Source organism: Meriones unguiculatus, chromosome 4 (genome assembly GCF_030254825.1).
Source record: "Meriones unguiculatus strain TT.TT164.6M chromosome 4, Bangor_MerUng_6.1, whole genome shotgun sequence".
Taxonomy (NCBI): domain Eukaryota; kingdom Metazoa; phylum Chordata; class Mammalia; order Rodentia; family Muridae; genus Meriones; species Meriones unguiculatus.
Window position 1 is genome coordinate 8347862 of NC_083352.1, and position 111209 is coordinate 8459070.

Below are 111209 nucleotides of genomic sequence, written 5' to 3' on the forward strand. Positions count from 1 at the left end.
TCCCGTTTCCTGGAGTTTGCGCCAAGGCAACCGGGCATCTGGTGCCCACAGACCCCTGGTCAAGCTCCTGTTAGCCCCAGCTCCAGCCCCAAGGCCCCTGCCTGCCTGGTTCCTGCAGCTGCGTGTACACCTGCCTGTTCCTGGCCTCTGTTCTTGGCTGAGCTGGAAGCATGCCCAGTGTCTCTTTAGAGGCCATCTGCCTCCACATCCGCACCCTGACCAGGGTCTGGGCTCCTTCAGGGCCAGGCTAGGGCACCTCTGCTTGCAGTGCTCAGCTCCTAGCCAGGTCTGAACCCTTGGCACTCAGATCAAACATACCCTCTCTCTGCCTCTCAGGTGGTTTAGATTCCATGGGCCCTTGGATAGTTAGCAAAGTTGTGGCAAATGCCTGGGTCCTCATGGGTAGCAGATAAAGCCAGGCTGGGCTGCTGGGGTCACGGTGTGATTGGCTGGACCCATTCAGACAGTCCGAGGCCCCTTTCAACCTCCTCACATTTCCCAGAAAAGCTGCTCTCTTCCTTCACAGGCCTTGCTGGCTCTGTGGAAATTGGCACACAGAACAGCTGCTATGATCTGGGAGGGGACAGCACTTAGGACTCAGCTCCCCAACAGCAAAATAAGCCTCCTTCCTCCTCATCCTGTGAACAATTGGTGATCTGGGAAGGAGCTCTGTAGGAGTTCCGGAAATGTTCTTATTTTTAGTTGATGTGACTGGAAATCTCTCCACACTGCACTATGCCTCAAAAAATAAGCAAAAAAAAAAAAAAAAAAAAAATGCCTCATGGAAACCTTCCAATGAGATGAGTGATGTGTGTTAATGCATATATACTGCAAAGACTTCTTTGCACCCTCACACAAATACCAGGCAAGGTCCCCTGCCTGTAGCCCAGGCTAGCCTTAAACTCATGAAGACATTCCTTCCTTCTGAGTACTGGGGTTACAAATACGAGACACCATTTGCAGCTTAATTCATGATATTTGTATACTCAATGACATTTATGTACTGGCCTCAGCAACCAGGGTGCTGATCCTTCTGGCTGCAGAACCCCCGTTACTAGTTAGGGACTAGCCTCACTGTTCTGGTAGTTACAAGCCAACCTCAGTGCTCAGGTGGTCATTTACCAGCTTCATCACTCCGGGTGTTTATGTACCGGCCTCGAGGCCTCTGAAAGTCACATGTGGGTTGCAGCATCCCTTGAAGTCATGAACCAGCACGCTGTGTCTCTGACCTAGCCATGTCTCATATCTCATATCTCTGATATCTCTCTCCTGGTCAGGCCACTGTCTCCATTTATTGGATCGTGATCTCATAACACAGGCCTTGGCCCCTACAATGGCTTCCCAGTGGTCTAAACAAACCCCTATGTTCCCTATCCCATTCCTTAGAAAAGGGTCAGAGACCTTTTAGTTTATCATATGCTAGATCTGCGCTCTGTGGCATGCTGACCTTCTCCAAGCTGCCAATGTCTGAGCCCTGGAGACACACCCTATCTTGATATTACAGCATCTTTATCTGCGCTGTCCACTGATATGCCCCCAGTCCCCGAAACAGTGTCTAAAACAAGATGTTCAGGAAGTGCTGAGGCTGGAACCTGCCTTGCACTCTCTGTGGTCACATGAGATAGCACTCTCCCCATATTCTGTCTCTAATACCTATTTAGATTGAGCTGAATGGCTCCTTCACTTCCTGTGGCTTCCCTGGGAGGCTTGGCTTCTTTCTTCTCTGTTGATGGACATTCCGTTCGGGACCATCTGTGTTGCTGTCACAGACTGTGGAGAACATTTGTGGGCACCGTTTATGCTACTATGTAAGTTTCTGTGTCTCAGCAGGTACCTATGAGGACTTCAGGGGTTCTCTGCAGAGGCCACCTCGGCATAGCAGTAATTTTAAAAGACTCTGGGTGATTCTGGCAGCACCGGCAGCATAGACCCATAGTTCTTCAAGGACTTCCCTAAGGCTCTGTCCCTGGACTCCTCTTACAGCCTGCTGGCTTGTGGGAATATCATCGTTGTGCCTTCATCTTGTTTGCTGAGTGCTTATACCGAGGCAATTCACCCCCCACTCCCACTGTATGTTCAGGTTTCCAAGTTCTCTTCATTGTTAGCAAGCTAGCAAGCAGGGTTCCTCCAACGGTCTCTGCTTTGGTTCCTTCTTCAGCTTCCGCCAATGATGGACTGTGATTGGCGCTTGAGCCAAAGGAACCCTTTCCTTCTTAAGTTGCCTTTGGTCATGGCGTCTTTACCGAAGCAATAGAATCCTGACTGAGACATGCCCTCTGTACCCACTTGCTTCTTGCAGCCCTGCCCCTTCCTCCCACAGCAGCCTTCACTCAGCCTGCCAAAAATGACCTAATTGTCAACTGTGTCTTGCTAAGGAAACAGCATTCAAGTGCCTTCCCTGCTGAGGAGCGTTTGATTTCCATAACTCTCTCACCCTCCCTCCTTCCTTCCCTTCTGTGTCTGTTTTTTGCAGTTAGGGATCAAGTCTTAGCCTCATGCATACATGCCACGTCAGTACTCTGTCATTGAGCTGTGTAAGCTTTCTGCCATTGAATGCTGTACTCCTGATTCTCAAAATATCTTTAATAAGTACTAATAGTAATGTAAATGTAATGCAAAACAATACATTAATAGGCTACTGCTGCCACGCACGTCGCCTAGTTTTTGTATTTTTGTCAATTTGACACAAGCTAGAGTAGTCTTTGGAAGAGGACCCTCAGCTGAGAAAATGAGCCCAGCCTGTCACCTGTGGGCAAGACTGCAGGGCATTTTCTTAGGTAATGATTGATGGGGAGGCCCAACTCACTGGGGGAAGCACCGCCCCTGGGCGGGTGGTCCGAGGTGGTGTAAAAAATCAAGCTGAGCAAACCATGAGGAGGAAGCCAGTGATCAGCATTCCTCCCTGGCCTCTGCTTCAGTTCCTGCCTCGGCTTCTTTCAATGGCACTGGGGTCAGGCATGTAAGCCAAGGAAACTTTAAAAAAATTTTATTTTTATTTTTTAATATTAATTGCAGTTTATTCACTTTGTATCCCAGCTGTGGCCCCCTCCCTCATCCCCTCCCAACCCCACCCTTCCTCCCTTTTCTTCTCCCATGCTCCTCTCCAAGTCCACTGGTAGGGGAGGTCCTCCTCCCCTTCCACAAAGAAACTCTTTCCTTCCCAAGCTGCTTGGCCATGGCATCTTTATCGAAGCCATAGAAACCTAACTGAGATATGCCCTATCTAATCACTCGTTTCCTTGTGGCCCCTCCCCCTCTTCCCACAGCAGCCTTCCCTCAGAACTTTAGTGTTGTGGGATCTAAAAGCCGGGGTGAGAGGGTACCGGGAGAGCTCCACAGCCCTTAGTGCTAGGTGAGGACACGCCCACAACAGAACCTGAGAGTTTCCAAGCTAAGCCTCGGACCCACCAGAACCTCAGCTGGGAAAATGCCGCCATCTATCATGTCACCTGTGTGCAAGCCTGTAGAGTGTTTCCTAATGATTGCTGTGGGCGGGCTCAGCTCACTGGGGGTCTGAAGTAGCCAGGAGCTGGGTTCTCTCCAGCACCAGTGTAGGAGCCCTGGGCCGCACCTGCTGAGTTTCTCTGCTTCCCTCCATCTGAGCCTCCCAGTTCTTGGTCTGTGGCCATCTCTGATGGAGGCTTGGGCTCGGGCTAGCAGGACAGTATTTCTTCAGGTAAGTTTCCTCCTCCCTGGGTCTGTCTTCCATCTCTGGTAGTGAAAGCTCAGGGTCTTTTCCTAGACTCTTAATTTCCAGGGACTGGAAGGGGACTAGGGGGAGGAGAAAAGGAAGAGAGAGGAGGGGAGGAGGAGGAGCAGGCAGGCACCAGGACCTAGGAGGGAAGGAGGGAGGTGTAGGAGATGGAGGGGGCAGAGGGGATAGTGGAGGGAGAAGGGGACTGACCAAAGGAGAGAGGAAGACAGAAGAGGAGATAGACGCGCCTGTGGAGCCCAGGAGAGCAGACCCAGGACTGAGCTTCGGAACTGCCCCTGGGCCTCCTGAAACCCAATCACCTAAGCTGACAAGAGCAGCCTCCAGGCGGCTGCCTTAGAGCACTGCCCTCCCAGTGGAATGCAGCCGCTCCCGCCGCCAGTGCCAGGCCCCCTGGCTCTGCTGGATACCACAGGTTAGCACCACTGGCATCTCTACTGCTGGCAGGCAATCTGGCGGGCCCAGGAGCTGGGTAACATACAGGTCTCCAGCTGGTCTAAGGGGGGGAATAGCCCTCACGGCCCCAGGCCCAGGACTCCTTTGGGACTTGGGGCTGGGGACTCAGGTCTGGCTTCTTGGGCTTTGAGTTCATGTGGCACAGGCCACCTGTCCCCTGGTGTTTCACCCTTCTGCTGCTTACCCATATACCCACTGTTCTGTTTCTGTCCCCGACGTTAGTTATGTTTTTATTAAGAGACACAAGTACTTTTCAGCGGCGCGCCCCGTGCCCGCACCTTTCCAGTCCTACTGTATTTACTTCAACTTCTAAACTTTTCTGGGAAATGTTTGTTTGAAAGAACCAGGGGAAGCTTGCCACCCGACAGGGAGAAAGGTGTTCGGGTGTTGTGGTGCCGGCAAGGGCTCCGCCCGCTTCATCAGCCAGCCACTCCATCTCTAATTGTTTGATTTCCCTCATCAAGCCTGAAGCAGCTGAGGCCAGGTCTGTCTGGGAAAACAGGAAACCTGTTGCAGGCTCTGGCTCCAGCCGCTTAGGCTTGGGTGCTCTTCTGGGAGGTAGCCAGGCCCTGGAGGGATGTGGGGCATTGTTCCTAGAGGGCAGAGGGTGGGGGAGATTTTCAAACAGAAAAGACTTCCCACCTTGGGAAACCTGGTATGGGCTTAAGGGATCAGATTGGGGTTGGGGTGAGAGAGCGCATGATGAGCCTTTCAGAACAGATCCCATAGACACCGTCTCTGGGAAGGGTCGCCACCACCCTTCACTGAGACACTTTGTGACTGGTTAGTGCTGTTAAATAATAACTAAGGAATTTGGCTTCTTTCTAAGCGAAACCACTGTGTGCTCCCCTCTTTAAGGCCAGATGCTCTGTGGTCATCCTATTCATCTTCCTTGTAAGCTGTAGCTAGCTAGTGTTGAATGACAGCTGCTATATCAGCAGCTGCCACTGTTGTTACATTATGGGGACTTGGCGGTTTTCAGTTGGTCTGACTTACTCTTTTCTTCTGGTAAGGAACTCCAGACTTTAAAATGGTCTGTGAGAGTTTTTTGTTTTTTTTTTCTGTTTTTTTTTTTTTTTTTTTAATGGAGACAGAGTCTTAAAAGTCCGTGTGGCTCCAGGCTATGACTATTTTATGTCAATGCTTCTTCTTTGCTTACATCTTGGAGTGATGCTACATATGAAATCAGAACCTGGTGACTGGGCAGTGCCCAGCCCTGGGCTACTCAGGCACACTTTACACCTGCTACAGGATATGCCCTTGTAGGATCTCCCAGGCTGGTCTCAAACCCCCCAGGCTCAAACAACCTCTCCGCCTCAGCATCACCGGTGTCCGAGACTGGACACAGGCCTCCACACTGCAGCCAGAGAGGCCGCAATGAAGAACCCTGCTGACTCTGGTCCTGCAGGTCGGGGTGCCTCTCCCTGCCTCAATGAAGTGGAGAACATGGTCCAACACAGAGGACGGTCTCCTGTCCATCAATACCTATCTGTACCTTTGGGGCAGACCAAGTGGAACTATAGGTACCCGGGTCAGCAGTTCTGGGCAAGACAGGCAGAGACCTGGAAAGGAGCACAACATTTAAAAAATGAGGGGTGAGGCTGGGATAGGTGGGCAGAAAATGGCCAAGCGATATGCTGAGGTGTGAGGGGACGGGCTACCTGCAACTGGACAGGCAGGAGCACTAAACAGCTGAGGAAGTAGCCAGCAGCTGGCCTGACGGCACACTCAGAACATCCCTGGTTTTTATGTGAGTGGGACAGCTTTCCCAGACAGGCTTCTAGGACCTCCTACTCGCCTCAGCCAATCTGGTTGTTGCCATTTCTCCCTCCACCCAGGTGAATGAAGTCTTTTCACTTACTCAGCCCCAGGTGCCATGGCCTCCCAGTTTGAGCTGGACACTGGCATCCTGAGAGCGAGCAGCAGGGCCCTGCTTGGCTTTCGTCTTCCTTGTGAGCCTGCTCACAGCGCTCATCACGTGGTTTAGCGGCCATGTGCTTTCTACACACAGGGCGCTAGCGCCTTGTTGATGGGATGAGGGACACAGGAGATGGTGCAGCAATTGTCTGGGTGTCTGTCATATGTGAAATGTCTTTTTCTCCAAAACCTGATGTAGAAATGCTTGCATCTGGGGATCTCAGACACCCCTGCCTTCTTGTCTGGGACTGTTTTTTCTTTTTTTAAAACTTATTTTTATGCCATCCTGAGTACTGAGATGTATTTATAAAAGGCACTTTGGGTAGAACTCTCCTTTTGCCCTGTATTTCTGGTGTGAGGCCATTAACAGCAGTACAAGTAGCCGGAAAGGAGTGCTCAGCTGCCCTGTCCCTGCAACCATGCGACTTTCCAGACCTTGTCTTAGCCTGGGCACTGTGGACAGAAATGCTGACAGCCTTGCCCAGCTTGTGTTTCTAGGGGGAGGTCAGACTAAGGTAGGGACTGGTAAAAGGGCAAATGCCTATCAGAGACATGACTGCGTGAGAGTAAAGTTTCAAGGGCCTGACCTCTGGCCAAGTGGCTTTTTTGCAGGTCAGAAGCTGTAGCTCCTTAACAGTGCTAAATGCCACCAGTCTAGGATGCCATGCTAATGAGCCAACCCAGAGGACATGGTCCGGTGCTGTGGGCTGGAGCCATCCTGGATATTTCTGTAGAAGGGTCCACGCAGACCTCAGCCGTGCGGCATCATTATTAGTTGTTTGGAATGTGATTAGTGTGATGCACGTAGGGCGGGGGGCGGGGGGCGGGGCAGTGAAACCCTTTAGGGTGAGAAAGCATCTACTGGTTCATTCTGTGCCCGTCTGCTGACATGGCGAGGTCTGACCAGGTGGCATCTAGGCCCATCCTATGGCAGGTGGCCCCAGCCTCCTTGGCTTGCTCCTGAGGCTTAGTGTGCGCAGGTGCTGACCAGCTCTTGGTAGGGCTGTGGGCACCGTGGAGAAGCAAGGGTCTGCTCCAGAGCCTACCACATTCTGCGAAGGGTGCTCTGTGCCCTGTTTCTGGTGCTTTCAAAGACAGGTGTTGCCTTTGCCTCCTGCTGGTCTACCCTCACAGGCCCAAGCCATCCAGGGTGGGGTCTATTCAGCCTTACTTGCTACCCCTAAATTTAGTCAGAGGTTGTGGACACTGGAGAAAGTGGAACTAGAGTTTCTCCAATCTCGCTCACCCTGCTGCAGTAGCTTTCCAGGCCCCCTGTTCCTTCACCACCCAGGCTGCCCATTTGCCACCCACCAATGTCAGGGCGCTCTCAGGGCCAGCTGGACTACTCCCAAACACCCCAGGGCTTCCTTTTCTGGGTGGTGTTTCCATACTCCATCCTGAATTCTCCTTGTCCCCTGGTCCTATCAAATGAAGCACTTTATAAAGTTTATATGTACCATGGCTCATCTTCTATATAGTGGCCTTCTATCCCAAGACTGAAAGCTTCCAGTAGGGGTAGGGTTCACCCTGTGTTCATGGCAGCATGTCTGGGACCTGAAGGCATCTGTACATTCTGACTGCTCAGTTGAGTGAGGGATGGGGAATTTGGGGAATGAATGTGAGAATGGGGAGGAAACATGTGGGTGAGTGGGGGAATGAAGGTGACATTCACGTGAGCCCATAGACTGAGCTAAGGCAGATACAAGGGTCCCCTGGGCCCTGGACATAAACCTTCCTCTCAGAGAGGCAGAAGAGCAAGGACTGGAAGTGGGAAGGGAGCCTGGACCCATATGTGAGGCCAGGACTTGCAGAGCCTGGTCAACAGGAGTTCCATCATCTTCCACCCCTTGGGGACCTTAGAAGCAGTGAGGCCAGAGGTAACCCTTGTGTTCCTGAGAGCCTGTGATTTCTGTGTTGGGGGATGGGTAGATATGGTCCCTCTTGGGGGCTGAAGGGTAGTTTAGAATGAGATGCTCAGGAGAAACCTCTCCTACCCTGGTCTGGAGAAGGGTGAAGAGACTGAATAGGGATGAACAGGGCCTCTGGAATGGGGTCTTGTTCCTGGAGACGTGTCTTTGCTGGGTCAGATAAAAATGGCTTTGTCCAGTCAGCTAAGTCATTTGGAGCATGAGCAGTCATCCGAGTCTTGTTAAAATTTATGTCTTGAGTTTGTAACAGTCTCTGTCTTAAGGGTCATAACCTTGGCTGGTGTTAAGCTTCACTGGTGGGATCAAAGGTGTGTGAAATCTTCAAACAAGAGCCTCTCAGGACATGAGATTTGCCCATTCAGATCCAGTGGCCATTTGATGATAGGGTTTCAGGCCGTCCTGGAACTCACTCTGTAGACCAGGCTGGCCTTGAACTCAGAGATCCACCTGCCTTTGCCTCCTGAGCACTGAAATTAAAGATATGTGCCACCATGCCCAGATCCAGTGGCCATTTGACAGGAGGTATGCTTGGGTAAGCAGGCTGACTCCAGATGAAGCAGGTACTGTGCTGTGTGTATACACATACAGGCACACATGAGTACACATGCTTGCATGTCTACACACACTCACAAAACATTGACTTGAAGGACTCTGGACCAGGATGAGGCCACCAGACTTTTCTTCCCCTCCACTTCTGTGTGGAGACTTCTGTTTGCCTGGCTGGATCAGAGTCAAACATGCCTTCTCACTTGGCTTTGACCATAGCCTGTGGTTCAGGTGTGGCTGTGTAGTGATTAGGGGGAGGCAAATGCGCTCGACAGTCAGAGAAATAGCAGGTGCGACTTTCCTGCCAGGTGGGTAGGTCTGAAACCAGAAGCCCCAGTCACTGATGGTGGGGTTGGGGCGGGGTGTGGACTCTGGGGCTCAGCTGCCTCTGACACTTATGGCATATATATGCCTCCTCCGTTCCCTTCTCTCCTTGGACTCTCTGGCTTCAGGCAGTGGCCCCTGGCTAGGCTCAGGGCTGTCAGGAAGGGAGGAGGGGCAGGCTGCTCACCTGGCTGGCCCAGCTGGGACCAGGCTGCCCCTTTGTTGGTAGAGGACAGGTGTGGCGCTCACAGGATTCCAGATGACTGGGCCTGGAGCATAGTGGGTAATCGGCCCACAGCTTACTAACACCCTTCTTTTTCTCTCCGCAGAGGGCTTTGCAAGGAGAAAGAAGATCTCTCTGTGGTTTGTGGGCTCTCTGCTGCTGGTATCCACCCTCATCCTGACTATCGGCCTTGCCGCCACCACCAGGACAGAGAATGTGACTGTGGGCGGCTACTACCCAGGGATCATCGTGAGTCAAAGGCCTATGGTAGACTGGGCAGGATATTCAGTGTTCTGTGAAGAGAGACACATTCCCTGCTTGTCCATGGTGTCAGAAATTTCCGCTGGGGAGAGGGGGCCATAGTCCTAGGAAAAATGATCCCAGCCCGATGATCCTCTAGTATCTGAGAGTGTGCTCTGCAAAGAAAGAGGACTGAAGGCTGCTAGTCAGAAGACCCTAAGAGAGGCCATGTTGCACCACGCTCACAGGCCAGTGTCATCATAGGGCCCCTGGAAGCAAAGGAGGAGAGGGTGTGGCTTGGTGATGGTAGGCAGGGTTCAGGGCCACAGAAGGTTACATAGTAGAGGTGGGGAGGGGCCAGAGCCTCCAGCTGTCTGGAGAAATGGCAACACACTCTCCGCAGTACCCTGAAGGACCAGCCCTGCTGCTCCTGGACATTAGCCCATGCAGAAACCCCAACATAATTCTTGGAAGATGGGCTAGTGGCTTTGGGAGCCTCAAGGGGAGGATGTGGATTGAAACTGTTGTTGATGCTACCATTGAAAACAAGAAGTCGTATAGCTGTGCTGACTTCCCACCAGAGGGTAAATGACTCTAGGGACAGTCAACAACTTGAGCAAGGCATGTCTCTTAGCCGGCAGCGTCTAAACACACTTTACTGTTCATTTTATCTTTATATGGTTTGTTTACACACCTTGTTTACATAAGTCGTGTTATCTACCTGGATATAGTTCACAGATAACCCTGTGTAAAAACATCAATGCAGGAAAAGTTTTGCTGTCACATTGCATGAAGCACATACCAGAGACGCAAGCCTTACACAAGGCTCTTCTGCCACATTGCCTGGGCAAGGAGAGAATCCTGAAATTCCCAAGCAAGAGTGTGTGAAGGTGCAGAACCTCAAATTCTCTGAAAAACACGAAGATCAGCCTCGATCAGTAGTCAGCTGCTTGTTCTCCAGCTACAGTTGTTTGAGATTCTCACCTCTGGAAGCTCTAGTTTCATTTTGATAAAGCACCCTGGCAAAAATACAGTGTAGGGGAGAAAGGTTTTATTCTTAGCTCACAATTTCTGGGTATGGTTCATTGTTGCTGGGATGTCACAGTGACAGGAGCTTGAAGCAGCTGGTCACGGCACATCCACAGTCAAGAGCAGAGCAGAAGGATGCATCCACGATCATTGCTTGCTGTTTGTGTCAAGCTTGATCCCTCCATTCTTATATAGTTCAAGACCTCCTTCCTAGGGAATGGTGCTGCCCACGATAGGCTGTCACTTCCTACATCAATTAACTTAATCTCAGTTTTCTACAGATATGCCCACAGGCCGACCAAATGTAGACAACCCTTTGTTGAGACTCTTTCTCTGGGGAGATTTTTGTTTGTGGAAGGTTGATAATCAAAGCTAACCACCACAAGATGATATTCCAACCTAACAGTATTTCTGAGGGAAACGAGCAAAGGATATGGTGCCCTGGAGGGCAGGCTAATGCAGTATTAGCCAGAAGTAGCTTTGTCTTAGACTTTGTGTCTTCATGGAGACAATAGCGACATTAGAGAAATGTGAGGAAAGTCAGATCAGAGAGACACTGCATTCAACTGAGATGAAGGGTGCCAGCCACCTCACGAGGAGTGGCCTGGCTATGGAAAAAAAAATTTTTGGGAAAAAAAATTCACATTAAAAAAAAGTCTGCTATTTGTGAACCCCAGGTAAGGAGGGTGGCCTTCAGCAGCTCAGTACTTGGAGAGATACCATTCTTCATAGTCAAGACAGACAGGGCCTCTTGGGCTTGACCCCTCAGACTAGCACAGGTTCGGAGCAGTGTGTCCAGAACATCGCTAGAGCTCAGGTCCAGGCTTTAAGATGAGGACAGGTTCAAGCACAGGACCCTAACAGCTGACTGAGCCTCTGCCTGGGAGAGCTCCTGGACCCCAAGCCTCCACACTGCCTTTCTCCATGCCCAGGCTGCCTGCTGTCCTTGCTCCAACCTGAAGACTCCAGTGTGGGCAAGGTCTTGGTCTTGGCAGCCCTTCTGCTGAAACATCATACGTTACACCTGCCGAGTTTCTGTCCATTCTTCTTGGGCTGCCTGGAGAGGGCATGTCAGAAGGTCAGTGTGTGAGGGCTCCAGGTCCCTACAAAGGCATTCTGAAACTTAACACCTCATTCCTGCGACCAAAAGGTGAGCTGATGTCATAGAAGCATCGGCTTCTGCCCCACCAGTGGGCATTAGAGGGTATGCTGTCCCTCTCTAGGGACCACCATGCTATGTGGTGGTAGTGGTCTCTCTTCTCCTGACAAAGTATTTCATTTCATTTCATTTTTTAAATGACATGGTCTTGTTTGGTAGTCCAAGTTGGCCACCCTCCTGCCTTAACTTCCTGAGTGCTGGGATTACAGGTGTGGGCTACCACATCCAGCTGGGCAAAAAATTTTAAGGGTGAATTATTAAATATTTAAAAATTATTTAGTTATCTTGATGGGAGGGTAGCACATATGCTATGGTACATATATGGAGGTCAGCAGAATCTCTGCTTCTACCATGTGGGATCCTGGGGGTTAAACTCCGGTCATCAGGCTTGCCAGCAAGTGCCTTTACATACTGAGCCATCTTGCCAGCCCCAGGCATTATTAACTGTGATGGGTCAGTATGATGTTAATCAGTCACCTCTCTTGTTCTTCCTTTCGTCTCAGCTGGGCTTTGGGTCCTTCTTGGGAATCATTGGCATTCACCTGGTGGAGAATAGAAGACAGATGGTAAGAAAACTCATTTCTCTTTCAAATTTTTGTGGTGAGTGTCAGTCCCTCAACATAGGATGCTACATTCACATCAGTCATCTGAAACCCTTGGGCCCTCAATATTCTACAACCCAAGACTCAGGGCCTAATTGGTGCCATTCATAACTTGGTCTACACGAACCCCACTGAGGACCAGAGAGAGGTAGGGATAAAAACGGAACAGGGAACGCTAGGGTAGATGCTAGAAACATAGCCACTGTCCTATTGCGGTGAAGAGACCCTGTAATCAAGGCAACTTCTGAAAGAAAACATTTAATCGGCGGCTCGCTTACAGTTCCAGAGGTTGAGTCCATGATCATCACGGTGCGGGGCATGGCAGCAGGCACAGGAAGGGATGGCGCTGGAGAGCTAGCTGAGAGCTTATTTCCACAAGCACAAGGTCAGGGTGGATGAGAGAGAGATATCAAGCGAGCTAACTGGGAGTGTTGTGGGCTTTTGAAACCTCAAACCCTCTTCCAGTGACATACTCCCCCAACAAGGCCACACCTCTAATCCTTCCCAAACAGTTTCTCCAACTGTAGCCCAAGCATTGGAATGTATGAGTTATGGGGACATTCTTACTCAGACCACAATAGTAGACAATGAGATGATGATGTTTATCCAAGTTCACAGACTATCAATAGCTGTGCAGTACAGGGCGCTATGGACTGTATTTGTTGGTGCACTGTTGTGGATTATTGATGTAAGAATAAGTGGTTATCACTTTCCTGTAGGTCCTGTTGGGGTGCTCTGGAGGCTCTCTCTGTCTCCATCCCTCCATCCCCTGTACCTTCCAGGGGTAGCTTTACAGACACATAGCACATGCCTTGGTTTTACATGGGCGCTAGGGATCTGAACTTGTGTCCTCACACTTGCATGACACGTGCATTACTGCCTGCGCTGTCTTGACAGCTCCAGCTTTCAGTTTTGGTGGAGTTTTAACACTTCCATTTCATTCAGTATTTTGATCCACTTTAGTGTGTATGAATAATAGAAAGCAGAGTTTCTAGGCACTCCTTTGTATTTTCCTCACTGTCGGAACACCATTTGTTGGAGTCCATTTTTTAAAATAACTATATATATATTTTATTTTTAAAAGTTAAAATTACATAATTTCATCCATTACCTTCCAACCCATCCCGTTTATACCTACCTCTTTGCTTCCTCTTGAAATCATGGCGCCTTTTTCTTTTATACATATATGTGTACAAAAGAAAGAAAATATATTATATATAAAATATATATTTTATTTTATATTTTATAAAATATATATAAAATGTATTTTTTATATATATTTATATAACATATATTATACATATATGTATAAAAGAAATATATATAAAATATAAAAACTTTCTAGGATATATAGATATACATCTATCTATATCTATCTATCTATATATCTATAGATATACATATATCTATATATCCTATTAAGTCTCTTTAGTGTTACTTGTATGTGTATGATTTTGGGGCTGACCACTTGGTATTGGATAATTATTTAGGCAGCTCATCGCTCACGAGGTCCCTGTTTCAGTATACCTTAGTGTGCTGGATGGCTCTAAGTCAGCTCGATGCAGCAGTCATCTGAGCTAAAGAACCTCAATTAAGTAAAGGCCTCCACAAGATCTGGCGGTAGGCACACCATGCCATTTTCTTGAACAGTAACTGTTGTGGGAGGGCCAAGCCCATCGTGCCACACATGGGCTGGTGATCCTAAATTCTATAAGAAAGACTGAGCAAGCCATGAGGAGCAAGCCAAAAGCAGCACTCCTCTCTCTCTCTGCATTATGTTAGCCAAATAAACCCCTTCTTCCTCAAATTGCTTTTTGGCCATGGTGTCTCATCACAGCAATAAAAACCCTAAGGCAAGTTTGTAGTTCTTTGTGTGATGGGTATCAATGACATTTCCCTGATCCCTGTGAGCATGGTACGGTATACTTACTTCTGCAGATCTTGCTCAAGCAGCCATATTGTTTCATCATGGGTGGAGCTTACCTGTCGTTTCTAAGAGGAACAACCTCACCGTAGATTTCCTGATCCTCTGTCTCTCGGTCTTTCTTCTCCCTCTTTAGCAGTGCCCAGATGGACATTTCACCCCTATTGACCATTGTTCATGGTGCTGGAAGATACTCCGCATGACACTGGAGAACACTGATATTGATATCACCCAGCTATAAACCCTGTGACCACAGCTGTGATCTGACTGTGAGCTGTACTCGTACAATAGTGGCACAAATGTTGTGGGAATAACCAACCATTATTTAAACATTGGATTTAAGGCACATTCCATGAGATGGAATCCATACATTACACTTCTAAACAGGCCAAGAACCTTATGAAAAACCTACTAAGGAAATTTAAAAATGTATCTGGAATTGGCACTTTAAACCTGAGCTGATTGCAGGTGCTGTAGTACTGGGGAACTGAGCCACTCTAGACTTCAGTGCTGACTTGGGCAAAGCTGGGACCTGAAGGAGTTATCTAGTACAGAGCTGGCTACAGTGAGCATTCAGAAATGGGAGCCACTATTTTGTATCTTCTGGGGGATTTCAGGTTGTTCCAGGGGGATGGCCTCAGGTTGGGCCACTTCAGCCAAAGACAGGGATAACTATGCTTCAGCCGTGTAGAGTGTTTTTCTTCTGCTTTCTCTTTATTTTAAATTTCACTGTAGAGAAATATATGTATAAGCATACATATACATACGTATATGTATAAGCATATGTAAAAGTAGACCACATAGCTTGATACCGCCATGTGTACCCTCACCTAGCCGTCAGTTCAGAGTGATCTTTTGTCTCTTCTGTACTTCCCTTCCCATGGGAGGCTGAAGCAAATCCAGACACTTATTAGATTTGTGCTTGCTCCAATCTGTCCACTCCGAGAGTGAAATCTAATTAGAAATGATCTCACTGTTATCTCTGCCTATTATGACAATCTCCAGTGGAAACAAAAAAAATAAATAAATAAAATAAAAATAAAAAAAGACTTAGGGAGGACTCTTCTACACCAAGGAGAAGTCACATTCCCTGGAGAGGGCTCCTGCTACCCGACAAGGCTCTAAGCACTACCTCCTCCCTTCCCATGTCCCTTCACTCAGTGGTTCTCAGCATCCCACTGACTCAAAGACGATACTTCTGTGTCTGCAAAGAACAGCACTATCAATCTGAAAGAAAATTCATGTGGCAATTTGTCATAGCAACTGGGTCTGTCCCCTGTGAGTAGAGCCTACCTTCAGGCAGGTGTGGCCTGTATGTTCCTTTGGAATCCCAGGAGGATGAGTCTGTCTGTCTCTCTTAATTTCTCTCTCCCGTCTTTGTCTTTCTCTCTTTGTGTTTCTGTTTATCGCTGTCTCTCTGTCTCTCTCTTAGACTGGCACACTGAGGGGTTTCTCTCTGCTTCTTCACACATGTCCATGGGATCAGGGGAAGGGAATGAGAACCCTGGCTGTGTTTTTCTCTAGTGCCCTTTGACCCAGACCCAGCTCAGTCATTCCATAGCTGTGTGGTCTACTCTGTCTCAGCTGGCTTGGGCACTGCCAGGCACCATGATGGCCACAGCAGAGATGCTGGTTTCCTGAACGTGGGACACATGGGGTGCCCAGCTCTGGCTCTGTTTTTTTGGAAGGACCAGGCTCTCCAGATCTTGCTCCAGAAAGCCAGCTTCTGTGCATTTTTATTTCAGCACCTGGAACAGCTCCCACCATAGCACCCGTGCTGCAGGGTGACAGCGCCTGTGCTGGGGACATTGGCCTGACACCTGCTAAACAGATGATGATTTCTTCCCAAGTGTGTGGGTGATCCAGTTGCCCACTGCCCCTGTGGCGTGCCTCTTTGGCCACTGCTCCTTCCTCCTGCTATCATGGCACAGCCCTCAGGTTCTGGGATGAATGGCAGTCTGGAGGGTGAAGAGGGCAGAGGGCTGGTCAGGGTAGCTCTACCCTGATTGGCTGGCAGACACTATGGAAGAGAGCATCCAGCATTGTCCAAGGGTAGCATAGTAGCCCCAGAGGCTACAGGGTAAGATTTTCCCATTAGGAAAGACTCCAAGTCGTCCCTGGGAGGTATGATTTGTGTCCCCGGCTGGCAGGACTGGCTGTGACAGCTGGGTGGCAATTTGGGGGATAGAGAGAGCTCTTCATCATTGTGTGATTTGAATGGATTGAAGATGTGGAAGTGACAAGACTGGCCGTGTGAAGTTTTGCTGGAGTCACAAACTAGGCACACATGTGGCACAGGTTGACAGCTCCTTGTGGGAGGAGCTGAGTTTCCCCTCAGCAGCTGTCATGGTTTTCACCAGGCTGTGCATTCTGATGTTGGGCAGAAGGCTAAGGACCCTGGGGCTGAGATCCATTTCCAAGGCTCATGGCCTGCCCATGACTGCTTAGTAATGCTCTGCCCCTCTGGAGGCAGAGGTGAGAGTGGCTGACTCCAGCTGCTGCCTTGGCTCAGGGTGGTTGGGAATCTGTGTGACTAGATTTAGGATGTGGGTCTCACACACCAGAGAGACGTGGATGGCACACTGGGAGGGAGCTTCTGATTTTGCCTTCCTTACAGCAGAGTTCTGACTTTTAGGTTCATGGAAACAAAAAACTGAGCTGAGTAAGGAGGGAGTGGCAGTGTCACCAGAGTGTGACATCATCAGTGCATGGACCAACCCAGTGCCTGAGAGTTCTCGCTCTATTGGGGCTAAAGAGAGACCTGCTTGCTGTATTTGCTATTTCTTCCTTCTTTCCTGTTCCTTTCCCCTTTTCTTTTCTCGTTCTTTCCCTTTTTCCTTCCTTTTCCCTTTGTTCTTTCTTTTTCCCTTCTTCCTTTTTCTCCTCCTTGCACTCTCACCCTCCTTTTCTCCCTCCCTCCCCTTTTTGAGGCAGGGTCTTACTGTTTAACTCAGTTTACCCTTAAACTCACTCCGTAGACCAGTCTGGCCTTGAACTCAAAGCTCCACCACCTTCTGCCTCCCACATGCTAGGATCTTGGATGTGTACCACCATGCCTGGCCTTTGCTTGCTAGTTCTTGATGGCTATCCATCTCCTTTCTTCCCTGTGGCTGGCAATCCCAATGGCTTTATGCATCGCTCAAGACTGAACACCAAACCCATACACTTTGACAGATTTCCCTGCTGGGGGAGGAATTGTAAATAAGGAGGGGATCCCACATGGATTTTAGGAGGTAGAAACACCCAGGAAACTCTCAGGAAGAAAATGCAGATTTCTTTGTTTGAGCTAGGATCTCACAGTGTAGCTGAGGCTGCCTTGAACTCACAATCCTTTTCCTCATCCTCCTGAGCTCTGAGAGTGAGTTCATTACCACACTCAGGTCCAGGAATCCCTTAAGTTGAGTTAATTCTCCCATTTGCTTGGTCAATCTGGAACTGTGCCACAAGAAAAATGGGAAAAAATGTGGCCAACAATGCTAAGGTTTTTAGCCTTACTAATAGAGAAATAGAAATTGAAATACTAAGAATCCGAAATGTAAATTGAGGCAAACATTTTTAAGCACCAATTTCATGTCATTCTGCATGCAAGGAAGTAAACACTATTGTCAGTGGCTAAGTATGTTTATAGGACAGTGTAGCAGCCCTTCTAAAAATTTTTAATTGCTAAGAATCTAAATATGTCAAAGTACTGGGTTATAATATATATTCAAGGAATTCATCCTACAGAAATACCCATTTATGAACGTATTAATCTTTGTAACAAACATAGCATTTGGAATGTCTACAGCAGACAATTTAACCATCCTGGGTAGGTACTGGGTTGTTTGTGGCCAGATGAGACACTGGCCCCTGCAGGCAGGCGCGGTGCAGAATTAATCTGGTTATGTTAGAGGCCTAGAGCAAGTACTCACGTGTGCATGAAAACGGGAACACGTGTGCAGAGGTGAAGGCATCAAGTGACCTCCACGCAGAAGTTGCCCTTGTGTCTCATGGTACAGACCCATGGAGGGTGCCACATGGGTGAGTATGTGGCTGAGCCTCTGGGGCCCATCGATGGTGTGTGTAAGTAAAACGGTGATGGTCTGAGAAGGGCACCATACCCCTCCACTAGGGCTCTGATTGGTGTTTTAGGCTGACACCCCACCCTCTTCCATCTTCTTCCTCTAGTTGGTGGCGGCCATCGTGTTCATCAGCTTCGGTGTGGTGGCGGCATTCTGCTGTGCCATAGTCGACGGCGTGTTTGCAGCACGGCACATCGTGAGTACCGCCTTTGACCACACACGGTCAATTGCTAGGGCTCAACGTCCATGTGAGAAACAAAATTTCAGTTGTGGAGCTGGGCTCTGACATTGTCACACGGGCTTCAGGCGGGCTGGCTGCCATCGCTATCCTTTTCTTGCTGAGTCTGGCTCCCGCACCTTGAATCCTCTGCCTCCCGCAGGTCACATGTGCACAGCAAACACCAACACAGAACACACAAGGAACACACGAATACAAGCACGCACAGCAGGCATAAACACACACACGGCACACACGGCACAAACATACAACACCCACCAAGCACAATCACACACCCCACACACAGCTACCCACAACACATCCTTCATTATTTTAGTTACTTCCCAACCCCAGTCCTCCCCAAGCACTAGGGAACCCTTGTCCCCGCTCCTCAGTTCTGGAGCTCTGTGTCCAGAGTTCCAGCTGACCATCCTCAGCACTCTCATCACTCTTAAGGCAAAATGCACCACGAAATTTCAGACTTTGCTCATGCATGAGTGTATAGTTTCATAGTCTCTCATCAAAGATTGTTGCTTAATGTGGGGCTAGATATAGAAAATATCCTTTTATCTATAAAGAGGTCTTTAAGGGAATGTGGCGGGTCCCACTAGTGGCACGGTTACGGATGGAGTGGATGACGGCGCTGCTTGTGTCTGCAGAGCTGAACTTTGCCCCCACAGTGAACAGGCACCCTTATTCACCTGTTTAGCAGCTGCAGGCAGGCTCCTAGGTGCCATAGGCAAACGATGAGCCAGCCAGGATTATGGCCTAATGGAGGAGACCCAAACCATTAAGAAACAAATGCATATAGTGTGTCGTGCGACATACTATGCTGTGATGTGTGTTGTAACATGGATGACATGGTACAATATAGAAGCACAGTAGAACATGATATGTAGAGGGAGATACAGTCTAGAATGTGGCATGAGAGAATGAGGCTATGGTGGCGTTGGAGGGCACGGGAGAGAATGAGGTGAAGTGGAGTGGGACAATACGGACAATGTGGTAGGGTGCGATCTGAACGATACGTGATATGCATGATGTGGTATGGTACAGTGTGCCATGACACAGAAGACGACACATAGCATGATGTGCTGTGACGTGCTCATATGATGTAAACGCGTGATGTGAGGTCTGAGTGACGCCATTATGGCATAGCGGTATGACTTGTACCATTTTAACCCGGGGGGGGATTCTGTGCATGTGTGTTTGCATGTGTGCACACCTGTGTTCGGCTGTACACCTGTGTGTCACTCTCTCAGCACCTGCAGTTGGGTGTCCAGACATCTGGCCTTCCCTGGACAGGCATAGAGACTACAGTGCCCCCAAAAGAATGTGCCAGCCTGGCCTCTGGATTCCACCCCTTGTTTGTTTGGGGAGGGTTTTCTCAGTGCTGTGCCCTCCCAGCTCCTCAGTGTTTGGGAGAAATCGCTTTCCAAAGACTTCTGTCTCCAGGTAAGCAAAGTCTCACGTCTGCAGCCACAGAGGTGAAAGGACTTTGCTCACCCTTTCTGGCTTCGTTGGTGAGCAGAGTCCGGAAGGCAGCCCCTCAGTGCCTGTTTGCCTGGGGACCCGCCTGTGTACTTGCCTGCATGAATCCACTTGAGCATGCCTATGTGTTTATGTCCACCTGTATGTACATATCTCTGGGTGAGATGGTAGATTGGTCTTGGATCTCTGAAGAGTGGCCAGGATAGCAGTCCAGCAGAGTGTTCAGATGAGCGGCACCAGCCCGACCCACAGCATTCCAGTCACTCACAGGCCTTAGAGGCCTGGTGTCCTATGGTCAGTTACAGTCCTGTGGCGGGGGGGGGGGGGAAGGGGGGTAGGGTGGTGTTGGTGGCTCACTGAGGTCCACCCTTCTGAGGCCACTGGTATCATTTAGGTACCCTCCAAGCTTCCACCACAAGGGAAGATGGTGTGAAGACTCCATCCCCATTTCACACTGTCATGTGTCCTGGGAAAGTCCAAAGGGGAAGGATCTGAGCCTTGTCTTCTGGTGATGAAGGCCAAGTAAGCCTGACCTCCCTGAAGTATTGTCAGAGCTTAAGAGGCAGCTGTCAGGTCCCAGCTGTGGCCTCCTGTCTCACTGCCTTCCTGTATCTCTATCCCACCTGCTCCTGTCATGTAACAGCTGGGGCCGATGGCTCTGCCTCTGGTCTGTCAGCATCCTCACCCAGCTGGCACACAGGTGCTGTGCCCCACCATAGCTGCTTTCCAGAACTTACTCATGACTGTCTTGGTTCCTAGACTCCTCATAGGTCGGAGAAATTCCATTGATACATAGTAATGAATCAAAGGCTCACTAACAGATGACATGCCTTCGTGACACTTTACAAGTTTCAGGCCCCAGCTATCTTTCTTCTGCCTACCCATTAGTCTGCTCCACCCCTCCCCTACCTCCACACAGCTCTGGCTTACCTGGGCCTCCATGGTTCAGCATGATATTGGTTCCATGAATGTTGGAGACACAGGGGTGGGATTGTGGTGAGCCAGGATGTTGATGAGCTTATGTGTGGTGGTGGGGCATGACATCCGGAAGGAGGGATGGACGACTGGATGTATAGACGATTAAGTGACTGGGTGAGTATGTGGGTAGTTTGGATGGATGAGTGAATCAGTCCCAAACCTCTCTTGTCCCCTTCCTAGTAGAATACCCTTGTTTACCTTTTAGAAAGATAGAGAAGCCTAGTGCTCCTGGTGAGGTGTAGAACATCCCTCGGCCCATTTGTCAGCAAGCCCCTCATCCCTGTGATGTCTGCCCAGCAGGTAGATGGAAAGTGTCTGTAATCCTCTCTCCTGCAGCCTTCTGGATGCCACACAATTGCTAGGGCTGGCAGTAACTTGTGTGGCCTCGGTTCTATTCCAGTCCATGGGGGGCAAGTCTGCAATGGCCATTCCTGGTTGGGGATGACCAGTCCATCCCATCTACTTGTATTTATTTCTCTAGGAACCGAGGCCTCTCAGCGCAGGAAGGTGCCAGTTCTACTCCAGTGGGGCTGGGTACTTGTACGACGTCTATCAGACAGAGGTGAGTCCCTTTGCCAGCGTGGTTTCCCTATCCCCCAGATCTTCTGCATCTGGTTAAAATGGCTGTCTTAATTCTCACAGATCTTCTGCTGTGTGGCTATCAAGGCACTGAAAGCTAGGAGCCTTGACAGCTCAATGCCCGGCGCTCTCTTTGGAATCACAGCTGCGTACTTTCCTCTCTGACACAGTGTTAGGATTCATCTGTCCAGCTCTTCGTGGTCAATTAGCATTCCAATTAGCGTTTTCACTGACTTAATCACTGCCACGAAACGCTGGGATAACACATATGCAGTGTTCAAGGCACCCTCTGGCTCGCCCTGGGCTGGGGCAGCTGTGGTGTGACCTCATTCTTTAGCTGTCAGATGCCAGGAAGAACAAGTGCACACAGCAGCTGACCCGTGAGACCAGCCCAGGTGGGCAGGCCATTTGTTGCCTCCGCTAAATAAGGCTCCTCACATCGAGAGCCAATGCCGGGGGGCAGGAATCGGGAAGGGAAATGGGTAGTAGATTCTCTTACCGATATGCTCTGGAATCTTCAGAGCTGTAGAAGGTTGAAAATACGTGCACTGGGCATTCCAGAAGAGAGAGGTGTCTGTGTGGCATGTGCACAGGAAATGGAGAGTTCTGACAGCCTTGCCCGGCCCTGCCCAACCCTGCTGTGCACTGCCCAGTGCTGTCCTGTCCAGTCCCATCTCACCCTACTCTGTCTAGTTCTGCCCTGTCCAATCCTGCCCCTGCCTCCCACCCCATCCCACCCTGCCCTGAGCCAGGGAGGGTCCTGGCAATCAGCCCTGCTCCTGAACAGGAGACGGGCTTGTATGTAGGCTGCTGGCTGTCTGGGTAGGATAAGCTATGAGCCTGCCTGTCTCTACCCCAGGTCACGTGCTACTCTTTGAACGGAAGGTGCCAGCTTAGGGTGAGGAGCAACACGTGCTACTGCTGTGACCTCTACCCCTGTGGGAGGTAAGGCCGCATTGGGAGTCTGTGCAAACACACACAGGCATGTGCACAGCGAGACCCTGCACAAGACATCTGTGCACGAGAGAGGCCCCATTTCTCCCTTCCCATATCTACTTGCATTTTCCACTTCTCCCCTCTGGGTCTCCTTTCAGCATCAAAAAGGGGGAATTCTTGGAGTGACTGAGTTTCCAACCAGGAGCACGCACAGTATTCGGAAGCACTTACACCTGGGCTGGCCCCTGTTTGTCACAAACCTTGAGTCAGCTGGTCAGCAGGTGGCATCTCAGTGCATGCCATTTCTGCTCTGTTCCCTCTCAGGGATGAGGCCTACCTACAGCTCTGTTATGATACACATGGAGAATGAGAACACAGAATGCTTGCTGATTGTTCTGGCATGGGGGAGACAGTGGTTCAGCCTCCATCCTAGCTGGCCATTCCAGTGGTCTTGGGAACCGGGAGTCCCAGGATTTCTGATGCTGCCTGCTTCTCATGGTCAGTTTGTAGGGCTCCATGGCCTTTCCTAGTCCTCCCAGGCATTTGCTTCCCACTGGAAACACGCCCCCAGTCTCTGGAGCTTCCTCAGTGCTCTGTGCCAGGCGATCACCATCTGCTGCTCCTTCGGTTGTGGCCACGACCACCCTTGTGTGAGCTTGGCAGAGTGCCCTTGGGCTCCAGTCTGACTGATGTCTTAGTGATTGGGAGGAAGTGTCACTGTGGAGATGGCTTTCTAGGTCTTCGAGGGTTAGAGTGGTGGAGCTTGGAATCACAGTTCGGGCTGGTATTGGAGCTGGGAGCAGCATAGGGGTAGGGCTGGGGCTAAGGCCAACGTTAGGGTGTGGCTAGAGTTAGGATCATTCTGGAGTTAGTCGTAGTGCTGCCATCGCGGTTACATTTTATGTTTAGGGTTGTCACTATCTTTTTGGTTGTGTATTAGAGTCAGGGTTGGGCTAGTCATTTCTAGGGTTTATCTTAGGATGGTTAATTTGGGGCTTGGAGTTATGACTATTGCTGGAGTTTATTTAGGGTTAGAGTCAGCTCTAGGTTAGGGTTTGGGTTACACTAGTGTAAAGGTCTGAGCGAGGGCCAGGGTTTGTTAGGGTTAGGGCTGACATTGATGTTAATTTATATTTAGGGTTAAAGTTAATGAGATGGCTAGTTCTATGGCTCAGGTTAGGATCTGTATTGGTTATGATTAGAATTGAATTTATTTAGGTTTTTTTTTCTGGTTAGAGCTTAGACCATTATAAGGTTTAGGATTAGTGTTAGGTCCAGGGCTATGGTTAGGTAAAGTGTTGGCATTTGATTTGTGATACAGGTATGCTTATGGTTGCTGTTCTATTTTTATGTTTAGAATTAAGGTTAGGGTTAAGTTCATGCATGGGTTATAGTCTATAGTTAAGGTTTTGGATAGGGTTGTGGTTAGAGTTAGGACTAGTATTTAGATTAGGATTTGGGTTAGCACTAGACCTGGCCGGAGACCTAGTGTTGGTGTTGGTATTTGAGTTAGGATTAGGTTTTTGGTTATGGTTAAAGTTAGGTTAAAGCCAAGTGTGGTGGTGCATGCCTTTAATCTCTGCACTTTAATCTCTGCACACAGAGGCAGGTGGCTCTCTGAGTTTGAGGCTAGCCTGGTCTACAGAGTAAGTTCTAGGACAGACAGGGCTACACAGAGAAACCCTGTCTTAAAAAATAATGTATATTACTTATATAAACATTATATTTAAATACATATATATATACATATATATACATATACATATATGTATATATATAGTGTTAAGGTTAAGCTAGGTCTAGGGTTAGAGTTAAGGCTAAGACCAAGGACTACGGCTTGGTTTGGGTTTAAGTTGTCATTGGTATTACAGTTAGGGTTAGCATTGGAATTGGGTTCAGGGTTGGAATTAGGATTGGTATTAGGTTTACAGTTATTGGAAGGTTAACATTGTGGTTGAGCATCCAGAGTATTGTTAGTGCTAAGGGTAAGATTATGGCTAGGACTGGTGTTTGGTAATGTTTGGCATTGAGGTTATGGTTAAGATTAAGTATGTGGTTAATTTAGTTAGTCTCAGATCTAAGGTCAGGGTTAAGATTGGGGTTAGGATCAAAGTTCTATCTAGAGTTGGGGCTGGCTTTAGTGTTGGATTTGGCTGGTAGTTAAGCTTTTAATTAAGCACAGTCTTGCAGCTGTGCTTGGTTTGGGGATGTAGGGTCATGGAAGGTTAGGGTTGACACTGGGATTGGGGTTGAGGACTTGTGCTAAAGTTTGGTTTGATAACGTGGCCAGGGTTAGGGTTAATATTAAGTTAGGGTCTGGGGTTAGTGTTTTTATGTATGTTTTATTTTATGTATGGTTAGGGCCATGGTTGTGGTTAGAGTTAGGAATGTGTTAGTGTTGTAGTTAGGATTAGGGATAGGAGCAGGGCTAGGGTTAAGTTTTGGTTTGGTGTAGGGATGTTAGGGTTAGGCTATGGTTAGTGATATATTTAAGCTTGGGGGTTAGGTCATGTTTAGAGTTGTAGTTAAAGGCTCTACATATCACTTGGCTGGACATTTTGATCAGGTAAGTTTTGGGTCTGTGTTATTTCTATAGCCATGGTTGCCTCGGGAGCTGTCTTAGCCTTGTTGTGAGGTGTAAGTTTTCCTGGAGGGAAACTGTGTTTGGTTATAGATGTTTTTATGTTTAGGGTTATGTATGTTTTTGGGGGTCAGTACTACTTCTAGCTTTAAGTTTACAGTTGGGGAGTATGGTTAGGTCAGTGGTAAGGCTGCCTAAAGCCCCACTCTACTCTCTCCCTTCCGGAGTCTAGTGGCCCAAATAATCCTGGACTTCTCTGGGCTGGCAGCTGAGAGCTTATGTGGCCCCTTGACTAAATTCCCATCAGCCTTCTCTGTCCCAGTGGTCATGTTCACGACTGTGGCTCTAACTATGAGGCTTGTTAGCAAGACGTGGCTCTAACTCCAGGTGTTCCCCTGACCACAGCATGATGTCCTGGGCTGTTGCCTGGCAACAGTTTCTACACATAGGTTGGTCTACTGCCCACGGATCTGTCACTCAGTGATGGTCATCTCATTATAGATGTGATACTTGGGGGAAGTCATCTGACTATGGTCGAGCATGCTGCCCCCTGGCCATGCTCCGGCAACAGGGTCACTAACTTTGTTCTCCCTCTTGTAGCACAGAGCCCTCACCTGCCTACTATGAATTTGTGGGTGTGCGTAGCTGCCAGGACGTGACCCACCTGTACCGGCTGCTCTGGGCATCCACAGTGCTGAATGTACTGGGCCTGTGCCTCGGCATTGTCACAGCTGCAGTCTTGGGGGCTTTCAAGGACATGGTGAGTGGTGTCTTGTTATGTGTTTCCAGCCCAGAGCTCAGGGCCTTCTCCTTCAAGGGAGTGATCTGCATGTCAGATGGCAACTAGGACTACCAATCACTTGCCCTGACAGCCCCTGACAACCCGCCGGGTGAATCTTTCCCACCCTCTTAGGCAGGCAGAACTTGTTAGCATCTAAGAGCCAAACTCGCCTGCAAGCACTCTGTCACTGTGTGGTCCACGGTTGTCTGGGTGTGGTGAGTCTGGGTGGGTCCTGGACCCCCTTTAAAGAAGCTGAATGAGAGAGGTGAGATTCACCCATACTTACTTCTCCCTGAGCGAGCCCTGCTGCCCCTGCCCCTGAGCTCTAGCCTGCTGCCCTTTCATCACTGGGTAGAACCTTCCTTTTGTCCTCTCAGGGTGCATGGTAAACCCTTTAGGGGTTCTTCCAAGTCCATAGGACTGCAAAACACTCTGAGAGGTTCTTGCTTGTCCTGTGGCCCCAGAGGCTTTGGCCTTTGGTTACTCTCATCAGCAGGGAAGCCATGAATAGAGACTGGTCTGCTCTTCACGGTTTGCGTTAGGGCTTCCCAAAGGGCCAGGCTGCAGGTCTGAATGCTGCCTTGAGTGAGTGTGAGTGTGCATCGAGGTGGGTGGTCACCCCCACCCCCACCTTTCTTCACAGGTCCCTCTGTCTCAGCTGGCCTATGGCCCATCTCCACCACCTCAGATCCTCTACAACCCTGCGCAGCAGATCCTAGCCTACACCGGCTTGTGCCCTCCATCTATGACTGTGCCAACGTGTTCCTCCTACCCTCTGCCACTTCAGGTAGGCAAGTGTTGCCTGCCGAGGTCAGGCAGTGGTTATTTCTGCGGGCTTCCGAGTAGACAAGGTAGGGCTATAAGAAGGATGTGCTTTCATCTAGATGATGGAGACTGGGATCCTTATAGCCTGGGTCATGTCATTTTCAAGGCTCGTTGCTGTTCATGGCCCATGAGAGTTCTTTCGGTAGCTGTTTATTTTAGCCATGAACTGGCCCCACCCCAGATAGGCTGGGGGCCGGGGGGGGGGGCTGAACATGCCACCAGCTGCCTGGAGTCTGAACACTTGATGCCAGTAAGTGCTCTAAGCGGAGCCCTGGTGCTTGCCAACATCTGAAGTTTATCTACAAAGATGCCAACTCTATAGGGCTCATGTGCCCAGTGCTGCAGACCCTGAGGCCATCAGGGGAGGAGTTCTGGAATGAGATCTTGTTTGAACAGGGCTTTGCCTCACCTATTTCCACTCTTGGATTTGGCTTGTTCATGTTCTATGAAGCTCTGGTGGCCAAGGGCAAAAGGCCCCTGTTGTCTAGTGGTTCTGTACTGGCTGGGCTTGGCAGTGTGGACTTGTGAGGCTGGGATCCTCTTGTTTGCATCTCAGCACTGTGGCGTGTCAGGCAGGTCCTGACCTCCACCTCCCTATGCAGAGACCCCTAGTCATGACAACCAAAAATCATCTGTAAATCAGCCCTGTGACTTCTGTGAGGAGACTGAGAGCCCAGGTCTAGACAAACCTTTCTAGATGGGGTGATGCCTACTCCTGCATCCTGGATGTAGGTGACTTGTCTTACGGCACCAATGGAAGCAGTTATGAGACTCAGAAAGTGGTGCTCAGCATAGCTCTGTGCCATCGCACTATGCTGATGAGTTTCTTTGACCTGTGCGCTCTGGTGAATAGGGTGACATAATTTGTTTTGAAGTCACATGCCCTCAGGTATTTTCCCAGAAGACCTCCACTATGAAGCGAGGCCTTGCCAGGCAAATGACTGTTTGGGGAGGGCATGGGTGTCCAGCTCCAACTCTCTTGGATGGCGAGAGTTGTCCAAACCTTAGGACTAAGCCAACACAGTGACCAGGTGAGAGCAGCCCTTGGGAGGTCTCTGACCATCCGGGCTCCACACGTGGATGGGGACTGACAGGAACATGTAGAGCTGAGGCATGGGGACCCTCCGTGTCTGGGATCCTCACACACAGCTTCATTCTGCTCCCCGGGGCTCACTGGTGCTTAGACTCAGGGGTGAAGTTGCTGTGCCGCTGCTCCGCCCTCTACAAGGGGCAGAACCTTTTCTCTGTACCTAAGCTTCCTCTGCTTACGTGGAAATGAGGCTGGGGCTGTAACCCTGGACTACTTGCGTCCTTTGGTCTCTGGAGGAGGGACACTGTGGTTGTCTGCTGCAGTTTTGGAGAGTGGGTCTGGTCTCTCAGTGTGATGCCCTCAGGCTGTGCTAGTGGGGCTTTCCGAAAGAGCCCTCATGCACAGGGACCTGAAGTCAGAGAACATAAGGCCCCTTTGGGGGTAAAGTCTGGCTCAAGACTGACTCTTCGCTGGAACATCAGAAACAGCTGTGTCTAGGGTCAGGAACCGAGATGGCCCTGGTGATAACTCTAAAGGCATCTAAATTGGTAGCACCAGCAGAAGCAGCTGCAGCTCCAAGACCTCTGCCTTTTGCTCCAACTTCCTGCATTGACTTCGAGAAGGATCCCCCTGGTCTCCATCCCAGGAAGGATGCTATCACCTCAGGCTGCAGCTCATCCCGGGATCCTGCTCTCTGCTCTCTCTTACCAAATCTACTTGTGAGACTTTAGGACTATCTCTGGGTAGACCTGATGGGGCTCTCTCAGCTGGTCTGGCTGCTTTTGGACACAGAGAGCCACCAAGTCCCATAGATGCCAAGAGCATGACTCCAGAGCACAGCCTGTACAGAGAGCGTCTTCTCTCAGGACACCTGATGCTCTACAGGGGATGATGGTGAGCAAGGAATCTGTGGTTTCCTCCCACCTGCGTCTAGGATGGTTGGGCCAGTCCTGGTGCCTTCCTGTCTCCCAGAGGAAGAATGGACAGCTGTGAAGGGGCTGCTAGCCTGCTCTCACGGAATGTGAGATTCCCCATGAGGAGCTCTTCCCTGTTGCATGTACTTGGAAAAGGATAAATGCCCTTTGTGGTGGTGCATAAGGGTCAGTCCTTCACCACAAACATACTTCTGGGAACCTGGAAGATGACCTGTCAAGTCCCATGGGTGCTCTTCCTCCTACTCTGGCCTTCTGGGATCTTTGTAATTTCCAGAGTGGAGGCGTCCCTTCCTCCCAGAGGCCAGGGAGTCCCACCCTCTGGGCTGAGCGGCCTTGTCAGCAGCCTGTGTGGGAGTATCATTGCACATATGCTTAGTCATGAGATTTCTCGGGAACAGGCATATTGGATGAGCTGTGTGCTCCCTAAGAACGACGGAACAAATTCTGTCTCCACTGGCCATCAGAGATGGAAGGAGATATTTTAAGTGTCCTGTTAAAGTCATTAGCAGCCAGCAGACATTCCTGCATAATGGGAGTGAGTGAAATGGCTCTGCGGGGGTGTTTCGTGAAGTTAGTCAAAAGAAGAACTTTAAAGGGGTTGGAGCCTACCCCCAGCAGCTTGCCCAGTTGGCAGCTGAGGCTAGCCTGAATGGTGTTGCTGGGCAGCAGTTCTGTCCTCCATGAGGGCAGGGTCTGCCTTCACGGGGCCTTAGTGAGGTGCTTTCTCTCATTTCCCAGTGGTTTGCTCTGTGGCTCCCAGGGGTTGCTCCGTGTGTCTGCGCGGTTTATCCTGAGGTTTCTGGGGGTCTATCCTGTGGTTCCTGAGAGCTTGCTCCACAGTTTGTGTATCCACTTATCTTCAGAAAAGAGCAGAAGGGACAGGGTGGGAAGCCCATCCTAGCAGACTGAAGAAGGTGATCTGCAGGCCTGCACTGGCCCTGCACTCAGAAGGCTGCACACAGATCTGAGGGAGAAACAAGAGAAGATTCAAGAGCAAAAGTTGAACTGTTTGTGACAATCATCTCTAGCAAGGGAGACTTTCTCAGCTTCTGTTCTTCTTGGGAAGTAGTGATTTTAGGATAGAATGCTGCCAGATCCCCCTCCAGCATCGGGAAGATACGGCTAGTTGGTTCCTCAGGAGGCCCAGATGCTGCTGGTAGGAGTATGATGCACACAGGCATCACTTTAAAAACTCACTTCAGGATTCACGTTATTTGCTTAAATACTGATGTTAAGTTTTAAAGTTCTGGTACTTACAAGGAGAAAAGAAAAAAGGAAATACTAGAAAAGATTGACTTCAGATCTGTGCTGTTCCCCAAATTTCTCTTCTCACACTAACTCATCCTTGCTCTTGAGGTGCTTCAGAGATGCAATCCCAGCAGATGTATATATACATGAGAGAGATTTGTCTTAATTATTGACTCTTGTGAGTAGAGTGGAGGCTGGTCCACTGTCTTCAGGACCAAGGAAGTGCTGTTGGGACTGTAACCCACAGTCACACACTGGCAGTTTCTTTCTCCTTGAGGGTCTCTGCCATTTTTTCTTAAGGTCTGCAACTCATTGGACCAGGTTCCCCAATAGTGGGGAGGGCACCAGCTTCCTCAAAGTCACTTTTAAATGTTAATTACATCTAAAAAATACCTTCCATAAACTTCTAGACTGTGGCTTCTGGACATTCGGTCGCTGCCATATTAACCACCATGCTGTGTTGGAAATGTTAATGGTCTTGCTCTCTTTAGTGAGTGCCAAGGACCTGGCTCTAGGCTGTCCCTGGCTCTTGTAGTGCTCGCGAAAGCAGGCTGGGTTAAATGGGCCAGTGAGGTCTGGAGTTTGTAGACTTGCTCTGGTGTTCCCAGCAGCATCAGAAGCCAGGTTTGGGCCAGCCAGGCACCATGCAGGCTGACACTTGACCAGTCTTGGCTGTTCTAGGCTTGGGAGGCTTTCGGGGGGTGGGGGGGAGGAGCTGGTGAGCTGGTGGCTCCTGAGCCGGTCAAGATGGTGCTGGCATATATTCTTGACAGGGTAGCTGAGTCCCCCACTGCTGATGGAGGACGCCTCTGTGTTTGATTGCAGCCCTCCAGCGCCCTGCCGGCCTCGTCCTCTGCTGACCTCTCCCTGCCTGAGGACCCGGAGTCTCCCTCCCAGCACAACTCCAGCCACGGGCACTCTCCTAACGCTCCTCCACTCTGCACACCAGCCTATTTCCTCCCAGGGGAGAAGCCTCCCCCCTACGCACCCTGACACGGAGGAGGTAGCAGATTGAAGAGTAACTTGGTTTGGGGTTTTCAGGAATAGAACAAGACTAATAAGCCACATATAGAAAGCCTGCTTCTGCAGCCAGCCTTGCAGAGAATCCAGGAAGCTTGGCAAAGCTGTATGCTTCTCCTGGCCACGCCCTCTGCCAGCACAGGCCAGGACCAGAGCCAGCAGAGCCAGCTGACTCAGCACCATGGCACCTCTGCTCACCTCGCCCCACGTGCAAACCAGTAGCAAACCGTACGAGACCCCAGCTTCACCACCCACTGCTCCGCTTCATCCCTTCCAAGTCTTGGTGTGTTCCCGGTTGCTATTATCTTGTAAAGGGAAGGTAACCAGGCATTTCTATTGGTGATGATTGTGCCTTCAGGAAATGCATTACAAGTTGACAGATTTCTTTGAGCATGTCCCCAAGAAGGGACCGACTGAACCCCTGAGCTCCACTTGTCTGATTTGAAGGAAACAAGCTTTGAGCAGACATCCAGAGCAACTTCTAAGAAGCCTTTGAGCTCTGCCTCTCTGCAAGCTCCACCTTTTGGTAGACTCCAGTTCTCATGCTCACTTCTCCCTGTGGTGCTCTGTTGATTTGTGGCCACTGGTTTGTTCATTAATTAGCTGTTGTGTGGCCACCGGGGCCTGCCTTCCCTCTCCAAGGTCCGTTACTAGCAGGTTGTGGTGGAGGACCAGCCTGTGAAGATGTGGCTCCTGCGCCCCCTGCTGGCCATGGCCAGTCTGTCCAACAGCCATCTCACCAGAGCAAGCTAGAGAGAGCTCCCAGCACAGGTCTACGTGGGAAGGTGACAGGTCTGTCTGTGCAGAAGATGTGCTGCAAACCCAAGAGCTGCTTACTGGTCCCGAAGTGCTGAGACACCACTGGTCTGAAGGCTGCTTGCTACGCACTGTCTTCATTGTATGACAGGATCTTGGTTCTATTTGATGCTGACTGACCTTGGATCCAATACAGTCTTGCTTCCCTACATCCTCCAGGAGCCTCAGCCTCCCTGTGACCCTGGATCAATAGCAAATGATATTCAGCCAACATATTATACCATGTTTATACTAGGATATTGGATACTTCCTTGGACCACAGTTTCAGAGGCAGTTGTGAAAGTCTCCTTAGAGTTTCACTTGGAGGCAACAGGCCAAAAACCCCTCTGGACTTTGGAGGGACATTGGGCACTGTTCCTTGACGGGGTGAGTGGCCAGTTGGCTGTCCCCTGCCTTGTATTTATCCAGAGTGCACACTTAAGCAGCTCTCACAACGGACGTGCCACAGTGCTGGCAATGGACGAAGCTGTCCGACATGCCAACGGAAAGATTCCTGCTCCTTGTTGGGGTGAGGGTCAGGAAGATGGGGGTGGCCAGAGGCACAGAGAAGTATCCTTGATGAAGATGCGCACACAGCAGGCTGCTTTTCCCCAGGACTGGGACAAAGGATACCTCATCTGCATGGTGATTGTTCAGAGCAGAGCCAAATTCTGGAGGCTGCTGGGAGCAAGGGTTTCCAAGGCATCAGAGCCTCCTGGTGCAAAGCCCACACTCCCCCCCCATCTGCTTTTATATTGTGGCACTCTAGTTTTGCACTCAGTAGTCTTGTCTCCTGGGCCCAAGGGGCTCTGCCTCTGAACCTCATAAAGCTGCCCCTAGCGCTTTTGCCGAACAACAAAACATCGCGTCTGGGTGTAGAGCCCATGCCCACTGGAGCCAAGAACTATTAAGAAACATTGAATTCTCAAGGTCAACAGTTTTGTTCATCGCCACAAATATGCCTCTCTTCCTCATCCCTAGCCAGAGAATGTAAGGTCCTGTACCCTAGTCTCCAGAGCAGCCCCCCACAACCCACACTAATATACAGTGTGGGCAGATACCCACACCCACAAAGACCGAATGCTTGCCTTTGTGTGGGCAAGACTAGGAAGCCAGCTGGGGCCTGAATGCTCAGTGGCTCGTCCCTTGATGGCTTTGCCTCTTTGAATATGGCCCGAGGGTCTGCTATGTGCTTGGCTTCTGCTCTGCTTGGTGAGATTTGCTTGCGCCCGTTTGTCTTGTCACTGAACCTATCAGCTGCCTCTGCTTTTGGATTGATGGGAGGTGGGGCTGACAGTCTGTGCTATGGTAGCAGCTCACAGGAGCCTATGGAGCATGTATGTGGTGGGCCATGGCCCACTGCTGAGAGAGACGGAGCTCTTCTGCCTTAGCAGATCAGCCTGCTTGAGCTGGAGCTCCGCTTGTACCATCTCCCAGGTGGGCCACAGAGCCATCAGAGCTCTGCTTCTCAAGACCCAGTAGCAATAGCTTGGTGATGGATGGCACCTGTCCACAGGCCAATGACCAGCAGAGGGTGTTCTACAGGGCCTGCCTGGGTCTCCTACTTCTCTCTTGGGTGGTCACTCTACTTGTCAAGTTTGTAGGAAGTCATTGCCTGTTCTAGACAGGGACCCTGTGATCCTGGTGTCTCCAAGTAGCTTCCAGTTAGAGCATCTGGCCTCCCGTTATGTTTAAATGCATGATCTGCAGGCTTTGTGTGTCTTGGAAAACACAGTGAAACGGTCTGCCCTGAAGCAGTGGTTTCTAAAAGGTGACTTTGCCCTAGGTACATTAGAAAAAACCCAGAGACAAATTTATCAGAGAGGAGTATGATAGAGGGAGGATGGGGTGCTGACAAAGGTCCTGTATGCACAGGAGGACCCCAGGCCCAAGAGAGCAACCTCCTCAAGGAGACAATGAAAACAATACAAAAGAAATGGTAAAGGTCCTTCCCTAGAAAAAGTGACAAGTCTGCAGCCAATTCAGACCATAGGTACCATCCAATCCATTCCACACTGTTCTTTCAAAGTTTGCACCACCCCTCAAAGGGTCCTGGTGCTTCCCTTGGGCTCCGCAGCTTGGCCACCTGGATTTAGGATAGGCAGCTGACAGATGCATTATTGCTTTGTTCGGTTATAAGGCTTGGTGCCAGCCAGGGCTGGTGCTGCAACATCAGAGAAAAGAGGTGTCTGGGCCCTTCCCGCACAGCGCCGTCTCCCCAAGGCAGATAAGGAATGCCAACTATCTGGCTCCCCCTGCATGTCTGTGTGCTCTCCTTCCAACCAGCACTTGTCCTACTCTGTTCTTGGGCTCATGACCTGGAGAGAACTGGGGCTGGTTGGAGGACACTCGTGAGAACATTCCACGAGAACATTCCAGAGCTGCCTCCAATGCAAGGAAAAACCACTGAAGGTCCAGGGGACACGGCCTGACCAGTTGAAGACAGAGCTGAGCCCTAGAAGGCTGTAGGCTTTCGACAGTGTCATTCCTGTCCTGTCCTTCACCAGAGCTTACAGCATGCTAGGGCTTAAGAACATCAGAAGCTCCCCAACTTCTTCCCTTGTGAAGAAACGGCAGCTCAGAGATACCCAGCAAGCTGCTGTGTTCTTAAAAACAACAACAAAAAAGAGGGGCAGCCAAGAGGCAAATGGCTGGTATGAAGGAGAGATGGAGATTTACAGGTGCCACCTCCCATACTGGCTGCCAGGGCAGTTTTAAGAAGGGTTCTGTGTGTGGGAGTTACAGCAGGGCTAGGCAGGACTCTTATTTGCAGAGTAGAGCGAGGCTTCAGCCCTTGCCAGCATCCATGAGAAGAGGCTCCTCGGGCAGGTCCCAGCTGCCTGGCCAGGGACACAGGTCCTAGGAAAGGCCCCTCGAGCTGTGGGGCTGAGGCACAATGCTCTTGTTACCTGAAAGCAGCTCAGAACTGAGAAACCTCCAGAACAACTGTGACCAACACAGGGTTAAAAAGGTTTCTGTAAATATTTTATTTTCCTTTTTTTTTTTTTTTTTTTTTAGAGTCAGAAGCATGTGGTAATAAAAATAATAGAGAATTATTTTCTTCACATCCACTCTGCTGCAAGCTGCCAGCCCCCAGCAGGCCTCACGGCTCTGACCAGCCACTGACCTGATACCAGTCCCATTATGTACAGATATGTTACAAGGCAAAGAAAGATCTCAAAAAGCCACAAGGGCGGTAGCCCACCGCTCCAGTGTTGCAGGACCTGTGCAAGAGGAGCCACTGCTGTGTCCTGTTTCCCTTTTGCCTTTAGGGTGGAGATCTCTCCAGCACGAGAGTCCTAGAGCAGCTTGGGTTAGGGTGTGGCTTGCTCCACAGGTGGGCAAGAATGGGAGGTGATGTCACTGTGCTTGTATGAGGCCTCATCCAGGTCCAGGACCTTCTGGTTTACCTCCAGGGTCATGCATCCACGGTAGAATGCTGTGACGGGTGCAGAAGTCACTGGTACATCTGAGCAGCGGGAGAACAAACAGGAGCCAACATGAGCCCACTCCAGGGCACACCCACCACCTTCTCTACCACTTAGGGCCAGCCCTGCCTATGTTCTCTGTTGTCATTCCAGGATGCAGCCCTGTACAGGTATAGAAGGTCTTCACCCCTCAACCCCCAGGCATGCACGCACATGCTCTAGAGGAGTATCTTCTCATCTCCCTTCATTCTTACTGGCTAAAACTGAACTGTCAAGGCAGAGAGCCTGCTCTTTGCTTAAGGTACAGGCCGTGCATACCTCCCACCTGGGGGCCTGGGGAAGCAGGATGCTGGTGGTTACTCTTGCCAGCTCCCCCTGGTAGAAGGAAGAAGGGCCGGCAGCCACTGTCATCTACTAAGGAGGCAGATGCCTGGTCGTGGTCACTCCTGTGTCTGATCTCCTGGGCTCCCACACAACACCTCTCAATGGGTGACTCAGCAATGCCAGCCCGGAGGAACTGAACTGATGAGGCCCTTCATTTCAACCCTAGCACAAGCCAGTGGAGAAGTCTCCCTGCATGGATGGTTGCTATAACCAGAACCCTGTCTCGTGGCACTGGCATAGCTCGTGTGTGAAGCCAGTCGGCCAGACTGGCTCCAGGGATGCCCACTACCGCAGCTAGACCAGAGAGCTCTTGCCTGGCAGGCCTCCAACGAAGGTGAGCACAGAGCCTCGAAGGTGTGTCTCAAGTACGGCCAGTCTCTCCTGCAGCTGGGCAGCGCTCACTTCGCTCTGGCCTTTGGTACCATCCACTTCCAGGACGGCCTCACCGTGCCGCAGGGAGACCGTGACGATGTGTTCCTGGCTGTCGCACACCTTGATTTCCATCAGTGCCAGGGCCACATCCTCGACTGCCAGGACCACCAGCTGCAGGGATCCAGAAGCACAGGGGGCACACAGGGGTCAGCGCATCCCAGTCAAGGCTGGCCCCATAGGCCAGCTGTCATGTCCTCCCCCAACGCTACCCTTTCTGAGTGGGTAGGGCTACCATGGCTCGGAACACTGTGCCTTCTCCTACCCTGGGGCTCCGTTTCAGTGCATGAAATCTGGACGGTGAGAGGAGAGGGCTCTTACAGAGGACTTGGGTTTTCTTCTAGTATCCACATTGCTCTCAACTATCTCTAACTCCGGGTCCACAGGATCTGCTGCTTTTGCCTGCTCTCCGTAGGCGCACAGTGCACATACATGCAATGTAGCCCCCCCCCAAACCATTTAAAGTCTCTGGGAAACTGTGAGGGCTTGGGTCACCCCTACCCAGCCTGAGCTGAAAGGAAGTGACAGGATACACCTGTAGCCCTGTGGTACCAGCACTGGGAGAGAGCACACTGCCTGCCTTCCCTCGGGCTGTTCATCACGCACGCTATGGGAGGGGCAAGATGCCTGGGCCCCTTGGTGGGATGTATCATGGGAATCAACCCTGTTATGGTTAGTAAGTAGCCAGCAGGGCGCTACGGCCTGGCCCGGGGGAGATAGAAACCCTCTTGTCTGACTCACTTTCCTCTTTGAAACATGGAAGGTTTTCCTCTCTCAAAAGTCTCATGATCCATAAGAAAATAGTGGGGGTCAGTGGCTTGGCATGGTTGCCTGGCTGGGGAAGCCATGGACAGAGCTGGAGTGGCGGTTCTGCCTCAGGGGCAGGTGAAGTCAGGACCTTCCCCAGCATCCCCCACCAGTCTTGTGTGACACGCTGTCAGAGCATATGGCTAGGCTAATGGGTCTGACTCTAAAAGAAAGCTCAACGCTGCTAGTGACGCTACCTGACTCTTTCACTGCTCCTTGTGGACACCCGGCACTTACAGTCAGCAGTGGCTCGCTGCCATACCAGCCACCTTGGCCAGTAGCGTACATTGTGCCTGGGTGGCTGCCTTGTCCCCAAAGCCAGAGAGGACTAGCTGTGTGTTATTCAGGCCTGCTTAGAGACTCTGGGTCTGGGAAGGAGTCTCCAGTGCAGGGAGAGGGGGCGAGGCCTCAGGACCTCTCCTGGCTGGTTGGGGCTTAGCACAATCGGCTCTGGAAAACAATGGGAGATACTCGGGGCTTCCCCAGGGGCCAGGCTATGCTAGTTAAAGCTGGGCCCACGGTCTAGTTGGTTCTGGGGCTCCATTCAGGCCTACCTGTTTCTTGAGCTTCTTTGTAGAGTGGTAGTCGACCAGGGCCACAGAGAGGGGGACGACATCGCTGTCACCCACCAGCGCTAGCAGCACCCCTGTGTCGGTGGCAGGGCGGATCCGAGCCACCACTTCTACTTCCCAGGTGGTCTCCGTGCCGACATCCAGCGATGTTCGGGCTGCAATGAAGGCGGCACATTACAAGGCAGTGCAAGGGGCAGAGAGGCGCAAGTGAGGAGCAGCTCCGACCGACCGGAGAGCCACGACCAGCTCTGCACGCTCTAGGAGGGGCCTCCCAGTGAGAAGGTGACTGCGGAGTGTGCAGCCGGGCTGGCCCCTAAGACCAGCCAGTGTCTCAACATGCGGATGGAGGGGAGAAGATCAACAGTGGAGGCTGTTGACATGTGGGTATGGCGGATGCCCGGGTATGACTGCTCCCCACTTCCAAGTGCCCTGTGGGTGCTCTTCAGGTAACAAAGACCTATGGAGCCAAGTGCAGCACCGAGGGCCATCACCTCCTTGTTTCCACTGCTCCCCTGCCGAATTCACAAGGCACCGTGCACAGCTACAGCCAATGTGCTAACCTCCCTCCTGCTAGCTCCAGGAGCCTGGACGGCACGCAGATTGGCTGGAGAACTCACGGGCCACACCCGTGTGTGGATGGGAATGGATGCTGTGAGCTGCATGGCTCCAGAGGGCCCTACATGCGTCTGTGGCCTGGGCTTAGCCTTCCAGAGCCTCATGGGGTGAACTTATACAGCACACAGGTGCCTCATGTCTAAGATGCAGCTGGGTGACCTTGATGTCATGTGTCTTTAAGGCCATGCACAGGAGGATTCTGGTTTTCTCCAGGTAAACAGCTCATCTCTCTCAGCACTCGGAGGAGGCAGGAAGAAACCCTCAGCCTTAGATGTAAGCCTATATACCTCCATTCAAGGGCTGCTCTGAGTGAATCAGGGCTGGCACAGACGTGACCAGACTCAGCGCTCCCTGTGGTGCGTGAGGGGGCTCTGAGGCTGGCCTGGTCTCCCCTCCCCGTGCACAGTCCATCAAATCAAGCACTAGATGATATCCACTCAATAGCTTGCCGAGTCTATGAACACAGAGTACAAAAAGTAGGAATAAAAACTCATTGTGTGGATGGAAGAAGCCAAGTGCAGCTTGCCTGGCAGGAGCTTAACGAAGACGCCAGACCTTCCTTACTCTTCCTCAGAACGTTAGGGGCCCAAAAGGACCCCCAGTGACTGTCGTATTTTAAGAAATTTTGGGCTCTTGTTTAAAGGAGCCTAAGACCTGAGTGCCCGGCCTTGTGCCTCATTGGCCATCCCCATGGGCCAGGTAGATAACAGGTTCCAGGACTGGCATGTTCACTCACAGAAGAGGTACAAACCCCGTGTATCTGCCCTCTGCTACCATGTCCTTGAGACACACAGTAGGACACACTTTTGTCAGCCCCCTGCCTGCTTCCTCTCCATATGGGCCTGAGTACCTGAGAGGGCTCTTTCCAAGGGTGGTAAAGACTGACCCTCCTGTCTTCATGCTAATCCTCTTCCCACCTCTAAACCTTCTCTGATTGCTGAGCCTCATGAAGTCAGTGGCCAGCAAAGGTCTGACTCACTTCTGAGCATTTTCACACTCGTTCAGATATGTCCAAGGTTGATCTTCCAGATTTTCTTCCACATACCCAGCAGGCCTACCCATCTTTTCTCTCCTAGCTCTTGGACCATGCCTTCATCACTTCCTCTCCCATGGCTGACTCTATGTGAAGGCCAGAGAGTAGGCCTGGCTGCCCTGCTGAGCCCTGCTCCAGCCTGTGGGTAGCCGGCTTGTCCCTGGCACTCAGTGAGGCAGGAACTATTCAGGCAGACACTCTGCTTCAGGCTATAGCTGACTGGGCATGTCCCCCCCCCCCACAATAGCTTCACTTACTGTAGTTGAGGCTGTAGAAGGCAAATGCGTTCCCAGGGAAGAAGGATCCCCTCTCGGTCACGGAGAAGCACTGCATTTTTGTATTTGCCTTTACTGTTTCCTGGATGGCGCTGTCCTCCCCATTCAGCCAGTTCCAGCTCCTCATGCACCCGTCCAGGCGAGGGTTAATCTGGAAAGACAGGGAACTCCTGGTGGCTTCTTGACTAGGACACTGAAATGGCCGACTAGAGGAAGAGAGGTCACCAGCCTAGCACTACAGGACCTGCTGGCTTAGGAGTGTAAATCTGTGCTATAAATATGATATAGGGAGGCCTTTCGCAGAAGAGTGCTTCACTTTTGAAGACACCTCAGGACACCCATATCCACACAGGATGAGAACAGGAGGCAGCCATCTGCCCTGCCTGCCCGGTCTCCCCACTGTGCTGCAGGGACAAGGTACCTGCCACCTGACTGCACATTTTATTGTGGCTGTGCCTGTCCCTTACTCAGGCCCACACAGCATAGCTACAAAGTCAGCCGGGGCCAGAGGATGCCAGTCCCAGGCTGACCACACACCCACTGTGTGCGAGCTGTTACATAATCAAATCACGCCACCCTCATCTTATGGCTCGTGGAAGATCTGCAACGGTGTGTGACGTCATACCCCTGGGACTGTCCTGAAGGATGCGTAAGTCACTATCAACTACGAAGCAGGTTTTCTATCTTCAGTGGGTGTTTCCACCCCTAAAACAAGGGTTCTGACCACTGAGCTCAGAGACGAGAAGCCAAGGCCCGGTGTGGCGTAGGACAGAAAGAAACAGGACTTTGAAAAATGACATGCGCCCCCCCCCCCCCAACAAAAAGACCCTAATCAGAGCTTCCCCCACTGGAAATCTAGGTATGGCTCACAACCCAAATGTTCTTGAGATGCACCCAAAATTTTATTACTTTTTGTCAAAAATATGTGTTTGATCTTTACTGCAAAATTGTTATTTTATTTTTTTTAAATCAAGTCAGATGGAAACTTAAATGGGCATCATGAGCAGAGTGGCTGGTTATTGAGTTATAATGATGGGTGGCCAGCATGGGGGTCCTTACCACTGTTAAGGCATGAACTCAGCTAGATGGTAAACCCTCGTAGGCACAGGCAAGCCTAAAGCTTGCTGCGTTCTCCTCTGTGGTCTGAGATGGACTTACGGGCTGGACAAGGTCACTCTCCTTGAAGGGAATGCCTCCCACGGTGAGATTCAGGTGATACAGGCCCCTCTCCAGCTGGAACAGCTCCCCGGCTACCGCAATCTTCATCACGGCATCTTTGTTGACTTTGATCACAAGATTCCGTTCCAGCTCCTCTACGGAGATCTGAAGGGGTCAGGCAGCGAGGTCAAGTGGATGGCCATTTCTGTAAGGCTCCCATAACATATCGCCTGGGCCAAGTGCACCAGACTGCAGGGTGGGCAAGCCATGGCACCTGTATTTAGGAGCCTGACCCATGAGACCATGCCCATGCCACCTGGGCCAAGGGCGCCTGACCTCAGGGCAAACAGTGTCCAAGTTGTCTGGTCTAGGAAGACCACATCACCTGTGTCCAGGAGGAGCCAAACCTTGTAAGAGACCACGCTCAAGTGGGTTCTACCCAAAGCCTTCCTCGCTCAGGTTCACTACTGTGGCTCCCCTGCTCTGTGAACTCACAGGTCAGGGATCTAAATAAAAGTGGAGACGAAATCCATCCAGTGAAGAAGGTGAGCTTCCCCTGACACATTTGGAATTAAAATCAACACAACACACAACTTATTCTAGAAGACATTCCTATAAAGGTCCCATTGGTGCTTATTCTGGTTTAAAAGAGCCCGAGAGCCGTTGTCTGAGATGGTGTGAGCCTGGCTGTGTGGTGTCTGCGCTAAGGCAGCACAGCATATTAACTCCAGTCTAACTTGTCTTGGGTGAGGTGAGGTGGGACCTGCTCGCTCATTCTGTCTTCTAAGTAAGATGTTCTTCACGCCTGAGACCCTGGGCATTGTGGGCTGGCCCGGAGCGCTGCCTTCGGTGGCTTGTGTGGCTGTGTGAGGGACTTCGAGGCTACAAAGTAGAACCTGAATCCAACCAAGTGTTGGGTAGGAGCCAGACTGAAGCCTAACATGAGCACCACGTTTGAACTCATCTCTCTACATGTGACACAAACACAGTGTCAGATAACTGCCCAGGGAGGCTTTACAGAGCCAACAGCTGCACCCCAGGCCCCGTGTCCTACACCACAGAGGACACTGTGCCGTGACCCCAGCTGCTGTAGAGATTTGTCACCAAGCTAAAATTCCTGATTAAACAAGTTCAGGCCTCTTAGTCTAGTATGATCGCACGTATGATTGCTGTGGACGGGAGGGCATCAGCGTGGCCTGGATTTGAGTCCTGTCAGGGCTGTAAGCCCTGGGTGGATCTCATTTGATACAGCAATGGGCCTTCTGCTGTCTAGGCTCCAGAGGACCAGGACCAGAAAATGTAGCTTCTGGCTGCCTCTCACCCAGTGTCATGCAGATGATGAATTTCATCATCTGTACAACAGAGGCACAGCTGACTCTGGGACCCATAAAATAGCTGTCACAGCACAGAATCCCATTCTGGAAGACTTTTATCCTTCAAGTGGGTGGTCTGCTGGTGGCTTGTGCCCAAAGTGACCACAGTGTGCTGCCCACCTGGCCTAGCAGCCCACCTGGCCAGCACAGCCGACTGTGGGTGGTGCCCATCACAGTCCAAGGGGAATGGGATCGTTATTGTGAGACAAGAGCCAATGCTCCCTGCTCCTGCCCACAGCCTTCACTGCCTTCTGGGTTTCTACAAAGGAACCCTGAGCATTTCCTCAGTATAGCCTAGGCCTGAACTCCAGTTCACTTTGCATCTCCCATGGGTGTGTCTACACAACCTCTCTGCTACTCCACAACCTCTTACCTATATACCACACATACACACACACACACACACACACACACACACACACACACACACACGGCAACCTCTTGCCTAAACAACCTCTCTGCTACTCACAAGGTGCTCTGCATCCTAATGTCCTTGAAGCATAGCTTCCTCTGCTCATCCTCAGCTCTGAGGTATCCAATTTTAAACACCTCCGGGCCTCAGTTCAGCCAGTGAGCTGTCTATATCATGGCCCTCCCCAGGCTAAGTGCCGTACTTGGAAGAACACACACATCTTTAACCCTCTAACAACTTAGTGTCTTGGATGGAGTAATGTCGAATGAGCAAGCTCATTCCTCAGAAACTTTGCACACAGGAAAGCCTTGAAGTGTGTGTCGGAACATATGCTAGTCATGGTGTGGCTCCTGTCTTCCAGAACATCAGCATCCTTTTAGCTAAGGTGGAGACGTACTTGATGTCTGCCTGTCCCTGTCAGGGAAGACTGCGTTGTGAATGGCTGGACAGGAAGCACTGGAGGGTCAGAACTTGGCTTCCTGGGCCGCTCTGCCACTGAGCCACGAGTTCAGGGTGTGCTAGTTGCCACCTAGACAGTACTGTGGTACAGTGACTGCTCCCAGCCAGCTGTCCTGCCTGGGTCCTAGTCCAGGCTTGTCCCCATGGCTGTGCAGAGGGCACCCTCTCTCCAGGCTCCTGCCATAACGATTCTGATTCCTCAGTGTCAAGAAGAAGGACAGACAGTTCTTGGTGGCTGGGGAAATGGCAGCCTACAAATGTCTACAAAGGGGAACATGAATGGTTTTTGTTTTTTTTTCATTTTGTCTTCATTGCTAAGGGAAAAATCATGTCTGTTTTTCTTCTACACATTAGTTCCCAAGCCTGTTTTTGTGCTTGAGGTACAGGATGTGGTTCCTGAGTAGGGGGTCACTGTACATCAGCCCAGCTCCAACGGGAGCAGCATCATCAGAGCTGAGGGCAGAACTCCCCTGTGATCAGATGACCAGAGGCGCCTGGTCCCAGCAGCTCAGGTTCATGGGTGTTCTGAGCTGGTTCCCTACCCCCTCAGGTGTCCTACAATGTCTTGGCATCCTCCTGCAGTTACTCTAGAATCTCCGGGCCAGAGCCACATGGCTCTCTCATGAGGCCGTTTCTGAAGCAGCAGCTCTGGGCTAGCCAGAGCAGGTGTCTCACCCACAGGCCACATCCAGAGCAGGTGTCCTACTCATGGGCATATCCAGAGCTGGTGTCCCACCACGGGCACACCCAGTGCCAAATGCTAGAAACAGCCTTGGCCTCCCACTTACCGTCTGCCACACGCCGTGGTTGATGATTGGCCCACTGCTAGTGATGCGCCCAACACCGTTATACCGCAGCTGCAACTCAAGCCGCCCAGCCCTCAGGCCCAGGACAATCCAAGTGCTATCTGACCGGCCCCCAGCAAAGAAGAGGACTCCTTCAGGGTCGAAAGTCCGGAAGTCGAACTCAGCCAGCAGCCTGTAAACAGACCCAAGAAACAAAGTGGGGCACATAGCAGATGGTGTGGGGATGCCCAGTCCCAGGGCTCAGGGGGCTTTGGCCCCTGTGACGCTTTCCAGAACCCAGGGAACTGGTTCTCCCAGACACCTTGGGTGTCCTTGGGCCCCTGGATCAGCCCTCTCCTCTGGGTTCTGCTGTCCTGTGCCTGGCTTCTCACCTGGTGGGCTGAAGCCTCTTGAAGCGCAGTCTGATCACGGGAGTCCCGCTGAACATGCGGCCCAGGTACAAGGACTTCACACTCTTGGCCATGCTGAAGGGCACACATGGTAAGATGTCCTGCCATGAGATAGGAAGGTGTTGGGGGTGTGCCCTGTGGCCACCTTTCAAATAGCTTTGAGGTCCTGGTCACACTGGGGAGGTCCTCTGACCTTGCAGAAACCCAAGACTAGCCCCATCCCTGGAAGCCCCAGAGTCCGTGGGTGCCTCCAGGCAGAGGGCCAGGGTTCTGAATTCTTCCTCAGCACCTTCTTTCTCATCAGTTCCTATTTGCTATTGGAGCTTCAATGGTGAAACGCTTCAGACTCACAGGAGAGCACGGGGAATAACAGGAATTCATTTCTAGTGTGCGATTATAAAACGAACCCAGCAAGAAGGCCTTGAAGACAATGCTTCAAGAAACTTCTCAGCTTTATGCTGTAGGCTTTCCCACTGACCAAAGACAGCATGGAAGTAAAGCGGGCTGGGCTGGCTTCCAGGGGCATGAGGGACACAAGGGTCCGTACCTCTTCAGCCTAGGACAGGAAGATACTGTCTTGTGCAAGGGGAGCTCAACAAAGAGTTCCTAGATGATTTGGACTTTAGGCTCATGATAGAAAAAGGCTTCTCCTGCTTTCTAGGTCTATGGCTTGCAAAATTGTCATGGTACCTTCTCACCTGGTGTCCTTGCCGCTGTTTTTCAGGAAACGCCATCAATAAACAACTTTCCTGCAGTTTACTTGGAGTTTATACAGAGCCCGAGTGCATGGAGTGTGTGTATGTGCGTGTGCGTGTGCGTGTGTGAGTGTGTGTCTACTGCCTATCCTGGAATGAACACATCACACCTTGGGTCTGCACCAGCAGGCCACATGGCTTAGAGTGGGAAGTTGCTATGGAGATTTTGTCAACACAACCAAACAGAGGTTTGGCTAGCTGTGTGGTCCTGGGAGTGAGTAGGCGTTTTCAGTCAACCAAGTCTCTAGAAACTTCCCTCCCTTAACCTATTAACAGCAAAGGGTTAATACAGAGCACAGCACTAGGGCTCCACAAGGCCATCCAGTGGGCACTGCAGTGACCTACCTCACAGGTATCCATGTCTGGGGACAGTTTTAGGCCCCCACGCCCATCACAGTGGCAGGTATAGCTGCCTGGCGAGTTGACACAGGTCTGCTCACAGCGTCCCTGCTGGCACTCGTCCACATCTGTGGACAAAGGGACTCACGGTAAGCATGGGGAAAACTCCAAACTGTGCAACCCCATGTATTCTTCCCAGAGACACCGGAGACATCATTCATTGCTCAGCGTGTCATCTCAGGGGCCCTTCTCTGAGGTCCCTGCTTCCTAAAGAGAAACGAGGAGCTGAGGGGGTTGGAGGACTGAGTGCAGACTGCCAGACCAGAGACGGAGGGGCCGAGAGTGTCCCGGTGGGTCATGGAGAATGGTGCTGAGCCAGGATCCTCCTGTGCTCTTAGCTCTGTGCTCCCTTCCCTGGGGGCTCGGTGCTTCTCCAGGGTCAGTCTCTTGCAGCTCCCCGAAAGGAGTGACTATAGAAGGATGCAGTCTCTGGCCTCAGGACGTGGTGAGCTCCCAAAGTGACAGGAGAGTACAGGCCTTCTGCCATCCCCATCTACTGCAAGTCTACCAAGGACCACAGGCTCCTCACGTTGCCCACTGCAGGCTGGAGAAGGGTAAAGGTGGGTGTGTGCTCACTGGAGTACACACTGGAACACAGCACATGTGTGAGAGCTTGGTATGTGTGCCTACCTGTATGCACACGGTGGGAGCAGGATAAAGGGACGGGACCGAGGGCTCACTTTAGGGGTCCTCTCCAATGAAGGGACACAGACACTCCCAGGACGTCCTGACATTTTCCCAGCCCTCATGTGTGTACCTTCCTGGAATGCTGGGCGGATGATTGCCCACGGGCAATGCAGCCTACACTCAGGCAGTGACCTGCATGTGTCCTAGGCTATGGGTCGAGCGAGGTGGCGGCTGTGGCGTGGGTACCTTGGCAAGCCTTCTTCTGGGAGCTGTATGTGTATCCCTTCTCGCAGAGGCAGGAGTAGGAGCCGGGCAGGTTCTTGCAGCGCGCTTCCCCACAGGCGTCCGAGTCTGCGCACTCATTGACATCTGCAAGCAAAGCCAGCCAGGCCAAGGCTGTACAGGTCGGTCTGCGCCAGCTGCAGTGGCCACTAGGGACAGCGGGCGAGAACGGCCCCGAGGCAGGAGGGGGGAAAACAGGAGGAGGAAGGCATGGCGCCTTCACCGTGGGTGTCGAGTGATGGTGGGCCCCGGGGACCACATGCTGCTCACCCCACACTGGGTACACTGTAGACTTCACTGCTCAGGATCCACAAAGCAAGGCAGGTGTCCTCAACCTGCTACTAAAGTGTGGGGCTATGTCTCTTGGTCAGGGCCAGGGACAAGAGCCACAAGGAGAGGGCCTCTGTTCCTGGAATAAGGAGGACATAGGAGCGGAGGCCTATACATTCCCATATGCATTTCCTATACATTTCACACAGGCACCATGTGTTCCCATAGAAGCACATCTTCTAAGAATATTCTTTGGGATCATCAGAAATGAACTCTATGGTAGATAGAGATTTTAAAAATCTTTTTCCCCCAAACTGGGTGAGAGAAATAGTCATTTGTCTGATGAGATTTGTGTCCCCACACCCTGCATCCATCTGGACCATCCACAGAGGTCGCTGTGGCTAGTCCTGGCGAGTCTCAGTTCCTCAGGGACGTTATGAGTACATCTGTGTTGGGGTAGAGGGCAGGTGTCACCCCTGTGTGACTAAGTGCCACTCTCCTATAGCCTGTCAGCACAGGGATAAAACATGCACTCTGGAGATGATTTTTCTGGGTGCCCTCAGCCTTCTGGCTCTGGACTGAATGGAAATGGGACCACACGGCGGGGGTGTGTGTGGGGGGGAGTAATCTGCTTCTGTGTTCTTAGGGACAGGGTAGAGGGAATCTGTGCTGGGGGTGGGGGTTGGAAGGGACGGCAGGTGCATAGGGGTACTTGGGCCTGCCATCTTACTGAGCTCCCTATAGTCACTTGCAGAGGCCTAGACCTTGTGGCTACACAGGCTGTCTGCAGGCTCCATGGGCTGGAAGGTGATCTGGCAGCACTAGTGTGGATGGGCATTTCCCCAGTCCCCTCCCTTGCTCTTAGACTCGGGGAATCATGGCTGTGATGCTGGACTAGACCATCTCCTAAGGATGCTCATCCCCTCCCCAGGAAAGTGAGAAAAGGGAAGTCTAAGTGTACAGCCAGGGCCTTACCTAGGCAGGTCTTGCCATCTGGGGCAATCGAGAAACCGCTATGGCAGGCACATTGGAAGCTTCCGGGCTTGTTGTGGCAGACTTGGCCGCATTCCCCATTCTTCTGGCTACACTCATTGACATCTGGAGACAAAGACAGAGTGAGGGGTTCCTACTTGGACCCTTCCCTGCTGGCCTCATGGCGGATAAGGTAGACCATGTGAGCGGCAGAGAGAAATGAGCTGCAGCTGCTAGGAAAGCCATAGACTCAGTTCTAAGGGTGAAGGACAAAATGGACCCACCAATGAGTGCCCAGCAGCCATGAGAGCTACACACAGCCTAGTCTGGTGCCCTGAACAGATCTGTCCAGGTGACCTGTGGACGCAGCAGGGCTGTGGAGGTTCTGGGCTTGGGAGGTCCTGCTATCTTGTTTGCAGCTCTACCCAACACCTCACACCTGCACCTAAGTCAAGGTGTGGTCTATCAGCTGGGATACTGAGATCCTTGTGGCATTGCCTTCACTTCAATCCTGGTCCCCAAACAACTCACTGGAACCCCAACTCCCTAGGAGCATGCAGTTCCACGTGAACCCCAGGGCTGCTGCCTTCAGGAGCTTTCCTTGCAGAGCGGCACCACAAAGGGTTCCCAAGAGGGGTGCTGAGGTTGGCCACCAGGGCCCTGTGCTGGGACAGACTATAGGTATGGCTGAGTTCCCAGTTGTGGGGAGGGGGTGAGGAGCAGGTAGGTCAGAGTGTGACAGAGTGTGGGACAGAGTGAGCCTGAGGCTATGGACTCTCACCTTTGTCGCAGAGACGGCCTCCCCAGCCAGCTTTGCACAGGCAGAAGAAGTTGCCCATGAGGTCTTGGCAGAGTTGAGTACCCTTCTTGTCACATGGGTTTGGGGTGCACTGGTCAGGTAGGTCTGAGTTGGAGATACAGAAAGAAAACCACTCAGGGTTTATCTGAAAGCCATACCACCTCCTATAGTTGGGGGTGGGCTGAGCCTTTGGTAGGGCCCAAGGGGAGCTCCCAGGGGCTCCGAAGCAGGCCAAGCTGTGATGGAAGGCCCCTGCCTTGGGACAGGAACAAATGTAAGATGGTTTTAGGGCACTGGGACCAGTTTCTGCAACACCACTAAGTTCTACTGGGAGGGGGTGACTGACACTGGGCCAAGTGGAGCTGCTGGCTCATGACTCCCAGAAATGGGTCTCCTAGATCCTCTAGGGCACAACATTGTTGGAATCCACTACCTAGGCAGGCAGGCTCTTTCAGACCCCAGCACCACTGCCAAACACACAGAATCTCAGCACCGAGGTATCAAGTCAGGTGTGCGGTGGCCAATGGAACAGGGCACAGGGGTGGCCAAGCCACACAGGTTCAGCCTTTAGCTTCTAGCCTGCAGTTAAAAGATCTTTCGTGTCACTGCCCCCCACAGAGTACCTCAGGAACAGAGCTGAGCCCTCCAGACACAGCCGGGACCATGCCGGGAAAGCTCGCGTGCGCTTCAATCCCAAGGTTGGGAAGTCACAGAAAGCCATTATTATATCCCGTTCTCAAAGAATCCTTTCAGAGGTTGAGCAGATGTGGGCCCAACTGAGGGCACAGGAGCCCCGGGCCCTTGGCTCTGCTCCATCTGAAGGACCTACAGTCTGCTGGCCTGGGGCGGGGGGGGGGGGTAGGGGCGGCTCCTATCCAACAGCTGTAGTTCTACAGCCGGGCTCTCAGCCCCCTAACGCTGTGGCCCTTTTACAGCTCAGGCTGTGCTGACTCCCAACCGCACAATTATTTCCGTTGCTGCTTCATAACTGCACTTTTGCTTCTGGAATGAATTATAACGTAAATACCTAGGTTTTCTGTGGTCTCAGGCGACTCCCGTGAAAGGGTGGTTTTACCTCAAAGGGTCACAACACATGAGCTGAGAACTGCTGTGCTAGAGTGTCTAGGGACACGTGGGGTGTCAGCTCCTGTGACTTTTTCAGGTGCCAGTTCCCAGCTCTGATCAGTCCCCGCTCCTCTCAGACAGTGTCCCCAACTGGCCTCCTTCTTGGACTGGCATTCCATTGCCCAGAGGTATTCTGCCACCTGTTAAACATCTTGATGTGCCCTCCTTCCTTTTCCAGGAAGCATGTCTGTCCCATCCACCGCCTCTAGATTCTGTTAGAAGATACGAAATGGGCCAACTGCAGACAGCACACGCAGAGCTATGGATGAGGGTAACGAACTCCACTTTCCTCCTGTCCTCATCGGTGTCGTCTGGCCGCCCAGGTCTGCACTGGAGGGCAGGGGTCAGCTGTGGGCCAGCAACCCTAGAGCATAGCCATGCTGGTGCTCTTCGGCATCAGCCCACGATTCACACCGGCAAATGACACTCCACTCCACCTGGCATCAACAGGAGGTCTGGGGCAGGGTGGGCCCTCTGCAGTACTTGAGGAGCTAAGGACCAGCAGGAATCCCTGAGGAAGCCGCTGACAGGTTTTTAAATTTTACTTTGCTTTCAGTTGGTGACTAGCCATTTCGAATATGGTGACAATTCACATCTCTGACTTTGATTCTCCGTGTCAGCTCTTGAGTATCCCTGTCCTACTTGCTGCCAATGTAAGAACTGAAGCCAGCATTTGCTCCTTCTTGATTTACAGGGAGTGGTTTCAGGCCGAGCCAGAAGGGCGTTAGGAGCCAATGTCTCCTGGAGGTCATCCTGGCAGGACTGCCAAAAGTCTTCCAGGTCACCCACATCAGTGTTTGCTCCATTCCTGAGGCCCTTCCCACAGGTGGTTCTCATGCTTCCCACACCCAAACTCTTGCTGCCTGGCAGGAAGAGGGGGAGCACCGGCATGAGACAAAGCAGGAGCCAAGTTCTGAATTTCCCAGATGCATTCTTTTGTTCATCCAGGGTTTTCAGGTCAGCCTCATCGCTGGCAGCCTCCACTTGTACCGGGCCAGGCTAGGCTGGGTGCCGGCCTGGGAAGCTCTGCAATCTGTACCCCCCCCCGCCCCCGTGGCCTTTCCACGTTTACATCCAAAGTCTGCTGGGTTTGCACAAATTGCACACATGCCTGTGTGTCTTCAAGTACTTCTGAGATTGTGGCAGAGTGCTTTCAGCAGATCATTATAAAACGTCATTTTCCCTTAAGCATGTAGGGGCTTGGTAAAGCCAGAGAGGCCTGTGAGGGGTCAGGACTGGAGGTCCTCATGGTTTTACAATGGCTATGGACTGGTGGGAGCCCACCTGAAGCCAGGATATGGTGTTCTGTTCACTTCTGTGTCTGCTTGGAGAGTTAAATTTATTTCTAAAGTTTACACTGGCAAATCTGGCAGGAGGGCTGATTAACTCAGCCAAGAATGCCACAGCCACCCATTGCAAAATCTGTCCTCAGGTCAAGGGATGACACAGTGCCAATTTTCAATGGGGCAATATTATTTTTAAGAGAGTCCCCAACACAGAGACAGCACCACAACTCTTGTCCCTCTGTCCGGGAGGAATACCATCCATTACATGTCATTTCTTTTCCTGCTGGAAACTTACCAAGTCCAATGTTTGACCCTTGGCAGGTGCCCAGACAACTTTTCCACAGTGAGAGTGACACATTCCAGAAAGGTGAGGGCATGGACAGTGTTTTGCAGACCGGAGGGGCCTGCTTAGCCATTCCCCCTGCAGGTTGCTATTCTTAGTTAACAGTTTGTCCTGGTTCCTTTGTGTGGCTGTGGAGTGTGAACTGGCTCTCCAGGGGGGGAAGTCAGGACCTGGGTAGCAGGCCTGTCCCGTCCAGGCCCAGAAAGGAGCCCAGACCCCTGGGAAATCCTGAAGCCTTGCTCTTCCACCACTGCCTGAGGTGGTCTGTGGGGAGCAACCTTCTTGGCAACATGTCTGTCTGAGGATCCCACTGGACATGCCAGGCAACCAGGAATGATTTATGAGAAAGGCAAGGAATGGAAGCCAACGTTCTTCCTGGCACCACGAGGGCAGAGTCCATGCTTAGACTACGGCTTCTCCCTGTCTCTCTATTCACTGTCGGCATGGTGACCAGCCCGAGGGAGGGAGGTGTTGGGCTCCCAAGGGCCTGCTAGGGCCAACGCCTGTCTAGGGCTAGGTCTAGGCTCTCTAGAAAATGCCCGAATGGAGCCTGCAAGACTTGCTTTAATTTGTTAACAAAAACAGGTACCCAAAGAACTCAAGCTATGACATGCCATGGACATCAAGGTAAGGAGCCAGGCACAAAGGCCAGCAGGTGGGGCTCAGCCTGTGACCCTATCTTCCCATGGCTTAGCAGAAGGATATGTGGGTCATCAGGCCTCTTTTGTATGGCCACCATGAGGGGACAGACACTGCCAGCTCAGGTGAGTGCTCATAGGACCTGTGAGAGCAGAGCCAGGCAGAAGGTAGCCTTGTATGAGCGACTTCGGCAAAGCCTCTAATCTGAGTAGGCAAGGCATCTGGCAAATGAATTTAATGTATTTGGCACCAGCAGACACAGGAGGTTTGTTCTCTTATCAGCTCAGAGACAGGCTCATTCTCCTCTTCCGTCCACCTGCCACCACAGGAGCAGAATAAAGTCCCGCCCAGAGGTGCCATTGCAGTTCAAAACACCTCCAGAGGCTCTGAAGCCACAATCCTAGCAACCAACCAACGCAGCAGAATAACGCCACACTGGGGCAAAAGTTAATGTCTGGGACCAATAATTTCACATGCACCAACACATTAGAAAGTCTAAGGAAAGAAATTACCATCCTTGACATACCAAGTATCAAGAGAAGTGCAAAACTAGCCTCAAAATAAAACAACAAAGGCTTTTCCAACTGGAAACACCCGAGTCACAGTCTTTCCGAGTGAAAACTGAATGCCAGTTTGCCTCTGACCCTTTCTTAGGACCCAGAACTGTGGGCGGATGCATAAGACATCATTCTAGCTTTGTCACAACAGAAACAAAATAACCCCAGAGCTGGTCAATCTACTTGGGCTTAGTGGAGCCAAGGCTCCTGACCTCTGATGGGAGATGTGAGTGTGCTTGCTGGGGAAGGGACTCCAAACGGGGCTGACTGAGGACGGGGTGACACAGAGTTCAAAAGCCATTTCTGTACTTCCAGGTGCAACCAGGGGGCTAAAGATGGCCTTGCCTGCCTGGTATGAGGAAGGGGTACACTTCGCACCCTATGAAGTATTTAAACCCCTCTAACAAGTACATTTATGGTTCGTTAAAAACAAGATGTACTTTCTCAAAAAGAAAGCTAAGCGGGCAAGAAGCAGACCTGGACCAGCCTGACAGCTTCTCGTTCGACAGCTTTATCCCAACCATAGTGGAGCCACGGCTGCCCAGTATGTGCGGGTAGACAGGAGGGGGCACTTACTCTGAACGCACGTGGCAAAATCCGGGTTTTTGTCTTCAGGCCTGCCATATTTCCTCATGCACTCTGAAAGATAGAAGCAGACAACACAGTCACTCCTCCTCCCTGGGTGTGGAGCAGGTGTCCAAACCAGAGCCCCCTGAACACTGTGGATCTTCCATGACAGGGACAGCAGGAAAGTACACCCAGTTAACGGAACCCTAACTCCAGAACCTGTGAGTGCTGGAGCCGCCCATCCCACAGAGTGCCAAGGGCTGCCGTGCAATGTGACTATGGCCGAAGCTGGACTCGGAGATCAGAGCGGTCCAGACAGGAAGCATTGTTCTTAGTCTGCAAGCAGAAGTACCCTAAGGTATCTACTCAAGCCTGCAGGGCACTAGACCTGGCAGACAAGTGGTCCCCAAGGGGAACCCAGAACATGGCTTTGGAACACATCCAGTGCCCGGCACTGTGAATGCTGGCGTTCAGCCACTCTGTCCAGTCCTTCAGTAGATCATACTTGATTGTGGGGAAGACAGTGAGGATGTGTGTGTGGGCAGACTGTGCCCCTCTGCTTTGGCACTAGAGATGGCCCAAGGCTTTGTGGGCTAGTGCAGGGATCAGAGGAAGTCCCGAGTGATGGAAGTCCTGAGTGCGTGTGCACTATGACATGGGCACAGCTTGCCAAGGCCAACTGACCCATGGGAAATTGGTAAAGCCGTTATCCATATGGACCCAGATCCAGAGGAATGGCAGAGCTTGCCTTGGGATTCTGAAAATGAGTGTTTATGAATGACTGATCCGTGTGGGCAGAGACTGGCAGCTGTGGCTTCTTCCTCCCCTATCTCCACAACCTGATATTGCCCACCCACAGAGACCTCGGCCTGAGACTAGCTAACCCCTCCCCTGTGTCAAACCTAATAAATACACTGAGGTTCTGGGTAGTAGTCTTTGCCTTGCAGAACTCCGTGGGTCCCAGCCGGACCGTATGTCCGTCTGTCTATTCTGCTACTTCAACCTGGAGAGCCACAGCAGGCTAGTCACCCATCCCCTGTGCTGTGGCCAGATACAGATTACAAGCAGGGGGTCCTAGAACAGAAGGCCAGCATCTGACCCAAAGAAGTGTTAACAAGTCCAAAGACCAAGAATATGCCCTTCTTACAAGCAGTATACATCCAAAGTACAAACAGCACTCACAGGGAAATTTAGGGCTTCTTACAGGAGCAAAGTGGCTGTCCTCTAGACTAGAATACTAATTTTTTTTTTGTTTTCCTTGTAAGGGTGTATGGGAGCAGGGTGGTGGTGGTGGTGGCGGTGGTGGTGGTGGTGGTGGTGGCGGTGGTGGCGGCGGTGGCAGTGCAAGCCTTTAATCCCAGCACCCAGAGGCAGACGCAGGTGGGTGTCTGAGTTTGAGGCCAGCCTGGTCTACAGAGTGAGTTCCAGGACAGCCAGGGCTACACAGAGAAAATACATAGGGAGACAGGCAAGTAAGCAAACAAACAAACACAAAAGAGCTTATTGATATTTTCCATGCCACTATGTGCTCTCTCCAATGGCTGAGGGTATGTGTGTATTCCTGTCCATCAAACTATATAAAAACCTTCTACAAGGTTCTAAGTTTTAACTGAGAGTAGAGCAAATATCAATAAAAATACCACATACAAGCAAAATAAAAATTTATTGGGGAGGGTGGGTAGTGGTGGTGAGATCCTCAATATTCTCAGAAGTACAGAGTCCTGAGACCAGGAAGCTTGAGGACACTCAGTTAACCCTACTTCCAGACGTGGGCAGGGCCTGGAACCAACCAAAGATATCTGTAGGCAGCAGTATTAGTTTGAGACTCAGGCAACTTGGAATACAATGACAGTATAAAAAAACTAAACAAACCAAAACAAAACACACTCATTTTGACCCGAGTGCTCTTGAGAGCTCTAGCCTCACAGCTTCCTGCCCCCAGAAGTAACATGGTAACGGGATTTTCCCAACACAAAACAGACACTATGCCTGTATGAGAATGAAACTATGGTATCAACTTTAACTTACCTAGGTATCTTGGGTAGAAATAGTCCTGTGGAAAGAAAAGAAAGGCAACGTTTAACTGGCACAGCATGGGACCTTTTAGAAAGGACTCAGTGGACTGGGGGAGGGGCATGAGGGGAAGAGTAAGGGAGGGTGGGACAGGAAGGAGATGAGGAAGGGGGCTACAGCCGGGATACAGAATGAATAAATTATAATTTTTTAAGAAAGGAGTCTGTGTAATCAAGCCTGGAGACAGGAACACTGAAGCAAGAATCTTGCAAAGGTAGGGCTGCTTGGCAGCTCCATTCAGAGGGTGACTTTGAGAGAAGCAGGGACAGGAGGCCCCTGCTGACTCAGCTACTGCAGGGTGACTGCAGAGCATGACTGTGCAGTCACCGTTGACAGCTCAGCAGAGGGTGCCTCCTCCCACGTTTCCTGGTAAGAACTCAGCTTTAGCTCAAGGACATGGAGTTGTTTCGGTCAGGGTTTCTATTGCAGTGAGGAAACACCAGGGCCAAAAGCAAGTTGGAGAGGAAAGGGTTTATTTATGTACGTATGCATGTATTAGTGATACAGCATTCTGCCTGTATGTGTGCCTGTGCACCAGAAGAGGGCACCAGATCTTGCTTTAGATGGTTGTGAGCCACCATGTGGTTGCTGGGAATTGAACTCAGGACCTTCAGAAGAACAGCGAATGTTCTTAACCTCTGAGCCATCTCACCAGCCCAGAGGGAAGGGGCTTTTTTGGTTTACACTTTCACGTCACTGTTCGCCACTGAAGTCAGAATAGGAACTCCAAAGCAGGGCAGGAACCCGGAGGGGCGCTGCTTACAGGCTTGTTACCTGTGGCTTGCTCAGCTGCTCTCTTATAACACCTAAGCCCAGGGATGGAACCACCCACAATGGCTGGGCCCTTTCTCACCAATCAGGCAATTAAAAAAATGCCATGCAGCCTGATCTTATGCATGCATCTTTTTTTTAATTGCAGCTCCTTTCCCTCAGATAACTTTAGCTCAAAATGGCAAAGTTATTCAGTACAACTGACCTCTTATCAACCTGACACACAGAAACATCAACATTAAGTCACAACATTTTCTTTCTCATTCATTTAAAGACATTAAAAGTTTAGTCCCTTAAAAATATCCAGACTCTTAAAAAAAAAAAGTTTGAAATATGTCAACTGTGGGCTCCTCTGAGGGTCTTAGGTCACTTCTCCAGCTCTGACCTCTGCAGCACACATAGTTTGTCTTCCAGGCTCAGGCTGGCTCCACTCCGCTGCTGTTGATGTTCTTGGTGATAATCCCATGGTACTGGCATCTCTAAAATGCTGGCATTTTTCCTCTGCAACTGGGCTGCATTTTCACCAACAGCCTCTCCTGGGGTCACTTCAGGAACACTAACTCTGCTACACATTTTCAAGCCTCAGCTGCTCCCCATGACCTCTTCACACCGTCAAAACCAGCACCACCTGGGTGGCTCCTACACCACCAAGTTCAGCTGCCAGTGCAAGGTACAACGCTGGCCATGTCTGAAACACAGCTTCTGTGTGATGACTCTCAGGAAACACTTCCATGATTTCACCTCAGTGATGCTGGTTTCTTCTCAATCACCGCTAATTTCTCAGCTCCAGCTGACCAGCATGGAGTACCCCAGTATCTTGTTAATCACAGCTGATTCTTCAGTCCCAGCTAACCAGAACCACACACAGACTCTTAGTTGAAAATAACAAACGGCCCCAATAGAGCCCTTCAACTCCCCTCTGTAACCTCACAAGCCAGGCCTCTGTAGTCTGCATTGTACTCAACGTTCTTATCTTCCAAGCTCCTACAGAACAGTTTACTGGGATCTCAACACCCAGAGTATTTTCTAGTCCAAAATTCCAAAGTTCTTCCACAGTCCTCCCCAGAGCACACAGTAGGTCTGTCACAGCAACACCCCACTATCCTGGTACCAACTTCTGTCTTAGTCAGGATTTCTACTGCTGCAATGAAATGCCATGACTAAAAGCAAGTTGGGAAAGAAAAGGTTTATTTGGCTTGCACATCCAGATCATAGTCCATCACTGAGGGAAGTCAGGACAGGAACTCAAACAGGGCAGGAACCTGGAGGCAGGAGCAGAGGCCATAGAGGGTGCTGCTTACTGGCTTGTTCCTCGTGGCTTGCTTTGCCTGCTTTCTTATAGAACCTAGGACCACCAGCCCAGCCCAGGACCACCTACACTGGGCTGGGCCCTCCCACATCAGACACTAATGAAGAAAATGGCCTACAGGCATGCCTTTGGCCTGATCTAATGAGGGCATTTTCTCAACTGAGGGTCCCTGCTCTCAGATGGCTCTAGCACGAGTCAAGCTGACATAGACCCACTCAGCACAGACTTGAGGTGTCCCCTGTCACTGGTTTGCATACATTATCCTGGTAAACAAGTTTTCTGGCTGAGGTATAGGGCTCATTTCTGTCTCTGCATCCCCACACCAAACACAAGTGTATACTAGCCTCTGGCTGTTCTGGCCCAATGGCAGGATGACTAGACGCCTGTTCAGGAATGTTGGGAGCCACAGGCAGCCAGACAGGCCCAGTGCCACCAAGGCTGCCACAGAGAACCAACTCCATCTACAATGCTTGTCTTCGCTCACCTTTCTCTGGCTGGTGAGGGGCTGTGTGGGCGAGACTGGAGCTAACACAGGTGCAGCAGGCTGGAGTAAGGTCCCCATGGGTAGGGAGTGATGGGGCGCTTTTCTACAGTTTTAGAAAGACTATCAGGAAGGAACTTAGATGACAAAATACCTTCCATGTCACAGAGCCAAGGGTGTGGACACAGCCAGAAGGTGTGAGGAGGGGTTCATGCGCTGTTTACATGACCAGGAAGGGCCTCTCACAGCTCTCCACACAGAGGGACCAAAGGTAAGAGAGCACTGCCCATAGTCCCTAACAGCGCTGCTGGAGGTCAGGCTCCAGGCCAGTACCAGGGCAGCTTTCCTCCTGGAAGGATGCAGCAACTGTGACACCCAGCTCAGAAGGACCCAGTGGCCTCTGAAGCTTCCCAAGAGTGACGTAGCTCAGAACTGATCTCCCTGTGCCCCTGCATAGGACCAGGCAGGATCCAGCCCATGGCTTCTAGCTGTCAATCATCCTCCCTGACCTCCTTGGAGGGCCTCATCAGCCAGGCTGCAGTTGGATAGCTTTGGTGGCTGCCTGATTAGACTAAGTCCCAAGGCAGTACATGCTCCAGGGGCAGACAACACCCACATGGGAGGACAGTGCTGGACGCCATTATCAAGATGGAGAACCATCTGAGCCCAAATCGGGCTGAACTAACAGCACTTTTTATACTTGCAAAAAGGACATGCCAACTGCCACCCATGCCACACAGCTGAAAGGGCTCCGGTTTACACAACAGCTGCCACCTGTCGAACAGCATTCTCACCTGCATTTACAAGTCCTCTCGGACTCTGCGAGGCCAAGACATCTCTGCCTAGCAGAAACAAGGCAGTGAACTAAAATCTGGGCCTTCAGGCCTACTTCTGGCTTTTTCATGGGAAGGGAGCATGTTATACAGCATCCTCGTTTTTGACTTCTAATCATACATGGACCTCACAGACAGGCCCTCACACAACTCGCTTCCTCAGAGAGCATCAGGCCCTACAGAATGCTCATACCCATACATGGGCCCCATAAATGTTCATTCCCGTAGACCATCAGTAGGCCTCTGGAGTGCTGCTCCCATAGACAGGCTTCAAGGAATGCGAGTTCCCAGTGAGCTCTGAGCATTGGATGCTAAGTGTGGAATGAACACAGGTTCTACCTCACCAGCTCTGAACGCAGAGCATTAAGGTGTGAAGGTGTAAGCAGTATGGTTCACCTGAGTTTGGAGAACATTCTAAGGAGGGACAGGAAGGCACAGTTGTAGGGGAGAGCTTCCAAATTCTGAGGGAGACCCCCTAAGCTTCTGAGGGTAGAACTAAGCAATTCTACAGAGGTGCTGGCCCTGTAAGCCTTTCAGACAGTTTGTGACCATCCTTGAAGAGCAAAGGGCTCACGTAGGGGTTTTTGGGCCCACTGAGGCAGGAGCTGCAAGCTAATCCCTCTCTGAGGACAGAGCCTGGGTCCAGAGGTATGCTTTGTGAGATCCTCTCAAAGCTAGGTCCACAGCAGGTTTGAGGGATCATGTGGCAACGTGGATTTCATTACCACAAGCATGAACATTGAAGCAGACTCTGGTGCCCGTTGCTCTGCATGTACCTCATGTCCATGCAGCTCAGAGGAAAACAACTGATGTTTTCAGCTTCCTACAAACCAGCTCCTATAAAAACCCTTTGCAAACACAAAAAACCACTTTGTATTCTGTCAAGGTCAACGCCAAAACATGTGCAGAGAAGGTGCTGGCATAATGTGGCTAACAGAAGATAGAGGCTTCCAAGCCTGGTCTCTAAGCCTCAGACAGGAGGTGAAAGCCACTGTAGCTTCCGTCTGAGCACATCTAGTCCCTGTGCACGGAGGAAGTATGGGACATGGCCAAGGGCCACTGGCTGAGTAACATAAGAGGGTTGGGTTTGCTGTGGTCCCAGTTCTGACTGTGGAACTCTTCCATTAGCCTGTTTCCTGAAGGATATTTTCCAAACACCTTTGCCCCTGTAGGTGCCTGCAGTGTCATCCAGAGCACCATAGCATCCATAGCCAGGGCACACTGCTTGTGTCCTCCAGGACCCTAGGTCCTGACTCCTGACCCATTTGCCAGACTCAAGCCTATGCCAGCTCTGAAGAGTGATAGGCAGTTTGTCTATTGCTTGGTGTCCCTAGACAGCAATACCCCATACTCAAGGCCCGTAGAAGCAAAAGTTAGGAAGAAATAGGGGAGGGAGGAGGAGGCTTGGAGAGGGAGAATTTGGAGAGGAGCCAAGAGAGTGTATGAGTGTGCACTCAGGTGTGTATGTATATCCTGTGGGTACAGTGTGTCTATGTGGGCATAGGAATGTGTGCTTATGTGTGTGTGTACACATGCGTTGGGGGCATGTGTTAAGGCAGAGTATTTCTTCTGGATATCCCTTCCCTGCAAAAAAGCTCAAATTCCAAGTCTCAGAAGGTCTCTTCCTGTTAAAAACACCCCTTCCTTATTGGGGGTGGGTGCTCTGTGTATTCAGATGCTAAAATCTGGGCCCCAAGATCTGGACTAAACAATGTTGTGTAAACTTTGTTCCACAATTATCTCTGATTGGTTGATAAAGAAAAACTGGACAGCCTGTCATTGGGCAGAAGAAAGGTAGGCGGGGCTTCAGTTCCCAGACACCATGAGGGGGAATGAAGAAAAAAGGGAGAAGATGGAGAGATGGAGAGAGAGAGAGAGATAGAGAGAGAGAGAGAGAGAGAGAGAGAGAGAGAGAGAGAGAGAGAGAGAATGGCCTGATGGGCAGATCCAGCCCAGACAGGACGAATATTGTAGAGTAACTTGGGGAAGGTGGCTGGGAGGTAGCCAGACTAGCTTAGAATATCAGTATAAATCATCCTTGCTTAGTTATTGTACTTAAGCTTGTTAAGTAAATTTATAGGTCTCTGTCTCAATTATTTGGGAGCTAGCCAGGTTAGAAAAGCCTTTTAGAATTAATAAACACACTACGGCACTTCCTTTTATACTCCCTTCCCCAAACAGCCTCCAGTCCTGTTGTATAACGGTCTAAGAGGAAACAGGAGTGGCAGGACACCTGCCCTGAGCCTGGCCTTCCCCAAGCTGTCCTTGGAATGCCCATCATCTCAGAAAAAAAAAATGTCCACAGTGGGTAGACAGGGTTTAAACATGGTCACCTAAGTCTCGGACCCTTAGAACTAACAGTACCCCAAAGTCCTATGAGAGCCCACCAGCAGCAGCAGCGAAGGGCCACTGTACCTGGGACAGACAGAATAAGGTGGAGCTATTGAAAGAGAAGAGACAGTTGGGGAAGGAGGGCTCTCCCGTTCAGTTCCTGCAGTCAGCCAGCCCACTATGAATCTTGCAGTCCTGAGCTTTGTATCTTAAATAAAAACAAGGTGCCAATCAGCAGCTAGGCCTGACTCTTTCCTGCCTGTAGGTAAGGTTCAAAGTATGGGGCACAGGCCCCAGCTGGTATTAACTTCTTGATTAGGAACCTCTAGAGGCAAAGCTAGAGGCAAACCTCTAGAGGCCTAACCTAGAGACACAGCCCTAAAGGATTAGGTAAATTCCTGAAGAGACTGCAGAAGGACCTCACCTGGGGCACAGCCACAACCCCAGGGCCTCTCTGAGTTAGCTACTGGGACAGGGAACCCAGCCAATGAGGACAAAGTGCCCGGAAGGGACAGTAACAAGAAAAAGGGATACAATGAAAAGGGGAGCCAGATAACAGAGATGCTGTGGGGGAGAGAAGGGACAGAGTGATTGCAAGTGGCCAGAGCTGTAGCCACTGAGGAATGTGGGTGGAGGCACACAGGAAATGTGTGCACTCCCTCCCAGGAGAAAGAAGTTACCAGTGTCGATGAAGCGCCCTCTGCTCACTGGAGGGCCGGGATCTAGCACTTTCCCTCCCAGGGTCAGAAGAAATCCTAACTGAACAGAAAGAGCCAGGCTCTTTCCATACACAGTGAGAAAACACCCCCACCCCCACCCCATGGTTACAGCTGGCTAGGCCCACCCAGTATGGAGGGCAGGACCACATTCTCATTCTCTCCTCCCCCAGGGCCCTGGGAAAGAACAGCAAGGAGAAGGAGCCACAGGTGTGAGGTGCGTGTTAGCTCCAATTGGCCAGGACACCACTCAGAGGCACAGGAGGCCCGTCCACCCCAACACTCTAAGTCTACACAGCAGGGAGCACACGATAGGATTTTAACCAGCACCGAGAACTTTTACTAGAACACACTGACTTCTCATTCAAGCCTGCGAGAGGCTTGGAGGGTGACCTGGTACCTTCACTCTGCTTTATTTTAGGTCACTCGCTCATTTCTGCACACAGGCATGCTAATCGCTCAAGCACCATCTACATAAAACTGGAGACACAGGCCCATCTCAAGGTTGACTGCACAAAGATAAGAGAATATGAAGGTCAACATTGTCCCAGATCCCCAACGGAAGTTAGAGGGTTTGAGGAACAACAATCTCAGAAGTCACTGAGAACAATTATGAAGGGGGCTGCACTCCGGAGGACCACCTTGCCCCCATCACAAGGAATAAAGACTTCTTCCAAACGCTTTGCAGAACCAGAAGAGACAGCATCAACCAGACCTCACTTGCTGGACCTTGCTTAACTATGCACCCCACGCCCCAGTTCCTGTTTACACCTAAAGCTCATGTCAGCACCCCAAAGCCAACCCTGAAGCCACTGGACCCCTTGAGCTGTCCACTCTTTTCGCCATCTCTGGTCTCTATGGGTACAGTCGCACAGGTGGCTGAACCTAGGTCTTTGGGATTCCCCCACCTGACCCCTCTGCCCTAAAATTTCACTGACAAGATCAGCCCCTTTGTGAGGGTCCTGCCTGGCCTGTGAGGCTTCCCTAGGACCATTGTGAAAATCTGGTCTGCAGGGTGATCTGCAGACCAGCTTCTCTCTCTCACATACAATGCTGCAGGGAACCCCAAGTTGTGCTCCTTCTAGACCATCTCACGGTCCAGGAAAACTGAGTTAGCCTTTTCTTAGCTTTTCATGATGGTGATTGGTACTCGCAGGGCCACTGGTCCAGGCCTTAGGTCTCCAGGGAATGGAGTCGGGGAGGCTCCAGCCAAAAATCCCTGCAGGTGAACACCAGGTCTCCAGAGCACCACAGCCCCACCGTTTCCTGAGGTTTCCCCCCCCTCATCCCACAGGGTCATGGCAACAGGAGAGAAGTGACTATTAGCCTGATCAAGTTGGTAGCAGCCAAGAAAGAGCTTTGATTTGCAACTCTGTGGAAGGATGTGAGGTGCAGGTCCACACCAGGGCTAACAGTTCCCATTCTGCCTGCCAGAGGCACAGGCCAAGCATCTGAGCCGACTCATGAGAGAAAAATACACCTGTTGAGGTGTAAGGGCTTCAGAGAGGAGAGTTCTAGGTGGCTCTAATGGGAACAGCTGTCTACCAAGTCCTGATGGAGGCAGGTTGTGACAGGACCAGAGGGGACTGCCCTTCCCTGCACTGTAACCTGGAGTCTCACCCGAATGCAGATAGAAATGGAAAACCCTCCCACTGCCTGGAGAGAAGTTGTTCTGAGGAGACAGGGTACTAGTGCATTACTCTTTTTCATGTCTTCACCTCACACCTTTGCAAATAAAATTATAATTAAAACATACAAGCAATTAAGAGCAGAGGGATCCGACTCAAGGAAGAACAGCTCCATGTCCAGGCAGCCAGGAGGGGCCAGCTTGGGCCTGTCTGCCCTGGCAGGCAGGCTGCAGAGGGGCGGGAATCCATGGCTGGGCGGTGGCCTCCTTGCTCTCCACTCCTGTCACCACAAGCCCTGTCCACACTCTGAATGCTCGGAGAAAGCTCCGTGGGAGGGTGGAGTTGTAACACGAAGAACCAGCTACCTGAGTCCACAGCTCAGGTGGCCAAGGACAGGGAGCCCTGCCCTAGACTTGTCAGTAGCTGGACTCATAGGTCGAGAGGGATTATCATCAAAACAGGAAACCAGCAAGGGTATAAAAAACTCAGCCATCTGCCCTATACTGCTGTTTATGCCTCGGGCAGTACCATGGGTGGGGTGGGGGGGCACAGCTTGTCACCTGATCTTGGCTTCCACTGAGTAACAGTGCCAAAACAGCTATGGTGACACTCGACAGCTTTGTCACCGGTATCAGAAAAGCAGCTTTGACAGGGATTGTCCAGTCAGCCGATTAGACGCAAGTCAAAGCAAAGGCCCAGGCAGGTCACGCAGATCCATCCTTTCATCGCATGACCCTTATTTCATCCCAGAAGAATTCTTTGAGGGGGACATGCCGGCGGAACCCCAAACTGTGAAATCGTACCAATCTGTCAGGTGACGGGGGAGGCCCTCCGCAGCACTCGGGAGGCCCGCGTGCTTAGAGTCCAGATCTTAACCGCAGGCACTCCCTGCTCCGGGGTGTTCCTCCACAGCGCCACATTCACCTTCTGTGGAGACTGTGCACACATGGGCTGCTGGCTGCAGCTGGCTGTACGCCTGCCCCACTCCCCTAGGACATTATTAATAGAAGGTTGTCCTGGGCCAGCACAGCCCTTGCAGAGGCAGGTGCCGGCCCTTCCCCACGCTCCTCCCCACCCTCCCATACGCGTGTTCTTTGCACAATTCCAGCCATCGTATTTTTGGACCTGCTGCTGCAAGCAATTCCAGCCTTAAGATCTTTCAATTCCTCTTTCAGGAGAACCCTGGGTCCCCCTGGAGGAAGACCAAAGAGGAGCTCCACCCCTCACCTCCGATCCGATTTTAGGGGAGCAGACAACCTGAGGACGCCTTTGAGTTTCAAATCACTGCGTTTCTTTCCCATGGGTGCCTTTCATTTCGGGGGTGGGGGGAGGTTCAGTTTGAACCTGCCTTCGAGGGGCTCCCCTCGGTTTACTGACGGGGCCCCGGCGGACCTCCCTCAAGGACACGCCTCCTGCCCCCGAAAAGAAGCGGACCTGGGGTCACCTGGGGAGCTGGGGTTCAAGAATGGAGAAGTGCACAGGGGTGGGCACAAAGCTCAGTGTCTGAGAGTTCTGGCGTGCGCGCTGCGGCGACGCGCTGCAGCAAGGGTGTCTGGGGTGCCACAGTCCCCGGGTCCCCCGGACCGCAGGGTGGGAGTCAGGAGTCGGGGCACCCCGAACTCCGGGTTCTGGGACGCGCAGGCCCCGCCCTGAGAGCTCGGCGCCCACTCACCGTCTCGGGGTCGTTCTCGAACACCTCTCTGGCCTCCTCCTTGCTGCACACCTCCTCCACGCACTCCCGTTCCAGGTGGCCCTGCTTGGCCTCCTCGAAGACTTGGTAGGCGCGGCGCTGCCTGGGCCGCAGGAACTGCGCCGCCTCGCGCGCCCGCAGCAGCACGGCTGCGGAAAGAAGGGTCCGCAGTCAACCTGCACCCGCTCGGGGTGGGCCGTCTGGGGTCGGGGCTTCCCGGGACCACGACGCCCGCGTGTCTGGGATGCTCCGGTCCATAACGCCTAGAGCCCAGGGGTCCGGGGCCAGGATGCCAAGGTGTCGGGATAGCCGGCACCGGGATGCTGGGGTGGGGTGCAGGCCCGGCGCCCCCCTCCAAGGTACTCACTGTGCGAAGACTCGGAGGCCAGCAGGAGCAGCAGAAACGCAGTGCCCAGGGCGGCGGCGGGCCCGGGCGGCGGCGGCATGGCGAGGCCCGGGCCGGGTAGCCGGGCAGCCGTGAGCGTGCGGTCAGAGCACCCGGGAGGCTGAGGCGAGCCGCGGACGCCGCGGGACGGGGGCTCCGGTCATCCTGGCCAGGCGGCGGTGAAGGTCACATCCCGGCGGCGGCAGCGACGCACCCGGCGCTCGCTGCGGTTCTGGGCCGAGAAGGAGGCAGCGGGTGAGGGCGGGTGGGGTGGGGTGGGGCCTGGGCCTTGGGGGCGGGGCCTTCGGGGGCGGGGCCGAACTGGGTGAGGCAGGGCCGCTGACTGGTTCGACTCCAGTATCTTCAAAATTTCTCTGCCATCGTGACCCAGAATGCAGTAAAATGAAAGGAGAACAAGATCTGGCTTCCTGGCCAATCTTCCTGGCAATTTGACTGTTTACTACCCTCCTCTGCTGACATGGTTTCTGAAATCGTCATTCTTGGGTACATTAAAAAAAAAAGGTTTAAAATCCACTCAAGAAATAACAACTGAGGCCACACCCAGTGGCATGGGGGTCCACAGTGCAAGATAATGTTATTCCCTCTGTAATCTCATTTCCGCACCACAGGATGAAAGCAGCTTTGTGTGCTCTCCAGGACCAAAGCTTCCTGGCTCTTGTCTCAGAACACTTTGCAAGGTCAAAGGCACACGTACGCGCGCACACGCGCGCACACACACACACACACACACACACACACGCGCGCGCACGCGCTGGGGTGGGGGATAGCGAGAGAGAGAGAGAGAGAGAGAGAGAGAGCCCTTGATGAGATATGCAGTAGCCCCCCCAAACCCCAAGAGGCAAGCTGCCCCCAGACACCCTTACCTCAACATACTGATAGAAAAGGGTAGGGAAGTCACCCCTTTCTGCCTGAGTGCAAAACAGGTCATTCCTGGCAGATCTTCTTTAAGGTCGTTCATTTTAAGGTGGAGTTGACAGATATGGTAATTCCAGGGAAATTAATGTCATGGGAATAATCTTGAAAGGCAATTAAAAATTAAGGAGATAAGCCATCCGTGCCTGGTTCCAAGCCAGGATCACAGCACTCCCAGGAAACCGAACCAAATGCTTCAGAAGCCAGAGAGCACCCCAAATTTCCCAGTGCTTCGTCAGCCCTGCAAACACCAGACACTTGGGAAGAATATTTGCCGTATTAACTTTCTGTTCTTTCTTAAGAAGAAACACTGGGGTGGGGGAGACTGGAGAGATGGCTCAGAGGTTAAGAGCACTGTTCTTCCAAAGGTCCTGAGTTCAATTCCCAGCAACCACATGGTGGCTCATAACCTTCCATAACGAGATATGGTGCCCATTTCTGGTCAACTAGACCTATATTCAAGGCAGAACACTGTGTACATAACAAAGAAATACTTCTTTCTTTCTTTCTTTCTTTCTTTCTTTCTTAGAAGAAGAAACACTGGTTTCAAAAACATAGTTGGATCTCCATGAATCCCTGCACAGGAACACCCACTGCAAGCCAAGTGGAGCTCTGCCCACCATTTGCTAGGGTTCTAAGCCAGGGCCACGGCTGGAAGTCAAGAAGTTCACAGGCTCCTGCACATGACCTGCAGCTGCCGCCTGCAGAAGTTTGGAGGTGCAGTTTCCAGGTATTCCCACCACCCCCGAGAGGAGGCTTCTTCAGCCTCTAGCGTGTGGCCACGACTCAGATGACCAGAAGCCAGCACTAGATGGAGTCATCCAGGTCCTCTGGCTCCTTTTAGCCTGGATCTTAGTCTCCCCCTCATCCCCATTCTATCTTGTAAGCATCCCAGTAAAGATGCCTCCCATTGTAGAGACATCTGGTTTAATAAAATGCACTCACCTCCTGGAAGCGAATGTGGGGGTCAGTGGAAGACTGATGACAGGAGGGCACTTCAATGGAGCACACAAACAAACAACAAACAAAAACAAACACCCACCCCCCCCATCCCCTTTAAGGCAGAAATGTAAAATGAGCAAGAAGCAACCTGGGTAAGTATTCAGATTTGACGTTCCCTGAGCTGGGAGTGAACGGTGGCCAGGAGGCTGGAGCTGTCTGGGGTGCTATGAACAATCTGGAGGCTAGAGCTGTCTGAGGTGCTGTGAACAATCTGGCTGCGATAAGGAAAAGGCTGGTTGCTTATCTTGTTGGAATAAGCTGGGTTGGGTCGTGGAGGTTGGGTGGAAGCAAGGTGTCTGGACAGAACAGTTCTGCATTGTCCCCACTGGCCTTTCTCTCTTTAATTCGCCTGCGCTGAGAACCTCTTGTTTTTCTTTAAAAGGAGTGATCCTGGGTGTAAAACAAACCAGCATTCAGTTTGGTTTCTGCTAGAGGTTTTGATAGCCTTATCAATGTATGGAAATGCTAGAAAGCCACACCTACCTGTAAGATAGATTTTTTACATACTTGAGATGGATGAGTTTGCCTGTATAGAGGACACAGGTTCCCGTTTGCTAATTCTTCCTTCCCCAAATTCCTCTCCTCCCCTGACTTCTCATACTCTAGAAAACAATTCTACCATTACAGATCACCTAGAAGTTTCTAGATTACATATAAAACCAAATCTATATTAAAAAGATTTTTGCTTGGCCTTTTTTTTTTTTTTAAGACAGGGTTTCTCTGTGTAGCCCTAGTTGTCTTGGACTCACTTTGTAAACCAGGTTGGCCTTGAACTTGCTGGCCCTGAACTCACAGAAATCTACCTGCCTCTGCTTCCCTGAGTGATGGGATTAAAGGCATGAACCACCATGCCTGGCTTGCTTGGCCTTTTCAATGAGCGTATTTTCATTTTTGTTCAGTATATTTTGTTGTATGGCTATATACTACCTAGTGATGAACATTAGAAATTTTTTTAAATCAGAAAATAGGGCTGTGAACACTATGGAGCATGTATGAACAAATTATCATGTGCAGATATACTTTATTTCTCTTGAACTTTTTTTTTTTTTTTCATTTTAAACAAGAAGTTTAAACAACAAGACACTTGACTCAAAGGGAAAAACTATCTGGATCATTTTGTTCAGGAGTAATTTACCCCTACTTAAAGGCAGATTGTCCTACATGTAACAGCTACATATAAAAATGTTATAAAATTGTCCTTGGTTTTACAATGTTAGGCAAAAAACATTAAATTCTCCAATCAAAGAAGGTATGCAAATATTTTATGTTGTTGGGTTCTTTTGTTAAAACGACGAGAACAAAATAATTTACTGAAAATAAAGATAAGAGCTGAATAAGCATGCCACCAATGGAGAAAGGGGATATTTTTACAGAACCAGTACTTTCCCCCAGACCATCTTCATCTGATGTCAACCAAAACAGAACACTGGCTACTTAGTTTAAAAAAGAGAAAGAAAAAAGTTCAATATGCTTGCTCATGTACACCAGTCTTTAGGTACAATAAGGAAACGGGGACAGGGAAATGACAGAAGGGAGAAGACTGTGCTGCAGTCGTCGGGGTGTGGCGGAACCCAATTGCGGCTTTCTAGTTGAGAAAGTTGGCCTATAACAGAATTCTGGAGTAAAGCATCTTTGTCCTCCACTTCCAGCCCTGCAGGTCTGATTGATTGCCTGGCTGCCGATCAAACTGGCAATCTGATCAGCCTCATTGACAAACTCTGTTACTCCCAACAGGCTTTCATTAGTTTATAAGTGCTGTCCGTGTTTTACTCTTTTTTTTTTTTTTTTTTTTTTTTTTGCCTCTTACTCTTATCCCGCACCATGGAACCGTCCTGCTCGCCACCTTCAAATGAATATGGCTGTTGTTCTCAGTCTCCGCTCCTTTCTTAGGTTTCTTGTCAGCCGTGGTGAGTATGGGAGTCTCCTCAGCTGCCACGTCACAGAGGAGGCGTCAGGTCCACAGTGATGGAGCATGTGAGCAGCACCAGGAGTGGCACAAGCAGGAGGAGGCCTGAGCTTTTCTTAGAGCATTTATGTATGTATTCACTTACTCTGTGTGTGTGTGTGTGTGTGTGTGTGTGTGTGTGTGTGTGTCCTTTTCCACTATGTGGCTTTCAGGTGCTGAATTCAGATCATCAGGCTTGCCTGCAAATGCCTCTATGTTTTAACAACCATGCAAAAATTTTAACAACTTTTCCTTGGAAAATACTTAAGAGCAGAATAGCTGGTTCATGTAGCACATACTTCTTTAACTTTCAAAGAACACAGAAAACATTTTCCCAAAGTGACCTTATTGTTTCACACCCACCAGCAGTATATGAAGGCTCCAGTTCTAGACTTCAGCAATATTTAGCACAGTTTTAAAATGTTAGGCATTTTAGTAGGCATACAGGGATATCTCGTTTAAGTTTGCATTTCCCTAATAAGTAATGATTTTTGAGTAAAGTTTAGTGTGCTTTTTGCCATCCAAATAACTTCTCTGCTGAAGTGTGTGCTTAAATTTCCTTCCTTCCTCCTTCTTTCCTTCCTGTCTGAGATGTTTGCTTTACCAATTGTTGTTTCAAGAATTCTTTAAATAGTCCAGATAAAAGTCCTTATCAGATGTGTGGTTTGTAAATATTTATTTCCAGCCTGTGCCTTGTGTTTTCATTCTGTCAAAATTGTCTTTCAAAGAGCAAGCTTCTTAAGTCTGAGGTGCTACCCCCACTTTTTATGCTTTTGGTGTTATGTTTGTCCAATCAAATACCATAAAGGTTTTATCCTAGAAATTACTGCAAAGTTAAGTTTTATGTTTAAGAACAAGATCTGTTTTAAATTAATGATACTTTATTCTGGTGAATAAATTGATTATTTGATTATCAAATAATTATTTGATTATCAAATTGATTATTGATTATTTCATTATCAAATTGATCATTTGATTATCTAGAGTGTTGACCCATTACTCGGCATTCTGGAAAATTCTGGTTGAGGTATAGATCTCTGCATGCGTGTATATGTATGTGTGTGTGTATGTGCGGATGTGTATATGTGTGTATGCATATGTCTGTATGTGTAAATGTGTGTATGTGGTAATGGTGCAGGTATCCCAGCACTGTTACTAAACAGTACCGCTAATGACTCGCTTTATGTCACTAGTAACCCATTGATTGCATATGTATGGGTCTGTTTAACTGTTTTAGGCAATTTATTGCTCTTTAAAGTTAGTGTCCTTCCTCTACCTCATCCTTCCCCTTCCTCCTCTCCCCTCCTTCTTCTCTCTTCCTCCTCCTCCTTCCCCCTCTACCTCTTCTCCTCCTTCCCCCTCCTCCTCCACTCCTCCTGTTCTTCCTCTTCTTTCTTTTCTTCTTCTTTCTCCTCCTCTTCTTCTTTGAGACAGGGCTCCTCTCTGTAGCCCTAGGTATCCTGAAACTCACTCTGTGGACCTAGCTGGACTTTCTAACTCAGAGATCCACCTGTGCTTGCCTCCTCAGAGCTGAGATTAAAGGGGTGCACCACAGCTGGCTAATACCACATTTTTTTATGGTAGTAGACTTATAATAACTGAAGTCAGGTCGTATTCAACTGTTTCCTTCTTCCTCAAAATTGTTGGTTTATTCTGTTTTTTCATTTACATATGAATTTTAGAACAGCCCTCCTGAGAGAGATATGCTGAATTTTAATTTAATTTTAATTGTTTGGAGAGAAAACATTTTTACACCCTCCCATCTCCTGATCTGTGGATATGGTCAGCATCTTTTAGTTACTAGACAGGTCGTAGGTTATCTCAGGAATATTGTCAGAAGTGGGGCACGCACAGCAAGGCTTGTCCCTCGGTGTTTCATTCTGTCTCAGTGGATTTTAGTGGATTTTATTATGTAGTTCAGGCTGACCTCGAATACCTCTGACCTCGAACACCTCTGCCCTAACGTGTGTGCGTGTGCGTGTGTGTGTGTGCCAGCCAGAAGCCAGCCTCCTCAGGAGCTATCTAACTTGCTGGGACTGAGCATTTATTAGCCTTTTATTAGCCTGTAGCTGGATGGCCTGAAAGCCCCAGAGAGTCTCCTATCTCCACCTCCCTAGAGCTGGAATTAAAAGCATTTGACATCATGCCTGGATTAAGAAACAAAACAAACAAAAAGAACCCACTTTTTTTATAGGTTCTGGGATCAAACTCAGATTTTTCATGCTTACACGGCAAACACAGTACCAACTGAGCTGTTTCTCCAGACCTAAACTCAAACTCCTGATCCTCCTTTGTTGCTCCAGTTCCAGCATTACAGGTGTGTGCCACTAAGCCTAGCATGGAATTTTTAAAAATTGATTAATTTTTATGTATATGAATGTTTTGCGTGCATGCATGTCTATTTACTATCTACTACTTGTGTGCTCGGTGCCCACAGAGGCCAGAACTGAACCCGGTTTCTCTGCAGGAGCAACAAGTGTTCTTAACCTTCCAGCTGTCTTTCCACCTCACCAAGGATTTTCCCCCTACTTCAATCTCTGACTGCTTAGACATTTATTCTTTGTGTTTTTACCTTGTATCATACAACTTGGTTTAACTCTATTAATAGCTTTGATGCTATTTTTCAGTAGTCTCACTAGGAAGTTTTGCAGCGGTAACCGCAATATCTGTAGAGATAAAGCCTTCTGGGTCCTCCTTTGCAACACACGTTTTAATTTCTTTTCTTGGCTCATCATAGCACCTAGCGATGCAGAAACAACAGAGGGCATCCCTACTCTCCCGGTCCTACCATGCAGTACCCCAATCTTTCATCCTTCAGCGTGATACTAGTTGTTTTTCCTCACACACACCCTTCAGCAAGGTGAGAAAGTTCCTGTCTGTTCAGAGTTTTCTGGGAACCTTTCTTTCTGAGTTAGGGATGTGGCTGGAGAAATGGTTTGGCCATTAAATGTTAGGCTAACAGTCAAAAGTATAACTTAGAATGCATTAAGTGCTTCTCCTTTATCCTTTATCCATGCTAGTTTTCTTTTTCTCTTCTTTTATATGTGGACGACCTTGGTTGATCAAATGTTGACTGGCGCCTGCATTTCTGGGATGACCCCACCTGGCAAATTATTATTGCTTTGTTGATAAGAATCCTTATTGTGAGGGCATTGCCTTGCTGGTTTCATTTATTTTGCTTATCTGGTTGGGTGACAGACAAGTTCTCATAGAACCAGTGTTTACTCCTCCAGTTTTATGAAGAATTGGTGTTATTTAGTTAAGTGATTGGCAGAGATTGCCAGTGATGCCATGAAGAATTAAATTTTTCACTGCAGAGATGGTTTCACAGGTACATTTGGCTTCTGCAACAGGCTCAGGACTCCCCTCTCTCTGTGCTGTGGCTGGGAAGTTTGCCCCTTACCTGTCAGTTTGTTTTTCTCAGGCCACACTCTCCTCTGTCACCCAGTGCCCAGTTCCTCAAAAACTGTCCTTCCTATGACTGTCTACTCTTAATTGCTTCACGATGCTATGCCCCTGATGTTCTGTCTTGTCCAGAGGCAAAAATCCCCAGTCATATTTTAATGAAGACCATTTCCAGCCAGGTTCCTCAGCTTGCTATAGAAATTAATTTAGTGTTTTACTAAACAGAAGATTTTTAAAAAATAATTTTATGTGTATCCATGTTTTGTTTATATGTATATTCTGTATCACATCCATGTCTGGTGCCCAGGGAGGCGAGAAGAGAACATCAGATCTTTTGCAACTGGAGTTACAGACAGTTTTGAAACATGTGGGTACTGGGAATTGGACCTGGGTCCTCTGGGAGAGTAAACAGTGCTCTTCATTTCTGAGCCATCTCTGCAGCTCCCTAACAGAACAGGGCCTCAGGGCTTGTCTTCAGTGGGTAGGAACCTCCCATTTTCACCATATCTGCTTGTGTGCATACAATGACTGACTGGGCTATAAGATGATGTTTACTATTGTGAACAAAAGTGGTCTGGTCACGTGAAGTCCTTGTGAAGAATGTCCCAGCTGCTCTAGGTGCGGCTGTGATCTGCTTTCTCTCAGCATTAGAGGCCAGAATTCTGGCCCCAGAACCGAGATACTCTCCATTCACTGTAGCCTCCTTTACAGCCTCTCATTCAATAATGAGATTTTCAATCAAATGTCCACACAGAACCTTATGGAGTGCTGTGCTGATTTTCCAGCAGGAAACAGTATTATCTTCCAGCGAGCCCACTTGCTGCCGCCTGTTGGTTGTGGTTTACTGTACACAGTCTCAGCTCTGGTCTAGGTCCCAGATTCTGGGCAACGTGTGCTTGATAACAAAGGATGAGAGAGAGGTGGGGTGTCCCAGCTCTAGTGGGAGCTACTACCTCTTCCACAGTTACCTGTTTAGACAGTCTTCATTTAGGGTATAGTGATAACTAAAGGCGATGGCAAATATAAGCTCCTTGGTGTACAGAAATGGGAGAGCATGGCCACTCCCCTGTCCTGATGGAGCCAGAGCTCTTCACCACCAGCACAGTCATGTTCCCAACTCCAGACTGCCTCCAGACTAGAAGAGGGCCAGCAGCTCTCCCTTGGAGGAGGGTCTATGATTACCAGGTTCTGGTCTGCCCAGGAAAATGCCCATATTCAGGTTTAACACAAAACTAGTGCTAAGCAACGAACTATCTGTGCCCTTCAAATGCTTATATTCAATCCTTACCCAAACTGATGGTGCCAATCGGTGGGGCACCAGGGCTGGGTGGGGCTAAGTGTAGGTCATGAGGGTGGAGTCCCTGATGGCATCAAAGCCTTATATAAGGAGACAGGAGACCTGAGTCATCCTTCTCCCGAATCACATGAGGACATACCAGGAAGTACTTGCTCTGAGCCAGGCTCCCTCCAAATCCAGGAGCTTCCAGACCTGATTTTCTGACTTCTTGCTCCTGGATCTCCATCCCCAAACACAGTGAGAAGTGATGCTCAAGCCACATGGTCCAGGATAATCTGCATCAGTGGTCCAAGCATGATGAGAAAGTAGAAACCTCAGGAGCTTCGTGTCTCAGGAAGGGCAGGCACAGCTGGTTGGAGGAGAGTGGACTATGAGTCCAGCTAGTTTCAGGGACTAGCAGGCCTGGAGACCTGGGACAGGATCAAGCAAATGTGTGAAGAACAAATGCCAAGTTCAGAAGAGTGTGGTCAAAGGAAGTGGGAATAGTAAATGCCAACTGCTTGTGTTGCTCACTTCATCAGAATATTGTAAATAGAGGTCAAAGGTGATGTGGTGATGGGATTCATGAGAATGATTGTGCCTTAGGTGGCCTCAGCAGAAGAACATAATGTAAACACAGACCAGCTGAGGCCAGGTCCTAGCAGCAGGCAGAGCCCTTAGCAAATGGTGCTGGGTGGACAGCAGCAGGTAGGAGCTCAGTTGTAGGCAAGAGTTCAGTGCAGGCGAGAGGCAGAACACACTTGATAGCTCAGGATGTGTGGCCCACCCGGTTGAGGCTCCTCAGAGTCAGGTGTGCCTGCCCAGAGCTGCCTGAGAGACTTCCCCAAGGCTGCACCTCTAACACAGAGATGTTGATTACAGCTTTCTGAGCACAAGGAAGAGGTTAGACTAACGTGGTTGCTCTCCAGACAAGGATCCAGCACAGGAAAAGTAGCCCCTAAGGATGTGGAAGGAGCTTTGTGTGTGGCCCTAAGGGCAAAGGGCAGGAGGAAGCAAGTCGTTCCAGATGGTCCTTCGGGTGGTCGAGCTCTGACTCCCAGACTCTATGTCGCAGGCCTAATCTCTTGCACCCACGTTACCATGGGAGAGGAAGCTGGCCTTTTATGGCATTTTCAGTGCTTTCATGTAGAGGAATTTTAATTTGGAATATGACAGCTCTGGCAAGAGATCACATCCAAAGACCTTCTAGGTCTGTGTGATCTGGCTGAAATACAAACATGCCTTTAATCCAGGAGACAGAGGCAAGCAGATCTGAGTTCAAGGCCAGCCTGGTATAGAACAAGTTTCAGGTAAAGAAAAGCTTAGGTTCAAGTATGGTGGTCACACCTTTAATCCCAAACAATGAAGGTAAAGTTAGTTTGTAGAAGGAAGCCCCCATGTTTGAAAATGGTGTTTAATTGAGTGACAGAAAAGAAAGTGAATTAAAGAAAGACTTGGCAGACTGGGATATGAGAAACTTTGATAAGAAGAGAGAACAAAGAGAAGCTACTTATGGGGCAGTGCAGAGAGAGGAGACAGTTTTACCAGGATAGTAATAGAGAGACAGGTTGCAGGGAGAAAGAGAGAACTCAGGTGAAGATTGAATGAGCCACAGAGTGCAAAGGAGCCAGGAAATTAGAAAAGATTGCTGGAATCAGTTTGAGGACAAGTAGAGCAATTCAGGGGCCAAGAGAGAAGCCAAATTGAATAGTCAGATCGAAGAGGAGTTTGAGCCAGAACAGCTGAGTTGAACCAGCCAGCCAGATCTCAGAAAGAACAAGAAAGGGTGATCTTATTCAGCTGTAAGTCTCAGAGGCTGAAAACACTCTAGGCCTAGGTTAGATTGGATTCTAAAAGCTTCCAGGACTAGGCTTAGGTTAGCTAAAGCAGGCTGTACGCCTCTGTGATAACTGAAACAGGCAAATAAAAATTCCTTTTACGCTTACAGCTGATTTTTTTTTTATAGTGACCCTGTCTTTCCTTCTAACAAGGATGATTTTAAAGTACCTGGGCAGCTCTCCGAACACGCTTTGTCTCCCGCAGAAGGAGACTTTTATAGAAACGAGGGCATGTTAGTCACAGGGCTGTGACCCCAGTATTCCACAGGGACTCAAAGGAGAGGCTCTCTGGGGCTCAGGTATCTGGTGTGACTGTGGTCTTGGGCTGAGAGGCCTGGTGATGATGTAGAGTGACAGCTTAGCTCCCCTGCTGCAGTGGCCCTCAGAGGTCTCTGAAGCCTCACCACCTAGGAAAGAAAAGCATCCATGGAGAAGACCAGGTGTTCTGTTGCAGCTCCCATGGTGAGATTTGGAGGCTGTTTTGGCTTCCCCGGTGAAATCAGTGCAGAGTGGGAATTCTGAGCTCCAATGTGGTGGTGAATTCACTTGTGGGTCTCCGGGACAGGTGCTCAGGTGTCCTTGCAAAGCCCAATGGCCTGAAAGCAGCTTTTGATCTTCAGTTTGCACGGCAGGAATACATGACAGAATTGCAAAGAATATAGGCAGGCCCTGGCCCAGAGATCTGCCTCTGACCGGGAAGGGAAGGCTGGCAGCTGTCCTCAGCTGTGCCCTTTGAGGTCAGGCCTCGGTCGTCTCTGTCCATGTCCATGTGATTGTCATGCCATCTGTCCTCCAGGGAAGGACTCAGGGTGGCCAGCACAGGCATCGTGTGGAGCCAGGCTGAGTCTGAGATGCCCTTCATGGCTGGCTGGATGTCACCCTGGTTTGAACTGAGCCTGCAGTGACTAAGCCACACTGCCCAGTAAAGCCAGAGCCCACAGCGATCAGGCCCTGGGTTGCAAATGCTGAGGAGAATGTATGCAGAACAGCCAAAGGGAAAGCAGTTGGTCTGGGGTGGGTGTCTCCTGCCAGAGGCTCTGGTTTGCTGATGTCTCATGTTAAACAAACTGATGAGCTTTGCATTCATTGATTTAGAAAAAGGAACCTGGCTCCCAGCAGAGCCAGAAGAGGTCCACACAGATTATTTGGAGAGTACCCAAGGCATTTACAGCAAGTGTGTACATCTTTGGAACTGACACAGCTACTTTGGTGTAACAGGTTTTTTGTTTGTTTTTTTATTTTTTAATTTTCTAGAATGGGTAGTCAGCTCTATGCTGCTCAAGGACAGCCCAGCTCCCCCAGCTAGACCTACACCCATGAGGACACAAGCTTCTGCCCTGGAGCAGCCAAGCGATCCATTTATTGAGTCTGTCAAAACAGTAGAAATTTATTCTGTCCGTTCTGTAGCCTGAAAGCCCACACCTCCCAAGGGGTCCTTTCTATCTCTCCAGCTTCCACCATCCACGTGCCCCTCTCTGTGTTCCTAAATGGACACTTGGTCTCTGCCTCCTTCTGTATGAGTTCTCTAGGTGCATCTGCACCTGTCTCTCGTCTTCCTAAAGAAAGAGTCCTACTGGATTAGTGCCCATTTCACCCGAGTGTGAGTTCACCTGAACCAATTACATCTGCAAGGACCCTGCCTTGGGGTCTCAGGCTGAAGGGCTGAGGGTTAGGGTTAGCCATAAACAGGCAGAGCTAGGAAAGACTCTTGGGTATGGGCCTTCACCTTGCTAGCCCCAAAGATGGAATTCATGACTGTGTTTCCTGGGGTGGCTGGAATGGATCCGGTTGGTCCTCTGGGCACTATTGCCCTGGAATCGCCATGCCCTAGTCTGCCTTTCCTTCTCAGGGACAAAAGTGCAGCTTTATGATCCTCAGTCTTGGCTCTCGCACACAAAGAAGAGGCGTGGAAGCATTACGGGTCTGCTAGACCATGAAGGCATTAGAGAGCAGACAGAACTAGTCCCAGAGGTGATTTAAGGAACAAATGGCCGCTCTACATATCCAGAAGTGGATATGAGAGCCGGCTCACTGGGTCAGGCAAAAAAAGGACACCATCCTTCCATGACACTGAATGGATAGAGACGTAGCCTGCTTGCTTAGTTACTCTTAAGAGCAAACACTAAGTGCCTCTTTACTGGAAAAGATTTGTGGATTAATGTGTAACTTCCAGTTAGCCAGTCTTCACAGCAAGCAGCAAGGTGAACAAGGGCACCCAGGCTGGGCCTGCTTTCCCACTCAGGGACATTCTCCAGACATCGTCTCCATCACGCAGTATTCTGGGGACCTTTTCACAATGGTGGGTGTTCCCTGTGTCCTTTGTGAAAGAACTGTTGACTAACTCCCAGCATGGAGACACTATTTCATGAGAAATTCCTTAACCACAAATTCCGTTTTTAAATTTTATTTTACTTTTCATGTGTGGGTGTTGATCTCTGCACATACATCTGTGCACCGCATGTGTGTGCCTGGGGCCCATGGAGGCCAGAAGAGGGCATCAGACCCCCAGCAATTTGGTCATAAGACACCACGAAGGGACTGAGACTCAGAACAGGGTCCCCTGGAAGAGCTGATCACCACTGAACCATCCCTCCAAACCCAACCTCAAATCCTCGGAAGACAAATTTCAAAATGTGCTGGTGTGCTTGGCAAATTTAATACAGGTGCACATGGAAATGCTCCTGGTGACCATCACATCCCTGGATGGCCCCTGTGGAGAATCAAGGATCCCTGTTATAATTGTTCTTGAAAGCTGAGGGCAGGCATGGAGAATACTACATGCAAAATCTGGCGTGACAAGCTAATCTGGTCACATTCTCAGGGTTCACCAGCTGACCATGCCCTGTCATTACATCTGCAAAGTACACAGGGAACTCCCATTTCCAGGCAGGCGTAGAAGGAAGGCTCGCTTCGCCTCCACCCGGCATGGATGGAGCATGTTGCCAGCTCTAGTTCCCTTTATAGAATTTGTTCTCTGGGGTTTTTCCCTAAGAGAAAGGTGGCCTTGTACTACAGTATCCTCGTGTCCTTAGGCAGAATGTCCCTTGTCACCTCCTGACTCCTACAATTTATAAATTGAAGGACACAGGTATGAATGTCATAGGGCTCAGAAGACAGATCTGACCAATAATGGAATCTGCCCATCAATTTTTTTGGTCCTTGAACAGCCAGCACTGGTCACCAGGGAGAGTGACAGGCACCTTGGATACAGCAGTGGTTGGTTCCAGACCTGCCATGTGTGTCCCTCCTTCCTGCTGCAGGGAGTTATGGCCAGTTCCTAAGTTCCCACAAAGTGGAAGGGACAGGAGCGAAGGGTTGAAGGCTTAGCCGTGAGCTCCTGAACTCCTCAGAGACGATCATAGCTTCCAGTGCTACTGAGAAGTGTCCTTGAAAAGTGGGAGAGCAACAAGACACAGGTGACTATGTCAGGGTGACCATGTGGGACTGGCGACCTTGAAGAGATGCTGAGAAATGAATTCCATATTTCCAGAAGTCACTGTGTTTGGCTTGTTGCCAACCAAGGTTTTGATATGACCCTGTTCAGTTTGGTGGCAGGGCTAGGACATAAGTCACAGTAGCTTTGATAGCAGGCACATACTGGAGATGGTGCAGGTTGGATCATGGCGACCTTGACCTCCCCAGGACTCCCACTCATGTATTGCCTTTGATAGCCAGTGCCCCCGTCCTGCCTCACTTGCTGGCTGGCTCCAGAGGGCACCTCAGCTTGCTCTTGGCCATCTGCCAGTGCTACCACGTGATGTCCTGACTCAGCAAGGCTGGCATTAGGCCATGCTGGACAGTGTGTGTGTGTGTGTGTGTGTGTGTGGTTATATTGGCTGCGAGGGCTGCAAAACTCAAGAGCTGAATCCTGACTAAGGTCTCAGACTTGGCTTCTTGCTTCTGTCTCTGAGACTTGGATAAAGTAACAGAGAGGCTGTAAAGTCAAGCGTCATCGACACCTGTGATACTGTGGCTTACTATAGAGGGAAGTAGGGTGGTATGAACAAAGGAGAAAGGAGATAGTAAAGCTTTCTGTTTGTTAGACACCATGGGCTCGGCCTGTCTTTAGAGGGCCTGGTCTCTGGGTTCAGATGTGCTTGTGCTGAAAGCCATGAAAGCTGCTGCACTGCTGTAGAACCCGCAAGGCAAGAAGACTGCCTGATGCTTCCTCTTACTTCCTCCACTGGGAATAGGTTCCCAGACAGACTAAACAGAATGTTGGCAGAAGGTGTTCTTGTCCAGCTTTGATCTGCTTTTCCCTGCATGCAACGTGAAGTCTAAGAAGGTAAACATGACAGTGGAGCAGTGGTGTGTGTGTGTGTGTGTGTCTCAGATGTCTGGTCAGTGGTCCTCTCCCTCAGGACAGCCATGTCCTAGTTTGTGATTAGGCATGGCCTATGCGGTATGGGTCTGGGTAGTTAAAGCCCTGAGGAGAGACCAATGAGCAGGAGCCCCAAGACAGACGTTTGAAGTATATCATGTGCTCCATAGTCCTGAGAGCCTCCTAAAATCACCAGTCGTGAAGAGCCGATGACCTCTGTTTCACAGAAGACAAGGATGGCAGGATAGGAGACAGCTGTAGCTTGTGCTCCTGAAATGTGAAACAACTCATATCAGAAATCCCAGAAGGTGATGCCCTCAAAGTGGGAGCCACATACTGGCCTCCTGACCCCAAGGCAGACACCTTGTCCACAGAGCCTGGGGACCAGACTCTGGACTCACAGCCCAAGCAGCTTGGTGGAGCATGACCAGAGCACCATGATCATACATGGAGTGTGTATTCTGAAGCTCTCAGACAGAAAAGAACATGAAGGCCTCACCTCATGGTGGCCCACATACCTCACTTCCGCTCCCAGGCCACCGCTCTCCACATACATACCCCTTCCTCGGGGTCACTTCAAACCAGTCCGGGACGTCACAATATGGCACAGTAATGCTGTCTTCAGGAACTTTTCAGAATATAGCTGTAAAGATAAGCGCGGGACTCTTCCACCATCCTGATTCTGCATCTGCACCTGAAATGAGAGAGGACTCAGAAGCCCAGGGGCCTGGCCTGCTGTTCTTCCTCACTGCTCTTCCTCAATGCTCTTGCTCAGGGGCTACCGGGCTCTGAGCCTTCTTCCTTTGTTCTTACAACTCCTGCCCTTCACTCGCCAGGCCCTGGAGTTTGCTAGCAGTACCAGGCACCCCTCAACTCTTTCTGGGCCCGGCACAGGTCCCACATCTTACCTGTAGTCTGGTCCATTTGGCAGAAGCCCTGGGTTAGCACATCCTCTACTGTCCCTATGGGGTACAGGATCTAGAACAGACCTTTGGGCAATTGTTTCATTGTACAGTTGTAAAGCAAAGCTGGTTTCCGCTCTTCCTCTTCCATGGGCTGTAATGCTTCTCTCTCTATTTACCAGTTTCCATAAAAGTAAGTTTTTAGCATCCCCAACGGTGACTCATATTGTTGCTGTTTTCAGAATTGTCATGAGCTCATGAAATGTGCTGGCAGGGTTCTCTTTCACTGCCTATGGTCACACAGTCTCCTTATTGACCGGGAGGAGGCCCCTGTCAAGTGTCATCACTCACTTTGGCCAGGGAGACTGCTCAGTGCCCCTTGTGGGCGAAGTGTGTAATAGGGGATTCTTTATTTATGGCGATTCTTGTGGCTGGGGTTTGGAAAAGCGGTAGTGGGGGCCACACTTTCTGCAGCAGTAACATCTCAAAATATTCCCCAGGCTTAGAACCCAGACTCTTGCTCTGTGACCCTGCCGTCTCCACACCACATCACTTCCTGGACTTCTGGGCTGTGTCTGTACTCATCTCAGGTGACATCATGGTCCCCAGGCTTGGGTCTGTCCTGTGCAGACCTGGGGGACGGGTGTCCCTGCCATTTCTCCTTGTACATGTTTGGACAGAAGCGAAGATATCCTTCATATAAGCACTGTCTCCCCTCCCTTCGGCTATCAGATTATTGAAACAATGATCCCCATGAAATTAGAATTTCTCCAGCAATCTCGTACTGGGAGAAGGAAAAGGATGAAGCCAGAGTTTACCTAGAGGAGGAGTTTGGCTCTCAGAGGAGATTTCAAACAATTCTGATTTTTTTAGAGCACCTTGCAGGAGTGTCTAGAGCCGAGACACCAATCCATCAATGATGGGCCAGAACTCACCCTCACCAGGACAGCTCAGTGTAGAACCTCTTGCCCTCTACTTAAACCTAAACTTCATGTGTGAACACTCAGATGGGCTTGGGAATGGACGTTGAGGGCAGTGGGATACTGAACTCTATTTGCTCCTCTTCCCAAAGTAGCCGAATCAAATAACCCCCCTCTCTCTGCATTTCACTACTACTTGTCTGTTTAATTGGCGTATAGAGGATGTGCAGCTGAGCATAGCTTTTCAGGGCTTCCAGGGTCCAGTCTCTGAGGCTAACAACAGCAATAACGTTTTTTGGTGAGTCAGCCCGGCCAGCAGACACACTTTGGGCACCAGTCACTTGTAGCAAGTTGACCCCAAGTCGAGGGGAAGGGTTGTAAAGTTCCTGCAGCTGCTGCAATTCCTGTACTTCAGCTGCGTTACACCTCCACTTAGTGATACAAACGAGAGCCTAGGCTTTGTCTTGGGCCCCGAGAGAGTCTGACCCTGGTGAATTTCTCTGTGATTGGGGCACTTTGAGCTTTGCCTTCCTTTGAGTTCAGGGCTCATTTGAGCCAGTGTTCACTTTGAATCATCCTGATGACTGTCATTTGGTGACTGTTTTTGTCTTTTTTTACCCTGAGCCGCCGGGATCTATGGAACCTTTTGGGCATTGCACTATTTGTGTGCTGGCTCTATCAGTTTTGAAGCTTTTTGAGCAAATTCAGAGTTGAACTATGTGGTCATCTTGCATGATGGGGAAAGTGAAACTGTGTTGGTCTTTGGGGGCTCTGCTGACCACAGGGGTTTGTTGAACCCTTGAGGTAGGAAAACAGATTGAGGATCCCTGTGTGTCTCATGTAACCATGGGAAACATGAAGCCTGCTGCCTTGCTGTTCCCTGGGGAGGATTCTAGTTTGACTAGCCTTTTATAAACGTATGAGGATTGAATGTAATTGCTTTTGTTTCTAAAAGAGCATAAGGAAAACAAAACAAGACGCCAAACCTCAATCTATCCTTAGATTTCCTGAAAGTAACTAAGTAACCTCTGACAACACATCATTAAAAAAATCTGAAGTTATTACAAGGTAAAAGCACTATTCCTGGCAAGTATAATTTAAAATGTAGATTTTATGCATAAATGTGAGTGTTTGGGGGACAATTTGGGGGCAACATAGTATAGATGTTATGTTTTTTCCACTGAAAAAGAGGTTATTTAAAATACATGAATTTAATAATTAACTATAGAATTTAGAACTTAAAAATTAATTATATAATAATTTATTTTGTATAATTCTATCTATCTATCTATCTATCTATCTATCTATCTACCTACCTATCTATCTATCTATGTATATCTCAGCCAGGCCTAACTAAAATGTTCACTAATTGAAATGTTAATTTTGATGTTACTAATGGAATAGTTTGTGTCTGGTACTTTCAGTTTTAAAAATTAAGGCCAGGAAAAATTTTGTTATAGAATTAAAAAATAAGCAACTCATATCTTAAACTTAAAGGGCAACTAGACTGTTAAACCATGCTTTTGTTAAAACTAGGAAATTTTCTGAAATTAAATTAAATTTAAAAGATTAATTTTATAAATGGCTTATTTGTAGAAAAACTTTTATGGTTCCTAGCCTTTGCCCCACATGATATGTACATATATTTTGTCAATATTGAGAAGGGTTAATTTTGCTATTATGATAATAGTTATTGTTCAACATAAGTTCATTGCAGATAGATAGTATAGTATATTTTGCTGTAAATAATATTATGAGATTAAATGTTTTAATATCTAGCTATCAGGAGTTTATGTTTTACTAAGACAATAATTTCTTTCCTACGAATTGTATCTTAACAGAGTCAAGATTTTTAAAAGTGTCTGTTTATAGTAAAGTTTTTAAATGACCTCTTTATAAATAACTATTTTTAGATGACTTTAGTTCATGAGAACTTTATGCATTGTGTAAAAGTTTATAGAGCTAATATATGATAACATATTTTTATTATATGCATTATTGTTTTATAATATAGTATTTAAATTATAATATTTATTATAATAAAAGTACAAGAATGGACTCTGGGTAGGTTTAATTGAAGAGCTTCCCCCTTCTACAATTCTTAGTTGTTTAATATTGGACTGCTATATTTTCTTGATATTTTCGTCATCTTTTAATGCTCACACATAAGGTAAGATCAGACTAGCCAGAACTGACCTCATCCTGGTGACAAGAGATAGAAAACACACACACACACTCACACACACGATGTAGATAATCAGCAACATCTCTGGAGAAAACTGTTCAGAGACATGGGAGGAAATTTTCTGAATCAAAGCCACTCTGGGCATGCTCATGCCTGCTTCTAACTCTGGCAGCTGAGAGGTCGATGCAGGAGAATGATAAGTTGGAGGCCAGACTGTGCTTCGTCACTAGACTCCACCTCAAACCAACAACAAAAACTGAGTCACTTGTGCCAGCCCTTCCAGATGTAACTAAGTCCAAGAGGTCATGCTGCAATGGTCCTTACACATGGTCACCCGACACTGAGAGTCTTCTAATGTTGGTTCCTATTTGTATTCGATTTGTGATGTTTCAGGACATTTCATACCAGATCCCTTAAGCTTGAGCCGTGGGGCTGGTGAAATGGCTCATCAGGTAAGGGCGCTTGTCACCAAGACTGACATTTGTGTTCAATTCCCAGAACCTACAATGGTAGAACAGACCAATGACTCTTTGATCTCTGCAAAACACTTTGGCATGTGTCCATGTGCATGCATACATACACACATGTACACACACAGTCAATAATAAATAAATAAACAAACACATTGATAAATGTTAAAACACTTTTAAAAGGTAGAGGTGTGAAAGCAAAGAACAGGAAATTGTTCCTGGCTGAACAGAGACATTCTGAAGGGAGACATTTTGCCCTTTTTCTATGGGACAATTGAAACAATGGTTCCCAAGAAGCTGGAATTTCCCCAGGAATCTCGTGCTGGGCGAAGGATAAGAATGCAGTCTTCAGGAAGAGGTTTCACACACGGCTGACAACTTGTCAACTGCACAGGAAGGAATGGCGCTGAGCCAGCGATGAGTCAGCCATAGGCAGGACCACATCTTGACTAAAACGACATGCGCTTCTTGTTTTCTTTAAACCTAAGCCTCGGGTCAGAATCCCAGAGTCGGACTTAGGGGGAAGAAGGAGTCACTGGTCCTCTTTGTGTTCCTTTTTCCAATGTGGCCATTTTGAATAACTCCTTCCTCTTCTTTTCACTATCACTTGTTGGTTTGATTGGTGTACTGAGGATGAAGGCTGAATCTAGCCTGTCAGGGCTGCCTTAGCAGGTTCCTTATCATCCTCTGAGGCTGGACCCCAGGAAAAGACAGTGAGGCTTGCCAGGGTACAGTGGTTATTAGAAAACCCAGGCTCCTGAGCCCCAGGAATGTTGACAAAGATCCAGAAGCCCTCTTGTGGAATGTGTACTTTATCAAGGAGTCTCCTGGAGGAACGAGGCAGCTTGAGCAGCCTATGGAAGGGTCCTCTGTCTGACATGCCTCCTGCTCTCGGACCACCCAGGCCCCATCTGCTCCGTGCACAATGAATATTACCCTCCACGTGACATATGCAGGCCCAGGGACTACGTAGGACGTGGGAATTCCTGTCTTCACCCGAGGAAAGGGACTGAGATGCGCCTGTATACAACTGTGATGTGTGCTCATGATGCAGACTACAGCTACTTTCTCCCCAGATGTACCCTGGTGCCCTCTGAGCCTGGGACCTGGGCAACAGTCAACAGAAATTTATTGGATGAAAGAATCCCCGCCCCCTTTTTTGCTTTAAACAGCACACATTATCTTATAGTTCTGAAGCAAACGTACTTTTTGTATGATCATGTGGACCTGCTTCTGATCTCTACTATGCACATGGAAGTAGAGTCTGGCTACATGCGCCTATAATCCTTCACTGGGGATGGGGACGGGCAGGAGGATCCCTTGGGGTGGGGGAGTGCTGTCTAGCCAGCCTAGCCTAGTTCACAAGCTCCAAGTCCAGTAACAGTCTCAAAACCTAAGGTGGAGACAACTGAGGAGGACAGCAATGTTCGTCTCTGGTCCCACACCCATGTGCACACATGAGTACCGTGTTCACAGGTGTACACACACACCTCAGCTGGAGATTTTGTGCTGGATGATATTCATAGCCATCTTTGGATACTTGTAGCCTGTGGGACAGGGCTGGACATGCCTGATAGGGGCTCCGGGAATCCCACTAGTGCGTACCTAGTACAGAGGTGGTCTGTCTTTGTCTCAGAAGGACCTGTAGTCACTTGAGGGCTTCTCTGCTGACACTCTGGGAGAAGATGCATCTCTATGATGCAAGTGTAGGCACAATTAATTGCTCCCCTAAGACAGTTTGCTGGAATTCTGTTGTATGTGTAGCACATGTTTCAATCACCTGATTGACAGCCGTAGAAAGCACAAAATGAGAAAACCTGAACATTTGTGTGGATGAAGGATGCAGAACACAAGTGTTTGGATACTGGTTTGCTGGCGTCTGTTCTGACGTGCTTTGATCTCATTCAGAGAGTGGGAATCTGCCCTAGCCTTGGGGAATTCTGGGCTCAAGATCACACAGGGCACTCCCTTCTTCCAAGGATGGATGGCTAGTGGGAGGTGGTGCCAGCGCCAGCATCCAGCTCTGTTCACTGAGTAGTGCCATCACGCTGGCTTCTCCCTCCTGTTTCTCTAGCCCTGGCCATCACCTCCTACTCCCTTCCCTGCGTGGGCAGGGAGCTGAGGTGAACAGGCTTTAGCTTGGGTTAAGGGCCTTATTTAACTGCTGCTATGTCCTGCTTGGAGTCAGGGCAGGGTGGGGAAAAACAGCAAAGGTGCTTTCTCACCCTGCCCCTGTCTTCATGATATCATATAAGCTGTAGAGCTGCCAAAATGCCCTTTGTAATGATTCCCTTTAGAACGAGTGAATCCTTTATTCTGAAATTCTGAGGATCACACGAATTCTCTCTCTCTTTCTCTCTCTCAGAGACATGATTGCTCTATGTAGCCTTGGCTGTCCTAGAACTTGCTCTATAGACCGAAACTCACAGAGTTCCACCTGCCTCTGGCTTCCAAGTGCTGGGATTCACCACCACTGCCCCGAATGAATCATTTCTTACAAAACAAACTTGTACTTTGAGATAAGGCAGAGCCCCTCTTCTGTACCTGCCCCACACTCTGAAGTCATCTGGAATGTTTTCTTTCTTTCTCTCTCTCTCTCTCTCTCTCTTTCTTTCTTTCTTTCTTTCTTTCTTTCTCTCTCTCTCTCTCTCTCTCTTTCTTTCTTTCTTTCTTTCTTTCTTTCTTTCTTTCTTCTTAAATACATCATTTTGGCCATAGGCCTGCTTTTAGAAAAATATTTATTTATTCATTTATTTAGTTACTTAATGTATATGAGTGCTCTATCTGCATGTACACCTGCATGCCAGAAGAGATAACATTATAGATGGTTGTGAGCCACCATGTGTTTGCTGGGAATTGAACTCGGGACCTCTGGAAGAGCAGTCAATGCTCTTAATTGCTGAGTCATCTCTCCAGCCCCCCTCCCCCACTCCTGGGTCTGTTCTTATCAAGTGAGGTGTATCAGCTCATTGTATCAGCTACTTCCTTGGTGTCTTCTAGATTTTGACCACAGGAAAGTCTTCAGATTTTCCTTAGAATGGACTTCATCCCAACATTGCAGAAGGGACACCTTTGCTTCTGTCTCTGTGTCTTTCTCTGTCTGTCTGTCTCTCTGTTTCCTCCTCCCTCTCGTTTGTATTTTAATCTCACATTTATTTTGAAGTTTTAATACAGGAGGTGAAAATATGCAACAGGAGTTTAATGTTCACCAAAGTGGCTAAGCTGGTTGTCCTCAATTTGATTACCAAATAGTTTATCATACATATTTGGCCTCAGGTCCTCAGTGCTCACCCTGGGTGACGCATCTGAGATCAAGTTAAATGCATTGTGCCAGCCAACAACTTAGACTGCCCCCGTTCAGATTACCTAGACTTCTCTGCCATTGCCCCTGTAAACCAACTGGGTAAGTCGGACTCACAGAGGCCACAGGGTCTTCAGCTCACATCTGAGAGCCTTAACCATGGGCAAATTATGGGCCAACTTGAGGTTACCCAATGCAAAGAGATCTTTGGTCTCCTGGCTAGTGTGACCCAATCACAAAATAAGACTGTGGTACAAAAGTGGACACAGTCTCTCGGCTGCTTGGATCTGTCTGCATGTGGCACCCTCATAACTCTAGCGTCTTCCGTTCATTGTAGGAAAAATGAGAGAGACACCAGTTTCCAAAGAGTAGCTCTGGCTGCTCATACCACTGAGCTACGTCAGGGTGAGTGGGAAGACTACATGAGTGCCTGTCCTGACATTCAGCCATGGCAGTTGGAGGTACTGGCTTGCACAGTGGGCGAGCCGGCCACCCTGACGTAGGCTGAAGAAGGCCGCTGTTTCTCTTCCACAGTCTCTGGCTAACCTGTTGCTGAGGTTCTTCTGATTTTCCCTCCAGCAAAGCCAGGGATCTTGATGCTCTGAGCTGACAAACCCAAGGCTGCAGCTCACCAGAGCGGCCTTGGACCCTTGTCCAAACTTAAAGGCCCTAGAGTAAGAACATGCTACAGTTAATTGGATCCAAGCCACAGCAGAGAGGCAAAGACCGCTTTATCAGAACCACCCAGGCTCTTGCTGGAGGAAGATGAAAGATCTGTCACAGGCCTAGCAGAGCTTGGCTCCCAGGCACTCTTGGCAGGCAGCCCGAGGATCAGAATCTGGCCCTGAAGGAGGCGATCCACTCACCCACCAGCCAGGTGGCCCTTCCTTGCCCTCCTCTCTCACATCTTTTCTCCTCTACAGAACATGTGGGGTCATTTCTGAAGACAGAATGTGCTCCCAACCCAGAAGCCATAAATTACTGAAGATGAGGCTCATGCTTGCTTCATTACCCTGTTTTCCTTTAGGGCCTGTTTCCTACTGCATGTGGGCTGGGAGAGAGCAACCCTCAGCAGACACTCACTGCTCCCCCACTGCGGGATGGAGCTTTCCTGCTGAGTCACGGCCCAGGACAGACTCTCAGACCCTCCTTCACTCTGGACACGAGTCCAGGAGGTGCTGTGGTATGACCAAGGAGTCGGACCTCATCTATCTCCATTTTCTGAAATCCCTGGGAGTAGGTGCCCCACAAACTGTGGGAAGAACCTCAGAACTCTTCTTACCCTTGTCTTGGCATCTTTCTCCTTGCTCCTTCAAAGCATGGAAACAAACTTATTCCTCAAACACTAACAGAATAAAAATGCCTCTGTGATGAATATGTTCCATTACCTAGTAGGCTTTGCTGGCCTGAGATTATAGTTCAGTATACCGGTCTCTGGGATGTTCTTCTCAGTGCTGTCCTCTGGAAACAGATCCAGAGGAAGGAATTTAAAGTGTGTGGGGGGGACCTCAATGCTCCCAAATACTCATTTCCAGCCTTTTTTTTTTTTTAAATCATAGTGAAAAATGTTAAGAATTTCGATGTCCAGCAGGAGGTAAATGGACTGTGGAAAATTCATAGCAGGGAACATAAGAAACAAAAGTCAGCCATCAGGTGAACCCTCACCTATCCACCTCTGTAACAGGCTCTGTGTGGCAGCTCTGTTCTAAGAAATATCAAATTTTATGTATGACACGTGAGGACAAGGGTTTTAACGATGACATAACACTCTCAAGGAAAATACGTCATAAATGGTTAGGACTTTCTCTGGGTGGTAGGGATCTGGCGAGCCCTTCCCTCTCCCTTCCCAAATCTGCTACACTGAGTATTTTATAATGGAAAATTCCAAAGAGCCTTGGCTTCAGGGGCACATTGTTTCCTGCTTTTGTCTGTGTGGTTTCTACCCTCCTGACACCTCGCTGCATGTGTGCTCCGACTTTGCCCAGAACATTCCTGAACAGAGGAGTTGCCCCACGGCCTTGGAGCCCGCTGTGCCTGGTTGGGCTGCAGGGCCCAGGCTGGTCAGAACAGTGGGGCACCTTATCCGGACATAGCCACCCAGGGGAAGAACCCACAGCGGGGGAGATGGCGCTCACAGCATGGTGGACACCCAGGTGAAGAACCCGCAGCGGGGAGATGGCGCTCACAGCATGGTGGAACCAGGCTGCTGTGACGCTGGCATCTCTTTGACGTGTACCTCGGGTTTTTGGGAGAGTGCGAGGCCTTTCCAAACACCGCCACTGGGCTGGTCACACTTCCTCCTGAGACAATTGTGTTGCAAGCAAAGTCGGCAGGGTTTCCAAGCATAAGCTGGCACGGTCCGTCAGTTGGGACCTGTTCACAACCCAGACAGAACTTCCAAGCCCTTACTGGCCGCATGGAGATGAATTGCCCAACAGTCACTTCCAGAAAGTTCCCTGACCATCAGCGGATCCTGGCAACCGTATGTCCGACGAGTAGACAGCGGTTCACCAGACCAGTTCTGCAGGGGACCCACCCACTTGGCACCTGCTTATCCAACTGAAGATGTCAGGAGGAGAAAGCAGCTCGTGTACAGCCACGGACAGGAGGATAATGGCGGCGGTGGTGTTATTTGAATAAGAAACGCTCCCTGGAGGTTCATATATTTGAACACACAGTAATGGGCTGCTAAGCAACTAGCACAGGTGCTAAACAACTTGGAATTTGTCCCTCAGAAACGGACCACTTTGGGGGATATGTGACAGTCTGAGAAGTTTGTTCAAGAAGGTTACGAAACCTTTGGGAGGTAGAGCCTTTCTGGATCACTAGGGGTGGGCTTTGAAGTCTTATAGCTTTGACACACTTTCCGTTCTCTCTCTCTCTCCTTCCCATGTGGGGATGAAATGTGATCACTCTTATTCCCAAGTACCAAGTCCTAAGGCCATGCCCTCCCCACTGTGATGGACTGTTTTCCCTTTGGAACTGTAAGCCCAAATAAACCCTCTTCTGTTCCACGGTGCTTTTCATCCGGGCACTCTATCACAGCTGCAGAAAGGCAGCAACAAGGTGCTAAACAACTTGGAATTCATCCCTCAGAGATGGGCAGCGCTCGGGATATGTGACAGCTTGTCATCCATCTATTACGTTGTCATCCATTTATTAAATAACCCAGTGGATACTTCAAGGCAAACCTGGCTGTTCCTCACACCAGCACCGTGGGGTAGCTGGACCATGGCTTCCTTCTCTCCTCCCCTCTGCTCACTCAGCCCGCTCTGCCCGAAGGGATCCTGCATCCGGCTCTCTCCCAGGCCCATTGCCCGGGAGATTTCTGGAGTCCTTCAGGCAGCTTGTACTTCCTGGACACCACAGAACCCTGAGTCACCCTAGCTAAGTTCAAACCAGAGCAGAAAGAGAGGCGTCAGTGGGCACAGGGTGGGTGTGGCTGCTGGGTCTTCAGCTAGCCTGCCAGTCAAGCCTCCTCAGCCATAGAGTCCCACACAGGTGTCTGGGGACTTGGTTCATACATATATTGATAAGGAGGTTTTGTTCTAGTTCAAAATAGAATTAGTAGATAGATGTCAAAACTTAAGGGACACGGGGTGGCCAAGGAGCTTCTCACTGGTTGAGGGCTCTATACCAGTGAGTGTCAGAGAGTTCTGGCAGGCCACCGAGGTGCTGACTCAATGGATAAGGTGTCTGCTTCCCAGCCCCGACAGTGAGTTTGATACCCCACACCTGTGTCGTGAAAGGAAAGACCCGGCTCCTTCAAGTTGTTCTCCTCCACACATAGTAAAAACAAAAAAGGAATTCCACCTGTGAAAGTTGCCTTCACAGGGGAAATATTCCGGTTATGTGGATATTTCAAATAAGAATGTTAAAACAGCAATGAGCTGTGCTTAAGGCCTAAGCATATATGACCAAATATGGCCTTTCTCGATGGTGATGATAGAGAAGCAACTCCTGACAGTTATCCTCTGACTGCCACATAAACACACATGCACACACACACAGACTCACACAGAGACATAGACACATAGACACAGACATACACATGCACAGACACACAGAGAGAGACACACACACACACACACACACAGCCCAGGCCCCATGGCTACTGCTTACTGCTGAGACCTTAAGCAGTACTCTCTCAGGATGTGCACATCACGCTTGAGTGTATACTTTCCCGGAACATCCTTTCATTAGTCTCTGTGATTAAATCTATTTTAAAAATCTCTTCTTAATAAAAGCTAAAACTGCTTCACATTGGCTCATCCTAAAATCATTTTCTGAGGAGTCGGGTGCGGTGGCGCACACTTACAATCTCAGCACTCAGGGAGACAGAGGCAGGTAGATCTCTGTGAGTCCAAGGCCAGCCTGGTTTACAGAGTGAGTCCAGGACAGCCAGGGATACACAGAGAAACCCTGCCTCAAAAAAACAAAAAAGGTTTTTTTAGATGAAGAGTCCAAGCTTTAGGGCTGGAGAGATGGTTCAGCAGTTCCGAGCACTTGCTGCCCTTCTAGAGGACAACCCTCAGCACCCACACTGGGCGGCTCACGACTACCTGTAGTTCCACTTTCAGCCTTCTTTGTCCTTCCCAGATACCTGCACACACACTGTGCATGCGCATGTGTGCACACGCACACACAGGTATATACACGCACACACACACACACACACACACCTCAATGCACATAAATAAAACTAGGAATGAATCTTTGAAAATGAAATCTCAGCTTCATCTGAGTGGAGGGAAGTGAAAAGAATTCTCCAGACGCTCCTGGTCAGGGTGGAGCTGTGGAACTGTCTCTGGGCCCTGACTCACTGCTAGTGACAATAATGCTGGAGAACTGAATCCAGGAAGCAAGGATGCCTTTGGTCAAGTCTATAAACCTTCAGTGCAAAGCTGGGCATGGTGGTGCACAGGTCCAAACTCAGCACTCAGAAGGGAGAGGAAGAAGGATTGCTTCAAGTTTGAGGCCAGCCTGGTCTATACGATGGGTTTCAGGCTAGTCAGGGCATAGAGCATGTATAGAGATCTGGTCTCAGACTGCACACACACACACACACACACACACACACACACACACACACCCCAAACTACCAAACAAAAACTTCCATGCATCCCATCACAATAACGTTGAGGAAACAGGAGAGATGACTTTTTAAAAGAAGCCTAAGGGTGCTGGGATTATCTTCTTCAACAAGGCAAGGCAGAAGCGCTGTTTCTAAGGAGAGCTTAGAGCACTGAGAACAGCGCAGCACACAGGATAGCTGTATGTTCCGAGTGTGATCTCTCCGCAGTGGTGTCTGTCTTACCCTCCCGTGTGCTGCTGCCAAGCTCTTACAGGACAGGCCATCTGATTTAACCTGGGATTAATCTCTCCTCAGAAGACTGACATCTCAGCATTTAATGGCACTCGGTGTCGCTCATGGAAAGGCACAGGTGTGTTTCACTCTTCGCCTGTAGACCACCAAAGTGAGTTAGAAATACCTGTGTGCTGGGGGCTGGAGAGATGGCTTAGTGGTTAAGAGCACTTAACCACTGGCTGCTCTTCCAAAGGACCCAGGTTCAATTCCCAGCACCCACATGGGAGCTCACAACTTTCTGTAACTCCAGTTCTAAGGGATCTGACACCTTCGCACTGATGCCCATAAAATAAAACAAATTATATATATATATAATTTATATATATATATAAATTTATATATATATATATATAAAAGAGATACCTGTGTGCAACCCAAAGCATCTTATCTGTGGGGTACAGGAATACAGCTTCCCCAGAAGGCTCGGCACAAATGAGGGAAGTGCTCACAAGTGCAGAAAGGAAAGGCTGGCCCTGTCTAGGCAATTCTCAAGGTGAAAGCAGGTGGGCTGCACTTAGAATCGAGGGATGACTAAGAATCCTTGCTAACACGGATGAAGCGCATCTGCAGATTTGGGGAAGGAAAACTGAAATCGGACTCACACAGGACAAAAAAAAAAGTAAGAATAATATAAATAAGGACAGCTTGAAACTTCACAGTTGTGCAGTTGTTTGGGTGCTGGGGACCCAACCAGGCCTGGGAGATGCTGAGTAAGCACTCCCAACCCCTCCCCTACAATTTATCAATAACCCTTTTGCCCTGTCCAGGGCACTCCCAGGTGGCTGTGCTGGACTTGGTTAGCCTGGCTTCCTCTTTCCTCTACACCCTACCCCGGGCCATAAAGACCTAAGCATCCCCAGCCTGTAGCTGAGGGCTCCTCAGGAGCCACGGTGTCATTTCCCACCTGCCCGTGCTCTGTACGCTTGTATCGATTCTCAAATACAGCCGCTGTGAGAGAGACTCCTAGAGTTAAGCTGGCAGAACGCCTCCCAGTGCAATAAAGACTAAAGGTATGCAGGAAAATGACAGAGATGGAAGAAGCATTAAGATTCCAAAGGATTTAGCATCTGTGTCATCGTGAAAGCATCTGCAGTCTGCTTCAGCGTAAGGATGGATAAATCAAACCTGTAGTCACGAGTGCTGAGTTTCAGAATTAAGACAGAATTTATACTTTTTCCAAGCAGAAAAGAATTCACAGATCATCTTCCAAGAATGGTGAGTCAACCTACATACTTTATTTAATATTATGTACTAAGTTATAGCAAAGCTTTGAGGTTTGTAGGTTATCATTGCTAATTCCCTGCTGGAGACCATTTTTCACTTATTTAACTAAATATTCAGCACACGCACGCACGCATGCATGCACACACACACAAACTCCTAAGCATGTAGTAATATGGTTCTCTATCCAGCCGCATGGTTTTCTCCCGTCCTCAGCCCTGCCAGCCGCTAGTTTCTTCCTTCTGCTTTTGGTATCAACATTAGCTACTTTTGAAGATATAATGTGATCAAATAACTGATAAATCTGAGTACAGAGGTCTAAGTGTTTTGGATAGACCAGGTGCTGCAGCCAGGATGCCTGAGGGAGGCTGGGCCCTGGGGTCTGAGGGTCTGCAGGAGCTTCACCTGACTAAGCCCCGGGGTCTCTGCTCTCTCAGTGACTCTACCTGAGCCCTTCCACCTCCCAGCCTGAGCTTCACAGTGCCCCAACAGAGACCTTCTCACACACTCTCCCTTTGTGCCCTGCCCCCACTTATCTTAAGGTTTAAAATAATGCTGAAAGGCACTGGGCAAAGCCAGGCAGAGAGCATTTCCAGGCAGAGCAGCTGTCTCGTCACACAGGGATTTACAGCTTTTCTCTGGATGTTCTGCCAGAAGAAGTGGATAAAGCCGAAACTTCAGCAACTTTCCCACCAGTTCCCAGGAGCAAAACAAGTTTCCTTTTATTATTACATAAAGTCACAGGTAAAGTTTTTCAGGTAAATTCACAAAAGTTTATCACTACATTTTCAGTATTAACAACAACAAAACCTCCCCAGTTTTTTCCTCTAGCGCTCTCCTTTGATGTGTGAATGGGTTGCTGTGTGTTCTAACACTGATCTAGTTTAGCAGCCTCAAGGTAAACGTGGAATGGTCTTGTGGACTATTCTTCTATTATGTGGATGAATGCTGCTTGTGATTCTTTTGGTGTGGAGATTTCTTTGTAGACTTTGAAAGATGGGATCTAAATATGTAGCTGACAGACACTGGCTTGAACTTTAAATCCTCCTGCCTCACCCTTCAGAGACCCAGGGTGGGCTCTGTTAATTCCACTATCTGCAAGAAATTTACTTCCGAACAGAGTCAGGAGGAGGACTTTAGCCACCTGTAATAGTGGTGGTGTTGCCCCCAGGGAACCAGCGTGAGAAATGGGGTAGCAAGGAAAGCACCGTGCATAGCAGTAGAAGTGACTGGACTTGTGGACCTCCCTCCATCCAAGAGATGCCACTCTGTCTCTACTTTGCAGAGGCAAGAGGAGAAGGTAAGGCAAAGCAGGGAGGGAAACCAAGTCAGAGGCCCAGAACCTTCTTTTTCTTCATTCAGCAGAATCATCTCAGAGACCAGCATTCTCCAGGTGCAATGAGGGACCATGGCAGGGATATAAATAGGCCCTGGACCAAACGTTCAAGACTCTCTCTGAATGTTATGAAGCTGTGTGACTCCTGTTTCTATGTCAGCATTGGCCGTATGGTGAAGCTGGAGGAATGCAGTGGGCACCCAGGGGCCAAGGGTAGAATGCCCAGGGGCAGGAGGAGGTGCTTCTGGGTCCGCAAGGCTGAAGCAGGCTGTGAAGGTACAGGGCAACAGGGTTTGTAGGACCTGTGGTGGGAGGACACTTGTTGAGAACTTCAGGGGCCGGGGGAGAGTGGGGTTGGAGAGATGGTTTAGTGCTTAAAAGCATGGATTGCTCTTGTAGAGGAATTTGGTTCCCAGCACCCACATTGGGCTGCTTAAAAATTCCTGTAACTCCAGCTCCAGGGTTTCTAAAGTCTCTGATTTCCTCAGGCACCAGCACTGGACAGTCAGACAGACAGACAGATACACATACACACATAGACACAGACAAACAGACAGACACACACACAATCTTCTATAAAAAAAATTTCAACAAGCAGAGTATCAGGCAGCAGAGGGAAACTCTTAAGTGTGGCTGGCCAGCCTGGAGGTCTCCTGTACACACACAGCATGGCTCTCAGGTCACAAAATTAGCCACAAAATAGCTGTGCTTCCGTTTACCAGCACGTGCTTGCACATACCTGGCTCTGCTCCCTCATACTGCTACCCAAGGCCCAGGGGCTGGGAAGGGAATTCCTTTCACACCCCTCTGCGCTCTTCTAGGGACTGTACTTTTCCACACCTTGAGCGCAAGCTCTTCTCCGGCATGCTGTTTGCACCTCCCTCTCCTGGTGGTGGTTTGTGGTGTATGTTTGCACTGTGGGACTTGGTTGTGTGAAGACGCCCTTCTTCCTAACATTGTGCTCCGAACCCTGATTGACACACAAGAACTTCAGTAGTTTTGAGGTCTAATACGTGCCATCCTTCTTCTGGGGCATATTCGTGGAGTATCAGAAGCGTGAGGACCCCAGGGCTGGCCTTGCACAGGGCAAATGCTAGGAAGCCAGGCATACAGGACTTAGCTTTGCAGCCTGACTTGAGCTCTAGGAAAGTAGCAGCGAGTTTCTCAAACATTTCATTTGGTGTTGTAAATGTTGCTAAGGGATGCAACATTTTTCCTATGTGTCCTCCCATGGCAGGGAGCAGGGCATGGGGCTCCATGTCTGTCTCTTGTGATAATGATATTATTTCTTCGTGGGAGCTCCACTCTTCACAACCTCATTTAAACCTGGTTGTTATTGGAAGACCCCGCCTCTAAACACAATGTAAACAAGTCAGGACTTTTGTCTGTGAGTGGAGATGGATGAAGTTCAGCCACAGTGGCACGTATCCAAAACAGTTCTCCTTCCCATTCGCTACCTTAATTCCCTAGGCTGTTGCTTCCAGTACAGAAGCAAGTCATTGCTTCTTACTGCTAGACTGTGAGTCTCACTGCAAGAGCACTGTTCTCTGATCTATAGCTGAGTGAGCCCCACGTGGGCTCTGAGCACTCACTGGGGCCACAGTGAGCAGAGCAGACAATGTGTCCCTCATTCACAAAACCTTTGCTGCTGCAGGTCATGGCCCGCAGTGCCCAGACCATCCAGAGAACACCATTAGGATTTAAACTGTGTCACCTCTGGCTCTGACCTGTAGGGAGAGATCTGGTGTATAAATCTCTTCCTCACAAAAAACAGTCTTAAGCTGGACTTAGAGACTTCCTTAAGGCTCTTACAGGATCGGTATGTAATTTCAGCCTGCATTCTCTAGCCAGGCCTCTGTGTGTTATCTGACTTGCTCTGACAGTCGGTCATTGGCTCTCCACAAATAGTTATTAGCTTTGAGAAACAAAGGTGTTCTTTCATGGTTGCATATGGCTTGCTCTGTCATCCAGGGGAAGACTGATTTGCAGGCTGGTGGGATCCCTTTCTTAGGTCCTTTTGTATATTTTCATCAGTGAAATATGCCATGTTTTTGTTTTTTTGTTCTTTTTGTTTTGGTTTGGTTTTTGGTTTTTATGAGACAGAGTTTCTCTTGCAGCCCTGGCTGTCCTGGACTCTGCTTTGTAGACCAGGCTGTCCTCAAACTTATAGAGGTCTGATTGCCTTTGCCTCCGGAGTGCTGGGATTAAAGGCATGTGCCACCACGACTGACATTAAAAAAAATTTATTTAAGCCGAGTGCAATGGTGCACGCCTGTAATCTCACCACTCAGTGAAGCAGAGACATATGGAGCTCTGTGAGTTTGATGCCAGACTGGTCTATGAAGTGAGTCCAGGACAGCCAAGGCCACACACATACACAATCACACACACACACACACCTATCTTGAAAAAAAAAAGTTTATTTTTATTTTATATGCTTTGCTTGGTGTTTTACCTGTATCTTTCTCTGTGTTTCTCTGTCTCTCTGTCTCTGTCTCTGTCTCTGTCTCTGTCTCTCTCTCTCTCTCTGTGTGTCAGATTCCCTGGAACTGGAGCTGCAGACAGTTGTGAGCTGCCATGTAGTTGCTGGGAATTGAACCCATGTCCTCTGGAATTGCAGCCAGTGCTCTTAACCAGTGAGCCACCTCTCCAGCCCCCCTAACCTGCCATCTTTATTTGACACCTTAAGGCTGAGCCCCATGGAAAGGAGTACACGGCTCACACTCTGTGAGCTGCGCAGTCTTGAGTGTCAAGGCACTGCCACAGTAGCCCGATGCCCTGTCTGAGCTCCCTGCTTGCTTACCCAGCTAAGGGAACAAATGAGTCAGAGCAGCAGGCTATCTGTTTAAGGAATGGAAGTGAGGGGACTGAGTCCAGGACCCTGTGTGGGCAAACGGCCTTCTCCTATTGGCATCCCGACCCCTGTCTCTAGAGTAGAGGACCATGCTGCAAAAGTGGGAGTCACCAGGAGCTGATGGCATAGGCACCCCACAAATGTTCAGGTTCCTTCTCCTCCTGCCCAGGGGACACTCTGTGTTGTGCTCAGTACCTGGGAACACTGGCTTTCGGCTTGGCGAGGACAGATCTCAAACCCCAAAGCTAGTGGTTACTATTTGACCTGAATGCACCAGACAGCACAGGAGGCTGTGCTGGGCGCAGGGAACTGAGAACTGGGTTGCTGGGCTGCCCTCTCTCAGGAGGGCTCTGTTCGGATGCCTCATTAGCTCCTGACCTCATGTGGAGCTGCAAGGGGCCCCGAACCACCAAGCAAGACTCAAAACAAAACAAAACAAAATCAAACAGTTCTTTCATTCATTAGCGATGCCTTAGTCTGGGTAATTGGAAACAAGAAAAATGGATTGCACACAGTTCTAGAGACACAAAACCCAATTAATCTGTTGACAGATCTGGTGTCTGCTGAGAAATTTTCCTTCTAGCGCTGAGTGTCTTCAAGCAGAGGGACAAAGAGCTCCCCAGGAACATGCAGAGTCTTCGTGATCTGGTCACATCTTCATGGCACACCTCTACATCACCGTGAGCATTAGGTTTCAACGCGTGAATTCGGGAAGAGAGAGACTTTGAGGGCAGAGGAGCTAACTCACACACCCCACCTCACGATAACTGCGGGGGGTTCCCGAAGGACAGACACGTAGATAGAGCCAACAGAACTGGGAGCCAGGAGGAGACAAACACCAGGCTGTGAGGTCTCAGGGACAGCTCAGCAGCCGCTGGAAAAGGGATGGATTTAGAATCCTCTCATTTCACATATAAAAGTTAACTCAAACTGGATCAGTGGCCCAAATTTAAACATCCCAACATCATAAAACTATTAAAAGAGAATAAGGAGAAATATACTCAACATTGGGTTTGTCAATGGAATCTCAGACATCTTGAAGAACACATGAATTGGATTGCATAAAAATGATGACTTTTGTGCACCAATGGCATTATTAAGAAAAAACAAAAAGAGCTGCGGAATGGAAGAAAATACTTGTAAAACTTCTATCTGGTAAGGGTTTGGGATCCAAAATATATAAAGCAGGCTGTGGATATAGCTCAGTAATAAAACATTTATCTAGAATGTGTGAGGTCCTGGGTTCAGTCCTCAGTAAAACACACACACACACACACACACACTTTTTTTAATCACTGTGATGAACTATCTGGAAAAACTAGTTAAGGCAGGTTTCTTTTGGCTCTCAGTTGCAGGGTTCAGTTCATTCTCGTCACAGTGGGAGGTGACGGGCCCCATCACCTGCAGTCAGGATGCGGACAGAAATGAACTGTGGTTGTCGTTCAGTTCGCTTTCCCTTTTAGTTCTGTCTGGGATCCCATGAAATGGTGCTGCCCACATTCACAGCAAGTCTTCTTGCCTCAATTAACCGGAATCCCACCCAGAGTTTTGTATCTTAGGTGATTCTGGATCCTGTCAACTTGACCATCGACATTAACCACCACTATATGTGCATTGAGTGTATGCACATGTGTGCATGCATTTATATACCTGTGCACACACATACAATTCTTACATTAAAGAAAAACCAAATTCAAAAATAGATAAAAGATTTAAACAGACATTCCCTTGAAGACCTACACATTTCCAAGAAGAGTGTGGAAAGACACTCAGCATCGTTTGTCATTAAAGTAATGCAAACCCAAGCCACTGCCTCGTGTCAAGGAAACGGCCTGAAAGGTGAGGGTATGGAGACACGGAGGCCTCACACCGTGCTAGCAAAAGTGCAACATGCTACAGCTGCTGTGCAAAAGTTTAATGGGCCCTCAGCACTTAAGTATAAAATTATCACCAAACCCAGCAATTTGGCACCTGTGCATATTCCCAAGAGAAATGAAAACAGGTCCCGAGGGAACGTATACACCGTGCTCTCAGCGCAGTTCTGACCGCGGAAGGAGACATCACAAGTGCCCAGCAGCAGAGGAGCGGACAGGGTTGTGCTATATTACGCAAGAAATATTATTCACCTGTGAAAAAGACTTTGCGGCCATGAGGCCTGATGCACAGAACTGCAGTGAGTCGGGGAACACGGAGCTCACCGAGAGAAGCTACATATGAGCTCACATGCTCGGCGGTTCCTTTCTTGAGGAATGTTACACCCGCCATGGTGGTTTGGGTAAGAACAGCCCCCCCAAAGGCTCGTACATTTGAGTGCTTGGTCAGTAGGGTGTGGTGCTGTTTGAAAGGATTAGGAGGTGCGGCCTTGTTGGAAGCAGGTTTATCACTGGGGGTGAGCTTTGAAGCCAGGCTCAGTGTCTCTCTCTTCCGGCTGCCTGCAGATCCAGATGTAAAACTCTCAGCTCCTTCTCCAGCACCATTTCTGCCTGCGAGCTACCATCCTTCCCGCCGTGATGATAACGGGCTGAACCTCTGAGAGCGTGAGCCAGCCCCAGTTAAATGCTCTCCTTTGTAAGAGTTGCCGTGGTCATGGTGTCTCTTCACAGCAATAGAACAGTGACTGAGACAGAAGTCTAGTTTTTAGAATTAAGAAGCAGGGTAAGAAGCCAGGATGTGAGAGGAGAGTGCTTACTTAAGGGGCATATGGTGCCTTCCTGGGGTGATGAGAATGTTTTGAAACTCAAGAAAGGATGTGGTGGTGCACTGAGATGCTCTTGAAGAAGGTTGCTAGGTGACATGACTGTCACCTCAGTAAGAATAAGTACCAAGAAAGCTGGGTGTTTAATGAGTGACGATTGCAGCCGGTGGGTGCCTGTCCTCCTGCTGTGTGTTCTTGCTCTACTCTACTACAGGCAATCTGACCACTGCCCAGACCTTCCTTTTCCCGTTCATCCCAAAGACAGCAAGAGCCCACCAAGCCCTCAGCTTTCAGCCTGGTCTCCTCTGACTGTGTGAGGCTTGGGGCAGGGAAAAACCCACAGCTCCACTTGCTGGTAAAGGAAAGTATAAGGCCCGGGGTGGGCCCTACTCAGCCAGAAAATATCAGTTCCTAGAAGCGACCCTTGGTTCCTGCACTGAGCCCTCTGTGGGACAGAGGGGCACGTCTCGCTGTGGGCATGCCATGCCGCGTGGCTGTCCCACTGTTGTAGGGTCAGCTCCTCCCCTCCCCCTGGCCTGTCAAAACCTGTGGGTGCTCTTCAGAGAGCCCTTGCTTCATGGCTGAGGCTTTGCTGTAGAGACTTGCTTATCTCCAGGCTGCCCAGCATTTACCATCACTGGGGAGGGAGGCCATGCCTTACCCGTGTCCCTGCTAAAGTAAGAGCTGAATGGCTAATTATCACGACTCGGGTTTGTTACCTCTGAGTCTGGCCAGAATTCCCAGGTCCTTGGCCAGGCGCACATCGCCTCCCTAGCACTGATGGTGCAGGCCCAGCGGGTTTCGGCTGCACTCTACTGCTGTCCCCCTCCAGCTCCCTGAGACCCCAGGGGCCCTTTCCACTAAGTCTCAAGCATGCATGCCCAGATCCCCGAGAAGGGCTGTCTCTCCGTGTGAGTGATGCGACCTCACACCCAATTCTGCGGGTGAAGGGATGTACTGCAGACTCCGTGGCAGCCCGAAAAGCTCAAGGAGATTCCTGGAAGAGAGACTTAGAGCCATGAGCTCCAAGCGTAGCCAGGCTGTTTAAAAGAAAAGCGGGATTTTTTTTTTTGTTTTTCCTTGGAAGGGACGGTTATTTATCTTGTCAACTCCAGAACACGTGAGGCACAGGGTTCTGGCCTGACCACCGCAGAGCCTGAGATTCTGTTGTCTGGGAAGACAACGGCATTCCTGAGGTGTGAGGCTGTCAAGAGCGATGTTTTTATGGGCTCTGTGGAGGAGCTGAGGCCAGGAAGAATGTTCCTGCGGGTACGGCCTGGTCTGCCAGGAGTGGGCTGGAGCAGCTTACACTGGGACCTCGGCCCCGCACAGGGGAACAGCTTTGCCCACGGCCTCCTCAGCTCATAGACTAGCTGGAGCCTCCCTGGATCCTGAATGTGAGCCAGCTCATGGATGGACAAGGGGAGGGGATGCAGCCCAGGAGTCAGGGAGAAGGACGAGGACTCCGGAGAGGAGGACAGAGGCTGGGCAGTGTCTTGAATGCCAGTTCTCTACACCCCTGGGTGATTTCACCGAGGCTGGTAGAAGTGAGCCCACAGCAGGCTAGAAGGCTCTCCACCCTCAGTTTCCCTATCCATGGGTATGAAAAGAACATCCATCTCAAGTGCAAACACACAGATGTGTTCCTGGCATGGAAGCATCATTCTTTCCTCTGTTCTCTGTTTCTTGCAGGTGAGTTTGTTTCCTCTTCCAAGGGTTTCACACTCTCTGTGCCCACGAAGACCTGTTTCCAATCTTGTTGACACTGGTTGTGTTGACATCAAGTTCTCAGTTCTGGTCACTGTGTCCCCCTGACTGGCCCAGTGTGGGCCTTACTGTGCTCTTGCTTAGGCAGAAACTCAGAGCTTAAGGCTTTGGAGGCTGGGACTTAAGCCAAGGCCAGAGAGAGCCAAGGCCTGGCTGTCCTAGCCAGAACCCACAGGATCTAAGTACCCGGCACTCAGCCAGCAGCAGAGGACTTAGTTCTATCTGCCATGGACTTGAGGAGAAGCTCCTGTCCTGCACATGCAGCCATCCACTGTCCTGCCCTCCATCGCTTCCAGATGCGTTGGGTGATGGGAAATGAGGACTGTTAGATCTTGGGGTCTGAGTGGTGGTAAAAGGCTCGGGGGATGTGCTGTTACCCTGGATGTAGACTGTAGCCCAGGGCTATCCGACTTCCACAAGTGACAAGGCATCATCATGGCCAACCATTCAAGTCCTGGTGCAGACCACCTGGTCCCCCACTATCTCAGGATGGTTGTTTTTAGACAGAGATCCCTGCCCCGTGCTCATGTGCAGCTGGGTGAGCTGGGGGGTGGGGAATGGAAGACATGGTGAGATTGTTATTGGGCCCTGCTTGCTGGAGTGCCCTGGCTTGGTTGTATTCTGCTTTGTTTCTCAACCTATTGGCAGAGAGTGGACACGTGGGGGTTGAGGCTGCGCTGTGCATTGCAGCTTATTGAGAGCTACGGTGTGCCAGTATGGGGTAAACCACAAGTGCAGGTATGCAGTGCCACTCATGATGACTCTACTCTAAATGTTGGCTGCACCCCAATGGCCCCCATACCCAAGTCCCAATGACACTGCCAAGGCATCTTTCCATGTCACCGGAGCTTTCTAGCATTCTGACTTTCTCTTTGGGTAGCTGAATGGTGTACAGCTCCAGAAGCTCTTTCTTCCTTGCCCCCTGCATTGCTGGCTCTCTAACAGATAATTGATTGGTTCTGAGATGGCCCTGGGGCCATCCTGCATGTCCCCCACAAGGGGGCCAGCGTGTGTGGTCCCTGTTGCTATGGTCATGCTAGACTTTACAAGTACAGAATGTTGGGCCCCTGTGGAGTTCTGGGCCCAGAAGATGGAGCTCTGCTCTGGTGCCACATTTTCTGGGCTTCAGCCAGAGAGGCTGCCGTGTGACACTGCCTCCTTGCCTGATAAAGTGTGAGACGAGGGCAGGAAACCTCCACAGGAATCTGGAGGCCAGCCCAGGCTCAGGAGCAGAGGTCCTGAGCTCCTGCTTCTGCCCCATGGGCCATTCTCAGGTGTGTCACTGGCCTTGAGTTGGCTGGCTGCCAGACCTCTGTAAGATTACACGAAGCATGAAAAGCCCACCTCTCAAACAAGGCAGATGAGTGAGAAGAGCTGTTTCTAAGTAATTTTTTTTTTTTTTAATTTCCAGCATGATGTTTAAGAGGACCTGGAATGTCCTCACCTCAATGTCAAGATGCCCGTGTTTGGGGGCTCAGTGTCCCTGGATGTCCTTTGGGTCCTTGTCTGACTACAGGAGTCTGAGAACTTACCTTCCTCTTGGGTCGCAGTGGCGCTGGACATTCGGGATGCTATTTATTATCAGGGACCTGAGCTTGGTGGAACCCACTAAGGGCCACTGCAAAGGGGGTGGGAGAGAGGGTGGCTGTGGTTGTAAGCCCCACAACAGGCTGTAACCATGAAGATCGTCTCCCTCGGGGCAGTGAGCACACAGTTAGGCTGCAGCAGCAGAAGCAGAGGGATCCTGGGCATGGGCTCTGGGAGGAGCTGACCACAGACCAGGAGAGAGGATGACCACTGAGGGCCAAGGCTGCACTGGGAAAGGAGGACTTCAAGCTGGCTGGTGGGGTACTAGGGAGAGTGGGCAGCAGCTTTCACCGTGCTGGTGCATGCATTTACCCACCGTGTCTAAGATGTCCTCACATAGCTGACAGGCTCCCTTGATAGAGATGCAGATATGGTCAGACTCCAGGTTTCCTCTGGGCCTTCTCAGAGACAGACTTGATTCTTGGCTCATCGTGGGCTCCTCAGCCTGTTCTAGACAGTGAGATTAAACGAAACCGCAGCACTCTCCATTTGTCTGGCTTGACATTGTGTGCATAAAGTTCTCAGTGGTCCCTGGAACGGTTTCCAGTGGGTGGAGGTAACATTTGCATTTCCCTTCTGCAGTTCGTCAGCTCTTGGAATAGTTTGGTGAGACAAGATGTGGCCTTGAATCCTTGGAGTGATGAGATAAAAGAAAGAACTGACGGAGTGAGTGCCTGCCTCCCTGGGGGGTCCTCTGGCTGAAGAGCACACCGCTGCGACAGACTTTGAAGGGATGGCCACTTATTCTTATTTCTGTTCTTTCCACAGGTGATGCAAATAGTACAGAAGTGCATGCTTAGCAGACTACAGTTTAGGATCCTCACTAGTCCTACGTTTAAACACGCCTAAGTACCACAGTTCCTCAGAGAGCCATGGCATCTTGTGACGATGCTCTTCTGCTTGCTGACCTCAGCGCTCATTAGAATTTGTGTCATTTGTCATGCACTTCGGTGCCACTTCTATCTCTGTTCATGTATTTTTGGCGCACAGTGGCACATCTGTATCTAAGATATATCAAAGGGTCGTGTAAGTTTTACTCATGGGTACACAGTCACAGCCAAGCCCATGAATGCACTGGTTGCCCCAAAACTCTCCCTTCCTACCCACTCTCCCTCGGTAACATTTGTCTTCCTAGCATTATATTTTACAGGCCCTGGAATCTGATGTAAGTGGGAAAACACTTTTTTTCTCCATTATTAGTTTATGCAGCATAGTTATTTTGAGTTTCCGAGTTTTCTGAGTCTCTTATAATTTGTTCATCTCTTATCCTTTTGAAGGGCATCTAGGTTGCTTCTGGATTGAGCAATCACAGACAGATGAGCTGTTACAAACATTTGTATTCCAATCAGTTGCATAAACACAGAGAAAAGAAGTATGCAGATTGGAGAAGAGTTAAGAAACTGGCAAGGCATTCTCCATTGGTTTTTAATTGCTTTATGTGCTGGCCAGCTCTCTGAAAGCTATGCTCCATATCACGGCCAGCCCTCAGAGTGGCCATCCTAATGGGTTTTAGGTCTACCTCAAACTTTTTTAATTGTCATCCACACAGACCCTATATCTCCTGAGCTCCTCTGCAGCCTTCAGGTAAGGCCATGGAGTATAAATCCATAATTGATCATTTCAGGAATATTATGTGATACAATATGTGACTAGGTTAGCCTCAGCATGATTCTCTCAAGGTTCCGAGTCACAGCCTCAGTCCTTTTATTTTCAGGGGCGGCGTCCTTTGGTGTGATGTGCTGCCTACCTGTGGAGCCAATTCCACGTGATTCAGTTATAAAAATAACATGTCAATAAAGCCTCATTTCCTGAGGATTGATGCCTGAACTGCAGTCATTGGGTCAGAAAGTAAGTGCATATTGATTTATGTGCAATGGCCAGTCAGACAGAATGGATCAAGACAGGGGCCCCAAATAGAGGAAAACATCTCACAACTTTTCTTTAAAAATCATTTACAAACAAGTAGGACACATATAGCTGGTAGATTATTGTTCTCTTCTCTCTCTCCTTCCCCCTCCTTCCCTTTTCTATCTCTCTCTCCTGTCTTTTGATAAGTTCCCCTGATGTTGTATAGTCTGGCCTCTTGAGATTCTCTCATGCCTGACTTCTGAGTAATTAGAATTACAGGCCTATCACCAGGCTTGTTTTCTTGGTAAACTAACTTTCAATAGGGTGCAGAAATAATTTATGTGGAAAAAAAGTCTTTCCAACGGTTAGATTCAGATTTACTTTTAAAACCCTGGCCTTTATCTAACACAGCATATACAGAGAAAACTCAAAGTGGATTATTAAGCAAAATACAAATTCTCAAGCTATATAAATTATGTAAGGAAACATAGAATAAAGCCTTTTACTTGGGTGAAGCTTTCTAGAGCTGAAACCCATGAATATCAGTTGGATTTCATTACAACTGAAAACTGCTCTTCAGAAAAAAAAAGAAAGAAAGAAGAAGAAAAGGCTCATCCCAGCATGGAAGCAAGGAATGATTTTACATTTTTACATCCTGTGAAACCATAGCCAGAACAAGCAAGGAACTCCTGTTTGTTCAGGTTTGTGCAGATGCTCGTGTAGGAAGACGCACGGGTGGCGAGGATGCTCAGAAAGGTATGTGCCGCCACCAACACCAATAGAGCCGTCGGATTAAGCAGGGCTCATAGCCCTCAGGCTGGGCCGTGGCAACAGGTCTTCACACACAACTTGCTTTGGAAAACTAGCTATAACCTGTGGGGTTAGACACAACTGCTTGACTCCCGGTACTTCAACACCTGCATGACTGCCGCAGAGGAACAAACCCCTGTTAATACCAGGATGTGTACAAGACGCTCTGCCTGTGATAGTATCATGTGCCCCCAAAGGGCCACCGTTGGTAATCTCTGCAGAAATGGTAGTGTGTAGTTCAAGGCAGGGCCAGGCAATGTAAAGAAATTAGATGATGTGTGCACTCTCATGAAAGAGCCTCGGAATCTCTGTGCTGCACACGAGAGGCCAGGCCATGAGAGGCCACAGCTAAGGCTCTTCTCATGCCAGATTCCCAACCTGCGAGTCCTTCATGGAGATCCCGGATAGAAACCAGCCTCTGGGGTGGGGTAGAGAGAGGGGTCACAGCAGGAGAGAATGAATTAAACTATGTTTATGACAAGAAAGCTTCCGCTTAGAACAACCCTTCTACGCAAGGCTCACAGACCAGAGAAGACTACAGTGGAGACCTTAAATGAAGCTGTGTGTAGACTCTGGAAGTCGAAGATCGAGAGAGACCAGTCCACCTGAGTCAGCCATTTTAAGGAGGTGCCATCTACCTGACTAAGCAAGAAAAGCAACTGTGGAACCACCTCTCTTAGTCTGTTCTGTGTTCTCAGCCCTCGAAGCCCTGTTGACAGGAAACTTGTTTGCTAGAAGTAGGTACCCTGGCTAGAGCCACAGAGCAGAGCCCGTGGTATCTTTAAACTACGCTTGCTATAGTTTTGTCTGCGACAGTAGTGACAGAGTACCCAAAGCCACACAATTGTGCACGTCTAACGCACATGTAGTTGGTAGTACTTTAATTCCCAAACATGTCATATAAAAATCCCAGCACTTTAAAAATTAGACCAGCTATTTCCAAGGCACTTCTTCTGTCCATTTCTGTTTCTTGTGGGTTCATCTGGGTAGGTCAGCTTACCACCTCATCTGCCCAAGACTGGTGTCACACCTGTCAGACCTGTGGCCTGTCCTTCACAGTTTCTGCCAGTTGGGTTAATTTGGTGGTAAGCTAGCTTCCTTCCTTCCTTCCTTCCTTCCTTCCTTCCTTCCTTCCTTCCTTCCTTCCTTCCTTCCTTCCTTCCTCCTTTTTTCCTTCCTTCCTTCCTTCCTTCCTTCCTTCCTTCCTTCTTCCTTTTTTCCTTTTTTCCTTCCTTCCTTCCTTGCTTCCTTCCTTCCTTCCTTCCTTCTTCCTTTTTTCCTTCCTTCCTTTCTTCCTTCCCCCCTTCCTCTCTGCCTCCCCCGCCCTCCCACCTTACCACTCCGTAGCTCAAGCACACCTGGAACTCGTTATGTAGTCTATGCTGGCCTCAAACTTGGGGTGAGCCTCTTCTTTCAGTTGCTGATGTACTCATGGAGCCTGGTGATGCAGAGAAGGGAGAGCCTGGCCTTTGTTTTAGACCCTAAGAGAGTGCGACCCTGGTGAGTTTCTCTGTGGCTGGGGCACTTTGAGCCTTCTTTTTAGTTCAGGGCTCTTTAGAGCCATTGCTCGCTTTGAATCATCTTGTTCAATTTGAATTGTCTTGATGATTGTCATTTGGTGACTATTTTTGTCTTTGGTTTATCCTGTGCTGCCTGGGCTCTGTTAATTATTTGGGCATTGTAATGCTTATGTAACAGGCTTTTTCATTTTGAAAAGTTTTCTTTTCTTTTTTAAACAAATTTGGAGTTGTGTCACACTTTTAGGCTCTCTGCCATAATAGGAAAAATTAAATTGTGTTGGTCTTTGGGGCTCAGTTGAGCCATAGGAGTTCCACTGAACCTTTGAGATATGAAAACAATGGTTTTGAGAGGATCTCTGTGTAACTATGGAAAATATTAGTTCTGTCCTGCCTTGGTGTACACAGGAAGGTTTCAGGTGGGCTTTGGCGTCACTAGACCTCTTTTATTTGTTCCTCTCTCCTGTGTAATCATATCGACCAGCTCTCTTCTTTAGCTTTTATTATCACCCGTTCTTATGTTGGCATGCGGAGGATGGACGGCTGACTCTAACTTGTGAGCACAGCTAGCATCCAGGCTGTGACCCTACCCACCACGATAGCAATGGCGGGACATCACCGGGGGTGTCCTGGCTTTCAGGTCTGTCGCCACCTCCTAGAGATTACACCCTCTTCAGTCTCCAGGAAGGCCCTCTGTCTTGTTTTTGATGACATCCATGTCCCCACTGGCATCATGCGACTGCCAGATTTTGACTCCTCCATGGACCTACTGGTTTACAGAAGTGGAAACCAGCTCTGAAAAGCCATTTTAAGGGTGAAGAACGCCAGGCCAAGAGGCCTTTGGCCCTGGCTATTGTTTCTTTTTCTCATGAGCAACTTGGCTGTGGCCTGCTTAACCAAAAATGCTTGGCCTCTCTACCCCCTGCTGTGAGAGGCTGGCCTGGGGATCCAGAGTTGGGCAGCTGCACGAGGCTTGGCTGTGCTTGGGCCCAGGGAATCTGCCAGCCCCTTAGCCCCTTCTCTCAGTGCAGTTCAAATGGTCTCTCTGAGGACCCACGGAGCCAAGTCTTTTCCTGCACTGGAGCCATGCTGGATGCTGCTGGCAACAGCACGTCAGGCTCCCTGTCTCCATGGCAATGCGTGTTTGGGTAAACCGTGTCCAAGCCCTCCAGCTGGCAGGATGGGAGCTTTCTCCTGGAAGCCTTCATGTTTACATACTCTTGCTTCCCTCTGCTCCTGGTCACCAGCCTGCAGCCCCAAGCTGAGCAGCGGAGTCTCCTGTAGCCTGTGTGGGAAGTATGCGGCCACCAGGTGCCTGCTTCAAAACAACTATGATTGGGCATGACACCTCACACCTGTAACCGTAGTGTATCGAGGAAACAGAAGATCCGAAGTTCAGGACTGGCCTAGGCTGCATAGGCTCAGTCTCCATCTGAACACACACGAATTATACACACATACCACACACTACACACAACACACATACCACATACACATACCACATACATATACCACCCCTCTCCCCACAAACACTGCATACGCATACCACACACACTCACCCCCCTCACATAACCCCCCACACTTCTATAAATCACAGCAAGCCCTCTGTCCTGTGATGTGGGTACCAGCCAGTGAAACGCTGGCTTAGAGCCTGGAATCGGGCAGCACTGAGCTGCTAATGATAAGGAGGACTCCATCAGATTCACGGTCCTGTAGTGTTAGACAGGAGAACACGCATGCGTACCACATTCATTGTCATGGTTTGACTGAGAACGGCACATAGCTAAATGCATAGTCAGCAGATAGTGGAACTGTTTGGAAAGGATTAGAAGGGTTGGCTTTGTTGGAGAAGGTGTGCCATTGGGAGTGGCTTTGAAATTTCAAAAGCCCAATCCAGGCCCAGTCTTGCTCATCTTCTCTCTCTCTCTGACTGCTATCTGTGGATAGAGATATAAAGCCCCCAGCTACTACTCTAGCACCATGTCTGTCTGCTTCCCCTATGATAATCATAGACTAACCCTCTCAAACAGGAAGCAAGCCCCCAACTAAAAAAAAATTTTTTTTAAAGGAGTTGCCTTGGTCATAATGTCCAGAGTGAGAAAAAGAGGCATTGATTAGGAGCCAAAAACTTGCGGTAATGACTCAGCCCGGTATGGGGTTTGAAGACAGCCACCGGCCCCCTTGCTGTGAGGAAGCCTTCACAGTTTGAAGCGTGCTAAGCTCCACTCTGCACCCTATATTCAAGGTCTGTCTTCCGGGTCTCAGCCTCCTGTGTTAGGCCAGGAGTGCCGCACTGGCTAACAAGATACAGCTCATGCTGAGCCTCGTGACGGCTCGTGATACTTCTTTTTCTTTGTTCTCCTATTTTGGGTCCCATGTATTCCAAACTGATCTCGAACTCCTGAGCCTCTTATCTCCACTTCCCAAGTGCTGAGATTTCAGACATGTGCCTACTATTCAGTTAAGCACTGATGAGGTGCAGCTTATTTGTGAATTCTGTCTCACAAGTCAGCCACTTCTGCTTGAATGTTTGTGATGCTCCATGGAGCTCAGGGCCAAGGGTTCTAGTAGCTGACATTTGTCCTCAGAATCACTAAAGGGCAGGAAAGAGGACTGGCTGCTCATGAGCAGGCTAAACCTGCATAGAAAGTAAAGATATACCTACAAACAACACTAAATTAAATCAGGCTTTATACACACACACACACACACACACACACACAAACATTCTCAAGTGTGTATGTGTGTGTATTTAAAAATAAAATGTCCTGCATTTGTGGCAGGAGCATATGATAAATTAGAGGAGAAGGAGCAGAAAGGAAGTAAATAGTTTTTTTTTTTAGATTATTATTTATTATGCATACAATGTTCTGCCTACACCCCAGAAGAGGGCACAAGATCTCACTATAGATAGTTGTGGCTCATGTGGTTCCTGGGAAATGAACTCAGGACCTCTGGAAGAGCAGCCAGCGCTCTTAACCTCTGAGCCATCACTCCAGCCCCAGTAAACGCAGTTCTTACACATGAAATTCTCAAACGTTATAAAAATTTAAAAGGGAACACAAAGTTGTGAAGGGAGAAGAAGAGGCGGGGTGGCTCTCGAAAGAGTTAGGGAGAGGACTGGGGTTAAATGTGATCAAAATACATTGTACGAAATTCTCAAAAAAAAGTAGTAGTAAAATCCTTTTAAAAC

At 49.6% G+C, this 111209-nt stretch overlaps 2 protein-coding genes across 3 annotated transcripts; one reads left to right on the forward strand and one right to left on the reverse strand.

The window, feature by feature from the left end:
* Positions 1 to 3455: 3455 nt before the first annotated feature.
* Tmem255b (transmembrane protein 255B) lies at positions 3456 to 39904 on the forward strand. Of its 2 annotated transcripts, none has more exons than XM_060381414.1 (9): positions 3456 to 3676; positions 9213 to 9355; positions 12038 to 12100; positions 18228 to 18317; positions 21289 to 21369; positions 22246 to 22331; positions 25504 to 25663; positions 26328 to 26471; positions 30548 to 39904. In XM_060381414.1, exons 3-9 carry the CDS (start codon positions 12098 to 12100, stop codon positions 30713 to 30715), a joined length of 732 nt encoding a protein of 243 aa, XP_060237397.1. In that variant the 5' UTR covers positions 3456 to 3676; positions 9213 to 9355; positions 12038 to 12097; the 3' UTR covers positions 30716 to 39904. The 2 variants fall into 2 exon arrangements, with proteins under 2 accessions (XP_060237397.1, XP_021508724.1); XM_021653049.2 differs by lacking the exon at positions 3456 to 3676 and adding an exon at positions 3863 to 4127.
* On the reverse strand, positions 34501 to 64762 carry Gas6 (growth arrest specific 6). Its single transcript, XM_021653031.2, has 15 exons — positions 64498 to 64762; positions 64113 to 64279; positions 54327 to 54351; positions 52308 to 52370; positions 47764 to 47886; positions 46986 to 47108; positions 45705 to 45827; positions 44778 to 44899; positions 43660 to 43778; positions 43271 to 43460; positions 40239 to 40403; positions 39063 to 39231; positions 37140 to 37312; positions 35664 to 35892; positions 34501 to 35006 (listed from the first exon to the last, which is right to left on the reverse strand). Exons 1-15 carry the CDS (start codon positions 64574 to 64576, stop codon positions 34852 to 34854), a joined length of 2025 nt encoding a protein of 674 aa, XP_021508706.1. The 5' UTR covers positions 64577 to 64762; the 3' UTR covers positions 34501 to 34851.
* Between the last annotated feature and the right edge of the window lie 46447 nt (positions 64763 to 111209).

Coding starts and splice junctions, on each gene's coding strand:
- Tmem255b (XM_021653049.2), top strand. CDS start 4,073: ATGCAGCCGCTCCCGCCGCCAGTGCCAGGCCCCCTGGCTCTGCTGGAT. Junction 12,101..18,227: donor TGGAGAATAGAAGACAGATG/GTAAGAAAACTC, acceptor TTCTTCCTCTAG/TTGGTGGCGGCCATCGTGTT. Junction 25,664..26,327: donor TGGGGGCTTTCAAGGACATG/GTGAGTGGTGTC, acceptor CTTTCTTCACAG/GTCCCTCTGTCTCAGCTGGC.
- Gas6 (XM_021653031.2), bottom strand. CDS start 64,576: ATGCCGCCGCCGCCCGGGCCCGCCGCCGCCCTGGGCACTGCGTTTCTG. Junction 64,280..64,497: donor GGCCTCCGAGTCTTCGCACA/GTGAGTACCTTG, acceptor TTCTTTCCGCAG/CCGTGCTGCTGCGGGCGCGC. Junction 44,900..45,704: donor CCAGAAGAAGGCTTGCCAAG/GTACCCACGCCA, acceptor CTTTGTCCACAG/ATGTGGACGAGTGCCAGCAG.